At 31.6% G+C, this 144,179-nt stretch overlaps 5 protein-coding genes and 4 long non-coding RNA genes across 10 annotated transcripts; 6 read left to right on the forward strand and 3 right to left on the reverse strand.

The window, feature by feature from the left end:
- Positions 1-18,877: 18,877 nt before the first annotated feature.
- Positions 18,878-22,146, reverse strand: LOC112272936 (protein NDL3). Its single transcript, XM_024501135.2, has 8 exons — positions 21,553-22,146; positions 20,972-21,071; positions 20,537-20,723; positions 20,352-20,412; positions 20,050-20,214; positions 19,870-19,929; positions 19,512-19,703; positions 18,878-19,386 (listed from the first exon to the last, which is right to left on the reverse strand). The coding sequence occupies exons 1-8, from the start codon at positions 21,613-21,615 to the stop codon at positions 19,156-19,158; spliced, it is 1,059 nt and encodes a 352-aa protein (XP_024356903.1). The 5' UTR covers positions 21,616-22,146; the 3' UTR covers positions 18,878-19,155.
- Positions 22,147-30,750: 8,604 nt separating this feature from the next.
- LOC149987253 (uncharacterized) lies at positions 30,751-31,919 on the forward strand. The gene is made up of 2 exons (XR_016499066.1): positions 30,751-31,108; positions 31,247-31,919. It is a non-coding gene; the product is annotated as an uncharacterized LOC149987253 (long non-coding RNA).
- A 5,262-nt stretch (positions 31,920-37,181) lies between these two features.
- Positions 37,182-40,056, reverse strand: LOC112273470 (F-box/kelch-repeat protein At3g61590). Of its 2 annotated transcripts, none has more exons than XM_024502309.3 (3): positions 39,554-40,056; positions 39,317-39,392; positions 37,182-39,044 (listed from the first exon to the last, which is right to left on the reverse strand). In XM_024502309.3, exon 3 carries the CDS (start codon positions 38,738-38,740, stop codon positions 37,541-37,543), a length of 1,200 nt encoding a protein of 399 aa, XP_024358077.1. In that variant the 5' UTR covers positions 38,741-39,044; positions 39,317-39,392; positions 39,554-40,056; the 3' UTR covers positions 37,182-37,540. The 2 variants fall into 2 exon arrangements, with proteins under 2 accessions (XP_024358077.1, XP_090101274.1); XM_090245148.1 differs by having other exon boundaries at positions 37,182-38,952; positions 39,554-39,731.
- A 293-nt stretch (positions 40,057-40,349) lies between these two features.
- LOC149987254 (uncharacterized) lies at positions 40,350-42,214 on the forward strand. Its single transcript, XR_016498913.1, has 4 exons — positions 40,350-40,486; positions 40,578-40,700; positions 41,642-41,703; positions 41,849-42,214. It is a non-coding gene; the product is annotated as an uncharacterized LOC149987254 (long non-coding RNA).
- A 12,508-nt stretch (positions 42,215-54,722) lies between these two features.
- Positions 54,723-57,368, reverse strand: LOC141044625 (uncharacterized). The gene is made up of 3 exons (XR_012216251.2): positions 56,084-57,368; positions 55,549-55,888; positions 54,723-55,364 (listed from the first exon to the last, which is right to left on the reverse strand). It is a non-coding gene; the product is annotated as an uncharacterized LOC141044625 (long non-coding RNA).
- A 6,755-nt stretch (positions 57,369-64,123) lies between these two features.
- LOC112272918 (uncharacterized) lies at positions 64,124-65,936 on the forward strand. Its single transcript, XM_090245070.1, has 2 exons — positions 64,124-65,205; positions 65,380-65,936. The coding sequence occupies exon 1, from the start codon at positions 64,412-64,414 to the stop codon at positions 64,829-64,831; it is 420 nt and encodes a 139-aa protein (XP_090101196.1). The 5' UTR covers positions 64,124-64,411; the 3' UTR covers positions 64,832-65,205; positions 65,380-65,936.
- A 20,262-nt stretch (positions 65,937-86,198) lies between these two features.
- Positions 86,199-89,261, forward strand: LOC149987255 (uncharacterized). The gene is made up of 2 exons (XR_016498954.1): positions 86,199-86,359; positions 86,615-89,261. It is a non-coding gene; the product is annotated as an uncharacterized LOC149987255 (long non-coding RNA).
- A 13,381-nt stretch (positions 89,262-102,642) lies between these two features.
- LOC112273546 (uncharacterized) lies at positions 102,643-104,728 on the forward strand. Its single transcript, XM_024502460.3, has one exon. It carries the CDS (start codon positions 103,476-103,478, stop codon positions 103,911-103,913), a length of 438 nt encoding a protein of 145 aa, XP_024358228.1. The 5' UTR covers positions 102,643-103,475; the 3' UTR covers positions 103,914-104,728.
- Positions 104,729-113,937: 9,209 nt separating this feature from the next.
- LOC112273004 (uncharacterized) lies at positions 113,938-115,030 on the forward strand. Its single transcript, XM_024501291.3, has 2 exons — positions 113,938-114,298; positions 114,590-115,030. Exons 1-2 carry the CDS (start codon positions 114,082-114,084, stop codon positions 114,703-114,705), a joined length of 333 nt encoding a protein of 110 aa, XP_024357059.1. The 5' UTR covers positions 113,938-114,081; the 3' UTR covers positions 114,706-115,030.
- The last annotated feature ends 29,149 nt before the right edge of the window (positions 115,031-144,179 follow it).

Below are 144,179 nucleotides of genomic sequence, written 5' to 3' on the forward strand. Positions count from 1 at the left end.
TTATGTATAAAATATGAGATTTCTTCTCATTTCATACTTCTTCTAGAATCATTAATGTAAATGCAGTTATAAAATAAATATTCCTTATATATATTGCATTCACCATAGCTTTTGTTCAAAATTCATGCTGAAGATATTAAGCATGTAGCATACTCCTTGCCATCTCTACACTATTTTAATTTTTTTTTTTAACAACTTCATTTTATTATAGAGTATAAAGAATAGAGGTTTGTCTTGCAATACCTTGAATCTTCAAGAAATTATTTAAATTCTTTGATAAGTATTCACTTCTATTGTCTGTGTATAACACCTTGATCTTGCACTCACATTGCTTTTCTACAAGTGTCTTAAATTCCTTAAACTTTAAAAAGCATTCATTTTTAGATTTGAGAATGAAAATCCACATCTTCTTTGAAAAATCATCAATGAATGTGACAAAATACTTCAATCTTTCAATTGATGGCATCTTTATTAGTCTACAAACATCCAAATGCACTATCTCTAATAACTTGTTTGCTTGTAGTGCAACTCTACTTAGAAATGAGGCCATTTGTTGTTTACTTTGAATATAACCTTCACAAGTAAGAAGAATGGCGTTGTTGCATGATTATCAAAGATCCAAGCCACTTGCCATGGATTGGATTTCTTTCATGCTCTTAGCATTCAAATGATTAAAGCATCAATGCCAAATACCAAATTTATCTTGATCATGTAGAAACTCAGTAAGGTAGTCACTTCAATTCTAGTCACTTTTTTATACTTGATAAAGTAGAAGTTGCCATTTCTAAAGCCTTTGGCAATATCATCTCTATTTAATGTCTTTGCAAAGCACCTATTTTTATTAAATTACATCTTACAATCATATAAAATTAATTTACTTACCAAAAGGAGGTTTTTCTTGATCTTGAATATATACAAGATGTCCTTCAATTTTATCCTCTTGATTTGTCTTTTTACAACAATCTATTACATTAGAGCCTATTTTAATTCCATTATCTTTCATAAAAATATTAATTACTAAAATTTCTTCATAAGTATCAAATAAACACTTCTATGGGCTCATATACTTGGTGGCATCCAAATCAATAATCCACTCATATATGACAGCCATGGAAGTACCTTCACTTACCATGAATATAAAATCATCTCCTCTAAATTACTCATGTACATTGTTGGCACTTTTTTAACTTTTTTTTTTCATGTACAAATTTCGTACAAAATAACCTATTTTTTTACAAATGAAGCAAGTTATCATATTGCCATGTTGATTAGAATAGCTTTTCTTACTTTGTCTTGAAAAGATAACTGAATCTTTACTTTGGGGCTCTTTTTCTTTTTTTTTTAATCACTTTATGGATAAGTCTTGCCGTCAAGTTGTCCATTATAAGTTCTTATAATTTGATAGATTCCAATGCTACAATGAGATAGTTGTAGGATTTTAGAAGCTTAATAAGCAAGGTCAAGAAAATATTATCTTCTTTTAAAGGCTTTTCAATAATTACTAGTTGATTTATAAGAGTTTTTATCTTGTTCACATAAGCCATGAAGTCTTCACCTTCTTCCATCTTACAAGTGAAGAATTTCTTTCTTATAAAGATGATATTGGATAAGTTCTTACTATTATATATGTTACAAAGAGTCTTTCATATTTTTTTTTTGGTCTTTTATAAGAGATAATGTGAAAAAAATTGGCTTCATCTAAATTGGTGGCAATTATATGAAAAACCTTCTTTTCACGTTTTTTGAAAAAAAATCACATCTTTCTTTCTTCTCTTTATCATCTGCATGTATGCTTGGAGGCTCTTTACTTTCATATACAATATTCCAAAGATCAAAAGATACTAATAAAAGTTCTATTTTGACCTTATAATAGTAGAAATTGTCCCCTCTTAACTTTTCAATCACTCTCAAATCTTCATTCTCACTACAAGCCATGTTTTAAAAGAATTTTATCAAAAAATATCAAAAAAAAGAATCTTTATGTGCTCAAAATTATCAAAACAATTTTATACTAATAAAATCTCAAAATGCTCTCTTGTAAATAATTGAGTGCTTTTCCACTCAAAACACTCTCAAATCAAGTTTTAAAGCTTTTAACAAGTATGTGCACTCTAATAAACCTTACTATCAAGATATTTTACTCTTTTAAACCAACTATTTTATAATATATACAAGATAAGTGAAACAACTTCAACAGCACAAAAAGATACTATCAAGGTCTTTCTATAAGATCTTAAATTTACAATCCTAAAAAATAAGAATCCACTAAGTAATTTTAAAAATCTATAAGGTCAAAAATAGTATCTCTTCATGCCAAAATATAAGTTTAGAATTTATAAACCCTAATATTAGTAAATACCATAAGATCTATTCCACACAAGTATAATTACTAGAGAATGACATCAACTTATTTGAATAGCACAACAAAGTGTGTATAGGCCTATAAATTATTAAAAAAATACAACAAGCAAGACACAAATAAGTAAAAATCATAAATATTGCACATAAGAAAAGTGTAGAATGAAATGTCTCTTACTTCTAATATCATTTACTTATAAAAAGAATTTATATCTATTATTTTTGAACTTCATCTATAATAATCTTCATCCATCTTTAATTCATCCAACTAAATCCTAGATTCATCTTAATCTAGGGACCACTTAAAACCCTAGCTACTATATGAATAATTTATCTTCACTCTTTTACTATCAATTGACCATTATTAACTTATCTAAGATAATAGTATCTTATTTTTATTTTAAAAAATATTAAAAATTCTTATATTATTTTAAAAATCTAGTGAAAGCTAAAATTGAATTAAAATCAGGAGTTGCACAAATAAAACAATGTTATATAAGAAATATGTTGCTTAAATAATAATTAATGTTAATAAAAAAATATAAAATATTGTTATTTTTTAAAATTATTATTAAACTTGTTTGCATCAATTATATTATCAAAAAAAATCTCTTTTTATTAGATTTAATATAAGAAATTAATTATTTCTAATACCATTATCTTTTATTATTATAAAAAAAAATCAATAAGATAAATATGATTTGATTGAGCTAAAATACCAACTCTTTTTTTAAAATACTCATCTTATATATGTTAGGGACATAGTCCTTAGAACCTTCTAGAGACAAGTTTCTAGAACCTTCTAGAAGCAAGTCTCTGGAACCTTCTAGAAGCTTCTTAGTTGATAGAAGATGTTATGGACATAGTCCTTAGAACCTTCTAGAGACAAGTTTCTAGAACCTTCTAGAAACAAGTCTCTGGAACCTTCTAGAAGCTTCCTAGTTAGTAGAAGTTACTTGAGAAGCTTCCTAAATAGGAGTATATATTGGAATCGAGGTTGAAGAGTTCTTCAGTCTTGACAACACATCTCTTGGAGCTCTAGCTCACCTCTCTGGTGTTTTTCTTGTATTCATCTGATTAATCTAATTCTTGTCAGTTCTTCTTGAACTTCTTCTTAGATCTCGAGTCTATATTTTTGTGTCCGTGACAGTTTGTCGAGACTTCACTCACCTCAGATATCAGAGTTAGTTTCTTTCTCGTTAGAGTGCAGATTACCCCTCTGCTTGGAAGTGTACTAGCATTTTAGAGGTTGCGGATTACCCTCCTCTAAACTGATACTACTTTTGTTACAATATTAGAGTCTTATCCTTCTTGGAGAGAGTTGATTATCCCTTTTCTTGAAGCTCTTAAGGTATTTTAGAGGTTGCGGAGTATCCTCCTCTAAACCAATATTGTCTTCTTGTAGAGTCATTTCTGTCCTTCTCTTACAATGGCCAGAGGCCAAAACATTAGTATGACAGAAAGCTCGGAGTCTAAGTTGGATGCTATCATGAATGCCCTCGCTACGTTATTGCAAAGAACTGCAGAGATTGAAGGAGTCGTGGCAAGGCTTCATAATGATGGAGCATCTGGGATGGCACAATCTAGGTTGCACCAGCCTCAAAATTTTGTACTTGGAGAAGCAACTTTGCCTCAGGTTTGACAAGCACTACTGGTTCTACAACATAAGGAGCCCCGAGTTAGCCTTCCGGACAAGTTTGATGGTATGCGTTTCGAGTTTCAAGGATTCGTCAATCAAATCAGGTTGATAACAGTTTTACAACCCGAATGCTATCCAACGGAGGAGTCACATGTTGGGCTTGTTAGAACCTTACTTACAGGGCAAGCTCTATCATGGTTTGCTCCTTTGTTTGAGAAATGATCGTCCATATTAAACAACTTTGAAACCTTTTTGGAGGCGTTTGTGGAAGCATTTGGTCAACACGATAAGGTTCGATGGGCTACAACAAAGATCTGGTCACTACGACAAGGGATGCACTCTACATCAGTTTATGCATCGTAATTAGCATGCCACATCAATTGAGATGAAGAAGCATTGATGAGTCAATTCTATTGGGGTTTAAGGGATGATGTGAAAGATTTACTGTTAACTCTTCCTGATCTACAAACGCTCAACGAAGCTATTAGCCAAGCTATGAAGTGCGATAATCGTCTATTCCAAAACCGCCAACACCAACGTTCAAGACAACATACAGTTTGCCACGCCCCAACTATGTCGGCAAGCAGCGTGAATTCACATTCAGAGGTAGAAGACATGTAAATTGATGTGGTACATGTCAAATCCCTTACCCTAGAAGAAAAAAAGCGGCGTATGGAGGAAGGTCTATGCTTGTATAGCGGTGAAGAAGGCCACAAAGTTGGAAACTGCCCCAAGAAGCAAAATCGACATATTGTCAAGACTAGGGGTGCGTTTGTTTAGGAAAACGAGGATGCCAGCCACAATAGGAACCGTGCGGCTGGACAGTAAAATATTGCAACAACAACCAAGTTCCTTTCTTTCCGCTCAACCTGCCCTTTGCTTTACAATCTTTTTATTTATTGGCCCTCAAAAACTAAGAACCTTAGCATTATTAGATTCAGGAGAATCTACTTGTTTCTTAAACGAAGAATTTACGAAGTGTCATAAGATCCCTTTAGTACAAAAATCCAAACCTATTCACGTTGAGGTCATAGATGAGCGACCTTTATTGTCTGGTAGTGTCACCTATGAATCAAAACCTATAGAAGTGACGTTTAAGAGTCATAGTAGTCATATTATTTTCAATATTATTAGAACCCCATCAAATCCGGTTATTCTTAGTCTTTCCTGGTTAGAAAAGCATAACCCATCCATAGATTGAAGGTTACGGAAGATGACCTTTCCCACAAAACCACCCAAGAGCAAGCCTAATAGAAAACCCCGAATAGAGAAATTCTTATTCATTGGAGCAGGAGCGTTTATAAGATCATCTAAGGAAGGCTCACCGTTTGTCATTTATGCGGCTCTAACTACCGGGGAGAAGATCTCGACAATAAGTATACCTGAGCAATATAAGGATTTTAAAGACGTGTTTCAAAAGAAGAATGCCAACATGCTACTGGAACACCGACCAAATGATTGCGCCATAGACTTGCAGGAAGGAGCACAACCGCCTTTTGGCCCAATCTACAATCTATTGCAAACGGAGTTGGCGGAGTTGCAGAAGTACATCGACGAGAATCTACCCAAGAACTTCATCCGTCATTCAAAATCGTCAGCTGGAGCACCCATCTTATTTGTGAAGAAGAAAGATGGCTCATTGCGGATGTGTGTGGACTGTCGAGGCCTCAACAAGGTAACAAAGAAGAATTGTTATCCATTACCCTTGATTTCTGGTCTCTTAGAACAACTTGGACGTGCAAGGATCTTTACAAGAATTGATCTAAGGAGAGCTTACAATCTCGTACGAATCAAAGAAGGAGATGAGTGGAAGTCAGCGTTCCGTACAAGGTATGGCCATTTTGAGTATAATGTCATGCCGTTTGGTCTTACCAATGCTCCAGCGGTCTTTCAACATATGATGAATGACATTTTTCGAGAGCACCTTGACGATTTTGTTGTCATCTATTTGGATGATATTTTAATATTCTCCAAAAACGAGGAAGAGCATGAAAAGCATGTTCATTTGGTCTTGGAGAAACTACGCGAGCAAGGACTATATGCCAAGTTGGAGAAGTATTTATTTCACCAATAGAGATGGAGTTTTTGGGGTTTGTTGTGACTATGAAAGGCTTGAAGATGGACCCCAAGAAGGTGGAAGCAATTGTGTCATGAGAGGTTCCAAAGACGGTTAGAGACGTACAATGCTTTCTTGGTTTTGCCAACTTCTATCGGATCTTCATCAAGAATTACTCTCAAGTTGCTCCTCTCACTCGGTTGATATGCAAGGATAAGCTGGAATGGGGACCTCTAGCGGAGAAGGCATTTCAAGACCTGAAGACCGCATTTACTACGGCTCCAATCTTGGTACATCCAGACTTTACAAAGGTCTTTTATTTAGAAACTGATGCTTTTGATTTTGCTTTGGGAGCTGTACTTTTACAAATGGGAGAAGATAAGAAGCTCCATCCAATTGCATTCTATTCTCAAAAGTTCTCTGCTGCTGAAATCAATTATGTGATCCACGATAAAGAACTTCTTACTATAGTGGATTCTTTCTAAGAATGGCGTCACTTTCTTGAAGGAGCTGTACACCTAGTGACCGTATACACAGATCACAAGAATTTGGAATATTTCATGTCGGCTTGAATTCTAAATCGACATCAAGCTCGGTGGAGTATATTACTATCTAGGTTCGATTTTGTTATCACTTATCGACATGGAAAGCAGCAAGGACTATCTGATGCCTTATCGAGGAGATTGTATCTTGTACCAAAGGCTGGAGAAGCAGCGTTTGATCAACAATGTACGACATTGTTGAAGCCAGAGCAATTTCAGCTTTGCGCTACTATTGTGCCAATTGATGCTGACTTCCTGAATTAGATACATGCCGTGACCATTGAAGATTCAGTAGCCATTGATATTAAGCAGCGTGCCAATGACGACAAGTTCGAGGTAAAGGGAGATCTTTTATACTTGAAGGAGTGGTTATATATCCCAAAAGAACCAGCACGACTCCGAGTTCTTCAATCTTGACACGATTTTCCAACTGCAGGATATTTTGGATTCAACAAGATATTAGAGCTTATTTCTCGAGATTTTTGGTGGCTCCAAATGTGAAAGGATGTGAAAGATTTTGTCTTCTCCTGCGACATTTGTTCAAGATCTAAGAATCCTCGGCATCATCTTTATGGACTCCTACAGCCATTGTCGATTCCACGTCGACCATCGTCTTCAATTTCCATGGACTTCATCACGGACCTGCCATCATCGAACTCATTTGACACCATCTTTGTCGTGGTAGATCGGCTTACAAAGATGGCACACTTTGTCCCTTGCAAGAAGACATCATCTAATGAAGTCATAGCAAGGCTCTTTCTCGATAATGTGTATTGATATCATGGACTACCAGATGATATTGTATCAGATCGAGGAACCCAATTTGTATCAAAGTTTTGGAGATCTCTCTTTGAAATACTAAAGGTGGATATCAAGCTTTCTTCGGCTTTTCATCCTCAAACTGACGGCCAAATGAAACGGGTGAACCAAGTCTTGGAACAATACTTACGATGCAGCATCAACTATCAGCAAGACGATTGGACCACATATCTGTCGCTAGTCGAGTTTGCATATAACAACACCCTCCATGCGTCGACTCAATACACACCATTCTTTTTCAATTATGGATATCATCCAAAGCTTGATTTATTGAGTCCGTCAACAAATAACAATCCAGCACTTGAAGGATTTACGGAACAACTATCAGAGCTTCAAAATACATTGAAGCTTCAATTACAATCCGCTCAAGAATCTTACAAGGCGTCTGCAGATAGATTTTGGAATCAAGCACCTACTTTCAAAATTGGAGATAAAGCCTGGCTTCTTCAACGAAATATCAAGACCAAGTGACCATGTGATAAGTTGGACTATCGAAGATTGGGACCATTTATCATCCAGAAGCAAATCAATCCAGTGGCGTACCGTCTGGAATTACCGGCTTCTATGAAGGTACATCCAGTCTTTCATGTTTTTCTATTGGAGTCTTATCGAGAGTCGTCTTTTCCTAGAAGAGTGCAATGTCTGCCACCTAGTATTGAGATCTAGAACCACGAGGGAATACGAGGTTGAAAAGGTGCTAGATTCACAACGAAGGTAGGGCAAGTTGGAGTATCTTGTTCATTGGTGCGGCTATGACATTAATGAGTGAACGTGGGAGCCAGCTGAAAATCTTGCCAATGCACCGCAAAAGGTACAGGAGTTTCATCAACAACATCCTCATAAACCTAAGCCGGTTCCACGATAGCTTCCTTCTAAAGCTTGTTCACCCAAGAATATAAGAAAGGGGGAGAGCACGAGTAAAATTTGTAGTTGATGTAGTTATTTTCTCCAAGATAAAGTAGAATTTCTTCAGTAGCCATAGTTTGGTCTTCTGATATGGATAGCCAAGAGTTAGATACTATGCCAGTCAGATTATCTCAACCGACTAGCTCACGAAGGCGACCCCGAGATGAAGAACTACCTACACTATGACGACGATGGAGGATACCGAGTAACCGATCACTGGTGATTGTATTCGAGTTCGAGCTAACTTACAATGGTCAGCCAAAGGCATATTTGCAGGACAATTTCACAATGAGGACACGGAAGTTCATGCTTAGTTAGAAGTTGAAGGAGTGGGCCACTACCATTGGCTTCAAGGGCCAATGAACTACTTGCCTCGTGAACAACAGTTGGAGTTCATAGCAGACGTCATGGGATAGGTCTTCATTTTCTTGCATTGGTACTAATTAACAACAACATTGCTTCTCAGAGACCTCGAAGCTAAAGGAGGGGGTGATATTAGGGACATAGTCCTTAGAACCTTCTAGAGACAAGTTTCTAGAATCTTTTAGAGACAAGTTTATAGAACCTTCTAGAAGCAAGTCTCTGGAACCTTCTAGAAGCTTCTTAGTTGATAAAAAATATTAGGGACATAGTCCTTAGAACCTTCTAGAGACAAGTTTCTAGAACCTTCTAGAAGCAAGTCTCTGGAACCTTCTAGAAGCTTCCTAGTTAGTAGAAGTTACTTGAAAAGCTTCCTAAATAGGAGTATATATTGGAATCGAGGCTGAAGAGTTCTTCAGTCTCAACAACACATCTCTTGGAGCTCTAGTTCACCTCTCTGGTGTTGTTCTTGTATTCATCTGATTAATCTAGTTCTTGCCAGTTATTCTTGAACTTCTTGTTAGATCTCGAGTCTATATTTCTGTGTCCGTGACAATATAACATCTACTCTTTTAGTGGCACAAAAAAATCTCAAACATTTGGATTTATAAGCCTCTCCAAAAACATCCTTTTCTAATATATATTAAAAGTTATAAGCTTTTAATATCATATAATGGCTCTAAAGAATTTTTCTTTCTATCTTTTATAAAATATGTCTTTTAGTTAATTTAATAGATTATTTTGAATTTAAATTTTATACAATATATATATATATCTCTAATTTTATTATTAATTTTTATGTAAAATCTTGTTATTAACTTCATCAATTGTAGCACCTTTAAAATTAATATATGTACTAATTAATACTTCTTTATTTTTCAATGAAAAAATAATAGAACATGACCAAATTTTTTTTTATTATTTTACCAATGTAAAACAATTATTCAATATAAAATAGAATTTAATAAATAAAATATTCTATTTATAATCATTATTAATGTTGGTCATAAAGTTTTGAAATATTTTTATAACATGTCAAATATTTTTGCAAAAATCTATACATTGATTTTTATTCAACATGTTATTAATTTTAAATAAAACCTCTATTTTGTTAATGTAGATTTGGCATTGCTCTAAAATGTATTAATATCAACAAATTTAATTTATGATACTAAATCAATATCTTAAATAGGATTTTTGCATCATTACAAAATGTGGGATCTTTTTATCCAACAATCAACCAAAATCCACCAAATCATTGATATGTATTTTATAAATAATTCTATAAGATTTACCATGATAGATTCTTCAAAAGTATCTAAAATTTATTTTTCAATTCAACATATAATAATAATAATAATAATTTGTATTTTTTTAATTTTAAAAAATATAAAACCTTTGCAATCAAAGTGAAACAATATTAGTACAATTTGAAACTACTAAAAACATCCTAATTATTATTCTATTTTATAAATTATATTTTTTTCTATTTATAATATCAAAACAATGTGATTAATAATATACTATATTTTTATTAAAATTAATATTAATAATATTAATTTATATTTTATATGATTATATAAAATTTATTAAAATTAATATGGTTAGTATTTTTATTTAATTTATAATATTAAAAAACAAATATTCTAATCATATGTAAATTATTCTATCAAATAATGTTTTTATTATTTCTTATGATAGTATAAAAGAATAAAAAATATATAGAAATATTATCTAAAATTCACTTAAATATAATTAATACTTTAAGGATTTGTATTTAATACATTTGTTCCTATCTATATCTACAATATTTTGTATTATAAATTTTTGTTCATGATTCTTAAGCTCAAATATATATATATATATATATATAGAATTTGAATTCAAAATTATTCTTTTATAGATTTTAAAATACATAAAAATATAATATTTCTAAAAAAAACTTGAAAAAAATAAAAATAAAAATGAAAACTTAACTATACTAAACTAAACTAAATTAAACTTAATTGAATAGGCAATATGCAAAAAAAATTAATAAGAAGCGTTGTTAATATTACTATAAAGACTTAGTCTATTTTTTCTTTAACTGAATACACCTTTATTCTATTTCAATTATAATGTAATAGATTTATAGTTCTTCAATCATAATGAAAAAATCTTAAACCATAGAGATTATAACTTCACCATCTCTTGTAATTTCTTCTTTTATTTAAATCTTCTATCTTATTTAAATAATAAGCTATTTTAAGTATAATCTTGGTAATTTAAATAATAAAAAAATATAAGTTAAATCTAATAATTTAAATAAATGATATTCAAACAATAAACAAATTCTAATTTACAATATGATAACTATCTTGTATAATCTCTATCTTTTACCAAAAGATACAATACAAAGTTATAATAGTCTACAAATGCACTTTTAAGGACCTTCTAGATATTGCCATCTAATTCAAGGAATTGTCTCATTGAAAGGACTAAAAAAAAATCTATTCTAAAAATCATCACTAAACCAAGCATATCCAACTTAAGAAGCTCTATACTCTTGTTGCAAAAATACTAATAAGAAGAAGCAAAAGAATAATAAAAAATAAAAAAATAAAAATAAAAATAAACTTACTACAAAGTTAGATGCTCTACATATACAATAATATGTGCAAAAAAACACTCTTCATTTATCTTGATTAAGTGCGCAATCCACCAAACAATAATTTATGCAAGAATAGACAGATATCATCTACAAGCATGATGAAAAATTAGTAACAATTATACAAGTATGCATCAATAAAGACTAGCAATGCAATTATGCATAAGATAAGCCAAGAAGAGGAGCATTAGTAATACAAAGAGTGACAAGACAAGCAACCAAGGTTTCTTCAAATGAGATTCAATATAGTAACATTTGTTTCATGTACTAATTTGTTCTTCTTTCTTTTGCATCTGCAAATTTTTGTGGCATCTAGCAGCAATGAAATGGGCTTTGTAACTTATTTTTGAATTGTAAAATAAGAGCACCTCTTCTTTTCAAATCCCATATTTTAAGTTATGTTTTACTCATTGTGAGATAAGTTGCTGCCTATGCTTCACTTCAATCCCATCTTTACTAAGTTGTTTGTTCATGTTTATTATACTTCATATCTTTATTATATATTCCACTCCATCAAATCATCTAAAAGCATATATTGATTATTTTGATGGTTTTTAAAATTTAATATTTTATACATTGTAGAGTTCCTTCTATAATTTATTTTTATCAAAGGTTTTTTAGTATAGTTTATTGATATTTTTTATAAAAAAATTCATTGTTTTATTACATGCTTTGAATTAATAAAGCTCATATAAATAAATAAAAATATCTTAATATAAAAACTTATATATTAAATATTTTTAAAATATTTTTAAAATAATCAATTTAACAACTTAGATATCTTATTTAAAAATAGAGACTTGTTAAAACTACATCCCAATTTTGTTTAAGCTACACCTCCCTTTCCACTTTATGATTCATTTTTGTACAAGTTCTATGTCTTTCATCTTATTTTTGTATCCCAACCTTGCTACCTCATCTACATTCTTGGTCCCACTACCATGTTTCTATCCTCCAATCCCAACCTCAAATTCCAACCCTTCTACCATGCCCCACACACCTTCCCTCCTATGTCTCCATCCTATACCTACCCTCCTCAACCTTATTCCACCTTCATCACTACCATCCATAGCATGTCACATTAAATACATATAGAGATCATATACTTATTCTAAATCACATATATATATATATATATATATATATATATATATTCTTCATATATTTATTTTTATTTTTTTATTCTTATAAATTTCAATGAAATGGTTAAATTTTCTTATCTATTATTGTTTTTTACTATGTTATATAATCAAGTAATTTTAAGAATAATTTACAAAGAAAATATTATAAAAATTAAGTATTATTTTTCAAAATATTAGTGGTAATAGCTAATTTTTTTATAGTTATTTGATGAAAGATCTTTTAATAAAAATTAAGTATTAATTACTTATATTTTTCTAATGCATAAATACATGTGTTTAAGTAAACATAGTGATTATTACAGCATAATAATTTTTAAAAATTTGGAATTATTACAAAATTTATAAGAAACTTGTAAAATAATTTAAGTAAATCTTGTAAAAATATATTGAAATTTCTTTTAAAAATTTTAATTTAAAAAATTCATGGTCTTACTATTAAATTTTTCAAAAAATAAAAAAATAAATCAAACATATTTTTTAAAATTTATGATTTATTTAAAAGTAATTTTTTTGTTATGTACACATGTGATTTTTATCTTATTTAATTGAATTTTATGTATTTAATGTTTATATTTGTAAATTAACTTTAATATCATGTAATAAATAATTTCTTTTCAAATTTTTATATTATGATTTTTTTAGACTGATAAAACTTATTAGAATCTTATAAAAAAAATCTATCTTATATTTTTTAATTTTTAAGATATATATATATATATATATATATATATATATATGATCTAGTAATTCATTCATAATTTAATATTATATTACATGAACTTTTATGCTTGTAAAGAAAATTTGTGATTGTTAAGATAACAAAAATAAAAGATGTAGTTTAGATATAAAAAGAAGAGACTATGATCAAAGTTGCTATGCCTACATTTAAATTTTGTGATAAATTTAATGATAAAAAATTATTATTTGTGATGATGGGGTGGAGTAGGATCGGGAAGAGTAGGCATGAGGTAGCACGACTTAGAGAGGTAGGATGGAGTTGTAGGGTTGAAATATAAAAATGGGAGGCATGGAATGAAAACAAGGTGAGAGACATGGAACTTATACAAAAATGAATCATGAGGTGGGAAGAGAGATAACTTTAACAGAGTTGGGATTTGGCTTTAATAAGTCCCTAAAAATATTGACCATCTTATTAGTATTAAAAATGATTATTTTTTTATTAATTGATTTTGACAACTTTAATAAGAAAAATCAATGATTTCATATATATATAATGTATTAATATTTTATTTAAATTTAATTATTTTCTTAACTTTTAGTTGTATATTTATAAGATATAAATATGTAGATTATCTTATTACCAAGCTAAAAAAAAGCTCCAACTATGTATTTTCAGATTGCAAGACAATATAATAATTGTTTATACTTCTTAGATTAAGTTTTAATAATTACCACGTAACTTTCTTTCTTTAAGTTTTTTCTAAATTAGATGTGAGATTTATTCTAAAGTTTTCTTTTAAATTTTAATTTCACTAATATTGCTTATTATTCCATATAAGAAAACCTTATATAATCTAAAAATATTCACTTTTTTAACCTATATTTATATATTTTGTATGTAAAAATATTATACTTATTATTTGACCTTCTTTGTATTGAAATTCTAACCAAAGTTTTTATACTATACAATAGTACATTTTTATATTATAAATGAAAAATAGCTTATATTAATTTTATAATAGTGATATTTATTGGATTTTTTTTCTTTAAATAGACCTTGCTATCAAAAATAATATCTTAAATGCAATGATATCTAATATGTAGGTATTTTATTTTAAAATAGTATATTTAATTATTTATCTAATGTATAATAGCTTCACCATTACAATGTAATAAATTTTGAACTTTTATCAAACCAAATCTATAGCTATGTCTCATTAATTACATTACTTCTTTAGTTGATCTTATGATAACTATATATTTTTTTTGTCATTGAAAGTACTATGGTAGACTTTAAAGTATACTTTGAACTTATCAGTTTATTAACCATCTTAAAGATATGACTTATAATGAATCTTAATATATCCACGTCTTAAAAAAAATTATAATAAAAAAATCATAAAATATTTTGCATCAAACATGATTTAAAAATTTATAATTTATTTTAAAATAAAAAATTGTCTATTTTAATATTTTTAGTGCTATTGATTTTTTAAATTTTTAAAAAATAATTTCTTAATTTACCAAAACTTCTCACAACATATGTGATATGTAGGCTAAGATATATCATTACCTACATAAAATTATCTATTATACTTGCATATCAAATATTAGATATATTCATTCTTTAACTTTGGTGTTTGGAAATTTTATTGAAGATAACTTGAAATAAGTTATTAAAAGAGCATTTATTGATTTATTTCTTTTGTCCTGAACCACATTTATTTAATTGTACCTTTTGATGATATCTAAAATCTAAGTGCTTTACAATCTTTGTAGACATAAATACTAATATTCTTTATTAATTTTAAATACTTTATATCAAATTATTAATTATATTAATTTTTTATTTTTTAACATTATATTTATTTTTATTTAAATTAAAAAATAATCAACATATAACAAAAATATAATATAGCCTTATAAAAGCCTTCTAAAGCCTTTTGGTGCTTGTGGATATCTTTTTTAAACTTTTATATTAAAAATAAATATTACTATCTATACACTTTAATTCTTTATTACATAATGCAATAACTTAAAAAATAAAGCATTTGCTATTACAAGACAAAATATTATACTAAAAAAATACTATAATTTTTATTATATCACTTTCCTATCAATTTAGCATCATATCTTACTTTACTCATTTTAAGAATTTTATTTTTATATACCCAAGTACACCCAATTTCTTTCTTACCTACTAGTTACTCTACAAAATGATATATCTAGCTCTTATAAATAAATTCTTAAAATATAAATATATATATATATATATATATATATGATTAAAAAAAACTTATTGGACTTTGATAACCATATATATATATATATATGATATTTTTTATTATCTTTAATAATATCTACAAATTTAAGTTTGATTTTTTTAATAATAACTACCATAAGTCTATAAAGAATTTAAATCTTTACAAAACTATCTAAAGATTTAAAGAAATAAACTTCTACTTCAAGAATATTAATTCTACTCTAATCATATATTTTATTTTCATATAAATCTTTTTTTTTAATATAGAAGTTCTATTAAACTTTTAATCTCTTTAAAAAAAACATAATTTAAGAAGATGTGTTTTTCGGTCGTTGGCTCTTATTTTGATCTTGTTTCTTTTTAAACATGAATAAACATTTTTTGTGATGTTTAAAAAATATAAAAAATTATAAATAAATATTTAAATATATATATATATATATATATATAGATATGTATAAAACTTTTAATACAATAAAATACATAATGTATTTAAAATATTATTCAAATTTCATATATTTATAATATTACATTATACATTGATAAGAAACATTGTTATACGATTAAGACATTAATAGAGACTCACGAGGAGTTTTGAAATTAAAAGAATATTATTAATCTATTAAAAAAATACTTGAGCTATACATTTGAAAAATACATATGGTTTTTGTAAAATATTGCTGTTAGAATATTGTTTTATAAATGAATGTAAACATATTTTGTGATTTTAAGTAAAATTGAATATTTTTATTCAAAAGAGATTATATAATCTGAAGAATATTGAGTAAAAATTGGCATCAACTACCATGTTAATACACCCTAGAAATTGCTAAAAGTATCTTATCACTATAGTATTTTAGAATGCAATTGACATCAAATGCAATATGTGATTGTTAGATTAATATATAAGTTAATATATTTTATTTTTTATTATAAAAATAAAATAAAATAACCACGAAAAAAAATACATATTTATAAAATAAAAATATGTATTTTAAATACAACATATATTGTATTAGTCAAAAACTAATTTAATAAAATTAAATAAGATTGCATAAAAGGCTTTATAAAACTAATACATTTTTTTAAAATATAATTTGGTAGAATATAGTAAATGAAATATATTTAATAAAATTATGTTTGAATAGATTATTTATTTAATATTTATCTTTAATAAATTTAAAATAAAAAGTAAAATTCTTTAGACTTTATGATAAAATCCATGTAATGAAAAATAATGTCTTAATATTTGAAAATTGATAGTGGAATTTTTTAAATACCATATTAAATCCAAAACTTCAAAAAAATAAAAATAAAAAATACATTGGTAGAAATTAGAATGACTAGGAACGTGCAAAACTTTAAGTGCATGTGTTTTATATGAATTGTAGCACCTTAGAGGTAGGTACAAGGATAAGAATAAGACCTACTGATATCTATAGAATATCTTACACAATGCTTGTAAACCTTAATGAGGTTTGAATCTTTGATCATGTAATCAAGTTATATTTAAATTAAGCACCAATTATCAATTTTTTATATTTATTTTGTAACCATAATTTCTTTACGACAACTTATATTTAATTTTTTTCTATTTCATTAAGAAGATTAGAGAAATATGTATTAAAATAGTATATTTTTATACTATTTATCAAGTAAAAATCTAATAAATATATTTTACTTAGTGTTTGAATGTGTATTTATTTTATTATAATTCTTTTTACATATTCTTCATTCATTCTTCTTGTTTTCTTCTTTGATTGTATTTTTTTAAACTACAACATAAATTTTAAGCAATTTTATTTATACAATAAGTAAAAATAATGAAACCACACAAATTTTCTATATTAAAAATTAATACTTTTATGTAATTCAGATTATGAATTTAAAATATATAAAATATAATATAGCTCACAAAGTAGCATCAATCAAATTTGGTCGTAACCTACAATATGACAACGGTTATAAATCAAACTTGTTTTAATTTTTATTCTAAATACATGATTCAAGTTTTTATATTAATTTATATATGTATATATATATATATATATATATATATATATATATATACTAAGTATTTTAAAATTTTATTTTAATTTTTGTTTAATTCTTTTTCTAGAGTTTTATAAAAATATTTCAATTCACATGAACGGATTTTTTTTATATTTTTATCTAATGTTCTAAAATAAAATTTGTGGTTTAAAATCAATAAAATATTTAGATATTATCTACAGATAAACTTCTATTTATTTAATGCTTCTCATATATTTTTATTTGACCTGTAATATATAGAATAAAAAAAACTACAAATAAAAAATTAGTTTAAAGAAAACAACATATACTAATTAGAAAAACACAATATTTTACATAATTTTATTATTGACTGGTACATGTAGATATTGATATAGGAACTAAACATTGGTTTAAAAATTAAATGTTTTTTGGACATTTTTAAATTCTATATTTAGTTTATTGTATAAGATTATACAAGAATATTTGAAACTTTTAAAGATTTTAATCAACATCAATGGAAGAAATTCTACCTTGAATTTTTGGCATTAAATTAATTGAATATATCACCAATAAATAATTAAATAAAAATATTTTAATCTTGTATTTATTGTAAGAAATAGATAAATAAATACATGTCACAATTTTGTGAATATTTTTTTATATAGTCAATTTTTAAAAACTTGTTTTAAATAATTTTATTTTTTACTTTGGAAAAAATATTATATATATATATATATATATATATATATAAACACATTCAAGTATAAAAATTCAATAACCGTAAGTTTTTTATAATATTTTGAAATATGAAGATATTAATAATTTGCCTACACATCGCAGCTATGTATGTGCATCCATGTGTGTGTTTTTTGTGCGCCATAAGCTTATGTTATTTAAAAAGAAATTACATAACTATTTTTATTTTATGGCTGTTCAATCTTAGAGTGGTGTGTTTTTAATAGCTATTGTTCTATCATACACAATTTTTAGTATCTTAATACACTGGCTAAACTATTGCCTGTTAGTTTAAGGATTTATAGTTTTCATACACTTGATGAATTCATAGTGATAATGAATTACAGTTTCAAACAACTCTGTTATTTGACACGCCATTTCAAGAAACAAAATCTCAAACGAATGAATATGACGAGTTACTCTCAAGTTGATTGTAGTAATGTGAGATTCCATGCCATGCCATCTCTCTTTACTACTCTCAAGTTGATTGTAGTAATGTGAGATTCCATGCCATGCCATCTCTCTTTACCTTCACTGTTACATAGCTCCTTGATCAGCGTCGATTCACAGTAACTGAATTTAGAGATGTAGCAGCCTGGTTTGAGTAATCTGCTATGAATACACTGTATGTAGTATGAGCTATTTGTTAGTTGATCAATATTAAGTACTTATATTCAATATATTCTGCAGGAGTTTAACATTCGACAGTCAGTAAGTGAGGGGCAATGCTAATGTACAAAAATTTCATTGCAATGAATCATGAATCCGCAGTCACTTTGTGTGAGGAGCATCTCGCCCCTCAGGCAGAGTAGAGGAGATGCTGGCCACACTTTATTGGGTTCTCGTAATGTGCAAACTAGGCTCTCGGGGGATAACGCTACAGGAATGGTACATGATGGCGGCACTGAATGATGTGGAGCGCGGTGCTCAGAGAATGGTCCGAGACGCCCAACACCAGAATATATTGCAAAAGTATTCAGTGTTGTGGTGCGTGCTAGTGCTCAGGTGAAGAGACGCGCGTCTTGATGGGCTTCAACTTCAGTCCGAGGCTCTGCGGAGAGAGGAGCTCGGGAGACATGCAGGGTGGACTCAACGGACTTCTGGGGCTCGAATTCAGAGATCTTAGCGGCCGTTCATAAAACGCATAGCCTGTGAGAAATAACTCGATTGGCACCAACATAGACTGTGGTCGCTCTTCAGTAACTATAGATCCACATCCTTCGACCTGTCAACAATACATGCGATTGTCAGATGGCTATCTGCCAGTTGCGCTACAGACAATAAAATGACAAGAACGAAATCGAGTGGGGGCTCGTTTGTTGGTCAGAAGAAAGGTGCTGAAAATCTCACCTCAATCAACGCATTGTAGCGTTTATTCATAGCTTCGCTGATGTGTAGAGCTTCCTGATGGAAGGGAGACTGATCACCAACCAGGATCAATGTGCGGCATTTCAAGTTTCTTAAACTTTCGGTCAAGTCCTGTCTGTGATGAATAGCTTGCAGATAATGCATTATGCTTTCACTGCGTCCATCATCCATGACCTGCACAGGCCACAAAACACTCAAAGATCAAGCACCAGACGAATTCTAGGCACGTCGAGAGAGCGAGAGAATATATATATATATATATATATATATATATCAAGCTTGTAAATTCTTTTGATTTTCCCACAAAAGTTGGCTATCTCCAAAGGTTTAGTCTACTCACTCGACGGATGGTCGCTAACAAGTCTGTTCCCCCCACAGAAGCAGCAGCATCGCGAACTTCCTGGGAGAATGAACCAAAAACCATGTTACTTCCATACATCTCCTGCAAGTAGTAATCAGCATTTGGAATGGATTTACTCTTCATAGATTTAGTATCTGCTTCATCAGCAAGGATGCTTACCGAACTGAAGTACCGTTGGATAAATCTCTGCTTAACAAACTCGGTCATGCCGCAGAAGTAAAGTAGGCTTATCATAGCTTGATTGTGCAGCCATTCAGTCCACGATGGACTTCGGGCGAGAGGTGACACCAGAATCAACCCGAGTGCACGTTCGGTATATTTGCACTGCACATCACCAAGAGCTTACTAATCAAACTCTGTTATATCCAAAACCAACATTCATGGAACCAGAACAAGTGCTCAAACAATGCGATCATTTCCTGAAGTTAAAGAAGCTTCATAAGTATGAGAAGAAAACCTACAGCGAAGAGACTCAAAACATACGCTCCGCCGGTGACTCCCATGCCGATCACCTCCTCCAGCCTGAAATTAGCAAAATATAACCCAAGTGGTCAAGCCCAAGTCATCGGCTGTCTAACTTTTGCTCAGAATGTGATTGGTAATGAAAGTTAAATACATCAGAATGAAGGATATATAATCAACGTACCCAAAATAATCCAATACTTCCGCCACTTGGTCAGCTAAATCATCTACGGATAGTGAAGAGAGCTCAGAGTCACTTTGAGAGGCCCCAATCTCGTGACCGGGGGGGTTTATATGGAAAATGCAAAAGTTGAAGAAGAGCACCGACGAGGCTTCTGGACAAGAGAATAGTCCTTCAAAGCAAGATAAATCTACATCCAGGTTGTAATGTCAGACCTCCAGCTTGTACAGATATTAACTGATATCTAATTAACTAATTTCTTACGCCCAACCGAGGGAGAAAGGAAATAAAAAGCTGTAAACAACTTCTAATAATTCAAGAAGAAAAATATAGTTGGTATTTTAAATAAACAAGTGTAGGGAATTTTCAAGAGAGATCATTACATGCTGAAAAACCTCGATAGTACTAGACATGATACACTGGAATTCTGAGACTTACAATTTAGTCCTACGTCGGGATAGGTAACGAGAGCGGGTTTATCTTGATCCCCGCATACAGTAACTGAAATATGCCCAAACGACGTCGGTACCATATACTCCTGTCATCAGATTAAAGTGTCAGCGAGTGCGTATCACAGCGGAGAGCTACATGAACAATTCACCACATGACAAGAGTACAAAAATAATAGGGCTGAGGAAGGTGTTCTACAAAGACAGCAAAGCCCCGTTCTCAACAGAGGGTGCGAGCAAAAGCCAGCGAGACAAATTCAGATTCTATTAGAACCTGACACCCTCCTTAATTTAAAACAAACAGAACCGCCACTCTACCTCAAATTACAAACTCCTGTTCCAATTCTACACTGACAACCCCTTACACTAAAATCTAACAACCAAATCTAAGGCACGTCTCTCTCCTGTCATCCACCATCACGACATCCTTCTCTCACTGCATTTTCACATTACCTCTCCCTCATCCACTGCAACCATTCGCTTCTACGAAACTCGCAAAATTCGCAGAGGCAACCGGAGAGGGGAAGAGGAGGCTCAAACAACCAAAAAAACCAGAGGAACCCTTTGTACCTGTCCACCCGACGGCACAATGTCCATGTCCAAAGCAATCGAGTCACCCCCCTCCTCCATCATCTCACGCGGCAAAAAAACCAGAATATCGCGCTACTCCTTTTCACATCATTGTATGCATCCGCATTGACCCGAGTTCACTTTCCTCACTTTCTCAAAAAGATTTAAGCGAAAATAAAATTAACTATTGTAAACATTGACGTCGCCTCACTCCAACAACCCGCAAATGCACACCCTCTTTTCTTAAGACCCGCTCGCTACCACCAGAAAGACCCAAACCCTGGCACCATTAAATCACACTCGAGCAAAATTTCCAGCCAAATCAAACTAACGTTGCAATTACTCCTAAGAACCACCACAACAACGGTGCAGAAGAAGAAAATGAGGGAAAGCGTGAAGCGCCACAAGCAACTAACAAATCCTACTCCCCTCGGCACACTATTCCTATTCAATCCGATTAATACAATTGAAGAGTGCAGCAGAGAAGTAGCGCGTCAATCGCAGGCGCTGTGACAGCAGCAGAAACGAGTGGAAATGCGATGCTATGCTGCAAGACAGGCCATATTGAGGCTGAAACTGCGAAGTGCGTGAGGTTTGCAAGTCGAGCTGGAGCTGGCTGGCAGGTTATGGGGCTTCCCACCTACCCTGCCCCGCTCTTTCCGAGCCTCCCTTCCTTGCATGTCACCTGCTACGCTAAAGGCGGAGGGTAGAGCCGGGTAGGAAACCGAACCTGGCCCCCCTTTTCTGGGGCACGAGACTGCAGTGCTGGAGGGTCGGAGGTAGGCAAGGGAAGTCCCACGCGGTACCTGCCCCTCACGCTTTGATCGCCTGATTAGAGACAAACGTAAGAAAAGGGAAATAAAAAAGTGTGGCTCGTGCAATCACCGTGGGCTCAACTATGAAAGAACACACACTCTCTCTCTGGGAAATCATTGGGGGGGGGGGGGGGGGGTCATCAGTAAAAGTAGTAGTAGTCGTAGTAGGATGTATTGTTTACATCATTGAGCCAACAAGCAATGGACGACTGGTGTTAGAAAATGCCATGTCATCTCAATCATCTTGGCACTGGATGGAGTATCCAGTGGAGTTTTTATGGTGACTGCAATGGCTTCTACGAATGAATGGTAATCACTTGATTGAGTTGGTATGGGGTTAAAATCAAAATGGGCTGTGTTTGTTTGTTCGTTTGTTCATAGGGATGTTTTACAAGGCTAGCCCATTGTTTCCCTTTTTTATATCTCCTTTCTTTGCTCAATTATTAGCTGATGCTCTCAGTTTATGGTCCACTGTGACATGGTCCACAAGGTTAGAAAGGTGAGACAGAAATATAATTGACCAAAAGTAAAATAAAGTGGAGTAAAATATAAGAATCATAGAAGTTCTTCACACAAGCAGGAGCAGCTAGTTTACAAACTTTGTTGACACTTTGATTCAATTCACCAAACTGTCAAAACAAATTTTCAACATGCTACAGCTTGACATTTCCACATGATCTAGTGTCAAGCCACCTTAATCAAAGAGAAATTCTCAGAAGGAAAGAAAAAAAAAACAAACAAACCAATACACAAACAAACAAGTAAACAAGTAAACAAATAAATCAATCTGTTTATTCTTAACTTTCACTATTGTGATGGAAGCGTACAAAGAACACAGTATTTTAATTAAATGCAACCATGGGTGTAAAATAGAAACGTCAATGACAACCTTGTTCTTTTGCTTTTCCCACACAAATTGCAAGAGGATTCAGTTTTTCATCCTTGGATGAACAAATAGCAACCTTGGGTCATGCATAAACACACAGGACCGTCCACCCTGGCACACCACACATGGTCTGATTAATATAGAATGAAAACAAAAACAAGGTGTATAATAAACCCAGCTAAGTGGGATGAAGAAATTAGGGCCTCTACAATAGGAGATCCATTCACACCTACATTGTCAGGAGCCCCTATCCAACCCTACACGTGGCCCTTTCTTTGACTGTCTCTCTCTCTCCCTCCCTCCATCATGCTTTTGCTTTTTGCAATTCTTGGGTCTTTTTTGGCTTGTTGTCCCATTCTAGGAATTCTGAAACTTTTTGTCATGTATGAAGATGACAAGCCAAAGTTTGGAGCATTGAGCTTGAAGATCCAGCTTTACTACAATTACTATTATTATTTATAGTAATGTGGGGTCTGAAACCCACTAATTAGAATGTTCCTTGAAGCTATTAAGAATCCCATTCAAGCAAAATTGAAGGAGGCCTACCGCTGCTCTTCAATTCTGAAAGACATTGGTCTGCATCAAGCAATGTATCTTCTAAGCTTCAGACTCTGTGGAGGAAAATAGGGGCAACTCAGTAGAATTCTGAGGGATAACCCTTGCTCACCAATGGTTGTCACCAAACTGTAACTTTGAAATGAATTCATTGTCTTGATGTTATAATTTGCAAAAGTTAGTGTTCCATGTATGGGGTTTGTATAGCAATAAATTAATAAATTCTTAACCTTTTCAAGATAATAACAACTCTGAAGGAAAACTGCACTGTAGAGTGATAAAGCCATTACCCTTCAAAATCAGTGATGTTAATTTAGTTATATCCTCCACGTTATTGCTATAATTCTGTAATCTTCATCCATTTCAACCCACTGTTCAAAGTAATTAAGACATGTTTTGTGAATTCAATAATAAATGTTGTTTAGTAGAATTTGAAGGGCATCTCATTTCATTGTCTTTCAGAATAAAGAAGAAAAGCAAATTCTAACAATGCCAATTAATTAATTCATAAACGTTTTCAAGCAAAACCCATTTCCAAGTCATTCCTTTTGCCCTTCAAGAAGCATTAACATATGATAATTAACAACATGTAAGGAAATTGATATTGGAAGATTACAAAAAATGAACTAATCACATGCAAATATTTCAAAATGTGGATCAAATAATACCATTGATTTATCTTGTTGATGTACAATAGTTTTTTGAACTAAACTAACTTAAAACATAGGTTACTTAATTGGAAAGACAAGGTTAACCCATTTTTAATCATGAAAATTTCCACTTAAATACATAAACAATGTACAGTCTCAGAGAAAGAAAGAAAGAAACACAACAGTAAAAAGATGTAGGACGAATATTCTGCAACACGAAGGATATGACATCTTTTGTGGGAATGAAAAATGATTGGTTCGAAATTTCTTCATGTGCTGCCATGTGCACTAAAATAGTTAACCAAGTGGGTAATCAACCTTTTGATTTCTCCCCTCTTTCTCTCTCTACAGCTCAAAAGGACCCATAAAAAGAGGGTTGCACCAACAAGAACCCAAATCTCACACCATTCAAATAACAGAACTCCAGAGGGATGCACGTCCATGGAAGGCTGTCCAGCTTGTCTGATAAAAAAGAATGGCTTACAGACCCACTGATTAAAAATAGCTTCCGAATTGCCAGCTTGGCATACAAGCCACCACAATATTATGAACATGTGGAATGCCACTGGCATGACACTTGTGAATAATGTCTCAAAATCAGCTTTGGTGGTTGGTTGCTAATTGTCAGGTGTCACTTGCTTGAAGCTCTTCTCTCTGTCCTGGAAGCTTTCAGGCATCTCACCCACCTCATCGAATGGAAGTGGTTTGTTTTAATTTCTTCAGGCCAGAACATGCTTGTGATACCCTAACCAGTTGACTGTTTCACTAACAGAACAGCCCAGGATGCCCTTGAGATTTGGTTTCATGTCCCAAGACTGTTGAATTTGATACTTGAATCCTTTGATTATACAAGTTTTACACAACCCAGTTTTGTATATCATACACAATTGGAGTAAAAAATAACATTGTGATGTGGGCTAATGGATATGGATGTTTTTATGTTTGGCTCTTAATTGCAAAAATGTTAACGTGTATAGCATTAAAGAGGAAGGGAGCTGGGTAGTCATGAATGATCAATGTTGGATTGAACTGAAGGGTTCACTCCCAAAGGACAAGGAGTACTTTGAACTGTGAAGGGATCATGAAAATTACATATATTACATTTTTAATAAACAGAATATCAACTAAGAGATACAAAACACAGTTTGAAAAAGAGCAAGAACAAACAATGCAAGGGATTCATAAAAACAAATCAAATCAAATACATGAAAATGAAAGTAAATATGATAAATTATGCATCAAGGTAATAGAATACAAATAATTAGATACGTGAAAGACTTAAGTCATAGATGTATATTGACATTAAATAAACGTGGTTCTTTTAAGTGAATCAAAAATTAGTAAAACATACATACATGTAATCAAATCATGAACATAGAAATGTTTTTCATCCCAAATAAAGAATCATTTAAACTATATTTGGATAAATAAAAGTTCAAATGAAAATCATTTTCATTTATATTCTTAATTGAAATACCACGGAACATCTCAAAATTATTATTTTTCTTCAAATTCACAATGAATTTCACACTCAACCTGCGCCCAACGGCCCCTTTGGAACGGGAATGAGCACAACCAACATCAAACCTGAACCAACGTTGCACACGTTGCAAAAATTGCGGTGGACAGGTAAGGCCACGGGAGGTTCGCATGGCATCAACTGGAGAATATTCCCATAACTATAGTTGTGGCGGTGATTTCATCCATATGAAGTGGTTGAATGGAGAAGTTCATCCGTTAGACCCGGACGGGACTGCAGAATTCTAAGGCTCCCCTCCCAGCTGGGAAGGAACCCCCCTGCCAGGTGGCTTTCGACAGCTCTTGGCAGCACGCTGCCGCGATTCCTGCGGCCGCGGTGTCGGTGAGACTGCAAATGGGCCGCATGATCTGCCGCTTTCGTCGCTGACTCTTATTGCATCATTTTCCTCTGGCCAATGGATTCTACCGATGGTCGGGAACTTTCTTAGGGAACAACCTTTGGGATCGTCCGTCAGGAACGTGAGAACAAAACTTAACCTAGAACCGATGAGTTTAGAATGTGAATTTGAAATAATGTGGTGCATAACGCCAAAACAAAATCATTGTTTTATATTTTAACGCACATATTACATACTGGTTTTCGTAATATAGAACAAAGTGTGTTTTTTTATTTTGTTCTACTGATTTATTTACTTGTTGTTATACAATGTTCTTTTTTGCGTTTGAGATGTTCACTGACTTCAAGTTTATACCAGTAAGTTTAATTTTAGAGTGATTCAATAATAATAATGTAATATAACTGTAATTTAAATATTTGAATGATTGAGTAATTAAAAGATAATTCAATTGAAATTGGTTTTCAATAATTTTGCATGCTTAAAATGAATACATATATATATATATATATATATATATATATACACACACACACATGAGACAATAGACACCACCCTTGAAAATCAAAGGAAATATTGTTTGTTTAAAGATTAATCACATATCAGAAGAGAACTTTGATTTCACTATCCAATATTCGCCATTTAGTAATTACTATTGCAAGCAGGTGGTTAATAAACAATTCAGTATCCACATGTTTTGTATAAATCAATGTTTATACATAACAAACATGACTCTTCATATATTTAATAGATAATACAAAAGTTGATAATAATGAATAACAGATAATTTTGGACGTAAACGATTTAACACCCAAAGGCGTTCCAATAAATGTTTTAGATTTATAAATTTTATTATAATAATACAACCCCTAACATCCAATCAATTTATTGTAATACCTCGATATTAAAATTTGGATGGTGATTTCCACATTGACTCATAAAGTTAACTCACTCTCGCTCAGAGTCGTCACTGAAGGAATTCAAGGCTAAGCTTTCGGCCTGGCGATGCTGCACTGCCATCCACCCTCCCCCCCAAGACTTGCGGCGCATGGATAGAACCGAATCCTCGAATCCGTTGTTCTACAGTACTTGGTCGTGGAATTCTGTGGCAGAGTACAGAAGCGACTCCTGCAACCACATCGACGTCAAGCGCAACAGCAGACTATGAAGGATCAGATCCTCTCCTTCTTGCTCGCAGTGTGTGATTTCTATGCCTTGAATATTGATCGAGGTGACGGTGACGATTGTCGTCGTTTCAACAGATCGCAGCGTGTAATATTCGGTACATGTCAATAATCCCGTTCTGACAGGTCGACATGGACCCAGGTGAGAAGCGGACACGGCAACGTGGACTGTCTACTTCATTCCCTTGGGCGATGTTCCCTCGCCGAAAGGGGCACGTATTATTGTCAACAGCATCTTGTGTCAATGCTGTGTTGTAAATTCCTACTTTTTTTTCCTTCTGTAACCCAATTAATCCAACTGGTTCCAGCACTGTCACGAACAGGGGGGGTGGATACTCACCACACTTTGCAGTGCGCTGGTATTCTAGATTTGGAGGTTGATACATAGCTCACCATGTCTCTTATTGGTTCACGTACAAGCTACGAAGAGCCGGTTAGTTTACACCAGGGCTGAATGAGTCTAGTTGATCGCTTCGAGTCTAGTCTGGGAACATTTGTGTCTGCACTCATAAGTTTGCATTACCATAGAAGCCACACGTCCTGTTTGGAGACACACGAGGTTAAATGATGAGATGGGCAAAAACAATCATTTTGCAAAACCCAACTGACTTCAAGGACCAAACGTTGTGACACTCTACTGCGGGGAGGAGTGGTTGAAGTTATCATTGGCGAGAGTGCCATTTACACCTCGTAACACATAGTCTGTATTCTGGATCCAATCTTCCGAACCACTTCGCCACTCTCCTTCTCACGGTTTGATCCAAGTGCTACATCCATGAGAGCTTCAGCTGAAATCTCTACACATGTAATTCACTTGAAAGTGTACATGAAATTTCATGAGCGCAGCTGCGCGTTGCAGTGCAAATAGATCTTTTGCCGACGGGGTGCGGTTTTCGGTGGAAAGTCCTGCTGGTGTTTGTTCTCGCTTTCTGACTGCAGCTTGTAAATACAATAGTTCGATACTTTGCGAAGCTGTAAAAAGATTAGCTAGAGTCAGAGAGTTGTCTGCACATTCTCACAGTGTCTTGTGCTCACCATTGTTTCTTCTTAGCAGCAAATGTTGACAAAATGTGGGGTTGTCAGTGTCCACAACAACATTGTGTTCGTGATCTTTGAAAAAAAATGGATTTTCTATGCGGCAGAGATTTCTGATACAATGTAGTAAAAAAAGATAAAATTAAAACTTTGGTGGATGTATTTGTATCACAAACCAAGAATAAAGCCTCCAAAAGCTCATCATCGTAAGAATCTTTGCCCTCAATTGTTTTACAATTTTTCATGTTTTTTCAATCCTGTTGTACTAAAAGGCCTTAAGATTTCTAAAAAGATGTTACATCTAAACTCAATTACTTATTTATTTTATTTATTCATAAATATTGTTCTTTTCAAATCTAATATTGACGAGTTGTAGAGAAAAATACAATAAAATAAACATGCTTGTACACAGAAGTAAATGTTCATATTAGTTCATACTTTCATTTTTATTATTTCTAAGTTGCATCAATATTCTTAAACTGAAATTAATCTTCTTTTGAATCTTTCTCATGTAGACAAATATGAGCATGAAACACATGCTCATATTTGATGATTTGAAATAATTGAAAATTTGAAAATTTTAAATATAATTAATATAATTAATATATATATTTTTGATACCCAATGATATAGAATATAAAATAATTAACTGAAAATATTAAATATATAAAGAATACTTAAAAAAATATACCTATATTTTTTACAATTTTTTACAATTTTAATTAAAAAATAGCATTTTATATCTATGATTATTATAAAATTTCAAAAAATTACATATATAAAATTTATTTGTTTATTTTGAATTTCTGCAACTTATTTAAATTCTCTACATATATATAAATTTTTAGTAAATATATAAATTAAAGTTTTTGATACATTGGCTTATTTAAATTCTTTATGTGTTTTATATTGTATATAATTCTTTGGTAAGTGTATAAATTATTTTTTTTGATGCATTGGTTTAAGAGTTATGTTTTGGAACATTTACGCTTTTAATATTTAACCACTCCTTAGGTGTCTTCTTTTTACAATGATTTTTTTAATAAAAGTTTTAAATTTAAACTAGTTTTTTTTTTTTTTTTTTTTTTTTTTTTTTTTAAAGCATAAAATATAAAATATAATAAAATTCTAATTAAGTTTAGATATTTTTTGTATATTATATTTATACTTTTTATTTATATTATTGAATTAAAATTGAATATAAGTATATAATTATTTTGATACATTTTGCAATTGTGAGGTTGTTTAGATTGATGATTTTTTTATCATATAAAAATATATTTATTTATTTATCTATTTATATAAATTAAAAATTACATCTAATATATTTGCTAATAAAAAAAGGCACAAAATAATGTATAAAAATGATGAATATTTTTGATGTTTTATAAAAGCAAATGTTAAAACTAGACAATTAAATTTTGTTTTAAGGTTAAAGGCATCAAGTATAATATAATTCAGGAATATTTATATGAAAACACTAGAAAAAATAAACAAATGTTTAAAATAGCATTTGAAAGATTGTTCATACTTTCCAAGAATGTAAAGCCTAGATAAGCATCATTGGACATATATAAAGGAATTTGTAGTTTAGATTGCAAACAAGGTGTTGCTCACCACACTTGAAGGTTAGGTATTTTATTAAAAATTATTTTTGAAAAAAGCCTTTAGTTGGTCATGCATAACATTTTGATTTTCTAGTGCCATATTGCATGTGTATATAAATATCAATATGAATAAATAATATTTTTTAAAGTTATTCATACAATTTTTATTTGTTTCTTTTTATTTTTTTGTGAAATAGTTTGATTTTAAAATGAACAGGATTTAACTCTTACATACAACATACAAATTTCACAATTTATAAATTAGAATAATAACATCCAACTCATCTAAAGATGCCCCTAACATTGTTGACAACGATGAAAGCTGCAAGAATCTAAGAAAACCTTCTTAAACCTTCCACACTCTGATTCTCACTATACACTGTGCAAAGTTTAGTAAGCTGAAACACAAACTATACAACCCAACAAACCAAACTCATCTTTTCTACAGAACATTACAAAACAGCTGATTGAACAAATGGGCTTGTGCAGATCGTCACAAATTGTCTCATCCTTTTAACACCTAATCAGTTAATCGGTGGAGTTCATAGCTGAGATGGTAGTGATGGCAATGTGCAGATTGAGCAATGAAGCTCAACGTTAAAACGAAACTGAGATAATCTGTGCTCAATGTGATCTATGCTGAGACAATCGCTGTGTCAATCCCAAGTGGGACCCTGCTCTTGTAAAAGTTAAGCAGGACAGTTAAACATGCGTGTCGGACTGTGGAAGATCACAGTAACTTAAAAGTGAAGGGAGATCACAGTGGGGCAAAGATCATGCGTTTCTTACCAACAGTTTTTTCAAAGTGCACGTCCCTAGAGCTCCTGAACAAACAGACCCTTCATAGCCAGGGTGGAGGGGCAAAACGTAAACTTGAATAGCATACTAGCATCAACATCGCTGGTGGGGCTCTTTTTCGACGTATCCATGGATCAGATTCCGTGAAGATGGTAAAATTGCTGATGCATTGAGCATCAAATTCTTTCTCACTATTCTCTCGCATGTGCCTTTCATTGTATAGGATTCTTTCTTCACAAATTGGTGTCTGTCTGTTATGCTGATCGTGTACTTTTGGTTCCGTAATGCAGTGCTATCAGCCCACGTTCACGCTGGCACATAATCCGTTTTGACAGTTGGAACGGAGTGAAAATGGGGTTTGAAGTTCACTTTTGAAGGTAGGTAGATCGGACATAGAGCATGACTGAATTCTCTGTCCAGCTACTATGTTGCTACTCTTGGGCTTCTTTAGTCATTTAGAGGGTCAAGGCGCCTACACTTGTTGAAAGAATCATGAAGTGACTGAACAACATATCCATCAATCTTTTCTTACTTTCGGACACAGTGCTTGCGAAAGCCCTTAACTGGATGTCAAAACCGACAGATCATGAACTGAAGAGAAAACCGAAGTTCTACCCAAATCATAACTGGGCGACTGGGTAACATTGTTCTCAGCAAAGAAAAACTCGCAGTCTAGGCGGTTTCGTGTCAAGTTGCAGGAAGTCAGGCACCAAGGTTTGAGTACAGGTCCAGAGTGGATAACATATCTTTTCTTTCTCTTAGAGTTCATGCATAGATAAAGGTGTAGTAACACAAACTCGTCTTTACCATGGATTTGCGCACAGTTCCTGTAGAGTGACATGCATGTTCCAACTCGCTCTTGCTCTTGCCTGTGCCGTGAATCAGGAGCTCCATATTTAACGTATATGAGTCGCAACTATAGATGTTACAATTCACCGATTGATGAGAACGTTTTGCTTATCACACTGTTAACTTGCCGATCATGAGAAAATGCCTATGGTACATGTAATCTGCTATCTCTAGAGTATGGTGTTTCTAAGTTTCTATCCTGTAAAATTCTTCGAGTGTTGTAGGGCTCGATGCACTCCAGCTTGTTTGATTCTGCTCCGGAGTATTCCGCACCCTATTTATCACATGACAACTATGCTCAATTGATCTTTAGTACTAATATGTGCAACATCATATAGTGTATACTCCGTAAACATGTATGTGCTAGATGGGTTTTCCTTCATTGAGAGGAACTTTACGATTCAACAACAGATAACGAAGAGATAATGTTAGTCATTGTGGTAAGAATGTTCTGTCGGTATTATGGAATGCCCGACTGTAACATGTAAATTTGGGGGAAAATGCAACAGACTGCGTATATGTTGAGACAGAAGTAACCATATTTGGCTTTATACGTAGAAAATCAATCAAGTTGTTATGAGAGCAAAAAACGAGGTGGAATGTTTTTATTTTACTTTTACTTTAAAACATGATATGAATAGTGATATCTTTTAGAATTTGTAGTAAGCTCATCTCAAAAGTGTAGTTTTAAATGATTATAAGAGTTTTTTTTTTTTTTTTTTTTTTCCTTCTAAAAGTGTCTATCAAAATATTTCAAAATATTTATCATAATTATTAGAACTAAGATTTGAAATGATATGTTTAGAGTTGTAAAAGAAAAAATGATTTGGCTTATTTTATGACTTCTTCTAAATTTTTACTACCTTCTAAAGCCAAAACTTTTGTAGAAGGATTTTTTTTTTCATCAAATAAAAGATCCATATTATTATTTTTTTTATTTTTGTCTTTTTAAATAGATTTTTAGGTCTAAAATTCCTCTTAGATCAATAAAATGTCCATGTTTAATTTAAGCACATTGTATGAAAAACCTTTGTATTTATTTGGACTATTCCTTATTTTAAGATTATACCTAAATAATTCCATGTTGGAAAGGATTTTTGAAACCATGCAAAAAACCATAAAATATTACATGTTTATTATTATAAAATATTTAAAAAGTTATGTTCTATTAATTATAGATAAAGATAAAAATATGCTTAGAATTATATTTTTTGTGGATAGCTATTTATAATAGATGTCAACCAAACTAAGAATTTTAAAAAATTCAAAATTTATAAAATATTTTATTTATTTTAATAATTCAAGAATAACTAGAAAAATAAGCCCCAAATTAAGAAAAAATTACTTAAAATAGAACATTATACATGATAAATAATAATAATAATAATAAAATAATTTAATGATTGGTCATTTGTCTAACACTTAGGTTTAAATCCAAGACTTCATTATAGCAATTGTTTTATTTACTACAAAAAGTATTGTCTCAATTATATGCTTTCTTTAATATAATTTAAAAATTCTATTATTATCTAAATATTATTATGTAGATATTACATTAGAATAGGATATATCTAAAAGATATGATTAAAGGATCATTTGGCCAATTTTTTTAAAAAATATTATTTTTAGATTTAATTCAAATAAAAATATTTATAATTAAATAATTCTTAAAAAATATTATTATTATTTTATTAAATTTAATATATATATATATATATATATATATATTACAAAAATTTAAATATTTTTATAATCAAAATGAAGTTTATAAAAGAAAGTTGCTACAAATTCTAACATATTAGTTATTATTTTTTTATGAATGATATATAATTCAGTATTTATTATTAATTTTTTATATAAAAATATTTCTATATTATAGAAAGATTTGATATTATATAAGTTATAATAAAAACTAATTATTATTCATTGTTGTAAGTATGGTGTAATTTTATAATAATTAATATGTAATTTCTAATTAGAATAGTAAAAAATTACTAAGATGTATCGACTAATAATATTACAATTTTTTATGCAACTTTTCAAAATTTTTTTTTTTGTTATTGTTCAATAGAATAAGAATGCTAAATTTTAAGATTTTATCAACAATCCAATTATAGCCATAGATATTTTTAAAGATGCAAAGCAATGAATAATTGTTGTTAGATATAAAAAAATTGTAGAATCTTGAACCAAGACTAGAATAAAAATAGATATTAAAAAGACCAAAAATAAGCTTAATCTTACCTCTATTTATAATAATTAATAGAAAAAACCATGTAAAAACTTAAAAAAAAACTTCAAGATTTGAAGGCCAAACATCCAAATTATAAGATACTTTTAAATTATATTTCTAAATATAATTAACTTTTTTGAAAAGTTTTTACATTTTAATGATTTACTTAAAAACATGTATAGATCTAATCTGAGTGAATGAAGTTTTTTTTTTTTTTTTTTTTTTTTTTTGATATTTTGCAAAAAATATATAAACTTATTAGTATATTTTTATCTATTTTTTTATTTCTATCTACTATTATTTATTTATGTATAATATTTTTAATTTTTTTTTTTTATCAATGCACCTCCAATGGCAAAAGCTAGCTACAATTTTTGATTATTTTTTTTTATTGATGTCACCTATATTAAACTCATAAATTTAATAGAATTTCAAATTAATTCTAATTTTTTTTTAATATTCTATTACTAGAGTTTATCAGAGGTAATGTTTGGATTTGAGTGATGTAGCAATGTAATTTGATAAGATGAAGGATTGCATTTTAGATGATGGTTCAATTAATAAATTTATAAAAAGATTTTACAGATTCATGAAAGAAGATTACATCCTTGAAAGTCCAAACTATAGTGAAGTTTTTTATGCTCTTACTTTCACTTGACTTAAGATTGCAAACCTTGATTACAAAAAATAAATTTAACTATGTTATTTTTACTTATTTTTAATCCATTATTCTTAAAAAGATTATTTTAGAATTAATAATTATATTTAATAATAGAATAATGTTTTAAAATAAAACAATTAACTGATAAGTTTAAACATTAATATTGTAAAGTTAGACGTTATTTGTAAAATAATTTTATATTAGAAAAATAAATCGTAATACATAACGTAGAATATAATATTCATATTTAAAATAATCTTATTTTTTAATTTTAATTTTTTTAATCTAAAATTTAAAAAATTAAATAAAATATAAGTTTAATTCGTTTTTCATTAATTTATATGGTTTTATTGTATATATAAAAAGAAATATATATATTTTTTGATATAAAGTTTAAGTCAAAAAATTAAGATGTAAATATTGCACCATAAACTAATTAACTTATAAAAATAAACTAAAATATAAGAATAATATAGTAGCAATAATTGCAATATATTAATAAAATTCTCAAAAACTTAGTATTAAGGTCATCTTATATGTATACAAAACTAAATTTTACTTCATTTAAATAATAATTTTATATAATAATTTGTTTTGATAGTTCATTTATTTCAATTTATTTGACACTATTCATTGTTTCTTTGCAAATTAAAGATAGTGATGTTAAAGCAAAGCTTACAATGCTTAAGATGTTTCTTTGTATTTTTTTTCATAGAGATTGCAAAAGCCATCAATAACAATAAAACGAATGATTTTCTACAGATGTATGAAGCTTTTATATTATGTTCACATCCATCACTTAATGTAAGACAATATATCTTTTTTTAGAGTCAAATTTTAAGTGTCTTTACAATGCAGAATAACCACTATTTCTAGAATTTGATTTATTACGTTTTTTTTCTAAGAACTTCAACTTCCATTGACTTTTTTCTAAAAATAAATAAAACCCTTCTTATCAACATTTTAAGATTATTTTGATTATTGACCTGATTTTTCAAGATCAAAACATTTTCTCTTATACAAAACATACAAACATAATTAAAGAAAAAGAGAATAAGGATTTGATAAAAAAATATAAATCAAAATAGATATATTAATTTTATTGATAGAATTAAAATTAAGACCCATAACCATATTGATTTGAGTTAGATATTATTGAAAAATCATCTACCATTTGAAATGGTAATAATCAAAGTCACTTGAGATATAATAAAAATATATAATCTAGGATGTAGAAAGTAAAAGTGGTATTAATTAAAGTGTTAATACAACATCCAATTGAATCTACTTTAATAAATGTTAACAAAAAAATCATTCAAAATATTATAAAGATAATGTTAAAATAAAGATTTGGACTAATAATCATTAAACATTATAGATTTGGACTAATAATGTTGATAGATTAATTTTTTGCAACTATGTGCATGAGATATTTAGCAAAAATCAACAAGAATAAGTTATTTTCTTAAAAATTAATTGTTAATCTATAATGTTCAATGATTTATTTTAGGTACAAATATAACTTGTAGGTATCTAATTCTTAATTATAACTTCTATTTGTTGAATTGAAAGAGATATTATTGAACCTAAAGTTTGTAGGAGTTTAGAAGTTACATATTTATGAGCTCTTTATTTGTGTTGTATCTATAGTTTCTTCATTAATTTAAATTGTGAAATTTCTATCAAACACTTTCAAAAGACTCACACTTATTTGATGGTTTTGAATCTATGTTTTTTATTTTATTTTTTATTTTTTTGTTTTTTTTCTAAAGCAATGGGCTAAAGGCCTAGAGATATGATATACATTTGCACTTCAAAATAGATGCAAGAAAAATCATCTATAAGTTATTTCTAATATTATTCTAATATTTTGCATGAAATGGGTTTTTAAGTATTATTGTTGCTATTGATCTGCTCATAGCACAAAATGTAAAAAACTAAGGTTCTTTGCTTGATTTTTACATCTTCTATTTATATATCCTATGAATTTGGTTTCTTTAAAAAATTGTCAAAAGTCACAAAGAAATACATCATAATATTGATTGTATGCTAATCAGGTCTTTAAGTAGATTCATTATGTTTTAGATATCAAAGAAAGTGACTAAATTGCAATTGGTGAATTATTTTGAAGGAGAGACATATTATTGAGAACCAAATTTGTAGTAATTGTAACTACTAGAATGCTTGTTCTAGAAGAAAACTCTAAGCCACTTCTAAATAAGTAATAACTTTCTTACATTCAACAATTTTACTTATTTTTTACATCCTCTTTTAGTTTTAAGTCCAAGGGTCACTCCAACTAGGAAAATATGAACAATGAAAGTATAATAAATAAGCATTATAAACAAGCATTATCAATGATGAATCAATAAATTTGATGAAGGATTAACAATTCCTGACTACAACCCAGCTTTGGAGTAATGCTAGTGGATAATATCCAACATTCATAAAAAAATCTCTTATTGTGAAAGAAAGATCAAACTTGACACAATGCAAAGCAAATATGTATTAAAAATATGTGCACTAAAATTGAGTGAATCTTACAAAAACCAAGATAAATCCACATAGCCTAGATATGTTCAATACAAAATTTTGAAAGCAATCGACATGTATACAGTTCAAAATACTTTTACAATGGCCAGTCTTTTTCGGCTGTTTTCCCCACCATGGAATCGAGCTTGCTCTCATAGACAAGCGCCGACATTAACCCCTCTATTGTGGAGTTTAACACCCTCTGTATTGCGTGTTTACAACTTGAACAGAACCACTGCACGTCCAAATCCCACTGACGTGCAACATGCGGAATTAGCTTGACAGCCTGCAGAAGAATGCTAGAATTCTTTAGAAAGGCGAATGCAGGGAGGGAATGCATGACCATGAGCTAGGAAATGAGACATTGTCACCAGTTCGCTCGATGAATGGACATCTCTCAATGGCCCTCCACCTCTTGTCGCGAAGATTGAATGTAACCAGATCGACCTTTGCTTCAACATCCCTCTTACTAATGAAAACGATAACATCACCACACACGACGGGGGAGCCCAACTCCGCAATCGCACGAGTCTGTCCGAGATGTATCCAACTGTAGGGGATCTGAGTATCTAGCATCCAAACCCGCAACTTGTTTGAAAAGACGCGAAAGCTTAGTAAAATAACACGCCCATTCCACTCCAACAGCATGGAAGGTTCCTTAACGATTGGCAACTGCACGCTCTGCCAATGGAGACTGTCCAAGGTTGTGCTGAAGAAGAGATGGCGGAGGCTGTTCAAGCAGTAGAGTATGTCATTGCACCACACCATGGAGATAAGCACGGTGTGCCAAATCCTCCCCGCAGATATCCACTGCTTCGTGTCGGAGCTGTAGACTTGAAGCAAGGTGAAGTGACTATTACCTCCCAGGTGCCGATCATCTTCAACCGTGATCGACTGCGTGACATGAAATGAAGAGGAGGAGGGATCTCCCAGATGCTTCATAGCCATAACTGGAGAGGTTGCTGATTTGTGTTGGGACGGTGGCTGAGGTAGTTGAATCCACAGTTTTGAGATCGGATTGCAAACTACGTATCCATCCTCAACAAAGCCATCGGCTTTGGCTACGAGGTTACCGCACAAGACCAAGTTTCCAGCACTAGCTCTCACATCTGTCAGATGGGGGACGCAGCTAAAGGGGAACTTGAACCACTTCTTGGACTCGAACCTATACGCTGCCACTCTCCGATTCCAGTCGTCTGTGAAGAAGAAAAATATTGGTCTGCATAGAGGCTCTGGTCTGCATGTCTTTAAGAAAGATGGAGAGGAAAGCAACTTGTTCCATGCTTTGCACACACAGCGGAACTTGAATATAACCGGGGGTGGCAAAAGCGACAAGATTCTTTCTACAATCTCCGCCGGTATCACCACTGCTGGGCATGATGTATGTGTGGTTTGGGTGCAACCTTCGTCCAAGATTAAATACTTTTCCAATCCGTTTTCTGCTTCAGATGTTGGTAACATCACCTGCTTGCCCTTTTCGTTTCCGACTTCTCTTCGCCCAGCCCCCATGTTGCAGCAGAAAATAGGTCCAATCCTAGACCTGCTTTAATTCTGGGAAAGCCCTCTCAACAGCGATCGTTCACTTTGCTAAGGCCCCTAATATAACTACTACGTACACGAAGTAACTGATAACCTTTGACCTTCGTTGATCAAACAATTGAAGGTAAAGTCGACCACTTCACCTTGCAACAACGCTGCTCCACCTTCCAAAGCTAGAAAACCTGGTGTGGAATCAAAAATCTTTTAGGATTTTGCCTGTGGGTCCATAATTACTGCTTGCGACAGAAAGTCCTCGCCCTCTCTCACCAAACATCTGCCAATACCACACCAACGCCCAAACTTGAATCCTAAACCTAAATTTAGAACGCTTCCTCTGCGTCCAAGGTACTGTTCCTACAGTAACAGTGAGATCACTCACATCGCCAAATCAAGCAATGTTCATAAGGGAAGCGGCGTCCCCTCTGTGGCAAGAAACAAACCCACAAAACCAAAGCCAAAACCAAAAGACCTGAAAATGAAACTGGAAATGGGAAAAATCAAGACTTTAAGAGAGAATAATTCGATATCCTTCTCATAAAAACTCACATGAGCGTACTCGTAGAATTCCGCAAAAGCATTAGCCTCCACTTGTTTTTTTCGCCCCTTCATAAACAGAGGATCCCTGCGAAATTCAAAAGACCAAGGAGCTTCTTGAGACCCACAAACAACCCAACAAACCTCAATCCCCACTAGCAAACTCCTCCGAAACCCGCCGAGTAATAACGCAACACAGTTGAAAATGCAGCTTGGGAGGTTTTGCAATAAGCAAGGCACGCGACCCACCTGGAGAAAAGGAATGGCCGAGTCTCCAATTGGAGAGCAACCACCTACGACTGCAGCATGGTGATGAGCAGCATCCCGAGCAAGCCTTCCAAACGAGAGAGAGAGAGAGAGAAAAAAAAAACAAAAACACAAAAACAAAAAAATGAATATGCAGAGAGCGATCGCACGGGGGGAGGGGGGGGGGGGGTGGTAAGAAGCTCAAAACGTGACTGCTACCAAACTGGGAGAAGGTGTTCCCCGCGTCCAATGAGATTTTTCATAAATGCTTTGCTTGATTGGACCCCACCAGGACTTAAAACAAGCCCCAGCTCTTTATCTTCTTCTTCGTCTTAGCCCAATGCACTCCTCCTGTCCATGATTTCGCTGTGTGTCAAAACCGGGGTTGCGTTTTGGTGGTGGAGGAAATCGGGTACCGACAGAAAAGGGGTCCGATCATGCGGCCCACAGCTGCTGCCACGAATTCATCAGCATCGTTTGATGACACGAACGTTGCAAATCTTGAAAACGGAGAGATCATTGCTCGGAGCTGCTCGCTGCGAAGCCTCTTCTCCCTTTCCCTGCGAAGCTTTGCAATTGGGAAAGTGTCTGCATCGAAACCAGCACTGAGAGCGAGTTTTTGACCCCTTTCACACCGTCGGGTGCTTGCAATGTCGTTTCCTTTTCACACCACGACCCTCCCAGCGTCTTGGTTCCTTTCACACTGTCAGCTCCTGGAATTAAGGTGTCTTTTACCCTACAGCTCAGGAAAATCTGACACTTTTCACATCGGTGGGTTTGTGATCTCCGCGTGACATCCGCGATAAGCACTGGAAATTCAAAATGAGGTGGCGTTGTAATCTCCGCTGGACGCTGACGTCAACCATTGGAGCACAAGGCACGAATCTGCTGCACCACCAGCTTTGCGACCCATCTGCTTTGCAACAACCCATCTCTGTAAGCGAGCCATTCCGGAGATTATTTGTCAATGCAGTTCCGTGAGATTCATTTGTGACGCGGTGATTTAGGGTTTCGTGGATTTTTGCAGGAAAGTCGTGTTCTACCACGGAGGAAGACCACGTAGGGATGCCTGATTGGCTCGATCGGAGCTAAGCAAATCGCCAGCTGAAAGCCAGAGTCATTTTTAGACGAGAGATGTCCTGCTGGGCTGGTAATGGATCAGTCGATAAAGAAGTATTTTCGTTTTTGTTTTATTTTATTGGATGTGTTGTTTACTGCCTTCTAACCTTATTTTGTCTCGTTTGATTTCTTTGCATTTTCCCCTGAATGAAGTAGTTGCTGCTCGTGATGTGTGGCATCTCCAAAGTCGACTGTTAGGTTTCGTGGTACTCGGTTGGAATACCTTGAGACTGTTCAGGTGATTCTCAGGGTAGAGATTGATTTCTAGGGCGCTGAATTAACGCACCTAGGGTTTTGAGCGACGAGTTTATGCACGCTCACAGTAAAGTTGGTATTCCAGCAGAAATCCGGAAGGCTCATGGTGGCTGGCATGTGACTTTGTGTTTACGAAGTTTGAGTGGTAGATGTTGTCTGCTCAGCCTGAATGGCATGTGGGTCATAAGGAAACTGGCCTGATTTAAAAGCTGTGGTTCACTGCGGCTGTTTGTCGTTGGCCATCGCAAAAGCATGCTTTCAACGGTCAAGCACTCACTTACTAACAGTGTTCAACATTTATTTTGCAAGTTAGGGTAATCCGTTCCGTAGTATACATCCTTTCGGTCTTTAACCCTGAGGGACATTGGATGTTCAACCATACGATCATCAAAGAAAAATGTGCAATAGAAGGTCATCGTTGTCGTTAATCGTTTTGTTTCATTTGTTCAAGTGAACCTTTATGGAAAGCACCACATAGCCCCCACCTGGCTGAAGTAATGGCTTTGTGGGAAGATCGAGAGGGTAACCAGGTGCAATATCATCATGGGGTCATTGTCAAAACCTCGTCACTGTTTCGGGAGCACTGAAACTGTGGACTAATGCCCTTTACATACGTGTCAAAACAGTTTTAATTAGTGCGCTCGTGAGCTTGTGTATTTGTTCATTATCAGTGTCTTACGTACACGTTATGCTCGACATGCATTGCATTCCTGAAAGGTTTTACAGACAAACCGGCTAACTGGATCCATGTGACGCACACAAGCCAGCTTTACTTCAAGGTATCGTTTGAAGCTAATAGTATGTGATATTATGTGCATTTCAAACTGAGAGTAGCTGAGAGTAGCCGTTGTTGTAATGAATTGGTAGTGAAGGAGCTTACGTTCTTCACTGATTGGTTCATCTTTGACAATATTGTGCACACAGCCTACGAGGCTGTTCATGATCATCAACACCATGTCTAGAGCTGGTTTGTGGCGGACATCGCCAAGCCGTGGGTTTGAAAGGTGGAGCTGAGAGGAGCTTTAAACTGGTTCGTTGTCTGATCGATGTCTACGTTTGTCAACCTCTGATCAGACTGTTGAGTCTGTTGCGAAGTTGTTTGAAGATTGTCATGTTGCCTCTTACTACCTGGAACACTTTTTACCCACGTATGTTCACCTTAGAATTGGACTTTGATTTTTTCACGATTTGTGACGCGGGCATGTACTGCAATTGAATTGAAATCGACGAGATCGACGTTGCCATATCTTCTCTTTTCTTAAAATAAATGAAAAAATAAATCAAACAGTAGATTCCTATGTTCGCACCCGTTTGCAGAGAGGTATGTTTCAACGTTTTGACTTGATTAAGTGTGTCTTATCTCACTAACCTCTGCGAGCGGTTACCCTAGCAATTTTCTAAGACGTTGACGTGAAGTGATAACTAACCCTGATTGACGTGAGCGTTTTTCTGGGTTTATCTCTGGCAACGGCATCCTATTGCTCTGACGCTTGAGTTGTCGACAAATATGCAGCATTGGTATATGAACTCAGGGATCACTATTAACCCCTAAACCTTGTCGTTGCGTGTTTCCGTCCATGTACTGAATGTGTTAACAATCTTAGTGCTTGATAATAGTGGTTGACAACGTACAAGGGGGAATCTCATTTTGGATCGTTTAGTCTATCATCTACATCTATTTGTGATAAAACTACACATAATGCAAATTTTGGTATATTTGTATCTGTAAAAATAACTTAATAATTTTTTGACAGCATAGATTAAAAGTAAATTTGAAAATAGTTTTAAACCTTTGATACGTTGTTTTTATATCTTTACAATGTTGTAATTTGTTTTTGTAAGTGGATTGTATTAATCAAACAAGAACTTAAGATGGTTATTTGACAAATATTTTATTTTAGTTGGTAAATGCTAAAATCGATTATACATCATACATAGATTTTAGAAATGTTCAATCTATAGTAAATTGTACCTTTTCAAAATCCATTTTACTAACTGACATTTGAAATAGCACATTCTGAAAATTCTATTTGAGTAATGTAAAATAAACATATTTTTTGTTGGTATATATTCTTGCATCTTTAAGTTTTTGTAGTTCAAAACAAAGATATTGCTTAGTCTTTTAAGTTCTTATAATAAACAAAAATGTTATTTAAATAACATACAAAAATATTGTGTAGAAAGTTAAATGTTGGAAATTAAAAACAACATTTGTAAATCCAAAGAGCATAATGTTATAATCAAAATGGATTTATTTTCTTTGAAATATAAACTTTTATATATTTTTTAAAAAATACATATCAAATTAGAAGCTTGTTATAGATCTATCTTTATAAAGACCATAATAATACTCAATTGATCAAAAGGCTTATTATTTAAGACAAAAGATAATAATTCTTCATAGCCATTATTTTAAGTTTGCAAAAAAACAAATACCTATTTATAAGGATCCTTTTTTTCTCTTTTAAAGAAGATTAATTGCAACTTTTTTATTAATATGATCTTTAATAGCAACAAATTCCACAGCAAGAAGTTTTAAATTGGTCCAAAAGATAGTTAATTTACTTTTGGAAGATTAATTGATCAACTATAAGATGAATGTTTTAACAAAATATCAATATTAGTCTTTTTAAAATATGTCTTGATATTCTTTACATTTTTTCAATTTTCTATTGCAACCTTTATTTAAATGAAGATAATAAGTTTTAAATTTAATTTTTATTTTTAGTTTTAATATTTTCCTAAATATAGCAAGAAAAATTTTAAGATTCTATATTACATAATCTATGTAAAGATTATAATTTTCTAATCACAATAATCTAAAATTCACAAGTTAAGGATACATGTCATGTTGTCTTTTAGAAGCTATTAGACTTTTATGATCTCTTTTAAATTTCTTTTATTGGTAGAATTTCAGAGTTAACATTTTTATAAAATAAAGGTTGTTTATATAGGCTTTATATATGTACAATACCTGCAAATTTGTTCTCCCTTCTACCAAGTATAGTATCTATGGTTCTATTTTCTTTCCATTTTAATAACAAGTAATACCAGCAAAAATACAAATTAAATTAGAAAAAATAATCTGCAACCTTTACTTTTAAATATTTTTTTTTACAAATAGTAGTTTACTTTCATTAAATATATATATATATATATTATTATAGAAGCGGATAGTCCATAACTTTCAAAAATATAATAATATGTATGAAGAAGTGATATTATAGACTTTCTAAAAATTATAAGACTTTTTGCTCAAGCATCCAATTATAGGTCACTTCCAATATAACATCTTAGAAGTAAGAAACTTGTGGCACAAGTTTCAATAGTCATGTTTAAATATCTAAGGAGTATCAAGAAAAACTTTTGTAAAGCTTCTTAGAAAAACTAATAACTTTACAACATGTTTTTACCTACTTCTACTTGCTTTTATTTATTCTTACTTCTCTAAAAAATATAGGTCTCCATTATACTTTCTTTAAGGTATTCTTTATGAAAATATTATTATAATATAAATTAATGCAATTAAAAAATATAAAATAATTAAAATCATGAATAAAAAAATATTATTAATAATATATATATATATATATATATATATATATATGTATGTATGTATGTATATTAATAACATTGTATCAAAGATATGAATTTCAAAGAAAGAAATCCTCAATATACTCTTGTAATACTAAAAAGAACTAAAAAGTCATTCAAAGATGATATATTACTGAACTAGAATGGCTACTGCCAAAAACAAGGAGACTAGAAAGCCTTGAAACAAGACTAAAGATTAAAAAGGCATTGACAAAAGTGAAGAAAGTTTCACTATTGCTTCTATATATACTCTTAACTAGGAGCTATGTGGCAATGTCCTATAAGACCTCCAAAACATGTTGACTTTGTAAGACATATATCTTAATTTGCAAGGCACATAGTTAACTTGTTTGACAAGCTACCAACACATGGCTATCTAATTGGCTAAGTTTCTAACCTATCAATCAACTACAAACACATATAAAATCAAAATAACATCTATGAAGCTTCTAGGAAGCTTCTATAGATAGTATTATGAAATTAATTTATTTTTATTTACTTTTACTTACTTCTATTTAATTATATATGTATTTATTATAATACCTATATAAACCTATGACATTATCATCTCTTTTAGGAATGAATTCCATAAGGAGGGGTCTTTATATATTGAAAAAATCTAAGATGTGATAAATTATATTTGCTATATACTCTGATCTTTAATTTCTTTGAAGTTGATTGATAGGTTGTTTCAGCCATCGATAATGTCCCAAACTAGGACAAGAAAACCACCCTGTTATATGATCATTGTTGAAGCCTTTGTAATTTCTTTTATATAAAATATTTGAAATATTATTAAGAGATTCCTATGTCTAATAAAATCACTAGATATTGGAAGGCTCTTCCAATGTCATGATACCAAACACTTTATATCTCGCCATCTATTCAAAAAAGGACATGTCGTTCTTAAAGATCTTTATCTTGATTTGATCGTCTTGAAGGTTGTGACAATTGTAATATCTTGTCTAATAAGTTTGTAAATGAAAGTTCTTGAGTTGAATCTATTGGTCATTGATTCTCTATTTTCTTAGCATCACAAATATACAAAAGCTACAAAGATGAATAAAAAATATAGTGTTATCTTTCTTTGATCTTGTTTCTTTTATAGCAAAGATTTATTATTCTTTATCTTAGTTTTAATGGGTGTTGTCCATAAAAACTTCAACTCTCTTTGTTGTATTTGCAAGATTCTTTGCTTCTTACTATGTGCAATCACTAATATCATATCGATGCCAATGAACAAGTTATTCTAACTTATTTTGGCGTTGCCTTGAATTTAAGACTTCTTCTACCTCAAATTCTTGATTATTATCCATTTCTATACGAGGAGGTGATATTTGTCTTCTTCTTGAGATATTCACTATCTTATATGAGCCAAAAAAAGATATGTAAAATATATGGTGGATCTTCATAGACTCTAATAGATATAATAAATAAGCAACGAGATTAACTAATTTGTTAATAGAAAAAGATCCAAGAGTACAATAGTTCAACTTGTCATAAGAACAAATAGTCTTGATATTGTGACAAAATAATCATATTTTGTCACCTACATTGAATTATGGTTGTTTCTTGTACTAGGCATCTGCATTAATTTTTTGTCGTTCTTGAACTCCCTTTAATTGTGTCTTCATTGTTACAAATAGCTTTGACAAACAATTAGCCAAATCTTTTGCCACATAATTATCAACTTTTGAAAAGTCAAAAGTATCAAGTCATGGATGATAACCATAGTTGGCAAAGAAAGGTGTTTCTTGAGTAGAAAAATGTACCAAATTAATGTATGCAAACTCTGCCAATACTAAAAGAGTTGTCCAATCATCTTGATAATAATTGATGGTACACCTCAAGTATCACTCCAAAACTTGATTCACCCATTATGTTTGTTTATTAGTTTGAAGATGAAAAGTCAAAGAGAACTTTATATCCATCTTTAAAATCTTGAAAAGGATTCTCCATAATCTTCATATAAATTAAGTCTTTTGACCTAATATAATATCTTTAAGCAATCTGTGATAGTGATAGATGTTGTTAAGAAAAAGCTTAGCCATTTCTTCACTTGTGATAAATTTTGTACATAGTACAAAATGTACCATCTTGGCAAAATAATCTATGACTATAAATGTAGAATCATACAAATCTGAGACTGAAAGATCTTTAATAAAATCCATAGAAATAAAAGACGATGGTTGTTTTGAAATAGGTAAAGGTTGAAGTAGTCTATAAGGTCACGAAAAATCTCTCGATATTAGCTCCAAAATCTAGTTGTATTCAAAATATGTGACTGTTGGAAAATCATGACGAATTTGAAGAACACGTAATTGTATCCTATCTTTTAGAATGTATAATTATTCTTTGAAATAGAGTAGGTTGTTTTTGAATTCAAACTTAGAAGCATCATGAGACTTAAAAGAATTATTCTTGATATTATAGACAAGAGGATCAAAAGACATACTTGATTGAATTTGCTTTAAAAATGTTGAATCAATAGTTATTGTAGATTTTTTTGCTCAAAGGTGAAAATGTTATGGCTTCAAAAAAAAAAATTCTTATTGATCAAAAGATACATCTCCTTCTTTCCGTACAAGATAAGAATACCTAAAAAGGATGTGCAACAAATCTTATTTTTTTTTGGATTGATAAATGATCTTGAAATCAAATCTTAATAAGAACATGTTCTAATAAGGTTGGCAATGATTTAAAATACATATTGATATGAAATACTTGAATTTTTTATAATTTATATATAAGATGACCGGACTTGAGGCACCTTCTAAATAATGATACTATTCTTGAAATGAATAAACGATTCCAAAGAGCTCTTTGTCGTAGATCTCACAATTAATCTCGACTATTAGAAAAAAAATTAAAATAGAAAGCTATTGGATGGAGTTTGTTATCAGCTCCTATTTGTGATAAAATTGCACCTGAGGCAAATTGTGATGCATCTATTTCTATAAAAAAAATGCCTTGGAGAAGTCAATATGATATAAAATTAGTGCAAAAGTAAACTTCTTTTTAAAAGCATCAAGTGATGCTTTGACTTCTTTACTCTATTTAAATTTATTTTTATAAGTCATATGTATAAATAGAATTGTAATTTGAAAAAAAATCTTGATGAAGTTCTGATATTTGTTAGCAAAGCCTAAAAATATTGTATGTTTCTTAGTATTCTTGAAATCTTCCAATCCATTATAGTTTATATCATCTTTGGATCTATCATTAGACCTTCATTAAAAATAATGTATACTACAAAGTCAACTTGAGTAGTCTGGAATACACACTTTTATAACTTTGGATATAATCTTGCATATCTAAGTTTTTATAACCCATGATGAATATGAATTTCATGCTCTTATGTGTTTTTAGAATAGATTAAGATATTATCCAAATAATCGATGATAAAATTATCAAGAAATTCAAAAAAGATATCATCCATTAGATGTTGAAAAGCAGCTTGTATATTCATCAGTCCAAAAGGCATGACATTATATTCAAAATGCCCATATTTCATTCAAAACATAGTTTTTTATTTATCTCTTTTTTTAATGTGTACCAAATTATATACTCCTCGTAGATTTATTTTTGTATAAATCTTTGCTTTATTTAGTTGATCAAGAAGTCCTAAAATCAAAGGTAAAGGATACATATTCTTCATGGTGATCTTGTTGAGTCTTCAATAGTCTATATACATCCACAAAGATCCATCTTTTTTCTTTACAAATAAGATAGAAATCTTGATTAGAGATTTAGAATGACATATGAAATTTTTAGTGAAGTTTTTATCAATATATTCTTTGAGTACAAATAATTTATTTTATAATAGGCTATAGATTGGTCCAAATAGTAGTTGAGCTCCTTCATATAGATCGATGGAACAATCATAAGATCAATCCTCTAGAAGAATATTTGCATTCTTCTTTTTAAAAACATCCTAAAAAACTTGATATTGGCTAAGAATACCACTTGAAAACTTCTTGCCATCAAAAATGGACAATGAATATAAAGCAAAAGATAACCCTTCTTTTGCAACATACATAAAAGCTCTCGCACCTACCAGCAAGGGTTTGGATATACTAGACTTATGTATTTCTACTTAACTAATGAGATTTTGAGTTAAACTATCAAAAAAATTAAGATTACAAGAAATCCTATCTATTTGACGATTAATCTTTTTTAATCAAGATAATTTTAAAATAATCAAATTGGACAGAGATCTTATTATGTTAAATATTACTATGTTAAAAAGATATTTAATTACTACATCTAAAGGAATAGTTTCATGCATAATATTTCCAAAAGATAGCAAACAACCATCTATGACTTCTACATGTATAAGATTAGTTTTTTTGATTATTATATTTCTTATTTTTTGACAAAATCTTTGTCTATAAAATAGACTGAGGCTCTTGATTCTAATAAAACTAAGACTTTGTGATTTTTTGGTCATGAATAAACTTCTATTGTAAAACAAGGTGAGGGATCTAAGGAGAAAATAAGACCTTTATTAGGAGTTATATAAGATTTCAATCGCATGATCTCTATTGTAGGTGGAGAAACTCATTTTTTGATAGATTGTCTTCTTTGGCAAGCATGCTTCTCATTTTGTGGTTGTGTTGTTTCTTTGGACAATGTTGAGTAGTATATTAAGTTTCTCTATTATATAAGCATAAGCCCTCTTGATGTCTTTGAGTCTTTTCTTGCTCTATGAGGGATTTAAAATATATCATATCAATTTGCATTGATTCTAGCCTTAATGAATGAATTTTTTAAAACTTGAGAACTGCCATCATTTTTTAATTTGTTCCTCTGTAGCCAAATCTTTGTTCTTGATATTTTTTTAAATAATCAATTATCATATGCAATGATTTAAGTAAAAAAAAATCCTAAAGATTTTATCTTTGGCATTATTAGTAACAAAATATTGACATTATTCTTCAATCCATGTTGAAATTGATTGATAAGGGCTTTGTCATTTTGGTTCACATCGCAAGTAAGGTTTTGAAATTCAGCAATATATATGGTGGTTGACCATGATCCTTGCTATAAAGATAAGAACTTAGTCTATGCTACTTTTTCTTGATCCCTTTTTTCAAATGTGGCCGAAAATACTTCTAAGAATGAATTCAAATCATAAAGGAGTCGCAAATTCTTTTTCATTAAAGGTCCAACCAAAAGAGAGCCTTTCTAATAGAAGTGCGCCTATAAATTTGACTTGAGTAAATCCATCTAGATATTGGAAAGGATGCAATCTTAGATACAACTTGACTTGTTGCAAATATCCTTGAAATTTTGATCTTGTTCCATCAAACTTCTCATGAATATTAATCCTTGTTCCCCTCATATTTGTAGAAGCAAAACTCATTGGATTTGATTGTGAGATTGATCTACTTGTTTTTTTCAACTACACAACTTCTTGTTGTAGAATCTAATCTTTTTTTATAAACGTAGGTATAGTACTTCCATGATTTACATTGAAAATATGTGAGATTTTTACTTTTAGAATATTGATGAGCTCATGAAGATTTTCAATAGTTCTAAATCTATTCTCACTTCTGCTGAGAGTAACATCCATAATCTTTCCTTCCATAGAAAACTCAAATAATTTCAAAAAGTTAAATTAGATGAAGATAATCCATAACCTCTAATATCAAATAAAAAAATTCAAAAAAAAAGATAATCTACTTTCTTTAAAAAAAAGATTAATATTAAAAAATATGATTTTTTTGTTCAAAGATAGGTAAATTATAATCTTTAATACATAATAATAGAAGTGGAATAATCCACTTTTTTCTAAAATAAGACAAAAATAGTATGTTAGCACTCTTGTCAAACTATCAAGGATATAAATCTCAAACAAAGAAATCCTCAATATACTCTTGTGATACTAAAAATAACTAAAAAATATCCAAAGATGATATATTATTGATCTAAACTAATTAATGCTAAAAACTAGGAGATTAAAAAGTCTTGAAACAAAACTAAGGACTAGAAAGGCATTAAGAAGAATGAAAAAGGCCTCAATCTTACCTCCATATATACTCTTAACTAGAAGCTATCTAGCAATGTCCGATAAGACCTTCAAAACCTATTGACTTTACAAGACATGTATCTTAACTTGTAAGGTAATTTTTCTATATGTAAACCACATAATTAGCTTGTTCCGCAAGCTACCAATATAAAGCTAATTAGTTAACTGAGTTTCTAACCTACCAATGAACTACAAACACATGTAAAATCAAAACAATATCTATGAAGCTTCTAGGAAGCTACTCTAAAAGGTATTATGAAATTAAGTTAGTTTTATCTACTTTTACTAACTTCTATCTAATCATATAGGTATTTATTATAGTACCTATGTATATCCATAATACATAGTCATTACTACATATAAATATTATTAATTTTAATAAAAAAAAAATAGTATTTTAAAATATGTTTCAAGTCTTAAATTGATTTTATTATTAAAAATAATATTAAAAAGAATTTAAACTACATATATATTTATCATATTTATTAATTTTTTAGGTATTTATACTTTTATTAAAACAAAATTTTATAACAAATTGAGTTTTATTATTTTATATTAATTTTTAAAAAATATAAATACTCTTCAATTCCATCACACATACATCAAAATTCTACAAACCATTGAAATTAGTCTCCAATAATAATAATAAAAACTAATAAAACCATGCCAAAAACAATAGTGTTTATAAATCCTATGAGAACAATTCTATTCAAATAGTTTAAAAGATGTAAGTTTAATAAAAATTAAACATATTAAAAACTGAATCATATTATTTTTAATTACTTAATATTTATAAAATATATAATAACTCATTATAAATTTTATTTTTTATTAATTTTTAAAAATATATATTAATTAAATCAAATTTTGAGTTTAAGTTTAATCAACTATTTTAAGTTTAATCAACTATATTTTTATAAAATTATAACAATTGTTTTTTAAAAGTATGTATAATATACATAGAAAATTAATCTTCAAATATTATGTTAAGATAAATAATATACAACTATAGAGGTCGAACAATAACTTTTAAAAGAAGTAAAATATATTCTCTTAAAATATAAATACAAGAAAAATCATAAATTTAAAATTACATAATATACCATCTTTAAGATGTATATAATTTAATAAATATATATATATATATATATATATATATATATATATATATATAATTTAAATATACAATTACAATGACTTTAGAAATCTAAATATATTAAACTAATATTATCTATCAAAAATGACAAAGTCAATAGATCAAGACATATAAGATTAAACATATTATAAATACGATTTACAATACATACATAAAAATCGTATAATATTCTAAAAATAAGACAACTTAATTTTTTTGATACTTGTTTTGCATTATTTTTAAAATTAAAGAATTTGAATTTCTTTTTCAAACTATAATAAGTAACTTAAGCAAACATATCAAATATATATATATATATATATATCTATACTTACAAATAATTCTTTTATCAACAATCAAATAGCAAGTGTAGGTTAGTACAAGTAATTTAGCTAAGTTGTAAGATTGTTTAACAAAGAGTTACAAAATATACTACCAACAAATATATATATATATATATATATATATATATATATATTATAACAATGAAAATACCTACATAATAGTAATTTTAATCCAAGTTTTAGATTCTTGATCCAAATAAGGTTTTAATAACTAAAATCTAGCTATAAACTTAAACAAGAACTGATTGTAGATTAAACATTAATATATGTAATTTTTTAGAAAAAAATGAAAAATATAAATTTTTCAATATTAGTATTGAAAGGGCATAAAGAAGGAATGTTTATAATTATGTATTACTGTTGTCTTATCATTTTTTATCTTTTAAAAGGCTTATAAAGCAATTTAAAATTAGACAAATCATATAAAAATGAAAAAAAACGCCAATTAGCATACTTATATAATTTATTGTAAGTTAAATCACATGCAAAATTAAAAGTTAAGCCATACAAGTTTAAATTCAGAGTAAAAAAAGAATCTTTTTTTTATTCAAAAATATTTTTTTTTATTTAGCTGTAACAAATATTTAATTTTTTGCATAGAATTTTATAAATTTTAATATATTTATACATTAAATCAAAAAACTTACTTCTTGTGAATTTAAAAATTATAAGATAGCAACAATGTATACTTAGCTCTATGATTTTTGAATAAATATAATAATAGAAATAGGATTTAACTTTGATATTATGTAAAAGAATAATATGTTTTATGATCATAAAATATTAAAAAAATTCAATCAAAAGCTCAATGTTGTTATTAAATCATGGTTGTCATTGTAGACAAAAAAAACCGACAAGTTAGATATGTTCCTTAAAGTCAAAATCAAAAGAATTTTTACTTCTAGTATTTTACCTTGAGTAAGTTTAAAATAATTTTTTAGTAAAACATTCTAACTTCATTCTAAATTTATTTTTATTTTGATTATTTTTTATTTCAAATGTATTTTCAAAGAAAATAAACTAAAATTAAATTAAAATTAAAATAATGAAAATTATTAAAAGACATAAAGTAAATATTAAAAAAATAAAACTTGAAATTAGGTATTCAAGTATATTAAATTTGAAATCAGATAAAACAACTAAATGGACACATCCATTTTATTGTGTGGATTCCTATGTAAATATCACATATGTTCATATACATATTTCCACAAAAAAATAACTTATTTTTATGTGAATTAGTTTAATATCAAGATTTGATATATTTTTATCTACTTGTGTTTTATGGCTCCATAACAATCTTATTGTTTAATTCTTTTGTCCTTACAAATCTTTATCAAATTACATATATAATAGAATTAACATCAAATATTTTATTATATAATCCCATTTTTTTATTTATTTTTTAAAAAATTGCAAGATATATTTGTAAAGGTGTGTGGCACATAGTGTTTATGTAGTAAAAAGGAGGTGTCTATTTAGATTTTTTTTTTTTTTTTTTTTTTGCAATTATGAAGTAAATCTTTAAATATACTTATAAAATAGAATCACAAATAATTTTGAAGATTGAAAAATTAAAAAAAAATCAAAATTCAAAAATTATAGTCCTTGAGTGAAAATAATTTTTAATTAAGATTTAAACAAGAAAATGAATTGCTATTACAATTAGCTAGATAGAAAGAGATAATATTTTTTAAAATTATAACATGTAATTTTATAATATTTTTTTTAATATTTAAATTTGAATAAATAAATAAATCTTTAGTGAATTTAATTGGTAGTTAAATTAGTCATTAGGGTCTTTATATTGAATACAGAAAACAGAATTTTTCAATAAAAAATTTGTGAATAAATAAAAACATAAAAAATAAGTATTATAAATTTTTACACAAATTTATGAAAACTCAAAATAGAGACTAAATTCGAGCAATGAACTAAGTTTAGTTTTACATATTTTTGAGAATTATTTTGAGATAAGAAGATTATTACAAACAAGTAAATTTACAAAATATATAAGATTTATGTTAAATCCAATTGCTTAGAAAATATATTATATAGTTTATATTAGATATAAAATTAAAAATAATATAATATATATATTTATTTAATATATTTTTCTACCACAAATAAAAAAATTATATAATTTAATATTGTAATATTTATAATTTTCAAAAAGACACTTCTCTCTTATTTTAGACATGTGTATAATTAAACAATCTCAAAGAATCTCACAATAGATATTTAATTGTAATTTTAGTAAAGAAATATTAGTATTTTTTTAAAAAAAATTCAATTTTATTTACTAGTAAATATTTATAACGATATATAATTATAGATTAGTAGAGAAATATTAATGTTTTAATTAATCTTAAATTTTGAAAGAAAATATGTTTAGTGCTCAGTTATTTATGAGTACAAAGTATCAATTATTGTCAACTATATTTTCCAAAAAATTAATAAATGTTGTTTAGTAACAAAAATCCGTATTATTTTAAAATATCATATTTTTTATTTAACTATTTTCTCATAAATGTGGCCTTGTTTTTTTTTTTAAAAAAGTCTTTGTAACATTGAAATACTAATAATGCACACACAAGCATACATATATTTAGAATGTTTAATTATATTTTAAAACCTATTTACTTCTTTTTTTAACTATATTTTTGTTCAATGTAAAATAATATATAACTCATATCCTGCAACAAAATAACACTTGCAAAAGGGCTGTAATTTTGCCTTTGTAACATCCTTTGTAACAATGTAATTCCAGTATATTTCAATCTAATTGAAATAAACAATCTAAGATTTTACCATAATTCATGAATATTACCATTCACTACTCACTAGATATACAACAACATTAGGTGGATGACTAAAGAAGAAACAACCAAATATTTTTTTACTTACTTTATTTATTTTTATCAATTCCTAACATATGAATAAAGGCGGATTCCCCTTATTAAGAGTATGAATAAAGGGTTTAGAGTATCAATGAAACTTTATTGAGCTAGAATGGAAGAAACCCTAAATCCTCACAAAGGAAGGAAGAAAGGAAGGACCTCTAAAGGCCTCAATAAGACACGACGAGACAAATAAATATATATATATATATATATATATTATAATCATGGTATGTGAAAATGAGGAATAGGAGGCAAGGTCGGCCAACGTGTGGGGCGGACGGAAATAGGCACCACTTCTTCCGCGCGGCATAGGGGCCAGAGCCGGTGGCCACGTCAGCAACGATGCCCGTCCACGTAAGAGAAAGCTTCCCTTTATAACCGCCCACCCTAATTTTATTCCCGACGACGACGACCCCCACTTCCTTCCTTCCGTCTTTCCTTCGTCGGAGAAATAAGAATAAGAATAAGAATAATACCAATACTGCCTCCCTCCGAAGAGAATTTTGAATTGCGAAGAAGAAGAAGAGTATAAATGGGATAGAAAAGGAAAAAATGGGAAGGTAATACAACAGAAAGAAAGAAAGTAAGAATGGATGGATGGACATTATCTCGACCACCTCGTTGCTTGCTTGCTTGATTCCCCGCCCTCCTTCACAACAATCTCGATCGATCGATGATACATGGCCAGCCCCGTCTCGGAATCCGCGACAGCTGTGCGGACGCGTCGCCTTTGGGGACGACGACGACGACTATGCTTCTTCTTCTTTTTTTTCATTTTTTTGTTTTTTTTTCTGCTCCGAAAGAGAGAGTGCTTAATCTGGTGTCATCACGCAGATTTGAGACAACTCAACACTCGGATCTCACTTCCCCGCTTCTGCTTTTCGTTAAAAAGGTGGTTCCGCCCCCACCAACTGTGGTTGTTGCACATGGAAGGAACCGCTCGCCCTCCAACCTGGCCTGTAAGATTCTCGCGCTCTTAACCCTCTTTTTTCTAAACGAACTCATGCTAAAACAGACGGATAGTTACGAGGGTTGCGTTTCTTACGTTTGCAGAACACGGAGCAATTACAGTATAATCGGTATATTACGGAGTTGATTCATGGTGATCTAAAAGCGATTATTATGGTTTGTGAAATACTGGTGAGAATTTACTATTTGCAAGATTGAATTGGGGCTTGGTTTGTCCTCCGAAGTGGGTTTTTGCGACTGTATGGAAGGATATCCATGCCCCGTCGTTTGTCTGCATTTCTTAGAGTCATTGGATGGCACTGATGGATCTGGATCCACAAGTGGTGCTTCGGCGCTAGATTCACAGAATAGTCAAGCCTTGAATTTCTCCATGCGGTGGGCGGAATTGAAATTCGCAATTTTCCCACCCGATCCACTGTCAGACTCCTGCAACTTGGTCCTCGCCCATCTTATATTGGCATGTATTTTGATCTCAGACAACCAGTAAGCTTCTCACGGCATCTCCTCATTTTCCATTCCCTCGCAATATTTAAATGAAAATTAGAGTTTGGTGGACTCGGCTTGACATAAAATCATTCCACGCAATTTCCAAGAGAAATTATCTGCCGGAGATTCCACTTGGCAGTCTCGAGGTGGAAGTCTACTTCAGCTTTCTCCACCTTCTGGACGCATGCTCCCGTTTGATGCCCCTCAATTTAGACTCCGCATGAACTTGTCATCACCGCGACTCAGATGTTACGACGACAATTTTGCCCCGCGAAATGTTCACGCGTCCACGCTCCAGGGTGAGACCGAGTCCACCATGACGAACGTCGACGACAACCACAAAGCTTGCGAGGTCGGTCTGACTACGCAAACATCAACTTCTATTTTTATTTACTCCTTTTTTACTTCGGTACCTTCCCCATCCTGTTAAATTTATTAACTGCGGTACCATGACATGCCGGATGAAGAGCCGAATGAGACAAAAGAGTAGATCAGCTACGGACCACTCCAATCACGGACCAATCTTCGGATCAAAACTGCAATCACGATGATGGATACGGCCTTCGTTACGTGACAACTTGGAGGCTTTTCTAAGGCCGATGATAATGGAATCAATATTTATTGAGAGAGAGAGAGATTTTTTTTTTTCTTCTTCTTCTTCTTCATCCCCCATTAGCAGACCCGCATTAGCAAACCGGCATGAGGAACTAACTTAGCGAATTGTGGTTGGGCTCCAAAAATGGAAAACACACACAGCTAACTCTTAGTTTTGTTTGCTTACCTTAACAACACAAACTAACAAGAGGCTGATTGGAATCAATAAACAAAGGGAATCTTAAGAAGGAGCTTTCAATTTTAGAGACATGTCTCTTAAAACCTTTAAGCGATTAAGAGAACTAAATCAAGAAATTGTGAAGTAAGAAATGTTGTACTCTTAAGAGGTTTGATGATGTTGCAAGGTTTGTAGCAAATAAGAGTATATATATATATATATATATATATATATTTTCTTTCTTTATTATATTTTCTTTTTGTAATGATTTTACTAACTATAAAAAAAAATATTGGATATCTATTATCTATGGGAAGTAATTTGGATAGAGATTAGTCCTTGATCAAAACCAACTTATTTGATATTACCAAAAAAAAAACAATGGAATAATTCTTGCAAATTGTTTATGGATTTATATACAATTTAAGAGTAGTTATCTAACTTCGGTTTCCTTACTTTAATGCAATTGAAATGTCAGATTAAAATCTGTATTTGAATAATATTTTAAAATTTTATGTGTGTATATATAAGTTTAAATTTTTAAAGATAAATATATAAATAAATATTTTTTAAGAAAAATAAAAACAATTCAATATTCAATCTTATTTTTTGTGTGTTGTGTTATATCATGGTTCATTTTATTCTAAAGAGCATAAATGATAAATTGGATAAATCAAATAAATGACTATAGCATCACAAAGTATTGGTTGTAAATTATTGTATGAATATCATGTGTTTCTAAACCATAAAGCAAAAATAACAAAGACAAGAACTATTTTATTTTTAATACTCCATTGTAACAATACTACCACATTGTTTGTTTGTCACATTACAATGATATCAATCCTCAAACAAATCATTCTATGCAACACTATTACACATCTATAATTCAATAAGATAATTTGTCACAAGATATTTGATGATTAAAATCATAACTAAATAAAATATTTTACTCAAAATAATGTCTCATTCAAATCACTTATAAGCATTATAACTAGATACTACATATACAATCAAATCATATTCCTTCTATTGAAGGAATTTTTGCCAATGTTTGAATTGCAAATTTGATCTTACTATAACATAACACAAATATCAATAAGACAATTATCTTACAACAGCTCTAGACTAATATTTTAGTTAAGCAAGAGAAGTAAACTACAATCAAGTGCAATAATCTTACAACAACTCTAGACTAATATTTTAGTTAAGCAAGAGAAGTAAACTACAATCAAGTGCAATAAGAGCTTCAAACACACATAAAGTATTACAATCAACAAGAACAAACTCTATAATATTCCTTTGATATCAAATGTTTATACAAATCATGTTCTTTAACTTCAAAAACCAATATAAAATAATATGTATATAAGAAATTATTGATATTTATTCCAATTACAATATCCTTGTCTAGAAAATAAAATAACCAATGTTATTTTTAATTATATATATTTTTTCAATATTATTATATTCTAACTAGAAAATCCACAAGTAATATTTTAATAAATAAGATTAAAATAAAGATATAAAATAATATAATTATGATAAAATATTTAGTTTTTATTAAAAATAATATACTAATTACTATGTTTAACATATAAATAGTAGTTTTAAGATGTTTCTATAAAATAGAAAGGCATACTTATTACAATTAAAAGAAATTTATTTAGACATAAAAATAGTATATTTTCTATAAAAAAAAAATAGCTCTTAGTAGAAGTTAGCATTTATGAATAATAAACCACTAAAATATGATAAAGAGGGCAAGGATGGAGGTTAGTCTTCAAATAATGTAATAAAATAAATAATTATACTAATAAAAAATAATATATAGCATTTAATGATTACAAGTTTGAAAAAATAAAAATGAAATAAATAAATGTAATAATGGTTGGATAGAGTAGGACAATTGACAAAATTTGTGTCCAAAAATTAACAAAGAAAAATATACAATGTATTTAACATAATATTTAGTAATATTTTATCTTTGATAGTATTTGTCTTTTTACAATTAGGATTTTTTTAATATCAAAATGAAAATAATAAGAAGAAAGATTTGTATATTGATTGATTGCTATATTATTTACTTTTTGGTTTTGATGTAACTATTGATTATTTAAACATTAACCCTTTGAGCTTTGTATATTCAAATATAATAGAATACAAAATATTTTTTTATTTTTTTTATTTTTTTGATTAAATAAAATATATAAAATTAGTATAAAATTGAGTTGAAACTTACAAAGTATATCTTAATAGTCAACACACATATTTTTAAACAATATTGTATAATGTACTTAAATCTAAGATGGTTTAATTAAATAAACTAAAGATAATTTGATATTTAATTATAAATTATTTATGGACCAAAAGAAAGAAACTAATATCAAGAAGTAGTTTCTTGGTGAATTTAAGTTAATGTCTTTTTAGTAGAAGACTTCACCTACTCTTTCAAGAATTAATATTAAATACCTTGGTTATTAGATGGAAGTAAAAAGCTAGTATGTTATTAAAATAAATAGTTTTAAAGAAATTATTTTTTTGTCTTTGTAAAGTTAAGGTGATACATATTAATGATTCATAAAATTTAAATCCAAGACTTCTTTTTGTAATTGAATTCAAATAATCCAATTTTAAATATATTCCAACGACTTGTATTCATAAAAATCTAAATTAATAATTTCTAACATCAAATAAAAAATCCATAAACATTTCCTAAGTATGATCGGTATTAGTAATTAATTTGGAAATTTTAGTACAATAATAAAAAAATAAAAAAAAGCTAAAAAGACATATTGTTATAATATTTTCTATTTGCCTCAAATTAATTAATTCTTGGCAACAAAATTAGAATTAATACTATAGATAAATTATTATATAAATATATATATATATATATATATATATATATATTTATTTATTTTTGATTTGTTGAAATAAGCAAGATGTTCGTTTTGATGCTTGAGATGATCATGTTGATGGTTCAATGCGATAAAAATAATGACACGTGTCAATCCATTACTGGATAACATAGAGCAGCGGTGGGAGCCAATCAGCAACCCAGGAAGAGGTCTTCTGTACAAATTCTCATCCATCCATATAGTGAGTGAATGATGGATGAATGAATACACGCAGAATCCAACTTCCCTTGGCAGGTGGGTCGCGACCCAGGTGGACGCTGACTAAGCTGCTGAGGTGGAATAGCCTTCAGAGCCTCGTAGTGATCCTCCCTTGTGTGTGGACGTATGCTTCTGTAGCTCCGAATAAGTTGGGCGGTGTGAAAACGGTTCTCGTCATTTGAGCTCACAAGCCCTGCTTGGGGTTCGCATGTGGGGTTCCCAATGTTGGAGATCGCAAGTTCCCAATGTAGGATATCGCAAGTTCCCAATGGTGCCCTCCTCCATGCCCATACTACAAAATTTTGTTGCTGTGGACGTCTTGGCCTCCTGAAGATTTGTTTATATTATTCCTGATTTCCTCTTCTGCTGAAGACAAGTATTCATTTTTGTGTCAGACGGAATTGAACGTGTGAGTGATTTCTTTCCTTCTTTATCTCGTTACAATATTTAATAGGTCAAAGGATTCTTTTCCTTTCTCTAAAACATGATACATGATAAAGCTTTAGAAGAATAAATATCGATGAAAAAATTAATCGTTGTATTATTACATGTTATGATTAGAATCTAAATTTGGAACAACACATGTCTATGGATACTCTACATCTGTCTTCCCAACTAAAAAATTTGTATTAAAAAAAAACATTTCTCCGTGTCTTTTTCAAAGCTCTTTACATGGATTTTTACTAGTAGCAAAAGTGAAAATTTGCCAAACGTAAGACTTGAAATAAATATGATAAGTTACCTGAAAATAGCCATCATAAGTGACAAGTTCCATATGGTCATCAACACTCCTGGCCAAGGGAACCACTGGTTCAAAAATTGAACTATCCAGGCACCTACTTTAAAAGACCCCTATGAAGTAAATAAATGCACATGGATAAGAGGATGACACCTTGAAGAGAACAAAGGGGGAAAGAGGTAGATGAAGTGAAAGCACCCCAACACTAGACCCACAATACAAGGCACTTCTACTTCCAAAGAGACATCCCCTCAACCTCAGGGTCTATCATCTGGAGAGGCTCCAATTGGACAACCAGGGGGCTCAATTAGGTGTAGCTCACACACCCCATATTATTGAAGAGTCTAACCCTAAAACTAGGACCAGCACCAGCTAAATCTTAAGTGGAAATGGGCACCCATATAACCAAAGCTTTGATTAGACCACCGCTAACGAGCTAACTACTAAATTGCAATCCAATCATAAGCTGAAAAAAGGGGAAAAGAGAGAGTGGAATCCACTTCGAGGAGGCCATTAAATGAGGGTCCTATAACTGCTCTCCTTCAATTCGTCCCCAAATGTAGAGGCATCCCCACTTCTTAACTACAAAGTTTGTCAACCCTATTCTAGGGCTCTCTCTCCTACGAAAGGGGGTGAATGAATAGTGTAGCTGCCTAAAACCTCTGGGTGGGTCCTTTTATTAGCAATAGAGTTCCCTTCCTTCCTATTGTGAAGGGAACCCCACCGGGGGTGTTAATGCCACCTAGACAATATATGTTGTATGGGGTCTCATCCTACGTGGGATTAGCAATCACTTAAAGGGAAAGTGGGGGCAAAGCTATAATCAAGGAAGGTGGGGAGGGGGAGCTGTCATTGAAGTAGTAGCGCAGATCAGTGCGTTTCCATTAAGTTGTCTTGAAAGGCTGTCATTAAATCTAAGCTTGAATTTTTTTTATCATATCCACATTGTCTTCCCGTTTAACCCCCTCAAATCATGATAGCATTATCCTTCAAGATATATATACAACAAATTATCAAATAAATAAATAAAATCAGATGTTTTTGATGCCATGTTTCCTCTGAGGATTCTCTATGGTGCTAGACAGAGAGGAAGGCCACAGTTTTTTTTTCCAACTTCTCATAGCCTTCCAAAAGAAAATCTAAAGAGTAAAATGTACACCAAGGTTTGCAGAGTTATTGTACATTACATCAAATACATTAAAAAAAAAAAAGTATAGTTTTAGAACATACAATAGCGAATTGGCTGTTAAAGCATGCTGGAGTGAATTTATTTTGATGACTCTCATCGTGATTCAGATGGAATATATATATTTCTTTGAAAACGTTTTCATAAAGTTTTCAAACATGATAAAACTCTTTTTATTTTGCAACTTTGTCCATTTTAAGAAGCCATTGATAAAGTAAAATTTACATTTTTAAAGTCACACACACAAACACATACATACATACGTGTGTATATATATATATATATATATATATATAATTTCTCTCCTACATCAAAATTAAGTCTATTGTCATCTTGTTTATCTACACTTCAACATTGTGCACGATTTTTTTTCACCTTCAACTAATTCAATGTTGAACTTTGAGTGCAAAAATATTAAGATTTACATGTGACATCAATGTTAGATGTATTGGTATGAGCACAACTACATTGCTAGGTAGCAAAATGTCTCAATATTAGACAAGGCATAGTAATGCAGATTTTATTCCAAAATATTTTTGATGTTTTCTATATATACATATGTATGATTATTTTTTGTAATGGCATAACAAACTTCAACACAAATTTTACCATCTTACATGATCATATTTATATAAATATAATATAAAGAAAGCACTTGTTAGTGTTGGGGAAAATGTATAACTACTTTATTCAACACAATTTTTTATATGAAACATTCATAATAATAATAATAATTATTATTGCAACTACATTATCATCACATTGCTACAATTTATATTTTGCATGAACGTGTTAAATTTAGCATGTGTATTTATATTTATACACACACACAGAAATGTAAACTTTTACTTGTAAAGAACTTGTAAGCATTGGAGCATTGACAATGGATTTACAAGATAAAACCTGTTTCATCATCAAGAAGTTCCATTCAAGTTGCTTATCAAAAGCTCATGGTACCACAAGTGGAGTTTGCACAATTCTATTTAGAATGCATTTCAGTTTGAATACAGGCTCCACAAAACAAAGATTCAATTGAATATTGTTGGAGCAACTTGCAGAGCCACTTGCTGGAGCCAATACTTATGATTTTAGTCATTGAAAATTAAAACATAATCTTAAAATATTAGGATCAATGTGTAATAGAGAAAAAAAAGCATAACTAGATGGAACTCGAAAATTTTGCTTAGTGTTTCAATAAAACGTGACATCCAGCTCCTCCTTAGTATACATACATTTAGTAATATTTGTACATTACAAAAAAATCCAACATCTACCCAACTGTGGGTAGGTAGAATAAAAGGAAGTATTATAAAAAATATATAAAAAGTGAAAGTGAAAACGGGGCCAACTTGTAGGCAGGGCAGGCAGGCTGTGAAGAAGCGTTGTTGTAAATGAGAGTTGGGGGCCCAAATGATCAGCCAGGGTGGGCACCTCCCATGAAGACCACGCTCCCCCCGGCGGCGGTGTTATTTTCCTCCCCCGTGTGCTGGATCTGCCCGCAACCTGGCCCTAGGGCAGCCCCTCCGAATTAAAATTTTCCAGCGCGGGCACCGTCCCGTCGCGCATGGCCCTGGCCCGGCGGACAGGGCCGCTGCGTCGCGTTCCTTCGTTCTCGATCTCGCTCACTCGCTCAAACTGGTTTGTTGTGGCGTGGGGGCAAGAGAGAGCATATAATATCATGTGCGAAATCGGGGACTTCGTTGCTCAAGGCCAAGCTGCTTTCATTCCCCACTTCACCTCGCCTGCTCCCGTGCTCGTTCTGCTCTCCTCACCTTCGTCGCAACTCCTTCTCACAGTCCCCTCTGCAACGACGTTGAAAGTTTCGTTTCCTTGAGCTCTTCTGTCAAGGAAACAACACTCCTGCGCAGTTTGTCCTAGTATTTCAGCATTTCTCTCGAACTGTGTCATGCTGAGTGTGTGATCGTGTCACGATTTTTGGATTGTGGCTCGCGTTGCACTCGTGGGACGAGGTAGCTTTCGACGCCAGCGGGAGGTTTTTCTGCGTTTGTTACTTGAGACGTTTTGGAGATAGTTTTTTTGGGTGGTTTTGGAGATTTGGGTTTTTGTGTTAGGTTTGAAGTTAGCAGCTGAGTTGTTGGAGTTTTTGGTTGGGTTGGATACAAGAAACACAAGTGGGGCTTCTGGTGCTGCATTGTCATTTTTGGGTCAGAATTTAGTTTGTGAACTAGGTTAGCTGCGTGCGTTAGCAATGGCACCCGCCGCAGCAGTGTGCAGCACCATGGTTCAGAAGCAGTCCCAGGAGCCAAAACAGGTTGTGTCCGGAAAGAGGCGTCTCACTCTGGACAGCTGGGTTTCACAGCCGTCGCACGAGGCAGTGCGCGCCAGTAGTGGCAGCTCGTCTGGAAGTTCTTGTACCACGCAAAAGGGCTCGTCCCTGGACAAGACTTTAACATTGGTCACTGGGGATGACGAAGCTTGCTCACGAGTTTCGGCGTGCGTGACGCCAAAATCCAAGAAGCATAGAATTCCAGTCGTAGACGTTGACCTGTGCCCTCCAGCGCCGAAGAAGCCCCGCTCAATAGGTCGAATACAAGTTGTATGCGCACTCAAATTTGAAATCTCCAACTTCTATCAGAAATTGAGCGTCTCGCCTAAGTACTTTTGTTGAGCATCTTGTTCCGGGGGATTTCTTGGTATATCAACGTTTCGGAGATAGGCTGGGAGCTTCTGGTGGAGTCGCGTGGCTGCTTTCACTTCGAAGAAGTCTTGCTATATGATTCAATTACTAGTTTCCTGCTTAACAAAATGTTAACAACTCTGTCCTCCTTCAGCTATTGGGCTTGTCAGCTCACTATCTGCTCTTAGCTACTTTCCAAGGAGGTTTGATTGGTCTGTCTTCCCCGCGCAGACTGGCTGAGTTTCTGACAGAGTTACATGGTGCCTTCCCTTTGAGAAGTTGGAGCTGGTGCAGTTCGGCACGTTGTGCATTGCCGTGTAGATGACTGCACAACTTCCACAAATCGTAGTGATTTCGAAATCAAGGTAATTATCTGCCTTAGTCACAGGTTGAGCTGGCATTCTTCTTTTCGCTTTTATTTACTTATTTTGGGTACAACATAGAACTATTTTTGGTTGGTGCACTCAAATAATGTAGACCGTCGCTATTAGAAGCCTGTCTACCGCAGTCTAACCGAAATGGCTGGACCTTTTGTGCAGGCATACGAAACTTTTTCAGTAAACCAAAAAAATCAAGAAGTACTGGAGTTGATCATGAGGATTATAATAATAGCGATGGGGCAAGGCGGAATGAGCCTATGCATTGCTACCAGAGTGAAAAAACTCAAATGAGGGAGTTTGGATTCGTCTTCTAATCGAAGAACCAAAGAGCGCGTTGAAATTGGGTGTCAAGAAACCCGTTGTTTGAAAACGTCAGTTGCAGCGTAGATGATTAAAATACTTGGCTCTCAGCTGAGTATGCAGTGCACACCATCGACCTTATAAAACATCGGCGACTTTTCGTTATGTGGTCGCAGGCCCGTGTCATACTGCAGCAAGGGGACCCTGGCTGTTCGAAATTGCGGTTCCAGCAACTTTTAGTGGATATCTACAAGTGTTTGTCATCTTAGTAGACTTAAAGCTGGCACTGCGGATATCTACTGGTAGCAGTGGGTCGGATGATATTTTACGAAGTTGTTCAGATTGCTGCTATCATAGCTTTGTAAGTAAATGGGATGATCAATACTAAGTACAAGCACTCTGTGTTCTTTTTGTCACTGGAAGTACAAGCATTTTGAGTTAATCACTGCCTTGGATATGAAGCGGTCAGTTTTGAGTACCACTATGGCTAGTGTGCCATTTGATTGACATTTCAAGGGTGTGAGGCTTTGATGGAATCGCAGTGTTTTGAGTTGTGTGAGGTACCTTGTAGATCTTAGACGAAGGACGACGGCCATCTCTTTGATGCATGGAATGAGTGTCAGTTGAATAAGCCTGGTGTTGTTCTGTAATGAGTAACTCTGGTTGGGATGAGTGTCGATCCAACAGATGAGTTCTTGGATGCACGTTCTGAAGTGTCCGGATACGTAGAAACTTGCCACTACACCACAAGGCTCATCCTCCCATGCACCCAAAAGTTTCAGAAGCGGTAGTCAGCCATGCAATATCAGCTTCGCACTATCTGGCAATAAATCTTGCCTCTTGAGAAAGTAGCAACCATTTCGAAATATTGTGAAACCACAGAAGAGGTTTTCGCTTGGGGTTTCACTTCACTTGACACTTCCTGACACTAATTATTCAAGGCATATGTATACACTTCCACTGTCTTTAACAAAACCAAAAAAGAAAATGGTAGTGGCACACAACACATTAGGTGAGCACTGCTTGGTGTGTTGTAAAGATAATCCTGTTCTCTGTTTGCATGATGTCAGACTACCTGAAACAGGAAGCATTCACATAAAACGTTTTTTGTCATACTTTTTGAAAATAAGCCAACATACTTCAACAAAAGTTGAGCAGTCAAAGAGAAAGCTTCTGAGAAATGAGCAGATGTATAGAACACCAAGAAAACTGGTATAAGCACATATATGCTAAATATGAGGTATATTTAGCATATGAGTTTCTTTTTTTAAGTGCAATGAGTTGCTACATCCCATGTATTCAACAAGTCCATGTTTCTGATCTGACACAGCCACTGAGCTTTGAATCCACATTGACCTTGGAGAAATCAATAAAAAAACAATTGTCCATGAGTAGTTGCCTATTTTTGGCAACCATCAAGAGCAAAGGCAATTTGTTCTTGCCACTTTATGCAGTACATAGCTTGAATGAGGTATTCAGGAGTGTAAGCAACCCTTATCAGATGACTTTCATAGCAATCCTAATATTAATAATTTATTCTATAAAAGTTGAGTTTATACTTGAAGACACCTTAAACATTATACATTATATGAAAATACTATAAGTTACTTGAGTATAAGGTTTATGTGTCTCAATCACCACCAATTTTGAATTTCTAATTATTTAAAACTTTTTTGAAATAAATAAATTAGTGATATTGTAATATGATTGGTTTGCATTTCTAAGCATAATTACCTTTTAACTAAAGCATTAAGAATTGGAGAATAATCATAGTTGTTGGTTTTAGAATTGTAAAAGACATGTCAAATATTTTAAAAATGAAATTGGTATATATATATATATATATATATATATATATGAACATATTTCTTTAGTTTTCAATACTGATTTAAAACTGAGTTTATTCTTGGATTTTATTCTACTTTTGAAATTACTTATTTTAGAAAATCCAATTGGTTGTAACTTTCATACACATAAATTTTAATTTTAATGATATCCAAGGATCTTTTATTTGCTTTTACTTCATAGTTTAGTATCATTTTTAAAAAACTTATATTACTAGTTGTATATGTCTATTGACAATACAACACACATCATTACAAATAGGAAGCCATTTAGATTTTATATATTCAGGTACATATTATTTTCCATAAATTACAATCAAGTTTTCTCCCATACAAGAAATCCTCAATTTCATTTATGGTTATGTATTTTAAATAGTAACAAGAAAAAGTTCCACAATCCAATCCTTTTGAAGTTGTGTTCTTTCTGCCAATAACATAATAAGAGAGTAAATTCCTTCAATGAGAAGTATGTAAGTTGAATGTAAGGAAGACAAACTAAAATCTGCAAAGCAGCCATAGTTTGTTACAAGCTAGAGAATGGATGAATAATCTAACCATAAGGTGGGGCATGAATGCTCAAACAAACCTTGTGACCAATTTTAGTACAAAACAAATTCCTTTTTATCTTAAAATAAATTAAAGTTTACCAAAATACTAAAATTTAACTTTCTTAGTAGAGTTTATTCTCTTATTTTTGTTATTGTGTGAGTATTAAGTATTTGGTGGAGGGTTCTATTTTATCTATGTTTGCCATATTCAATAAGGATTTCAAAGTACTCAAATACAATTACACAAAAGATGTCAAATGCCAAATGGAATTTTGAACAAAAATTGAAAAGACTTAACAAAAGCTGTTTATTTAGTATCTAGGGACCATGTATGAATTATTTGGTGTGAAACCAACTTAATAAGAAAAATGCACCAGTTACAGAATGTGGGGGGAGGGAGGAGTGTAGCTAATATCATTCATTTTTCCCACCATACGTTTGAATATATATTGATAAAGCAGCTGGGTATGCTCAATATGAATCATTTAAGTGCATTTAGAGAATTCTCCACTATGACCACTATTACTACCACTACAATACGCTCTTTTGTATTCTATTATGCAACGAGGGCCCAAAACTTGAGACAACTTTAACAATCTCCTTGACATTCTGTTTGCTTTTTGTGGAAGATAGAAAAAATGACATGGTCAACTCTATATTAGAAATTAAATAATAAGAAAACCTCAAAATTGTGCATGGACTAGATACCTGTGACCAAGTTGGTGTTGACTTCAGGACCTATTACATCAATGAGCCTACTGCTATTTATATATTTTTTCTGTTAAATAGAAGTAATAATGAACATGAGTATTTGATGAACAAATAGTCCAGATGGGCACACTCCAGCATTGACTCAGACAATGCTCAATCATCAACAAATGGAAGACCCTTCTTCCCTTCGTTTGACATCATGAGCACTGAAAAATAATAGATTGAATGGAATGTAGTTCTGCCTTTGATACATTCTCTTATCCATACCTCCTGTAAGACAAATTATCATAATTTATAATTAAATATGGTGTGGTGTTGCACAAAAAATCTTCAAACTAAGAGCATTTATGAAGGTTTAAGGATAAAACCAAAACACTAGTAGGGCTTGCTTTTTTACCAACATACAGAAAGGGTTCTAAGGCAAGTCTTGTGGAATGCTGTGGATGGCAGCACCCTGGTTGCCTTATTCTGTGGTGAAACTGTCCACTGGAATGGCACCCAACAGTGTTCTTTTTGTGGAACTGTTTAGGGTTAGCAAGCAACATAAATGTATTGGAATTTATAGCTTGTATGAGTCTACAAAGTTGGGTGTGCTCGGGGTTCTTCCAAGGGTTTTGAAGGTGCAGACTTCTAAGGTTGTCAGAGAGCTTCTTATCCCTGCAATGGCTTTGGAGGCTTGCTAGCTTCCAGGGGGCTTGACATGAATAACTTGCTCACATGGGTCTCATGGCAAAAGGGAATAAAAGTTGAAGGAAAATTAAACCCAACAAATTAAAAATTAAAAAGGGATTAACGCAAGATAAAGAATGTTGATGTGATTTGCAAAGGGAATAAAATTCATCCATCCGCCTTCACTGTGTGTACGCTTCATTCATTCATCCGTCCAGAACCTGTTTGGATGAGCTGGTGATCCATAACGCTTGGAATGTATTCCCGATGTCCTTTTCCACAATGGGCAAACTAATAAAAGTGTTATTCAATGTATATACTTAAAGTTTTCGAAATTAGAGAATTTGGAATTTGTCTGATGTATGCACATTTCAAAAACTGGGATGGATGGATGAATGATGGATGCAACTATGGGCTCTCCGGAGTGGGTCAAAGAGACTTCCCTTGTATTCCCATTGGGCTTGACAGTTGCAGGGAATTGAATGCCAGGTAATATATATTTAGAAGCATCTTTCGATGAGATTCTACAAGATTCCATTACATTGCACAGGTTCCCATGACTGGAGCCAGGAGAAGTTCCCATTGATGAGAACCAGGGCACCCAGAAGCTCCCAAGAGTATGAGGACATCCGAACCAGACTCTTCATTGTGAACGGAATCCTGAGCCTCTCTGTTGTCCAGCTGTCGGTCCACCTCAGCATCCAGACTTTGCCAGCTGTGCTCAGTGGGTGCCACCTAGGCAGTGGCACCCTGCTGCCAAAAACCACGTCAGCCGCTCTCCCTCGTTGCTTCCGAAATCAACGGCCAGAAAAATATACACATTTTGTAATGTAAATTGTTTAACTATTTTAGTGTAAAATTATAAAATAGCAATTAAAATGATTATTTTTTTGCAAAGTATTGCGATGTTGTTTTGAAGTGAGAAATATTGTTGTGGAAGTAAATTAAGTCCTTCAAATAACCAATAAAACAGTGTTTTTTTTTAAAAAATAAAAAATAAATTCAAACATTAATATACAATGTTTAAATATAGGTGTGTGTTATCTGACATTATGATACTATATGATTTTTGTGACACAGTTGAGTATTATCTTGCGGAAATTGAAATAATTTAAGTTGATATACATGTCTATTAAATACGGACTAAATTTATATTATATTATTTGTTTTCATATTGCATGACTTTTCATTTGTTTAACTTTAGAATGTTGGATGACAATCAGAATTTGTAATAAGCACAAATATACATGGGTAAGGGGATGTAATCTGAAATCTTAATCAACCAAATTGAGGTTCTCAATACTATTGGAATTTTATTCTATTTTAATTTTTGAATAAAATGATAATTGAATCCATGTTATGATTTTGTGATTTGTGTTGAGCATAAAGTATGCACATAGTAAAAACATTCTGTATGACCAAAAAATACCAATAAATTCTGAGTTCAAAAAATATTTTGCATGATATAATGTCAAAGAAGTTCAGATGTGACATAATCCAATATATATGTATATAGCACGTTAGGTTATTAAGAATTTCATGGGTTTCATTAAATAACAAATGACGTTTACTAATTTCTCATTTTATTTTTCTAAAAACGATTATTCATCGGTGCAACATAATTGGGTTAGAACCTATTTCATGAGTGGCCTCAGTTTTGAACTGTGAATGATGTGTGTGTATACAAAAACACATAAATACATGCACACAATGTCTTTGTACTCTATTTTACAGGAGAGGACACTAGATTGAATACAATGAAACCCAAGTTCTTGGACTTAATTTTTTTTTGTTTATTTGAAAAGAAAAGAAAACAAAATGATACTAATAATAAATACCACACCACTTATTATTGTTGCTAAATGATGGGTATACAACAAACATATAGTGACAAATTTGTTGACTTTCATACACTATTATAAATACCTTTCTCAAGCAATGCTTCTAAGTCCATTTTCCAATGAACTTGAAATGTCCTCCGTTAATGGCCTAGAACTTAACAAAAAAAGAAAAAAATAAAAAAAGAAGAAAACTATCCAGAAACTTGTAATGCTTGTGCTATTGTACTTGGAACTTAATAAATATGGAAGCTAGACCATGAGTAAATTTAATGGACATGCACATACTTTTACTTTTTTGAAAAAACAAAAAATAAAAAGGTCTTTTAGGAATGCACGACATAAAAACACAAATTATTTTCCCTCCAAAAAAGAGGTGATTTAAACTTATGAGGAAGAGGAGGTCCAAGTACATTGGTTGAATGTCAGAGTTGGGTACCTTGCTACTTTGCAATTAGGCCCACATGCTATTTCCCTCCACTGCAGCCCAAATATCGAAGTCCACTCTTCTGCTGACTCAGCCCTAGATACCTCCCTTCGAGGCAACGCTCGCCCATTCATGAACGACTTTCATCCTTACCCTGGGACAGACAGGCGCTCTGAGTTTCGTTCGTCCATTGGACTGGTTTTGACGACTGAGGGAAGAGGTAGTTAGTTATGATACGTAGTTAGGCTAATGGGCGTGAGTTTGTGGAGTCAAACTTGGGTACTTTGACCTACGCGGGTTTCTTAATAAAGGCTCTCGTTAATTCACTCCCACTGTTTACCATTACTGTTATGATTTTGGGAGCCATTTTTTGAATTTTCTGGATGCCACAGTCTGATCAGACCGGGCCGGATCGGGTTGTACATCAGAACCTAGGCGAAGAATTGGGACTCACTATCCAGAACCCTAATTTAAGCGTATTGCTTAAAATCCTTTCATATACACACACACACACACAGGCAAAGAGAGCTGTGTGTGTGTGTGTGTGTGTAGGTAAAAATCAGGTGTCATAATCCAGCCCTTTCATCGAGCTTCAGTGCACAGAGGCTAAGTTGTAATGAGCTCACAGGGAGCCTGCCTGGAGCAAGATTAGGATCATTGTTAGTCAGGGGGGAAGACAATCAAGGTCAAGTAATTGCAGGTCATGGGGGTGTCTGGAGCTGAAGGGGGTTAATGGGGAGGAGGAAGCTGGAGCAGAATCAAAGCCACTGCTTGCTTATTTAGTCATGAGTAGTTTAATTTGTGATGTACAATTTGGGGGTGGGGGAGGTGAATAGAAACAGACACAAGGCATGAGCCTGATTAGTAGTGCCACAGAGTTAGAAAAGAAAAGGGGCAAGGACAGCCCCCCCTCCCCTACTCCTTACTTACTACTACTGCCAAATCAGAATCACAGGGTATGGAGGGGGGCAGTTAGTGTGAGGCTTTAGAATTTAACTCCATTGTGGGTCAAACTGTGTGATTGACCTGCTCTGAAGCTTAACAGTCCCCCTCCCTAGAAAATTACAAACCTGGTTCGGTTGTGCAAGAGATGGACGGCAAACACATCATCCATCTTATGTGATGAATGAATCATTTCATCCATATCCTCATCTTTTGCAAACTTCATTCAGCAAATGCTGATTATGGTTGGTCTCGTGTGGGTTGAAACCTGGGCATGGTTCTTCATCTCTCTCTCTCTCATTCTCTTATTTTCAGACTTCATTTTGCTTTTATTGGCCCTTTTCTACTTTATTTATTTTAATTTCAGTTATTTATTTCGTAATGAAGCTCTGATAGTTCAAGGTAATGTCTTGTATGATTGAAAGGAAGTAAAGGAGGGGGGCATGGATGCAAAGAAATGAATGTTTTGACTTCCCACACAGAGTCTCAATCAGAAGAGTCTTATTAGCAAGCTTTACTAGCTATATGCATTTGTATTACTTTGCAATGTTCTACAAAATCTATTCATTGGATTAGTCTCTCTTGGTGTATGATAATAATACAACCTTAACCTCAAAATTGTATTCTATGCAATGCACGTTAATAGGCTTTATGTATCAAGGACATGAATCACAAACAATAAAAACCTCACTACACTTTTGTGTCACTAAAAAAAATGAGTAGATATTTATTAAAACATAGATATTTCAAGAAGAAGACACATGGAATACGACATGGATCTTGATAAACTCTAATAAGTGTATCCAATATGCAACTAAATTAATTTGTTGAAAAATAAAAAATGATCCAACTTTTCACAATGGCAAATAGTCTTGATATTATGACAAAGTAACCATTCTATGTTGAAAATATGAAATTGAGTTTATTCCTTGTGATAGACATATGTATAGATTTTTTTTTTTTTTTTTTTTTTTTTTTTATTGTTTTTAAGCTTCTTTTTATTGTTCTTTCATTATTGCATGTAATTGTAATAAAAAATTTGCCAAATCTTCCACTATAGGATTTTCAGCTTTTAAGGAGTTAAAAGTATCAAGTTGTGGATGATAACCTTAATGAATATATATATATATATATATATATATATATATATATATTTATTAAATAGAAGAATGTATCATGTTATTATAAGCAAACTCTACCAATTGCAAAAGAATTGTCCAATCATCTTAATGGTAGTTGATAAATTATCTCAAATATTGCTCTAAAACTTAATTCACTTATTCTATTTGTCTATCAATTTAAAAAGAAGAGCCAAAGATAGTTATATATTGACCTTTAATATTTTTCTAAAATTTTAATAGAAAATGGATTTATCTATGTAATATAATATATCTTGGTAATCTATAATAGCAATAAATATTGTTAAGAAAAAAAATTGGTTATTTCTTCACCTATGATAGATTTTATACATTACTCAAAATGTGCCATCTTGGTGAAACAATCCACTATCACAAATATAAAGTCATAAAAACTTGACATTGAAATATCTTTAATAAAATCCATAGAAACACTTAACCATGGTTGTTTTGGTATAAATGATGGCTAAAGAAGTCCATAAGGTTGATAGTCAAGAGTTTTTGATCTTAAATTACTCTTTATATTTAAAAATATTAAATATTTTTAGATATTAGATCTAAAATCTTATTATATCTAAAATATCCTATAAATAGGAAATCATGATAAGCTCAAAGAGTACAAGTTTTAGTTTTATCTTTTGAAACATATAAGTATTTTTAAAAATAGAATAAATTATTTTAAAATTTAAACTTGAATTATCATAAGATTTGGACATATTATTCTTAATATCACGAATAAGAGGATCTAAAAATATAGTTGACTTAATTTCCTTAAAAAAATTAAATCAATAACTAATGTTGATTTTATTGCTTAAAAATAAAATTATTTTATCTTCAAAAAAATTATTTGTTATTAATTAATAGTTGTACCTCCTTTTAAATTAAGATAAAAATATCTAAAAATAGAATCTTATAAATCTAATTTTTTTTTAGCCAATATATGATCTTAAATTCAAATATTGATAAAAATATATTTTAATAGCTTGACAAAAATTTAGAATATATATTAACATAAGATACTTGAAGTTCTTATAATCTATATATTTAGTAACTAGCTTGAAATAATCTTTTAGATAGTGGCACCATTCTCGAAATGAATCTATAATTACAAGAAGTTCTTTGCTATAGATTATGTAGTTAATGTCATCTACCAAAATATTTCTCAAATAAAAAATTACTAGATAAAGACTATTATTTGCTTTCATTTGTGATAATTTATACTTAAAGCAAAGACTATGAGTTTATTTCCATAAAAAAAACCTATGAGAAATTGACATGATATAAGATTGGTGTAGAAATAAAACTGATTTTAATTTTTTTCTTTTTATTTGATCTCTATAAATTAAAATTTTAACAAATATATAAGTCAAAATAAAAGAAGAGAATTTGTAATCTCTAATATCAAATAAAAATTTCTACAAAGAAAAATAACCTATTTTTAAAATAAAAATCAATATTAAAAATAAAAAATATACGTTTAAAGATAAAAAACATGCAACCTTTAAAATATAACAAAATAAGTGGGATATTTTGCTCACTTTTGTTTATTATAGTAATAATAATAATAATAATACTTTAATCAAACTATAAAAGATAAGAATCATAAATAAAAAAACTTTAATATATTTTTGTGTCACTATAAAATGAGTAGATATTATTCAAAACTAATATAATATTAAAAGTAGAATAAACATTGTAAAAATAAGAAAACTAGAAAATCTTGAAATAAGACTAATAATAAGAAAGATATTGACAAAAGTGAAAAAGGCTTTATTCTTGTTACTATATATATATTATCTAATTAGGAGCTATGTATTAACTTTCTATATGACCTCCAACACATGTTCAACTTGCAAGATACATGTTTAACTTGTAAAACAAAAATCCTATATTTGTAATACATAGCCATCTTGTACCACAAGCTGCCAACATGCATGATATATGACTAATTAGTTAAGTTTTTAACCTATCAATCAACTACTAATACCTATGAAGTCAAATTTATATTTAAAAAGCTTCTAAAGAGTCTTTCTACAAGATATTTTTATATAATTTTTTTTAAAAAAAATTAATATTTTTTTGATAGAAAATTAAAATTAAATTTAGAAGCAATAAAAAAAATAATATTTAAGTATTATTTGACGGCTTTTAATTTTTTTATTATTTAATTAAGTATATTTAAATTTATGTATATATATATATATATATATATATATATGATAAAAATGATTAAGAACAAATGAAAATCTTATAGACTCCTAAAAGATTTTTGATTTATGATGATATGCTCACTTTAAAGATCCATTTCAAGAATCTTTAATTGATATTTTACATGCACATTTTCTACTTGAATTGTGGATAGTATTCACTATTCTATTTATACATATAGTCTTATATCTCTAAGCTCCTAATATATACAACAATCATATTCATTATGTTAATTATAATTTTAAAATATATAACAAGTTTTTCAATATATATATATATATATATATATATATATATTTGAAATGATATAGTTTTGTTGTATTATTCTCTTCAAAGTTTCTATATCCAATTTCAAATCCATCAACCACTCATCTTGTTAATTTATATACAGTTTTTTGTTACTATTATTACTTTTTAAAATATTATTTGAATTTAGATTTTGATGAGATGTAATTCAATGAAAATTTTAATTAATAATGAGAGAAGATATGTTTATCTAAAGATTAATTTTTAGAACCAATACTAGTTTACATACATTCACAAATATCTATTTTTCATTTTAGTTTTTTATTTCACAAAGGCAGTTGACAAATGTGTAGATAACTTTGAATAATAAAACTGTTTCTATGATTCTTATCAGTCTGTCTTAAAAGAAATCCAGTTATTTGGTATTGTATAAAAGATTGTTTCAAATATTATTGATCCTCTTTTTGAAGACAAATCCTTCATTTATGAAAATAACTGTAGATAAACACTCATAAAGTTTTTCAAGGATATCTTAATAATTCTTATAAAAATTTGGATTGTTGCTTGTAGTTTTAGTTTAAGAGGACTATCTGTTACATAAATAACAAACATAATTCTTTCATTTCTCACTTACAAAAATTCCATTGATGTGAAAAACAAATAGACATTTAAGTTTTATAACTTAACAAAATACATTACTTTGGTACGTTTTGGAAAAGTAAAAAAATAATTGATTTATAAAATTTCTTATATATAGAAATACTTTAAATTTTAAACCATGATTAGTTCAAAATATTAGTATTAGATACGAATTAAATTACTCTAAAAATTAAACATTATTATAAATATAATTTCATCATTTAATTAATTTTATATATAACATCTCTAATAGAGAAAAAAAATGTGTTAATGAATTTCACACACGAATTTTTAGTTTTTTGTACTAATTTTATTTTTACTTCTTATTTCATATTAACTTCCTTGTAAAAATAAAAATAATAAACAAAGACTTCAACATATATCAAAGTAAAAGAATAAATTCCACACTTCATAAGAAGTACAATTTTATTAGTAGAAAATAATAGTTTGAAAGATATTGTATAATCTTATCAAAGTGATCTTATATGTGAATTAAGTTTTGTTATCTTTACCATATTTAGACAAATCTACTTCAAAATAAGTTTAAAAAATCTTAGACTCATTTTTTTTATATTTATATTAATATTTAATAAAATTGTTTTTTACAAATATAAAATATTGTATCTAAAATTTCTAAAATAAAAATAAAAAAATCTATTTCAAAATTACCAATTTTTCAAAATTTGATAAAGATAGTGGATTATATTGTATTATTTCACATATCTTATATTTTATTATATTATTGTAGCAAATCTATTAATTTTTATTAAATCACATACATAAAATATTTTTAAATATTAATAATTTTTATTATATGTGATTTTATAATGTATTATGATTTAAAAATAATTTTTTCATGAATTAAAATCATTTAATTTAATACTAATTTACATATATTTCAAATCAGATCTTAATAGTATAAAAACATTTGTATGTTTTGATAGTCCATTGTTTTTAGTTGTTCTTATGTTAAAAAATTTAGTAATGATATAAATGACTTGTATATCAAGTTGTATCTATTAACAAAATAAGTACTTAGAAGACACAACACTTAGCATCAGCAAGGTTGCACACAAAGAGAGTATGGAGTAAGATATCTCTCACTTCCAACATCCATTACTTATAGGTGGTAGTTGATATCCTAAAAGACAACGTCTATTCTTTGAATTTTACACACATGGCCCTAGGATCCTTTTGGCAACTCACGAGTGCCAAGACTATCCTATGTCCAATACTAATTACTCTTACGTCTTACACACATGCTCTTAGGATCCTTTGGCATCTCAAGAACTACAAGGGTATCCTATGACACACACTAATGACTCATATTTAGTCTTTGGATATTCTCTTGTTAATACTTTATCCTTTTGACTTTGACTCTTGGTCCATGACTTCATCCTATATCTATTGGATGTCCTTACTATATACCAAGCGTCAAACCTTTGACCACTAGCAACTTACCTAAGGTAATATCCTATACAAGGTAATATTTTCTACTTTTACTTTAACACTCCCACTTTGCTATTGGTCAAATGCCTTTTAAGCCTAATGCCTTTGTCAACATGTGGTGTCTATCTTTTACTAATGCCTTTGTCAGCAAATCAACAAGCATGTCTTGTGTTGCAAAATACTTCATATCAATCACTTCTATTTCAATCTTCTCTCTTAAAAAGTGATGTTGAATGTCAATGTGCTTGGTCCTTAAATGATGCTTTGGATTCTTTGCAAATGCAAGACATCCTTGATTGTCACACTTCATTGGAGTTGCTTCCATTTGCACATCTCCAATGTCCTCCAAAAGTTGTCTTAACTATATTGCCTCCATTGCACCATGGCTTACTGTCATGTACTCCGCCTCCATTGTTGACCTTATAATTGTTGGTTGTCTCTTGCAATTCCATGAAATTGCTCCCACTCCAACAAAGAATACATACCCTATTGTTGACCTTCTATCATTTGCATCTCCAGTCCAATCCACATCACAATAACCATACAAACTAATGTTATCACCTCCAAGGCATAATTTGAAGTTCAAACTGCCTTTTAAGTACCTCATGATCTTTTTGATGGTTGTCCAATGGATTGGTCCAGCCTTTGACATGTGTTGATTCACAACACTCACCGCATATGTAAGATCCACCCTTGTGCCAACCATTGCATACATAAGTGAGCCTACTATTGCCTTGTATGGAATACCTTGTATTTGACCTTCAATTTCAGCAAACTCTTCATCCGTGAGCTTCATCAACTTCAAGTTTGCCTCCAATGGTGTTCCAATAGGCTTACACTCCTCTATATTGAATCGTTTTAATACTTCATCAATGTACTTACTTTGGCTCATTGTAATGGTCTTCTTAGCACGATCTCTTACAAACTCCACTCTTAAACAATAGTGAAGCTCTCCCAAATCACTCATTTCATACTCCTTTTCTAACTTTGCCTTCAATCAATCCATCGTCTTCAATGTATTGATTAAGATGATCAAATCAACAACATAGAGGATGACAATCAATATGAACTCATTTCATTGCCTCACATATAAGGAATGATCAGCCTCACTCCTTACAAATCATTCACTCACAAAAAATGTATCAACGCGTTGGTACCATGCCCTTGGTGATTGCTTTAGCCCATACAAGGATTCCTTCAACTTACATACAAGGTGTTGTTTTCCTTCTTCAACAAATCCTTGAAGTTGATCCATGTAGATGTCTTCTTTCAAACTTCCATTCAAGAAAGCCGTCTTCACATCCATTTGATGCATCTCCAAATCCATTGCTGCCCCAATTCCCACAATGGTTCTAATAGTGGTGAATTTGACCACTGGAGCAAATGTCTCATTGAAATCTATACCAGCAACTTGTAAGTAGCCTTTGGCAACCAATCTAAATTTGTATCTCATAATATTGCCCATTGCATCCTTTTTGGTTCTAAACACCCACTTACAACCAATTGAAGATCGATTTGGTGGAAGTTAAGTCAATTCCCATATTCCATTATCTATGAGTGATTTGTATTCTTCTTCCATAGCATTCTCCCACTTCAACGCATCCGTGGACTTCATTGCATCATATAAGCTCAATGGATCAGCAAGAAGTGCAACATTGACATGTTCTTCATTTACTTGAAGAAAGATGTGGTCCTTCCACCATTCACCACGTGGTTTTCTTTCTCTCAAAGGATATCTCCTTGCATTTGAAGAAGACCCTTCTTCTTGCATTCCATCCTTCTTCTTCCTCAATGCTTGTCTTTTCTCACTCAAAGGTTCATAGTCTTCATCATCATCATAACCTACAATATCTTCATTGTCTTCATTGTTGGTTCTAGCAATTGAAGGCACACTATGATTTACCTTCTTTGGCACTTGATCTTGACTTTTATTTCCTCCATCCTCATCGTCATCATCATCTTCTTCTTCTTTCTTTGCTGAACTTAAAGATGTGTCCACAAACACACCTTTACTCCAACTTGGACACTCTTCTAAGTGCTCCAAAAATTCTACATTACGACTTTTGATGATCTTCTTGGTTTCTAAACACATTAGTCTATATGCTTTGGTACTTTCACAATATCCAACAAATATACATTTTGTACCTTTTGCATCAAGTTTGGACCTCATACAATCTGGTACCTTTGCATAAGCAATGCATCCAAAAATCTTCATGTGTGAAACATAAGGTTTCTTTCAACTCCAAGCTTCTTGTGGAGTCATTGATGTAATTGCACTTGTAGGGCACCTATTTCTTGTGTGCACCACATTTACCACAGCTTCCACCCAATATTCATGCCCAAGGTTTTGTGTATGAAGCATACTCCTTGCCATCTCCACAATGGTATGATTTGCTCTTTCAGCAACTCTATTTTGTTGTGGAGTGTAAGGAGTAGAGGTTTGTCTTGCAATACCTTAAATCTTCATGAAGTCATCAAAATGCTTTGACATGTATTCACCTCTATTCTCCGTTCTCAATACTTTGATCTTGCACTCACATTGTTTCTCTACAAGAGCCTTAAATTCCTTAAACTTTGAGAAACATTCACTCTTAGCTTTAATGATGTAAATCTACACTTCTCTTGAGAAATCATCAATGAATGTAACAAAGTACCTTGCTCCTCCAATTGATGGTGTCTTCATTGGTCCACAAACATCTGAGTGCACAATCTCCAACAATTTTGTTGCACGTGTTGCAACTCCACTTGAAAATGAAGCCTTTTGTTGTTTGCCTTGTATACATCGTTCACAAGCAAGTGTCATGGCATTGTGGCTGAATTGACCAAGATCCAAGCCACTTACCATGGATTGGAGCTCCTTCATGCATTTGACATTCAAATGACCAAGTTGTTGATGCCAAATTTCAAACTTGTCTTGATCTTGTGGAAAATCAGCAAATGCCGCTACTTCAACTCCATTCACCTTTTTGCAATTGATGAAGTAGAGATTTCCATCTCTAAGGCCTTTGGAAACATGTTGGCGATCCAATGTCTTGACAAAACATCCATTCATGTCAAATTGAACCTTACAACAATGTGATACAAGTTTGCTCACCGAAAGGAGGTTCTTCTTCATTTTTGGCACATGTAGGACTTCTTTCAATTTGATCTTCTTCATTTGGTCCTTCACAACAATCTCTACTACAATGGAGCCAATTCCAATGGCTTGTACCATATCATTGTCTCCCAACCTTACTTTTGTTGCTGGAATTTCTTCATAAGTGTCAAATGAACACTTGTATGGTGTCATGTGCTTAGTAGCACCTGAATCTATAATCCTTTTTGACATGGGAGCCATGGAGGCTCCTTCCTTTGCCATGAAAGCATACTCATCTCCACCAAAACTATCACTAGCATTATTTGCATTCTCCCTATCTCTTTTCTTGGCCTTGTAGTAATTTTTAGCAAAATGACCTGGTTTTCCATAAATATAGCAATTTCTCATATTGCTTTTTGAATTATGACATTGGTGAGAATAGTTACCTTTGCCTTGTCTTGAAAATAGAGCCGAATCATCACTGACAAGCTCCTTTTCTTTCCTCTTGGTCACTTCATGGGCAAGTGTTGACGTGACATAGTTCATGGTAAGCTCCTTCATATTGATGGACTCCAATGCCACAATGAGGTAGTTGTAGGATTCGGGAAGGCTCATGAGCAATGTCAACACAATGTCCTTATCATCAACTGGTTTGTCAACAACTGCTAGTTGATTAGCAAGTGTTTTTATCTTGTTAACATGAGCCATGAGGTCATCTCCTTCTTCCATCTTTACTGTCAAGTACTTCCTTCTTGTCCAAAGGATGTTGGCAAGGTTTCTACTCTCATAGATGTTGCAAAGAGTCTTTTATGCTTCCACTACTCCATTGTAAGCTATAAAATGTGAAAAGTTGGCATCATCAAGGTTTGTTGCAATCATCCCAAAAGCCTTCCTTTCACGACATTTATACTCCTTCTTCACTTTGATATCAGCATTGTCACTTGGAGGGTCTTTACTTTCATCGACAATGTCCCAAAGATCCAATGAAGCCAACAAAAGCTCTATTTTCTTCTTCCAATGGTAAAAGTTGTCACCCTTAAATTTTTCAATCACTCTCAAGCTCTCACCCTCACTTGAAGCCATATCTAAGGAAGGGATGTGTGAAAGAAAATCAAGAAAACAAGATATAGAACTCTCAAAATCAACAAGAAGGTATTGCTGCATTAGAAACCCAGAATGCCCTCTTTGTAAGTAAACAAGTGATTTCACTCTTGTATCACTCTCAACTTCACATATAAGACTTCTCACAAGTTTTACACTCTATCTAAACCTCTTGTATAAGCTTTGCCACTCTTCAATCACCCCTCTTTTCTCACAAAATACTTCTAACCTCACAAAAAATACTTCTTGTGAAAATAGAACAATCTCTTAAGAAGTTAAGTACATGAAACCACAAAGTTAGAACATCAATGATAAGTTTCAGCAAAGAAATATAACACTAGAGTTCTAAAACATCATTATATTGATTCTAACATCAACAAAGACTATGAGTGCACTTAACAATAAATAAGAGCAAAATTTCATCAACAACTAGATATATAAGAAGGATTAGAAGATAACAAACTCAAACTTCAGCAATAACCATAAGATCTACTCCTTACAATAAGAAAGAGTTCAAAGTACTTCAAAACTCACAAGTAAAGGTGAGTGGGCTCATAACCTATTAACAAAATAAGTACTTAGAAGATACAACACTTAGCATCAGTAAGGTTGCACACAAAGAGAGTATGGAGTAAGATATCTCTCACTTCCAACACCCATTACTTATAGGTGGTAGTTGATGTCCTAAAAGACAACGTCCACTCTTTGACTTTTACACACATGGCCCTAGGATCCTTTTGGCATCTCACGAGTCGCAAGACTATCTTATGTCCAATACTAATTACTCTTACGTCTTACACACATGCTCTTAGGATCCTTTGGCATCTCACGAACTACGAGGGTATCCTATGACACACACTAATGACTCATACTTAATCTTTGGATATTCCTTTGTTAATATTTTATCCTTTTGACTTTGACTCTTGGTCCATGACTTCGTCCTATATCCATTGGATGCCCTTACCATATACCAAGAGTTAAACCTTTGACCATTAGTAACTTACCTAAGGTAATATCTTATATAAGGTAATATTTTCTACTTTTACTTTAACAGTATCTCTAGTATTTGATTTAAGAATATGTTTTTATAAGTCTTTGTTAATTAAGTGCAACAAACATTTCGATATGAAATCACACATTTACAAAGAAGTATGTAAAACCATGTGTATGATACTTGAATCTTGTAAACAAACATGTAGATTTGTAATTTTTTCAAGCTTTTATACGGATTTTTTTTTAAAAAAAATAAAAAAAATCCCTAGAATACTCTACTTGTTTATTAAATAAAATACAAAATATATTGCAAGGATAACATCTCTGTTCCAACAATATGTAAAGCCATCTTTAATTTCTTTCCATACTTTTACAAGGGTAGTTGTAAACAATTAATTAATTTATTGCACCACATCTATACCACATAGAATATATAGAAGACATAATTGCAACATGATATTTCTAGTTCTATATTTGTATATTATATTTCTGCCTAAAGAATACACTATTTAATATTATATTACTCTGCATAGATTCAATAACTTTGAAACAATTAATAAAATCCCAAAGAAATACTAGAATATTCTTATAATATTAGGATCTTTTTTACACTTATAAATAAAAGAGTTGAAATATTTTATAATTTAGAAATATATTAAATATTACTACACTGTAATAAAGATATCCTTTAAAATTCCTTTGTAACACTACATTGACTAGAAATTTATTTGGTATTATTTAAAATTTTAATAGCATTATTTGATTTTTAGTGGCCAAATAACAAAATGATAAATAGAAATTATTCACTAAAAAGATTTAAATATATTTTAGCTGCAAATATACTTATATGTTTAGAAGAGCATTTGATAACAATATTAGAAATTAATAAATTATTATTCTTATATTCATGTAAAATTTCATAGTTTTTTTAATGAATTATTAGCTTTTATTCTAAAATAAATAATTTATTTATTATTTTTATTTTAATTTGAATATAATTTTATAAATTTTTATATATATAGATTAAATATTTATATGATTTCTTCTTAATTGCTTTCTTTAAAATAAGTATATATATATATATATATATATATATATATAGGGAGAAAATATAAACTTAATTTAATGAATTCATAAAATATTATAACCTTGATTTCACAATTTAAAGCATTTTTTCTTGTTTTTATCAAATCATATCTAATTGTGTTTAAAATTTATTCCTTATCTTTACACAAAAGAACCATATAATTTTACAATTAAGTTAAAAATCATATTTTTTTCTAAAATATTATTAGATTCTTTATATTATTAAATTTTATTTATAATATTTTTGCTATTGGAACTTTAAGATATAGTTCGAAATTCTCAATTGAGTATAGCAAAGTTAGTTTAATTTTAAAAAGAATGGTTTCTTCAGTGTTAATTTCAATGTTTGTTTGTTTGTTTTCCTTTTCTTTTTCAATGAGTACATCTTGTTCTTATTCTTTTTTACAATACAATTTACACAGTAAAATTTAATTTAATTTTAAAAAAATTATCTAAAATTAAATCTAATAAATAATTTCAATCTTTATTATTTGTTCTTTAAAAATGGTGTTATAATATTAAAAAATTAAGAAAAAACAACACCACGATCTGTGTTTGACAATAATTGATGATGTGCCACTTTTGCTTTGTCTTCTTCAATACCAAGATCCACAAAGCCTTTTCTAAACTTTTATTTACTTCTAGGAAATCCAATCTGAACTCTAAATTCTCTCAACTTAGACTTTCTACTTAAAGCTCAATGTGCATGTATGTATGTGGATTATGTAAAATACCACAAGTCTAGTGCATTAGATAAATACCTCAGAGTGGCGTATCATCCATAGAGGTGTTGCCTAATCCATTGCTTGCTTAGTGCCCCAAGGCATTGGAATGGCAACATGCTAGGAAATACTGTGTTTTGTACTAAATATATATTATTTAATTTTTATGCACATCTTTCACGTATAGAAGTCAGTACGGTTGGTATAGATCCTCCCTAGTCCTACTAAGTCTGCATATAAAATGCAGTTGGCAACAAGGATGTATTTATACATACATATATATCCAAAGTAAATGTTTTGGCTTCCCCTTTCTCTTTCCATGGCCCTTGTGGTTCCTTGGAATTCTCCTCTCCCTTGACCTATGGATTTCAAAGTGAAATCAATGGGCAATCTTACAAATAAATGAAACATAAAAAAATAAAAAAAAATAAAACATACTAATCATCCCCTCCAAGGTACCAATATGGGGATAGGTTTGCCATGGCCCTTTACAAATGCAACACTACTAAGTAACCTTCCTTTTTGTGTACTTTGTACTTTTTACTTTTGATTGTGTTTTCTCTGAGTGGTAGTGCGACCCAAGTTGAAAAGGGGGGGGGGTAGTGAGGAAGAGGTGACTTACTTCTACTCGCTTTCTACTACTCACTTTCTACTACTGCTGACAAAGCCACTCCACCAGCAAACTCTGGATCTCAGTATCCAGTCTCAATCTATCTCTCTCAAGGGAAAAGAAAAATCAAGGAGGGGCTGCCCAGCTCAGTAAGGCAAGGCAAACCAGGGCATGTCATGTGAGCCCCATGAAGCAGAAGAAGAAGAAGCACAAACAACAACAACAACAACAAAGCTTTGCTTGTGTGTGTGTGTTCAAGTGGGAGTGAGAGAGTACCAACAACATGGGGAACACACCATTTTGGGGGGAACATAACATTTCCTCACTCACATGCACAGAGAGGTGAGAGACTGAGGACTGTTCCCAACAACATCAACAACCCTAAATAAAACCCTATTTAGCCTGCCCATTCTTCTCAACATGACTTGTTTGTTCTTTTTTAGGGTTTTGACGCCTTCAGGGTTTCACAGTTTTAAGCCTTCTTCTGCTTCTTCTTCTTTGTTGTCTTATTCTACTTTTCAAATACATCTCAAACCAAGCAAGAGCAATGTCATTACATATTCACTTCAATTTTGGTATATTGTTCCCTTACAGGTAGAAACAAAACAGCCCCAACTTCACCATCTTTGCTGTATTGTATTGTTTTGGTTTTTGTGATTATTTTTATTTTATTTTGTTGAAGAGATTTTCCCTTGGGTTATGCTTTCCATGAGATTGTCCATCATGTCCTTGGAAGCAGCGCAGGCAATCCATGGAGCAAATCTTGGTCTTGCTGTGCCCTGTCGCAACCCCTTTTCACAGAACAGTGCTGCCTTGTGATCCTTGTTGCTGTTGTTGTTGTTATTGCAGCCCCCGGGGCAGTGCTAATGAATGTACCCCACCATTGGCAAACACAAATGAAACACAGGGAGAGCTGAGATGTGAAAGCAGGTTTTGTAGGGTACTGCTCGGAGGAAGAACCCATGTAAGCAAGCATCTTGACAGAGGGGGCCTCACTTGCCCATTTAATGCCGCATTTGGAGGCACCATTCCAAGGCTTTGTGTTGCATTACTTGTGTTGTAGCATTTGATCATCACCATTTGTGTGTACAGCTTATGTCCAGCCCAACACAAGGATACCATTTTCAGATGGGTGGGGTTATAAGATTGGACAGATTTTTGTGGATGCAAAATCAAATTATTAATTGTATTTTTTCTTTCATTCATACTCCAAATCAGTATTGGAATATGAACATCATAAAAGCAAAAATATAATAATAAAAAAAGAGATAAAGTTCCATTTGATTGGATGATTTGTATTTTATTTAAATATTTTAATCTTCAATTATGATTGCTAATTTTTATACCTTCAACCAATAATGTTATGCTTTAGCATGTCAAATAGTAAAACTCAAAAGAAACATTTATCGACAGATAAGAATTGACAAAAATAAACAACTACAAATTTTTAAGAATTATATATAAGAAAAAAATGTCAAACAAACTAATTTGTAGATGAAACCAACTTAAAAAATAATTGTTATGTTGCAACTAAAAATTAATTTTCTATTTATTATAACAGATATATGAATACTAAAATGTTTTGTGACAGTTTTACCTTTATAGTTTATGTGCATTTCAAAAGAGAAATATTAACAAACACATACTTTTACAGTTTAAAATTTATGATTTTTTTCCTGAATAAAAGTTAATAAAATGTAGTCATACACCACCTTTTAGCATAATCTTTATATTATGTCACAATTGAAAGAACTTTAATTAGAATAGGAAACTAATACATTTTATCTGTATGGTAAGAAATGCAAGAGTAAATAACTGAAATTTATGTGTAGAATATCAAGCTAGTGATAAAACATTGAAATTAAAGATGACAGGTGTATTTTTATTTCAATGACATCTAAGTAAAAACATCATTTGAAACAACTAAACTATAGACTAGTAGTGCTTTAGTAAATGAAAAAACATTCAGATCAATATGTGTGATTTTGGTACATGAAAACTGAAGGTTTATTCTTACTAGTTTTTAGAGATATTGAAGCAAGAGTTGAAAAAAAATCAAATCAATTTATTTTTAATGTATTGTAAAAAAGCATGTACCAGAAAAAAATGGTTTTAAAATTTTTAAAATAAAAGAAAAAAAAATTCCACATAAATTTGTATGTGATCTGATACTCTTTTAATCCACAGTATTATATATAGTATATTTTGAAATAAATTTAGAAACAATTATGTGTAAATATATTTAGCATTAAGAATATGTAAATAGGTTGCAAACAAACAAACAAACAAAAAAACAAACAAAAAATAAAATCAAGTTATAAATTTAATGAAAGAGCCTTATTTTCCCTTTATTTGATATTATTACTTGACACAAAAGGGGATTTATCCTACACATTGATGCGATAAAATAAATATAAAAATATTTTTTAGTTCCCATCATCCATGCAAAGTAGAGTTATGAGTACTTTGTGATAAAATTGCTATTATTTTTTTTAATTATATACTTTTGTGTATTATCGAGCAACATCGTGGTATTTTAAGATTCTATGAAACAACTTTATGCAATTTATAGACAATTTTACTCCAAATTTTGGAGTTGAAATTCTATTTTTTTATTTTGATTAAATATATAAATATAATTTGATAGCCATTGTTCTTATGCAGTTGGTTTGGCATGCTTCATTTTGTATTAAAAAAATTATTGGATGTTTGCATGTCATGATTATAAGGCACTTACAAATCATTTAATATTGCGAGCTTTGGTGGCATCTTCTAGATTAATTGTACTAAGACTACCTTTAGCACACACCTTACAACATGTAGACCAAGCTTTATACATGTTAAAAAAAAAGTTATTCCATAAAAAAAAAAAGTTCGAACATGGTTTTCATTTTGCATAAAATCTTTAAAGAAACAATCCATTTATTAAAAAAAATAGAAGAATCATAAAAGAATGCTATTTTCTACAAAAAAACCTAACCGCTACATTAATTTTAGTGGAATATCAATAATCTTACTTGTGTGCCATTCTATCAATCAAAAAAATTATTTATGTCTTGTGCATATTAAGATAAGCCAAAAGCAAGTGCTTAATAGCTTACTGAGATTGTTGAAAGAGGTGTAAGTCTGTCTAAAATTATTAATCAAAGATAATCTTCTTCTTTTTTTGAATTGTTGTAGAGAACTAATTTGGAAAATTTAATTTTTGAATTTGTAGCCGAATAATATTCTTTAATGATTTTATGTCAAGGTTTTCACGTTATTCTCTTTTTACTTTATGGTGATGATAGAGCTTTCTCCATATTAGCATATGACTTGCTGATCTAGTTTTCTAATGTACATTGATACCAGAGAGCTTATGTTCTTTGACTACATTGTCATGTTGTAAGACAACTATTTGATGAAAGAAAAAAGAAATTGTTATATTATAAAAGAGCTCATAATATCAAATTGTTTTAGAAACATAGATAAAAGTTCAGAAGGTTATAAAATAATCCAATGTTGATATTGTCTTTTGATAAAAAAAAATAAAAATAAAAATGGTTTCTACTAACTTTGAAGGACCATAAAAAAGTCATAAAAAAATTAGTTTACTAAAAATAACATCATAGACATCTTAAGTTAGAAGTAAAGAGTACTTTTGAAAAAAAATACTTATAAAAACCTCAGATTGATACTCAAAGAAGAACGGATAGAAATTTCCAAGAGACTTATTTATAGGTCTTAGAAATACTGATTTTCAAAACAAGAGGATTGATTAGAAGATTTAGCTTTAATTTTATTTTTTATTTTTTTATTTTTTATACATATAATCAGTGTATTTTTTTCAATTTTTTAAAAAATAGCAATATGGTCTAGATGATTCATTTTGATTAGTATGAATTGAAGTCTCTTTTATACAGCCTTTGTATCTATGTATATATATATATATATATATATATATATGTTTTATGGAGTTTAGTAAGTTAATTTATTGCCAATTATTCAATGTAGTGTTGTCTTTTAAATTAATGAGAGAGAGATATGATTATTAAGAATGCTTTTTATAGGAAACAACAATGGAAGAGAAAATAACTAGTAAATTAATATAGATGATGACACTACTTCTTAAATTATATAAATATATAAATATAATCTTATTATATATTTAATAGATTATAGAAAGAAAAAAAAGAATAAGATAAATGAGTAACATAAAAATGAAAGTGCTACATAGTACAATGGTAATCCTTAATAAACACATCAAGTTGTTTCATCTGTTGTATTCAATCTTTACATGTTTTGGAATTAAAACCGATCTTTATATTGTCTATTTTTATTTTTATTTTTAATAAAAATAATAATTTACCTTTTTTTCTTAATTTATTTATTTTTTAAATTCCAAATGTGCATAAGTCTGAATGCATTGCAGATATATTTGAAAAATATCTGATAGCACTGTGTGATGCTTGAGGATTTATTAATGTATTTGTCCAAGCATTTGTCCAAGTTTGAAGGTATCAAAATTATTAAACAACTTCTCATATACCATGCAATAAGTTAAGCTTTATAAATAATTTTGATTACATCGATATAAAGATTAAATGATAAATTTGTAATTTTAAGTTCCTTTGAGAGTCAAATAAAGTCAAAATCAGAATAATGTGGTGAAACAGTTTTTCAATAAACTATCATTTACACAACAAATCATTTAGAATCACAGTGTCCAGAAACATTCAAACTATGAAAGTGCTGCAATAATCCAAAATCAGTCAAGAACCCAACAAAAAAAAAAAAAAAAAAAAAAAAAAACAGCACTTTATCTTTACTTTTCCATCCATAAACTGTCTAAGAAACTCACAGTTACCATCTAATTAAACTCGGTCCTCAAAACCCATGCTCACATACAAAATCATATATATATATGTATGTATATGTGTGTGTGTGTGTGTATCATTTTGTACTGAAACATTCCTGGTACTTTGGTCTTCATTATAATTAGCTCATGTATGTTATGTGCTGGAATGAAATAAATTTCACCAAGCCACCCAATTTCAAACAATGACAGATCATAATAATAAAAAAAAGGCTGGCAATATTTCACTTGTCCTTCTGTTAGAATGAACATTAATATCCTTACATCATATTATGGATTACAACTTTAATTATAACCAAAATATAGGTATCACTACTGACTTTGAGGACCCACAAATATACTCAAGCTGACTGAATAATAGTCATTGGCTTGGAAAGTCCAATCCCCAGAATTTCAATTAAAATTGAGCATAAATTTCCCACCAAATTGGCCCTTTGGACTCAACCACAACACACACCAACTACACAACAACAACACACAACTTGATCTTCTTTCACTTAAAGTAACATCAGCATCCATGTGGGTCTGGCACCATCATCACATGGCCAAGTGGTCATGGGCACCAATCATTCATTCCATTCCAATCTCAAAGCAACTCTCGAGACAAATTTTGGTCGATCTGGCACCAACCTAACCCATTTCTGACTCCATCCAGTGGACGCCATGTCAGCACCACTGCGGGTTAACATGTCAGTCTGAGGGGATCTCTCTGTGCTGCAAACTGCTGTCTGTCCTCCTGACTACCCAAGCCCACTACTCGGGAATCGAGCTCTGTCACCGTGGGTGGCATCCACTACCGTGCCTTGAGAATCTGACAAGTCTTCCTCATAGCCTGCGGCTTAAGGGTGGCCTGCTGCGGGCACCTAATCCCAAACCAACGGTAATGGGAGCTTCGGACCCAGGGAATGACACGTACGCATCCACGTGGTTCGAAGATAGCAGTATCTGTGGACAAGGGCACGATGGGGAGGACAGAACTGCAAGCGACCCTGTATATATACAATTTAAAAACAGAATGCCCCGATTTAGCAGGATGGAATTTCCTTAAACGAAGGGTCGGATCACCCACTATTAAGCTGAGTCACGAGGCCTAGTTGCCGCTGCATTAACTATAAACACCACACATGCCCTCGTGGCGAGTTGCTGGAACTTGGCCTACCAATATAGAAAGTGGAACCACAACGAGGCTATTTTGTTTTGTAGTGACCAACTTGGAATACAGAATTCTCCACAGAAACCGGTGGCATGATTGAGACGATTAATTGATTAACTTGAGATCGACATAAAAAAAATTTAAAAGCCACGTGGATGCTGACTCAGAAGCCAAGGGGTGCTCGACTAGTGGCAAGCAGGTCCCTGAAGCTCATGACACAAAGGGGCCTGAATAATTGGGCGAACATGGCAGCCAATGGAATGGCGGCGTGGGGATAGGTACGGAACTTACCGGGGACCTATGAGCGTGGATAGGACGTGGTCGTGCGGGAAGGGGTTGGAGGAGCTCTTCTCCCTGCGATGATGTTTCCTTGCTGGGCTTCTTCTTATTCTTTTTCTGCTTTTTCTTACAATAGGCTCACGCTTCTATGTTATTATCACTATTATTCAGCTTCATGTCCGGTTTTGGTTTTCCCCACGTTTGGCTTTGTGCACTCATCAGCACATGAACACTATATATATATATATATATGTTTATGTAATTGATGTTGAGGTTGATGGTTTGCATGAATTGTGCTTTAGCATCAAACAAGAAAATAATGGTTTGACTATATGTACAATACAATTTTTGCTTTCCTTTTTTTGATAGTGCTGCATGTCTATTTTAGATACTAGTAACCTTCCTTGAAATGCAAAAATACCCTTCCTCTAACCATGTGTGCATTCATATCATTTATCATTTTAATCTTAGAATTCGATGATGCAAAACTATTCAGTAAACACTTGTGAAATACATGATGTCTAATTAATGATTGATTTATATCCATAACACAAACTAATTGCCACTTATTAAACTTCTTCTTCTTCCTCCACTTCTTTTTATTTTGTTTTCAAAATCAAATCAAGCACAAAATTCAATCTTTCAGTGAATTTGTCATGAAAATCAAAGAATAGTGTGAAAATATTTAAAAACATAAAGTATTAAATTCCAAAAAAAATCGTTGGCTTTTTAGGCAAATGAAAATGTTTGTTGTAAACGATGTTTAAACTATTTTAGGGAATTGTAGGAGCTCCGAGTAGGGCATACGTGGCACACATAGTGTGTGTGGGAGGCGAAAGGTGAGTGGAACTCCATGATCCTCACTCATATGGGCCCCACCGTGCTTTCACAACCGAATTCTATTTTGCCTTTTAGAGTCCTTGATGCTTCCGAAGTGGGTGCGGTCTGTCTCTTTCTCGTTAATGATCCACGTGGGATGATGATTATCACTACTCCTACTACCAATACCCCTTCTCTTCCCCCTTCCTGCTCCACCCTATCACCGCGTGTGCAAATCCACTATTATCCTAGATCCTCGACGGGTCCTCAAAAACAGGAGATGGCGAAGATATCTTGTCGGTGTTCTTCGACGCAACATGAAGGAGTACTGTTTCACGGCGGGGAAGAATAAGAATAATAATAGCAATAATAAGCAGTGGAGCCATTCGATTCCCATGCCTGAGCTTCGTGGTTTGGGAGCCACATTACACCACGGAATCTCCTTTTCACTTCGGTCCCTTGCCAATTCACGGCCCAGAATCGTCGTGGACTGCTGCCAAAAAGATTCCTTTAACATGTGGAATGTATCTTAATGAAGCCAGTTTACCCAAAATAGAAACAACCCATAGAGCAAATCATTGCAACGAGATTTTAATTAATTTTTGGTTGAAATTAAATAATAATGCCATGCTATAGCAACAAAAATCAGTTACACGAGTTATTAACTTTATGAGGAGAAGGCTAAAATAAATTGTATATATAAATATGTACATAAATGATATTAAGTTCAAATTTGAAATGAGTCGCATTAGAAGTGGTTCGGGCAGCTGCCCGGGTTTTGTAGAAAGTAACCATTTTCGGGGGTGAAACTGAGCCACACTGATACTTATGGGAATGGGCAGCTTCTATAAAGCTAATCATAAGCTGACAAGGAGACATGGGATCTGGTAGCAAATTGAATAAAGCCACAAGAATACTCTCTCTTCTTCATTCCCACCTCCAAAGGTGGAGAGAGAGACACACCCACTTCTTAACTACGCCAAATTTAGTCAAACCTATAATTCTACACTAGTTAGGCTGCCAAAACTAGGGTTAAAAAGCTTAAATGTTCTCATAAAAATCACTAGTCAGTGGGTGGGGGAACTGGACCCTGATTATATTTGTCTGAGGGTAGGGAGCAGAGTGGGGATATGTAAAGGGGGGAGTAATCATCGAGAGAGGTAGCTAAAAGGAAACCCCTCCCATTATTGTTTGCTCTCTCACCCTTCTTCTTCATTACTATCACCCTGCTATTTTCAAAGCTCATGTGATAAAAGGTAGACTGGTTTTAATGTGGGCTGTAAATTATGTATGAGTACAAATTGCATACATAAATATTTATATTTATATTTTATTGGGTGTTGTTAATGTTACCACAATTTTTGCTGTTGTCACAACAACCCACCATCCTCTTGACATATATACATACACATATACAACTCTTCTCCAATCAAAATTTCAAATATTTTTAACATGATATCTATATATATATATATGCATGCAATTGGAAAATAAATGTGAATAACTTGTTATGATAATAGAAAAAACTTGTGGTGGCATGTGGTGGATGGTAGATTGTAGTGACAATAGCAAAAATTGTGGTGACATTAGCCAACAAATTCAAATTTATAATTTTGAAAATAAATTTCTAGTGTAAATTTTAGGAAAATTGATTGGAAATAATATTTTATAGAAACTATATTGAAATTACAGTGGTAATCTTGACAAGTACTTTGCTAAATAATCAAGTGACAGATGAATCAACATGTTGCACCAAGTTAATAGAAGCATTTTTATTTTATTTTATAACAAAATGTTGAAAGTATTCACAATGAACTCAACACTAACAATGGCAAGTATTTTCTCTTTGGAAGTGCTTGTATTTCCAATTAAATAAAGAATATTCAAAGAAATGTCTTTGTTTTGTAGAACCTTGATCAAATAAATTGCACAACAAGATAGATCTCTTTCTAACTTTGTCTATTCCAAGAATGCAAGTGTGAGTAGAAGAGAAACCTTAAGATTTATTAAATAACTAATCACCATAGCTAAACAAAACCCTTACAACAAGCTTTTTCTCTCTCAAAAACCACTCACAAGACTTGACTTAACAAGAATATCAAGTCAAGGGGTTTTTTCTACCTAAATATTCAAACTCTAGTTGATATTAACAAAGTCAACTAATGAAAAAAACTAAATAGATGGAAAAACTCCTAAATCAAACTAAATTATATACATCCAATGGGATTTGGCACCCAATGCTGCATCATGTGACAACAACATCAAAAGCACTAATACCTCCACTAAAATAATGTAATTGTGAGGATTTTTATTACACAAAAATAATACTTAATTAACAACCATTCTTAATCTTAAGCATTCTAGCTAAGTTTTTATTTTTTATTTATTTTTATATTTTTTAAATGGTTATTTACTGCATTAGAAAAAATAGTAATAAAAAAAATGAGGATAATTTGAGTGGCAATGTTGCATGCACACTGCTTCTATGTATTGCTATTAATTGATTATTGCCAATGTTTTAGGGTTGTGGTTGATAGTAGTTTTAAAAAAAGGAAACATATTGGAAGTAAAAAAAATACAAATAATTTTGGATATTTGTGCAATATTCATTACTTGGAATCAAAAAATTTGCTGTTATTTTCAATAATCTTGCACCAAAAAGTTGTAGGAAAAATCATATTATAATCATGACCTATCAATAGTAAAAGAAAGATGCAGTATGCAACAACTAACATTTGATGCTTCAAAACCAGATAAACTTAAAATGGTGCAAAATGTCAAATATTCCATTTGCACAACATGGAATGAAGTACAAGATACAAATGAACAATGTTTGGAGAGGTGCCAAAAACAATTCATTGACCATTAAGGTCACAGTGCCTCAAAGGCATATTCTTAATGTTACTCCCAGACCAGCCCTTCATGGAACCTTCCCAAACCCTAAATCCTAAACTCAACAAAAGCAACTTACTCCATCTGCTAGATCTGGTTAAATCACAATGAACCCTAATTGTTTTTATTTCCATAGTTTCCCATGTATGTTTGGCATTAGAGATTCCTTTGAGTTTCCTCTCTGGCTCTCCTGAAAACCATAAGCAAAATAAACAAAGGTAATACAAAGTAAAACATAGTAAGCAGTGAAAGTAGAATCTACATTGACAAGTAGCTTTATTACATGAAGACAAACAAGCTACGAAGCTTGTTCCCCTTACAGTTACATAAGTGTGAATGAAGTTTGACTGTGGAGATAAGGCAACAACAGTCAATCATTGGCCTTCAAAAGTTAGTTACTCCATTTCTTCTTCTTCTTCTTCTTCAGAGAGGCCTAGTTATTCTTTCCACTACTACCACAAGTCAGATGGGGCACCCACATGGAATAATCAGGACTAATTGAATATCAAACCCTAGGAATTGAATGAATTATACATCCAACCCACCTTTTTGCAGCCTGTGTTCATGCTTCCCCTTGCAAGTCAAGATGCCAACAACCAATTTCACACAATGATAATTGGGGGGTCCAGAATAGCATAAAATAAATAAAGAAATAAACACTTGGGACCAACTCACACATTAATTTCACACCTAGTAATGATAATTGGCTGTGAGTAGGTTTGTTTGTAGATATCCCCCCCCCCTCTTCTTTTTTTATCACCACATTGAAGGAAAAGCCTCCTCCTATTGGAATATGAAATGTGCATAGTTGTGGTGGCAGAGGGTGGTTGGCATTAGCTGTAAGTTTGGTATAATGAAGAGGCATGGTGTTGTGAAGGGAAACCTGGTTGAAGATGAAGAAGAAGAAAAAAATTAAGTGAGGAATGAGAAGAAGTAAAGTGAAGAAACGAGTGAGGAATTTTGTCCTGATTCCTACTTTGTGACAAAATTCCAGTTGGTGATGCATGTGGGAAACAGGATGAAGTGGCAACTTGTTGTAGAAGACATGTGCAGATGCCAAAAGCTACCAAGTTGCTTTAAATGTCACACTTGGTAGCTTTTTCCAACTTCATGATGTCATGGGCCTAGATGCACATTGTTGCATTATGGTGTAGTTGTTGCTTAAAGCAATTATAAAAAAAACAAAAGTAAAAACATAACAAAATGAAACAAAACAATGATTACGATTCATCTTTGTTAAACAATTTGCATTGTTTTTATGGATATTTAATTTGCTTCCTATATAACACTATCAAATTCCAGTCCTACAATCTACAGGTCTACACCTTGTAACCCACAAAGGATTTCTTGCTTTCTTTCTTTCTTTTGTTTGATTACAAGTATTATTGTTCCACCCTTTCTGATTTCATATGTTTTATCTTGATGTAAGTCAACAGAAGAGTGGAACTTAGAAAAGATTGTGTATACTGCAATTGGGGTTCTATCTTGTGTCTCTTTTTGAGAAGTGAAAATAGCAGGTGGTATATAAGTCAGCAGTTTTTGCAACTTGCTTCCCTCATCTCAATTCATTTTGATTCAAGCTTTTGTGTATTTACTGCAATTGAGCTCAGTGGACTCTTTTAGTGTACCACTTTGAAAATGATTTTAAGCTGTAAATCATTATATATTTTATACGATTTTGGTAATGAAAATTATATGTATAACGTTTTATAGCATAAAAAATATAATTATATGAATATATACACAAACATACATGATTTTTAAAAAATGATAATTTGAAAAATGACTCTAGATTATTTCAACAAACATCTTATGGCTAGAACATTAAGGCACTGTTGTCATAGTAATCTACTGGAGTAACAGATAAAATGTTTTTCATAGCTTTTAAATGTGCTACACTAAAATAAAATATTAATAAATTTAGATTATGAAGAATCTAATATTACATTCAAATATTTTAAAAATTGGCATTTAAAAAATCTCGAATTTTAAATTCCATCATTAGAATAGCAAAGGAAATTTTGGAATCTGACAAAAGCTATGTATATGTATGTATGTATATATATATATATATATATATATATATATATGAAAAAAATAATATATTTAAATGAATCTATTTGAAGTGATATTAGTTATACAAATGGACCTAATTTATTTCAAAGCAACATGTATAATTCAAACATATTTATTAGAACATATTATAAAAATATAATAGCATGTATTTTTGCATTTAGTCATGTGTAATGAAAAAAAAACAACATGTTTTCAATCAATAATCATAACAATAAAATAAAAATACATACATAGAATGTATAAAATATAAAAATTCACATATACTTAATTTTACCTCAGTTACTCAACCATTTTGTGAAATTATTATTATTTTTTTAATATATGAATACACAAGACTAATTTTGTACAGGATTAGTCTCTTATGAAAAACATTAATCATTTTCTTTTTCTTTTATTTTCACTCTTATATGGTACTACAAAATGTTTGTATGCATCTTGTAATACTAATATAGATATATTTACAATAAATATTTTATTCGAAAATTTCCATATTTTATATTTAAAAATATACTTTTTAATAAAATCATATGCATAGATGTATATATACACACAAAATAATAATTAATTATAAGCCAAAAATGAATTATATTCAATGAAGACTTTGTTATATTTATGATGTTTTTAACTTTTTTTAACTTCATATTACTTTAGAAATAAAATATTAATTATTAGTATGTTATTTGAAAATTTTAAAAGTAATTATTATGATTAATTATTAATTATTAATTAAAATTGTAAATTTGCAGTTATTAATATTTTATTTCTAAAGTAATAATCTTAATAATTGAAAATTTATGATGATATTTTGTATGTACTATACACATAATTTCCTGGATATTAAATTTGAAATTGTAGAATCAAAAAAAGAAAACTGACGGTGTTTTGAGACGTTGCATAATACAGAATAATTGAATGTTTTATTCTAATATATATATATATATATATATATATGGAATGATTTACTTTGCATAAAACCAAATTCTAAATTTATTTGTAAATTTTTAGTTTGTAGTTTTACTATTTCATATACCTGTCTAATTATTTTAAAAAATGACCATGTCTTGTTAAAAATATTTAATCAAGGAATCTTATAGTTTCTGGTCATGGTCATTGTTATCTTTATATCTTATCTGCCATCATCAATTTTTTACAAGCACAACAGCGCACTTTGGCACAAGTTTCAAATTGCAATACAATGTGATGCATCTCATAAGTTAAATTACTTGTTGAAGTTGACATGTTTGTTTAATTAATGTAAAATACATGGTTCTCTTTAAAAACATGTTTTTTGCTTGAACCCATAATAAAATAGTTTATTAATGTGGTTCAAAAATTTTAGTGCATAATTATTTGAAATGAAACTCACATGCTGATTGTTACCAAGTACATCATAGTAATTTTTTAATTCAAAATTGACACTTTATAAATAAATTTTCATACATGTGTATGTATGTATGTATATATGTATGTATACATATGTATATTTAGATTATTTATTTCTTTATTTCTTTTTACATAACATTTCAAACAGAATTCTGGTAATCACAAAATTGATTTTGATTTTACTCATTTCTTTTTTCATACTGTACAACTCATGTAAAGAATTTAAAATTTAAAAGCAAGTATAGGTGCTAGTGATTTAACAGGTTTATGCAAACAAGTATGCAATACACAGGTCAAGTTTGGTGTATTATGATTCACAATATTAATAAACTTGCATTGCAAATAACTCTCATTTAATTTTTATTTTGATTGTTTAAAAAATTTGTATTACTTGCTTTGATATTTTGATGTTTTTGTTATTGCTTATTTTTTCTCTTGAGTTTGGAACAAGTACATCTGTAAAGGTGAAACATTTTCTCTATATACTTTAACAGATTGTTTAATATCAAAGTTGTTGCAAAATTAAAAGTGTTGTTTTTACATCACATCCACTCAATAAAACTCACTATCAACTTTAAAACATGTTGATCATTTAAAGTAGAGTCACAGTCACTCATCTTAATCTACATAATCATTGCATATATTTTTGAAGTGATTGAGATGTTTTACAAGGACAATAATGTGACCTCAAAACATTAACTTTATCACAAAATAAAATAAAATAAAATACTTTTACACCCTTCTAAATTCAAAATTGTTCTAGAACAACAAAAGACAAAAAACAAATTTGATATTTTATATTTTTTAATAAAAAGAACACCCACATCCAACTAAAATCATTCCTTTGGAAGTTGAATGTATGTTTGCATATTCAAAAGATTGCTTTGGAATAGTTTGGTTTAGATGAGATAGCCATGTGGGCCTCGTTTTTACATTGAATACATGTCATTGTTCTTGTGATGAGGTGCTCACATGGGTTTCACATGTGAGCTCTTAGCCCCCATTATACACTAATTACTATAGCTTTTGCTAAAGGTCCTGATCAGTCACAAGACCTTACAAAAATGTGTATAACCATATTGAATGAGGACATGAAGGGCTACTCTACACATGATGTTTGGATAGTCTCTGCTTCCTTTTTATCACCTTTTTTTTGAGTGACAAATGCAAGTCTCTGCCTATTGTAGTTTGAGTAAGCAAGAATTCATACATTTTGTAACATCTAACATTGAGAATGATTGAAATAATGAAAAATGAAAACCAAACATGTTAAATTACATCAAATTTTGCAGTTCTGATTCTCTTGGTTTCTTGACTTTATATTTTATTGTTTCATTTTACTTATTTCTGACTGCCCTTAGTAAAGTTTGAGGATGCAATTTTGTACCCAAAAAGAAAAAGAAATAGAAAACAGTGTTGAAGGTGAAAATTTGGAAAATATTCATTGAATTTAAAATATCTGATTTTTTTTTGTTTTGGTAACAGTGATATTAATTCCACACGATTTTGTGTAATTTTAGTCAATTCTATTTTACATAAATTTTTATTATATGTTAATAAGATGGGTAATCATGTGTATTATTTAAACTAAATTGCAAATGACATTCAAGATGCAGAATATACATATATATATATATATATATATGTATCTTGATATGATTATTTATTTAAAGAAATGTAGTGGAGCACCCTTTTTTCCACCCCACTTGAAACCTGCAGTTGGGCAATGTCACTTGTTGATCAAATTGACAAATCCCTTATCTTGCTGAATTGTTGTTGTTTTTAAAGACTATGATGAAAAATGGATATCTAGATAACAATTTGATTGATCGTCTTTGCCTAATTTAATGCCAGATTCCCAACTTGCATTTAATTCCAACTTTAATCTTCATTCATTACTATTTTTTTTTCATGACAGACATTTCAGTTGTTCTTTCTCACTTCATGTATCAACTTGTGTTGCAAGATTTCACTTCTGAGATATGAATAGAACCAAAATGAATGATTACCATTCTCAACAATGCATATTTTTGCTAGTGTGTCATACAGAGCTCATATAAAATTCACTCAGGACAGAATTAATTTGTTGTCTTTTCTTTTCTTTTCTTTTCTTTTTTTCCCCATTCATGGGTTTGAGTCAGCATTATCATTCTTCCACAGCATTAACTTTTCCAAGGCAGGAGATGGCACATCAACATAAATATATTATATATATGTATGTAGGCAAGTACACCATACAAAACATGTGTATAAAATCCATCCCATGTTTTTTCTTCAACTATCAGGATTGGAGTTAGCAAGCCTGCTGTGGCACAGACTTTTCAAGGCAGGAGGGGAATGGAGAGTTGAGTACTACATGGGTGGGGGTGGAGATCTCTCTCTACACAAGCTCCATAGCCAAATCCACACCAGAGGGCATTATCTGTGCATATACGTATATATATATATATATATATATACAAACATATATAATATTTGATATATAATATATGGGTTCCATTTTTATGTATTCGGCGAGGCTTTGTGGTGCATGTGAGTTTTTGGAAGCCCCCGATGCCGAGATGGACAGACCACTGAGATCCTCCTGCGGCGAGATTCCCTGCCATTGCAGCACCCCACCCACGCAGCCTCATCAGCGGCAGCAGCAGCAATGCTATGCAAAATGGCATCCACCTCCAGTATTATTTTGTAGCCACTCACACAACAAACAGCCAGTGTTGCCCTAATCTCCCAAGCCTCCGCCCACCCTCTGCTAAACCCGGAAGCCCCCAGCTATGTTAAGTGACGCCAAATATGTACGGAATTTTTCAGGAAAGCACTCACTACCCCACTGACGAGGACACACACTCACTCTCTATTAAGGAAAGGAGGGAAGCTCAGAGCAGACGTGAACATCAGCAGAAAACAAAACAAACCAATAAACAAAAACACACACACACACACGTAGAGGGGGACGTGATGGAATCGAGTGAGAGAGGCTGTCAGTGTGAAAGGGCTAAGATTGGTGGGGGGGTTAGTTCCACGCCAATTACGGTGATTAAGTAGAAGTTAGTCCAGAAACCAGTCCCACGAAGCGCGAAGGTGCCGCAGCGGCGGCGGCGCCCATGTTCAATTTACTTATTTATGTTTTTATTTTATTTTATTTTCTTATGTGTGTCTCGGCTCTTACACCCGTGGAGATTTACGGGCAGAAGAAGAAGGAAAAAAAAGGGGGGGGGGCACCAAAGAAGCCTTATACCCTAGAGAGTCTCATTCCCTTGTAGACCACGATAGACCCCCCCACCCGCGGCCAGGCCTGGCCGGGCCGGGCAGGGTAGGGAACTCTTTTGAAACCCGCGCCGGCGGCAACCAGTCCGCGCGCTGCTCCCCCACCCCACACACGCTAGCGTTGAATAGCTTAGCTATACTGTAGCGTAGCCCTCGCTCCCTGGCTCCCTTGGGCGTTGCCCTTCTCCGCGTGGATCTGGGCTGCGAGGATGACGAAACTTGTAAGATCATGTGGAGAATCGCACAAGGCTGCATTCTTAAGCCCCCCTTCGCTACCTATCTTTCCTACATGTTCGTTGCCCTCCTTTCATCTTCACGTTTCTTCGAGTCTCTTCGAGTTTTGGGTCTCGTTATGGTTGCTTGTGTTGGTTTTGCTGTGAGTTGAGTTGAGTTCAGTTGAGTTGACATAGTCTAGGTTCCAGTTGGAGACCTTTTGTTTTTGTTATTTTTTTATTTTCTGGGTAGTTAGAGGCTAGACTTTATCGTTTCACAAGTCGTTGGGGGTGTCGCACTTGTAGATTAAGTGGTGGAAGCAAGGGAGATATAGAGACGGAGAGCACTTTATTAGAGAAGAAGAAGACGAGTGAGTGTTTGGGTGGAGTTTTGTTTCGACGTTTTATTCCTCGGTAGGATATGGGGTGTTTGTGTGTTGGCTTGTAGGTTTGCAGCTGTGTCCTATCTCTTCGAATCTGTGTAGTTATACAATCCTTTGTGCAGCATGCGTGAAGTGTTGGGGATAGATCATAGAAGTGGAGATTTTTTCTATTCCCCTCTGGAGGTGTAATTCGCATTGCTGCCTGTAGAAGCTTCTGTTGGAGCGTGTAGTGGTGAAGGAATTAGAGGCAGTGACTGGTCTTTTGGAAGAGGGCATGCATTGTGTGATTCACCGGAATTGTTGGCTCAAGTACGGGTGAAGGGAGTGTTGGTGCGGGTGTTTCTACACTTTGTGCGGAGTTTCAAATAGCAGAGTTGGTCATTTTTCAGCTATGTCACCCACAACATCAGGTTGCTGTCAAGTGCTGAAAAATCAACCTCAAAAGCTGCCCATGGAGGTGGGATCTGGGAGAAGGCGTCTTTCGCTTGACAGTTGGGTGTGCTTACCTATCCTGCGACCGGTGCGCACGGCTAGCAGCTCATCATCTGAAAGTTCTTGCACCACGCAAAAGGAATTGTCTCATACCAAGAGTTTGACATTGGACGTATCCATCACTGGAGAAGATGAAGCTTTCTCAAAGGAGTCCGGTTGTGAGACGCCCAAATCGAAGGAGCACAGAATACCCGAAGTGGATATTTCCTTCTGCCCTCCGGCTCCAAGGAAACCTCGTGCCATGGCTCGCCGTCGCCGTGTTCAACCCACTAGCTTCTTCAACACGCCTGATTTCGAGAATTTTCTCTCCCAGCACAAAGTGCAAGTGGGAAGTTAAGAGCGAAGTCTGATTAAAGCCTCACGCAGGGGAGTTTCTGAGCACTTCGGGGTCATTTCTTTTAGGAGTGCTTGTACAGGCAGACCGCAGTCTGGGTGCATGTGTTTAATATGTTGTTAAATTCATGCTACCGACACGGAAGCGTTGGAATGGAAGAGCTCTGCGAATAGTGAAACAACGATAGGCCTTCTTCAGGAGCTATTCTTGGCGACTGGTTTTAGGCTTCATCGCATGAGTAATGAAACTTTCCTCAAGGCGATGAAACTTTCCTTTCGAAGCAGCGCAAGGGACTGGGTTGGTCAAGTGGGCGTTTTATAATGGTCGACTTTTTTTTTTATTGTATATGGAGGTTCAAAAGCCTATGCACTGTGTAGAAAATGGGGTTCCGGGTAAAAAAGGAGGAAGGGGTGGGAGTGGGGAGGGACGGGGGGGTTGGTGTTATATTCTAGGTTGAACTATTCTTGGCTCTAGCACCTTCGCTGGGGTGTGGAAGTTAAGGTAGGAAAGTTTTGGTAGCTCTGAAGTGGGTAGCTTGTAGAACTGCACCTTCCTACCTGGGAGTGTGTACCAGCAAGTTGGCGGCGTTTCCCATTTGAGGAGTAGGTTAGAGAGACAACATGATGGTAGAGCAGTTTAGTGAATGCTTCGCTCTCACCTGATTTCGCATGCATGTGCGACAGCAGGCGCAGCAAAGTAGGAGAACAAATGGTAGAAATCCTTCGAGGTTGTGCTGCTGGGGCCTAGCTTGGCATAGAGTAACCCAGGATCATGTAATTTACAACTCTAAAGTTGAACATCATGTTGTCTTTCCCTGATCTTGGTCCCCGTGTTTTCAGCATCCGTGTTTGTTTGCATGGCTTTTGTTCTCTTACTACGTCGCCGTGGTTGCGTGAAACTTGAAAGAAATGCCTTTTTAACATTGGTTACCTTGGATTAGGACTTCTTTTTTGTTTTTTTGACTTAGTACATTCATCTCTGAGGGACGCTCACTGATGCACAAGCTTGTCATGGCTCTCGACTTGTTGAGCTTTCTGGGGCCTTGCACTGTTCATCATCGTTCCTGCCATGCCTGCCACATGACTGACAATCTCATGTCAGAAATTTCAACCATTGCCAATCACTTGCGAAACTCTTCGAGGTATACTACACGGCAGCCCTCTACTTCTCATGTAAATGTCGCCTCTGTCAGGGAGGAGCCGAAATACGTCGAGGGCGACAGAAGTGCGACTTGGATGTGATTTTTTCCCCCCTACAACACGTTGACAGTAGCCACCAGTTTTCTCAGAAAAATTGATTCCTGGCGACGAAAGTGCAGGCCAAAGGGGGGGGGGGGTTTTGACAAACGCTCCCTTTGTTGCTGCTTCCATTGCATTACTTCTACCATTAGGATCAGGTGTACTAGCCTCCTGGCAAGAAGACTGCGTGTACATGCTCTGCTAGTGGATCAGACCAGCATGCATACATTCACAGTATTCTACACATTCATGGAAGTTTGGTGTCCCTGTGATTGATTGTTTGATTGCCTGATATCCAACAAAAAGCCTACAGTTGTAGTTGGCCACTCATCCGCTCTTTTTTAGAATGTCTCAGCAGTGAAGCTTACCCATTAGAAGACGAATTCACCTTTTGGGGCATGCTTCCTTGCTCATCGGTCGGGTGCTGGATTTCAGCAAGTCCCCACCGATGCTGGTTTGTTACAGTGGCTGCTTCGTTCCCTGGAGACCTCCAACAAATTTGCCGGAACTCCTCCGAACAATAGATAAGCAAAATTATTGACTATAAATAGTCGCACCAAGTGCCATGTGGGGCCCCCTGCTTAACAGGGAGAAACCACACGTCAGCTTGAAGCTAGAGCCCAATTGAAGCTGTGACGGAGTTAAACCCATTCTTTAAGAATCTCAACTGAATGCATAATAACTTTTATTTTGTTATTTATGCATTTTTTTTTAAATTGTAGAAGTTCTGGGAAAACATGAAGCACTTGCGGAAGTTAGGATTCCACAGCGTAGGACCCACGTTCCATCTGTGGGGTTAAACAACTGATGCAAAGCTCAGAGCTATTTACTTATCTTCTGCTTTTTGGAAAATTAACAAAAAAAAAAAGTTGAAATTTTCATGTGGAACATGTAGTTGGTATTCTCCAACCTCAAATTTTGTTTTTGTTTGTTTGTTTTGTATTGTTTTGTTTTTTTTGTTTTTGTTTTTGTTTTTTTTGCAAATAAGCCAAAATAATGTTTCCTCAAATAGGAGAGCTTTGCCATATCATCGGTTAGCATGGCTATGCTTACACATCCATTTGTGAAATGCTCAAGGAATGTGATCTACTATTGTTTGGCACAGTTGGCCTCAATTAACATTTTACCTGTAAGAGTTGGCTTGGAAAATCTATTGTCATAGTGTCTCTTGTTTGTAACGTGGGGAGAGTATTAACTAAAATTTCAAGAGTTGTTTTTGACGTAGGAGAGTGGCAACAAGAATTTATACAAAGTTTGCATGAAAGAGATTATTTATTCTTTATCAAGGATATTGTCATGCTCAATAGTGCATGTTTCCATTAGTTGTATAATGTAATTTTACTGCATATTTGCACATAATCAAATTGAACCACAACTTATGTTTTGTCATATTTTTGGTTTAATAAAGAAAAAGAAAAACTTACCAACCAATATATATATATATATATATATATATTTATATATTTATATGCTTGTGCATGCAGATATATAAGAAATGGTTTTCAAATTTAATTTTAGTGTAACATTGTTTTCAAATGATAATGCAAACATATGAGCTTTTGCAAATGGTCCTACTTTCAAAGAACTTAGAATATGAAATCTAACATTAAGCATGTGTGTATATATATATATATATATATATATATGTAGTCTTCTTTTTATGTCAAATGAAATAAGACATCTGAAGTATTTTCTTATATCTGTAGATCTTTTGATGTTGACATGCTTACTTTTTATTTAGTGATTTATTGATAACATCAAAGTTTTTCAAGGGTAAAAAACCACTTAAAAGTGTTAGTTGACAGAAAGTCGAAGAAATCAGCTTGTTGTAAATTTTACGTTACTATATTAGGATATGAAAAAAAATCTGTGAAGGATTAAAAGAAGTATTTTAAGGAAAGACTGGTTTCTCAAAACCTCAAACTTCTAGTAGTATTTATCTCAATATTTAGAATTATAGAATTAGTTCGACGAATTTTACTACAGAAAATTTCAATAAAGTTTTTTATTTTTGGTAATTTTATGAAAATTACTAATCCCCACTAAATAATAAATTACGTTGATTGATGTAATGCTTTTATGCTATTTCTTGTATGAAGTGCATGCATTGTATGTTGCTTAATAACTGCAAGATGTTAGGAAACCATACTGTTGGTAGCAGGTACATGATCACTATGAAAACAGTCACAAATTGTATAACACGAATTTAACTATAATAATCCAACCTCCGATCCAAAAGCATCTGTATATATTGTTGCCATTGAATCCTTCTCAAGCTTTAAGTTATTGAATCTGAAGCAGGTTCATCTGAGAGTAAGTAGGAATGAATGAATGAATCATCTGCAAAGATTATGCAAAAGTTATCCTAGCTGTGCAAAATGAACAATTTCAATTTTCATATTAGTTTTTATTATTACTCTGAAGTTATAAAATTGAAAAATGATGATACATGTTAAGTTGTGGGTGCATATATATATATATATATATATACATATAGTAATTAACTACTTGAAATAACAGTAATTTAAACATTTGTGTCTATATTTATTGACTACATATACATATATATATATATATATATATATAATGAGAACACACATATTGTTACTTTGGGCACAATCTACATACTCTTGTATCTGGATTACATGACATTTCAGTGTATCCTTCAAAGCCAAAAACTAATCAAGAATCAATGATTTGTGTGCATGAAGTAAACCCATGTTTTTTTTTACAACCAAACATAATTATCTATGTAATCAGATGTTTTGCAAAGAGCATTGAATCTGAACACCAATATTTTGTTTGTAATAGATGATCGTCTGTAAAGACAAGTATATGTGTTATTTTCATAGCAAAAATTATCACTCCCTCTTACACTTGACAAATGAACAATTATAGTCCATCAAGCTTATTGTAGTCCCTAACAACAGATTTCTCTTGCAGAAATATGTATATATATATATATATATACACACAAACATACACACACACACATACATTTGTTTCGAAAGCCCCATATTTGTATTCCAAGATGCAAAGAATACTTAAGTTCATTCGTTTATTTGCTTCTTAAAGGTGACACATCATACAAAGGTTGCATCATCCTATGCAGAGTGCTCATCTTCAGTTGAATCAAAAAATTCCAAATGACATATTCTTCAAACACGGAACACTTCAAATGAAAACACGTTTGTTCCATTTACTGCTTCCAGGTGAAGTGTTTAAGCCAAGGATTGAGAAAGACCAGCCTCAAAACCCATCTGGGTGGGGCTATCCTAAACTCCACCAATGCATGGGAGCTTGCTTCACCCTTCAAGCTGCAACCCAAGTCCATGCAACAAGCGTCTCGTTGTCTAGGATGCGAGTACCAGCACACTGTCAGCAGCAGTAGCTGAGCAATGTGTGTGTATATATATAAATAGATATGAGAGTGTACATATATATATAGGAGAGTATATATATATATATATATATATATACATTTGAGAGTGTATATACATATAGATATGAGAGTGTGTGTGTATTGCACCAATCACAAGGAAAGCCATTGACCAGTCACGGCTGTGTAAGTTGGAGGCGCTGCTGTTGCTGCTGCTGCTGCGTAGTTCGAGCGGGAGCTTGATCCTGCAAAAGCAGATCAGGCAGGAAGGCAGGGAGGCAGGCAGAGTGGGAAGGGGAAGGGGGAAGGGGGAGGTGGGGCACTGACCCACCCGCACCACTCGTGGGGGTCTTGTCAACAAGCTCCCACCTCGCTAGGGGGCAAATGGAAGTGCCGCTATCATAGGGCTCCAACTCTCTATCATCGTCCCTGGAACAAGACTTCGAAAGGACCATTGGCTATGATGGATACAAGAACTGAATTGTCAGGTCGTCACGAGGGCGTTGGAGCATGTCACAGGGGGTGTCCCACGGCGGCGATAGATAAACTCACTCAACGCGTGGGTGACAATTCTATCCAGGGGGGGGGGGGGGGGGGCTATAGTGGCGCGACCCAGCAGCTCTCGTGTTTGTTCGTCAGTATAGATATAGCCCCCCCTTGTCTTTTGTACTGACGGGATCGTATCTTTATTGAATTGTTGAACTCAACCACATGGATTGCTAAACTTCTGTATGACACTGGGTATTTCCCTCCGTATGGTTCACTTGAAGTTCGTCTTGGGCAGTTTTTGAAACGAACAAGCAGAAGTGGTCAATTTTTGCAGATTCAATCCCCTCTTAAAACCATTATAAATTTCACGTTGCGCAACTGCGTTGAACCTGAAGGGTTTCACCAAGATTGACAATCCTCCCCGCTCCGTGCAAAATTTATATCTGTTTGTCTCCAATGCAATCCCAAGCTTCTCTCTCTCGCTCCCGCTCGCTCGCTCGCTACATGTATCCAATTGTTGTGAGCTTCAGTTGGAGACATGGCCGGCAACTCTAACTAGATGGGTCATTTTGCAATGGCTCTTATGCAGGTGTGTATATAATTGTAGCCATTCGAAAGACAAGTGATGTGAGTTGATTGTTACAACATGAACAATCTGGACATACACGCCATATCTTAATCCTCCAAGACTGACCTAAGAAAAAGTCATGCTCGTGAATTCCCGCTGCTTGCAAACTTGTTTTATCACATCAATGCTCGTGAAGTGTAATTTGATTGTTGTGAACTTGTGGGTTGTGTGTGCATCGATTCGACTCTGAACCACACTGGTAATGGTTCTCTTTAGCAAACAAAACTGTAACTGTGCAGAGAATGACTTCAACGTTAGTTAAATATGATATTATCACACTTGGATGCAAAACACATAAACTTTAGAGGAGGTTTTAGAGGAGGCTTTTCATGACATTCAACTCACTATTCCAGATTCAGGGTGGACATAGCCTTTAGTTTAAAGTTTAACCTCAAATCGTTGGATATGAGTATTGCATGAGTTGTGAATTTTACTCCTTGTCTGAAGAGTTGTGGATTGTGGTTGACGTAGTTCATCATTCTTATATATATAGAGAAGAATGTTAAATAGACCCATTTTTTTATGCTTTTACTAAATAGACACATTTTTTTTGGAGAATATGATAATCATGATGATGATGAATGTGATAGGTTTTTATTGGTTTGAGGTCCAATAGTGGAGAAATAAATCTAGAGGTCATTTTTACTTTTGTGATGGTTAGAATAGGTGGGTCGATTTAATAAAAATTTGGGTCTATTTAACATTCCTCTCTCATTGTATATATATAACAAAAATATGTGTTGTATACTATTAGAGTAGTCTTTGAGTATTTGTGGTGCTTTTACATTACAAGTATCTTTCATAAAGTTCATAGTATCATCAACAAATGCATTTTCATGTGTAAAGACATTTTGTACCAATTCTAGTTTTATTAAAAAATCAACAAAATAATAGTAATAACAATAAGTGAACCCAAGTGTTAAACACAAAGAACAAAATCTTCTCTATGTTCTAGCCAATCTTCATGTAAGAATGGACTTTTGACACTCTGCCCAAATTGGTTTCTTTTTAGGGGGGGGGGCAGGTTATACATATTACAACTCTCAAGCATTTCCCAGTTGAGTACAGCCCAAGGCAGAGAAAAGCAAGAGTTGGAAAACCGAGGGTTAGGCAACATACTTAAGATTCGTGTGTGTAATCAGTAGCACCTCGAAAGGATAAAAATGGCCCAGTGAAGGGATTAGGGTACAGACCCCCCCCCACCCAGCACATGGATGGATGATGCAAGCCCTGCATGTATCCATGATGATCCATCATCAATAGAGGTATGGGCATCAACTCCCAAATGGGAATCCTAGGCAAGAAGCCAAACCCTTTTCACACTCCAATTCCCAAATAAGCTTTTTCCTTATTGAGCAGGATTGAGACAAAAAACAGCTAACCAAAGGGAAGCTTGATTGATGACTGTCAACACAAATCTATGAGGATTCTGAGAATCTCCATCTAACATTATATTACGATTTATTAATACTTATTAATTTTCTTATTCAGCCACAGTATTTACTCACATGATGTGGCCTTGTTGTGAAATGCCCACCTCCAGTGGAATGTATTTTGGGGGAAAAGTGTGGAGAATTTATGGGTGGGGGCAGTCACATTTTTTGTGTAACATGATTTGCATGACCTGTCGTCCACATCAACAATGACATCCAATGCTTTGATTCACATCATGTTGCTTTTTCAAATGGAAATTAGATTTACACACTTTTCTAGGCCAATAATATGTATACTACTGTGATTTTAATAGAGTTGTTGTGAATAAGGGGGAGATTTTTGTACACAAAATCCTCTGTGGATATCCCTCTTGGTGAACTGCAGTAGCCAAGCAGCCAAATAGCAAAGAGAATGTCCTGTGTCAAATGCCATGTTTTACTGAACCTGCACATGGGAACTCCTCTGACTCTCATTCCCTGACACTGCTAGTGCAACAAGACCCTGACATGATTTTTGCCTCTTTCTTTTAGGATTTGGGTTCTAATAGTGGGTTCTACATGTTGATGCAAGAATGGCCCACAACACCCATAGGTTTCTACTGTTCCAGTGGACTTGTGCTCCAATATTAAAAAAGGTAACACCTGCCACAAAATGTCTGCCCAATCAAGCATACAAAATTGGCATCAGGATCTGAGACCCTTGAAATGGGGATGTATTTATACATATACATGGTTACTTGCATGTTCCAAGTTGCATATATACACACATGTGTATGTGATTCAAACTTTGAAAGCTGGATAATTGATTGGGGAAAGAGCTAAAGAGAACTATTGGATTCCATATTTGTTTTTATTTACTTTGTTGAATTAGTTTACACTTTACACCTTGTCTTTACTTGTGGCATGAAATTCATCATTAGCCTACACTTTTTCTAAAGCCAAAGTTAAATAGAGTTGTTTTGATTATTCTAATACTAGGGACAACTCATGAGGTGTTACAATATTAGTAAAATGAATGTCAATGACAATGCTATTGTAAGCCCTTGAGTAAGTATGAATTATAAAAATAACCACATTTTTCTTGATTGTGTTCAATCAATGTTCCAAAAGCACAAAGAAAAAATGAAAATAAAAATGTGAGAATTGATTTTCAAGTGTAAAAAATATATGTACTTTTTATATTAATCTCAATTGAGATTGCCACTTTCATCTCCTATTCAATGAAGGCACTTTGTAGACACAGTGTATCCTTAACTGCATACATTTTTTTACTCAAAGCATAGGCTTTTGTATGATCTCAGTTTTAAGATTTAACCATGGCATTATGTATACTCTTTCACAAACACTGCCAACATTTTAAATTGAACCAATACCCTAATTTGCAACAAATTTCTTTAATCAGCCAAGGGTTACACGCCCTTATGTTTAACCCAATTCACTTATCAACCTATTACACTGGTATTTATTTATTTAGAGAAATATGGACGTGTAAGCTTACAACATCCAATACAAAGTTTGACATTGAGCAACTACATGAATAGCCTTGAATTTTCATGTTTCACATTGAATTATTACATGTTAAGAAACCAATACATCGATCAATTATATGATTCATACATTGTATCACAGATTCAGGTGTTATTTCAATATCGGATGGCTCAACTCGTTTTTTTCTCAACAAACCTCAACCTAAATTAAAAAAAAAGTCACACACACACAAACAGATATATAAATATAAACTCGCATCCAATCTCCCGAGATCTCTCACGCGTCACTCGTCGATTTTTATTGTATTCCTTAATTATTTCTTTGACGACGAGGCTAATAACTACCACTCAAGGAAACGTCCATGTTAGTGCCGCCGCAGGCACAGCAATTCCAAGCTCCATCAACAACACTCACTGCAAAACCCTAAAACATTCCGCGACGTTGCAGCAACACCGTCTGACCGCACCTTCTACTGCTACCGTCCAGCTATTCAACGCCTCACCCCACAAAAAACAACAACAACAACTAGCCCACAAGCCCATTAGCCCACAAGCTAGTTAACGTCCTTCCTAACAATAGAAACTCACGCTCTTCACCTCCCGGCTGGTCACGGCAGCGCGGACGCCGTGACCATAGTCCATCGCCGTCGTCGTTGAAACCGCAACCTCATCGTTACTCAGCTGCCTGCCCCTCGATCCATCGCTGGGACCGTCGTCGCTAGCTTTACCGATTGCATCAAGGGTGGGAGGAGAAGATCCTGACTCCCAGTTCTGGAGACCTCTGAGTCCTGGCGGCATCGGTAGCCCCCCTTCTCGAACTGGAAAGAATCGCGTGATGAATCAGCAGTGGAAAGTGGCAACTGCAGCAGATGCACCATAATCAATCGCCACATTGCGTTCATTACTGGCTTGTTGCGAAGTGGGGGCAGCCGGCTGTCTGTCGTCGTCGTCCACATCATCTCGTTGAGTCCCGGACGGATCCCACATGGGGAGATTTCCTCGCCACGCTTTTGCCTTTTCTTTTATGTGCGAGTCGGTGTCTCAGCTTTGGGCTCGCATTGGGATCGGGGATCTTCGTCACGTTCCAATGCTTATTCGGTGTTTGTAAATGGCAAACGTGGTGACGTTGCTGAATGAGCTGAGATCTCCCCGATTCTGATTAGCAATTTTCTATTTGAGCTGCGGGAGATGAATAATCCTTTGCCTTTTCGGTCGGTGCACTGCCGTTGATAGTCTCAGGTTATTCTCGTGCAGTGTGCATGCCCCATCACGTCTTGTGGATATGAGACGGTCTACTTCCAGGTTTCCGTGAGAAGCCGGTGTTTTTCATCCTGAGTTGTGCAAGTTTTTTTTTTTTTTTTTTTTTTTTTTTTCAAGTAAGAGTCTAGCTTCGTTTCTTGGTTCCTCGGAGCCTTGAATTTTATCGACCTGTACTGTGGAAGGGGCTCCTTGTGCGGAGGCAGGTGTTGAGTTTGTTGAATTAGTGCTGTGTGAATATTGAACCCAATCATCCCACAATGGGAATGTGCGTCATCAAAGGTCCACGGATACTCCATGAAGATGGCGACGGGGAGCTTTCTCCGAGGAGCGTCACAAGCAGCGCCAGCAGCAGCATTAGCAGCAGTACGAGTGAGGACTGTGGAAGCCCCACACATCAAGAGCTTGAGACACCAGTTGCGTCACCGGTCCAATGCTACTCAGATGGGGCGATTTGGCAGCGAATGATTTCCAAAGGTAGACGTTGTAAGCCTCTCTCGTTCTCCGGGATGATTGAGTACGACGAGAGTGGAAATTTGGTCAAATTTTTGCTACCAGAGGATATTGAAGACGAGGAAGAGGATGATGAATATTTCAGCCCTCACCGAAACTTCTCTAAACAGGAAGCAGAATTCAGGGTCCCAAGCGACTGCCGAGCTTGAATCACCGGCATGAGTGCGTGTGTTTCTGGGAAGTTTGTTCAGTTTGTGCTTGCCAATCAGTGAACCACGGGGTTTTTTTTTTACTTTTTTTACTTTTTTTTTTCAGTCGCCAAGTCGGCGGTGATGTTGCTTATGCATCGAGGAACTATGTTTTGCCCAAGGCAGGGATTGCCAGGATCGAATGGTGACAATCTAACACTCAAACATATTCTTCAACTCTGATAGCAACCTCGAATACGGTGGAGCTGGAGTTGATTTTAGAGTGGGATTTTGACACCGATCATTGTACATGCTCAGAGTAGACTGTCACCGAAATCCTCTTTCTTCGATGTGAAACGACGACGGCGTTTTTTAGGGTTTGTTTGGCTTTGTAGCCATGCTGTAGATTAGCAATCTTACACTCGCATAGAGTTTTTTCCTTAATGAATTAAGGTTGTGTTGCAATCAACCTGTTGTATTTTGTATTATATGCGGTGCACACATGAGAATCGGAATTGTTCTCTTACCGAATAAACTCTGGAATCGTTTGGCTTCGAGATTGAACCTATGCCTCATGCACAATTGACAAAACAAGCCTGACGTTCCTTGAATAGGAACCTGACTCCTGTAAAGTTTGTTGCAATCCCCTAGGGGCATACCGTGTTACTGCAGCACCAGTACACCTTTACGACGATTCTACTCGGAGATCTACCATAGGCAGCTTGCTCACAGTCTGACAAATATGAACTTGGCATCTGACCCATACTGAGACCCACGCTGGCTTTTGCACCCTCAAGCGCACGAGAAACAATCTGTTCCTTGCAAGTAAGTCGGCACAAGCTCACCTCCTCCTCACAAACCCCGCATTACCACCCATCATTCTTGCAGCTTTGAACTGAGCCTTCTTTTCCCCTCAAAGGCTGGTCACCCCCATATCCTCCTTCTTGTAGCAAATTCGTCGGCATGGGCCAACATCCTGACGCGCAAATGGGGTTGAAGGTCTATCACTGATGCAAGGCATGATGGAATTTCTGAAGCATGCGTAAAACTAGATAACTAATTGGCGTGAAAAGAATTAGCTTTAACCGCAACTGTGAGGTAATCCAGATTGGCTTCGATGAGCTAATTTTACACTACTTACCCTCTTGGCCCTTCATTCTGCTGCCGAGCTCTCAGTTGCATGGGCTTTTTCCCTAAAAGAAAATTTGCAAAGCCACTTTCTGAAATGCTTGTGTGTATGTGTGTGCGTGTGTTTTTTTTTTTTTTTTTTTTTTTTTTAAATTTCTAAATTAATTTTTTTTTACTAGAAAGTATAAAATGATGTTTGTCTAGACTGATGATCCCACTTGGATCTTTTCGTAATTGTGCTGGGGATTTCCCACGACGTCGTCTAATGCATGTTAACTTTCAGTATCAGCTAGGCATCTTCCCACGATGAGCCATCTGATAAGTATTTACCATTTTTGTGTTTGATGATCCAGTCTCTTTTTCTCACTAGCTAACAATTTTTATGGTGATGGAGAATGTGGTAAAAGAGAGTTCTGCGTGGCATATCTTTCATATCGACAGAATAACATTTCTTAGAATTGAACCCTCACCATGACATTAACGATGTTCCAATGGAACATTCTTTTTATCAGTGTGCTTTTTTTTCATGAAGTTCATTCGTTGGAGAAAGTGTCCACTTTCCTCACTAAACAAATTAGAACTTTATCTCTTTCATACATGATTTTCATGTTTGGCTTATCAAATTCCATTTGATTGATTTGTTTTCAGACTTAAATAATAATTTCACCATTTTGTTTGACTGCCTATTGTTTGTTCCCAGGAAAAGAAGGAAAATAAAAATTCAATGGCTATATTGTAAAACAATGAGGTTAGTATACATAAAAGTGGGTTGGAAAGGATTGATTTTAAAAAATAGAATTTAAAAAATAATATATATAATAAATATATAAAAACTATCTATTATATATATATATGGAAATGATAAAGCGACTCACCTATCATAAAATTTTTGTACATGGATAATACAAATCTTCTTTATTATTAAAACCATAATCTATGGTTGGATAAATAGAATCATTATTCTAGATATAATTTCCAATGGTTCTCAAAAATTTCAGCTAGTAATAACATCTTTCTATTGTTCTTCTCCAACTTGCCCTATAATTATGTATGTACTAAATTTACTTCTTTATTTTATTGTAGTATATACTCTTTTTAAAATTGTATATAGTGGATAGAGGAGAGAAAATTATATATTCTATATTTTTTTTGCATTTTGCAATGGAAAGTGAGGGATATATATGTATACCACTAGAGGGATATTTTGAAAGTATAGAAGAAATGAAATGTAGTATTGATGAATTTACACAGAATGAATGCTATATTGTATGCAAATGGCACTTTGACAAAGTTCACATTGATTACAAGTGTGATAGAGGAGACATTTATTGAGATCAAAATTATCATACTCACAAATAAAATAGTGTAAGTTGTCTAACATGATGTCTATTTGCGTTGCATACCCATCATTTACATAATAGTACTCAATGTCATTTGATTGTTCAAAATGCTCTTTATAACCATAGAACTACTTCTTTTCTTTTAGGCCATGTATTTGCTTGTTATTTGCAACTTACCAAAAAAGAACTAACTTCATAATTATTAATTATAGGCATCCCACCAAAAAATATTATTGTTGCCTTATATAAGAGTGATATTAATAGCAAAGTGATTGCTCAAATTATTTATAATGAGTGACAAAAATTATGTTACATTGCACTAGCTGAACAATCATCTATTATATATCTTATAGAAACTTTACAAAGAGCTAATTGCCATTTTATTTATCATTGTAATCAAGAAAATAAAGTTACTTTTCTATTTTTTAGACATTCCAATTGTGTTCAACTTATAAAAAGATACTTTTTCTCCATTGTCATGGATTGCAGATACAAAATGAATAGATTTAGAGTGCCAATGTTATATATTGTAGGGATGACAAGTTTCAATACTTCATTTATCATTGGTGTTGCTTTTCTCTAAGAAGAAATATAAACCTTCTTTTGTTGGGCATTAATCCAACTTTAAGAAGTATATGGAGAAATTTGATCCATTTGCATAGGTTTTGATAGGAATTTAGCATTAGTAAATATCATTGAACTAATATTTCTCACTTCAAATGTAATACTTTGCATTTGGCATACACAAAAAAACATGTTAATAAATTACAAAATATACTTTTCAAATGAAGTAGAATTAAGATGGTCTTCATTCTTTATATATTAGACCATTGTAATTATTATATGTTCTATAGTTCCATTCTCTTTTGAAAATTTATGTTTATTTTATGCTATTATTAATTAAACTTTAAATATTTTACCTCGTCACTAATAAAAAAATCTACGTGAAAGATTAGTTGAGCTTTCATCAATAACTATACAATTGAAAAATCCACAAGTGAGTTATCTAAAGGAAAGACCACAAGGAGCAAGAATAGAATTAGAAGTGACATATATGCAGAAACATCAATACAATGATATGCATCATAGTTTGAATCTATAGAAGCAAGAACAAGAAAATGCTTCTGTAATAATTACAAATTAATGGCATATAATATTTGCACATGTCTTACAAAGATAACTTTTTCTTTACAATTGTCTACAAATAATATACAAATAGAGTAGAATTCAATAATATGCTAACAAAATTGTTTTGAAAAAGTATTACATATAGTTATTTAAAAAATTATAGATGGTTATTACTTCAAGTGATATTAATTATCAATTTATTTTATACTAATAAAATAAAAATGATCTATCTTTTGCCATTTTTGAATTAATATTTATTAATATTTTAAAGTAATATATACATCCAAATTTTATTTAGGTAATATTCAAATTTGGTTTAAAAAAATAATAATTTAAATAAATTTGGCTACATAAAAATAATATTTGATTTGAATTGCAATTGTAATGAGTATAAAGAAATGGCCTACTAAAAAGCACGAACTGATCCTTGATGTCATCCAATACATAGCACCTTCGAATGAACAATATATAGACATACATATCAACAATAGAACTAACCTCCACATATGCGAAAAAGGTTCCATTTCTCTCCATCATATACCACCCTAAATCTCACATCTTTGTATCCTAAGCAATGAAAAGACTTCACAACCATCCATGCATTTTCTACCTAAGATCCAAAACCTCAGATTCATAGCCTTAAAATCTCAAAACAAGATTCTACTTTGCATCCTCTAATAGACAACTCATAGATTAATTCATAGACATGCCCAAAACTAAGCTTCTTTCTCTCTCTTTCTCTAAAAAAACAAACACATATATGTATAAATGTATATAGTATTCAATTCTTAAACCAAATATAAAAAAGTAAAAAAATGCAATCAATGAAAAAATAACATTGATGAGAGTTATAAAATAAGTCTTCTATTTTATATAAGCGACATAAGGCAATTCACACAATATTAGCTATCGCAATAGAAACATGATTAAGTTGAAGTAAGATATCTATTTAAAGTAACTAATTCTTTTTAAATAAAAATATACTAAAATTTATGAACATTAAATATTGCAATTGCTTTAATAAAAAAATACTAGATTCTATCACAAACATACATATTTATTCTAATATTTACTTATATGGTTAAATAGAAGTGAATAAAAATAGATTTATTTCATAATCATTTTTAGAAAAGCTTTCTAGAAGCTTCATAGATGCTACTTTGATTTTACATGTGTTTGTAGTTGATTGGTAGGCTAAAAACTTGATCAACAAGTTAATCATATATTAGTAGCTTGTAGAATAAGCTAACTATGTGGTGCAAATATAAAAAACTTGTCTTGCAAGTTAAAATATGTATCTTGCAAAGTCAACATGTTTTGAAGGTCTTATAGGATATTACCACGTTGTCTCTAATTATGAGTATATATAGAAGGAAGAGTGAAGCCTTCTTTATTCTTGCCAATGCCTTTTTATTCTTTAGTCTTCTTTCAAGACTGTCTAGTCTTCTTGTCTTTCATAATAGCCATTCTAATTCAATATAATACTATCTTTGAGTGATATTTTAGTCTTTTCAAGTGACAAAAGAATATATTGAGATTTTCTTTCTTTGAGATTCATGTCTTTGATAGATTTAAACAAAAAAAAGGTGATAAAGAAAGAAGAAAAAATCATGTTAAGGTTTCTATCTCATAAGGATAAGTAACCCACAAGTTTCATTTCTTATAAGGCTGTGAAGTTTGAACTTCTCACTTGTACGAGATAAAAGTATTCTAAATCACACTGTTTTATTTTGCAAATACTATTAAGCTAAAGACAATAATGCTGAGAATAAACTTTAAGATCCGCAATCTTTAGTTAAGACTTAACATGTACTTGATGTTATTTATGGTCTATAATATAAGGCTCAACACATGAAAGTAATAAGATCATCTAGGTGACAGTGCCACCCTATTGGCAATACCACCTCTAGGCTCCATTGCATTTGGAGACCTTAGATTCACTTTGGCCTCTTCTAGCCTATGATCCAACTGTCTTGTATATATTACTCAACCTCAAAAATAAACAAACAAAAAATAATCCAATTCCAATTTTTATTCAAAATCTTCCAAAAAACATGCAAGCTTTGACATATCAAATACCAAATACCAAAATTCAAGCAACCACTCTACAAATCTATTAGAAAACTCTAAATCCAATACCACAAATTCTTAAATCTCAACAAAATCTCCACTAGATATTGCCTTAGAGCTTTCCTACTACTCAATAATTTTGAAATTTCTTTAACAAAAAATATCTCTTGCAAATAAAATGGTCACAAAAATGTGCATGATTCAGATTAAAAAAAAATGCTTGCAAGAATGATTTCAGCACCAGACACTAAAAGCAAGCAAACAAACATGACAAATAAGTGATACAAAGAGAAGATGATAGTATAAAAGTGATGTATAGAAAGGAAGGTGGTAAAGAAGGAAAGGCCAACCTAGCCCTCATTCCAACAAAGAATTGGGCAATGAGATAAATCTGTGGTAAGTCCTTCTTTCTTTTAAACAAATAATTAAGATTTTACAATTAAGAACTACCACGGCTATTATTATGGACAACAACAATGAAGATTAAATTATTATGATTGTGGATGAATATACTTTCTTTTCATCGATTATAGATCCAGTGGTAGAAAAATGAATCTAGTGGTAATTATTTTTTCATGATATCTATATAATAATTTTGATTTTAAGGCAAATAAAAAAAAATGAGATAAGAAAAAATGTATTAAATTATTTTTATACTACAAAATGACTATTAAATAAATTTATTTTTATTTAGTATGAAATAATAAAATCTAAAAAGTTTTAGAAGAAAGTACTCATATAATATTACTAATATTTATACAATATGATTTGGAAGAAGAGAAATTAGATGTTTTTATTATTAATAGTAATATTATAATTATTTTTGTTTATTTATTTATTTATTTATTTTTAAAATAGAATAAAATAGCTATATGCATTAAGATGAAACATTTAGAAGATTATAAAAAGAAAGATTTGTATGTAGATTATAAAAAATATTAAATAAATTAAAGTAATATCTTATTTAGTGGTGTAAAACATTGGATACTTTCACAATAAAACAAAGATACTTTTTTAATGATTTTAAGAATTAAATGTATTTTAAAATATTACAAAAGTTAGTTTGTATGACTATGTTATATTTATATAATATGTTTATAAAAATTTGATTATAATAAAGAAAATATAGTATAAGTAAGTTAAGATGAAACTAAATTAAGAATTTAATGTGAAATATCTAGGTTATGCCAAAGAACTATTAGATATTGATAATTATAGAGATTATGTAGAATTGAGATTTTAGATATTAAGAAAAAGATACATTCAAAATATATTAATATGTACTAGTATATAGATATCAAAGTTAGTAATCATTTATTTATCTTCTAATTTTTTAATATCTTCAATAAAATATTTCTATACTAAAGATAAAATTAAAAAGATGTCTAATGTTTTATTTTTGATATCTATATATTAGTACATTATATTGTTTTATGATGTAAGTCCAATAAGTAATCTTATATAGAAAACAGTTTATACAAGTCTAGATATCTTATATGATATAAGTATAATTAATAAACATATAGAAAATATAGAAAATAAACATAAAAAATAAAAAAATAGATACTTTGCTATTTAAAAGACAAAAGAATTTTTGCTATCTACAAGTGAATGAAACATATATACTAAAAAAGTTATAGTGATTAAGAAATTTAAGCTATACTTGAACTTGTTGAATATGAAATATTTTTATTTGAAGACCATGCCTTAATGTATAGTTTAAAATACATGATTCTTAATTTTACTTATTTAAAAAAGATTCAAATTAAAGTAGCAATTATTATAGAGACACCTTAAAAATTCTTCAATATTAGCAAAAAAATTTAAGGATACAAAAAAAACATATAAACCTAAAAACATATTAATGAAATAAATATATAAATTATGTTAACTTGTACTAAATCCTTTTACATCCACTTCAATAATAGGATATTACAAGCCAATTTACTTGAGTATCTTTATCATTTATTCAATCTTTCAACACACAAATTCCATTTGTGTCAAATCCACAAACATAAAATACTTGTATATATATATATATATATATATATATAATTTTTTTAAAAATCGACTTTGAATCTTTATCTTTTATACAGTTCTGTTATTCAAATCTCATGGTTACCATGAATGATTTCAACCAACATTACCATAACATGATGAGACAATCACAAAAGATTTTTTCGTGATTGCAAAACTGTAAGGCAAATTCTTTCTTCACTTACATTACACAATTATTTGTAAGTTTTCAGTGCAGTGTGCAGAAACAATGGCAAGTTTAAGACGTGCAAGAGACGCTGAAGACCATCTTCACATGCTAACTTCGATCATGTTGTTTGTAAATGTGCAGACATGAGAGGCAGCGGCTCTAAGCTTGATGCCAAAGACAAGGCTTGCAACGTCTGCCTTCCTCGGATTCGTATGCTTCGGTACATCATGAAATGTGATTCAAGCTTGCTAATTATAACCCATCTGTCGATCAGAGCATTATTGATGTCATAAAAGTGGACAACATGCTTGAATAGTGAGTTTCCATAGTAGCAACGTGGAGTGAAAGCTGACTTTAATTTGTTTTGAACTTAAAACTAAAAATTACAAGTCCACTTTCCTGAACTCTGTTTGTCGCTGTTAGAGCAAGCTTAGTGGAAGATACAATTGCTTCCCAACAGCACGAAATACAAGCTCTATTCCCAACACCAAATCATCAAGCTCCAAGAGACCGGAGACTAGAGTTTTTCATCTCAAGAAATTCTGCCACATGGTGAGTGTTAGTAACATTTGGTTGAGCATCTTGACTTCGTTCCGCAAGTGCATGATTGAATGATCAAACAAAGCTCTTTGCAAAGTGTTTAGATGCACCACCACTTCGAAAAGCTAAGTGACTATATCACGGGTGCTCGTCAGAAATTCAATGTGAAGAACCAACTTAATGCCCAACTAACACAAACCGTCACATTTTTTTGAAGAAAACATTCAAGCACTAAAATTGGTATTTCCCGCCCTGTCGGTAACACCACTTTGAACCGTGTCATTCCATTTGAAGATTTCGTTGAGTTTGATTCGACACAACTTTTTGTGGTTGTTGAGAATGTCAAAGACTTGTGCATACTGTAACTCAAAATGTAGAATAAATATTTGCCATCGTAACTGATCACCATTGTCTCAGAACAGTCTGGTGCTAAGGATTTGGCATAGAGACAATACCTTTTATAAATTGTTTATTTGGAACATAAAGAAGCAAAGAGAAAAATTGCAAACAGAAAATTTTATATCATTTTAAAAATTACATTGAGTTTCAAGCTTACATTACAAGGCTTTAAAATTAAGTCAAGAAATGCAGACTTTGGATGTGGGGATTACAGTCACATTGTGTGGATTATTTTTCTGTTATAGTTAATTTGTTTTTGTCTAATCCCAAAAATTTGAAAGAAAAAAACAAGTATTATTCACCTTTCTGTGGTTGTTTCCTACTTGTATTTAATGTTTTAAACCAACAAGTTTTTTTGCTCTCTAAAAGATGGCTCCAAATAGGGTTTTCTATTTTTTATATTTAATTTAATTTTTAAATTAAAAATCATGTCATTTCTTTGTATTCAAATTCTTTCTATGAGAAGTGGCTAATAGAATTATAAGAAAAAATAAATAACTATTTGTATAATGTATAGGATACAAATATTGTAGTGCTACTTATTCCTTTGTTGAAGATTTTTCTCCATGCATTTGTAAGTATGCATTTGTGCCATATAAGCCTCATAATTGCTAATTCTTTTTTGACTATGTATTTTTTTATGTAAAACTTGTAATTTAAATACAATTTTAAATTTGAAGATAGTAAGAAAATATTTGGATTTTTTAAAAGTTATAGTATTTAAAAACCTTGCATTTAATGGTATAGTTACTTAAAGATACTTTTGTCTTTAAGATTCTATAAAATAAATTTTAAAATTTTAATAGACAAAGTCATCTTAAGATGTATGTATACATATATATATCTCAAAAAATATTTGAGAAAATATTAAAGAAATTACTTTTTTTCTTCTAAAAAAATTATTTAAAAGCTCAAATAGATACTATAGCTAAAGATTATCTTTTTAGTAATAAAATCTCATTTAATTACTAAAAAAAATATTTTTAAATATAGAGTATTGGAAAAATATTTTTAAATATATAGAGTATTGGAAAAATATTTTTTGTTTAATAATCTACTAATATACTAAATATTCTTCGTAAAGATTAAAAGAAACATCTAAATTAAATTCTTATTCAATATGCAGCTTTAACATACTAAATTTATAATTTATAAATTTAAAAAATAAATTTCTTAGATAATTTATATAAATAATATATATTTTAAAAATAGTATATATTTTAAAAATAATATATAAATATAATTAATAATATTAATTTATTTACTTAATACATTCTTGAAATTATTATTTTTGGTAATTTTGTTTATATTCTATTTTTTTCTATTCTTTGATTAATTTAAAGAATTTCTTAATAAATTAATAATAAATATTATTAATAAATAAATAATAATAATAAATTATCAATTTAAAAATAATATAATTTAATATTAAATTTATTTTTAATAATTTTTATCAAACGTTTATTTTTAAGTATTTTTAAAACTATTAAATAAAAAACATATTAAGATTTTAATCAAACTTATCATTGTAAGATTTTTAAAAAATTATATGAAATTCTTCTTTGTTGAGACAAGAATAAATTTTGTGTATTTAATATTTATTGTAGATTTCATTATAATATTATTATTGTTTTTTAATCTTCTTTTATTTATTTACAAATGTAAAAATTTATTTTTATTCTTTTATATACTTAAGATAATATAATTTTCAAAATTTTATAATAATTCTGTAATTTAAAAATTTTCTAAAGATTAGAAGAATTTAAATTAATATACTTACTAATAGATGATAAAAGAAGATAGTATCTCTACTCATTTTGTAGTCTATTTTTTGTTGAATCTTTTAAAGTAAAGACTTATTATAAAAATAAAAATAAAAATTTTACAAATTGGAAAGTTTTATTTCTTTCAATTTTATTTTTAGACTCTTTAATTTCTTATAGCTCTTCTTAATTTTTTTTCTATTTTTGGTCTTTAAAATATTTTTAAAATTAAATTTGATAGTATTTTTAAAAAGATAATGCATTATTATTTTTAAGTTAATAATTTTTTATACAATATATATATATATTGTTATTACCAAAAGTATCACAAACATATATTTATTATAATTATTACCTAAGTTATATGAAGATGTAGAAGTACGTAAAAGTAGATTAATTTCATAATATCTTTTAGAAAAGCTTCTTAGAAGCTTCATAGATGCTACTTTGACTTTATATTTGTTTGCACTTGATTAGTAGGTTAGAAACTTAGTCAACAAGTTAACCACGTGCCACACATATTGGTAGCTTGTAGAACGAGCTAACTTTATGGTGCCTACATAGAAAACTTGCCTTGCAAGTGAAGATACGTGTTGTGCAAAGTCAACATGTTTTTGGAGGTCCTATAGAATGTTGCCATGTAGCTCCTAGATAGATAGTATATATAGAGGCAAGAATGAAGCCTTCTTCACTCTTGTCAATTCCTTTCTTGCTTCTAGTCTAATTTCAAGGGTCTCTAGTTTCCTTGTCTTTTGGCAATAGCCATTCCAGTTTCTTTCTTAATATGCATATTTAGTTATTTCTATTTTTTATCTTTCTTTGAAAAAAGTCTCACTTATTTATTTATTTTTATCAAGTTCTTGTCCTTGACAAAAAGTACCTATCATAGTATTTTTAAAAGCTATCTATTAATATATATATATATATATATATATATATCTTATTTAACTACTTCTATAAAATTAGATTAATTTTGGAGTAATAATTCCTCAATTTTAGAAAAAAATTACCAAAGAAACTTTAAATTGTAAGAGACAGGAACAAAGAATTTTTGATCTTTATATAGAGTAATCTTTTGATATAATAATTTCTTTTTGATTTTCAAATATAATAATGCTTTGATTTAATCCATTTTTAGAACTTTTAAAATTTCTAGAGTTGGCTTAATTAATAAGTAGTTAAATGTGGCATAAGTATATGTATATGTATATATATATATATATATATATATATATATATAGATGTATTGTATTGCATATTTTTTTGTATATAAATAATTTAATATAAGTTAAAAAATTAATTTCAGAACTTGATATTTTTTCCCAAAGAATAGACTATTTTTTTGATCAAAAGCATTAAAACACCAAAGACATTGTATATTATTATCTTTTGAAAATATTATTATTATTATACTTTTTTACTTGTTTTTTAAAAAACTATTATATATACATAAATATATATATATATATATATATATATATATATATATATATATATATATATATATATATGTAGTTTATGTAAAACCCTTTAGAATTTCATAATTCATGTATCTAAAAACAAAAAAAAAATAAAGAAAAAAAGAGCACACACAGACACATACTAACAATACATTAACTTTTTATACCATCACAACCAATATATAAAGTGGTTAGTTGTAAAGGTTTAAACATATCAAGATTTTTTAATAAATTATTATATATTAATTAAATATTTTATTTGAGATTATTATAGGAATATAATGATATTAATTAAATAACCAAAATTTCTAAATAATTTTATTTTAAATTTTTTGTAGAATCTTTACCTTGATTCAATTTATGAGCAAGCACTAGCTACAAAGTTAATTATGCATAGCAATTTAAGTTAAAGTACTACCAAGTAGACCAACTTTATCTAAAGGATTTTACATATAAATTGGTAATTTTTAATTTATTTATATTAAATATAATCTTATCTAATCAATAATTGATAAAAATAAATAATTGGTAAGAATAGATTCTTGTATCAAATAAATAATTTTATATCCAAATATCTTTTTGAAATTTTAGCATTTTAAAGTTGATTTTAGGTTAGATGATGAACTTTTCACCAATCATATATATTGTGAATTTTTTTTATTAAATTTACTTGATCCTTAAATATTAATTGAAGCAATTTTTTTATTGATAGATATGATAGTTGACTCTTTTAGGATGTTCAAAAAGTTTCACAATTATATCTTAATAAATTCATAAATTTATAATAATAAATCATAAAATTTTGAAACAAACATAGAAGATATGATAATTAATTTTTTATTTTTTAAATATTTAATATTTTTTAAAAAGACATAATATTGATTCAAAAACTCGTTTTTGTATTAAAGAAAATCTCAAAATATTGATTGTCATTATATAAAGAAATGATATATTAAAATAAAAAATCTATTTATATAAAAAATTATGGTTGAAAATGAATATTTTTACCTATAATAGAATTCATATAGTCTAATTCTTGAACAACATTATTTTTTAAAGATTGCATATTATTATTTAAATTTTTTTTGTATTATGATATAAGTTCTTTAAGATTTTAAAGTTATATAATTTATTTTTATCTCATTAGATTTTAGAGCTTTTTATGAAGAATTTTCAAAGCACCACAAGATATTTGTAGTAAAAAAAAATTAAAGTTGCATATGTAGAAGTAAGAAATGATTGAATTTAATCTTTTAAAAAAATTAATCTCAAAAATTAAACTAATGAAAGAAATTTTATACGATCATAATTACATAATAATGATTAATATTCAAAATAATTATAATCATTTTTGTCATCTTAGGCATATAGTCTTTTAGAAAGTAAAAATTTTAAACTAAATAAATATTAAATAGTCTTAGAATTTTACTTGATACATCTAAAAAGTTCTAAGATCAAAAGTATAACTTATTTATTGAAAATTAAAATTTTGATTTATATAAGAAAAAATATTTAAATAAGCTATAAAAATAAATAATATTAATAATGATAATAATAATTTATTTATTTATTTATAAAAAATATAAAAATTTATTTAATCAAAGCTTATAAAAATATTCTAAATTGATTGAAGATTTTAAATTTTTATTTAAAAAATAAAAATAAAAATTATTATTATTTTTTAATTAAAAAATTAAAATTTAAAAACAAAATTTTCCACCATTTGGACCAATTTAACTCTTTTTATAAAAAAGATTAACTTTCTTCAAAAAATAAGTTGTTAAACATAAAAATAAAAATAAAAATAAGAGACTTATAAAGAATCTATAAAATATTCATGATATTTTATAAATATATCTATTTTTGTAAAAAAAAAATCCTTACAAATGTATGTAAATTATTTTATATTTTATTAATTAACTAATAAAAAAATACTTTATCTCAAAAAAATGTAGTCTTCAAATAATTAAGTCAATTTTAGATTTTATATTAAGTAGTTTTTTAAAGATTTTATAATCTAATATTGCCAAAGTTATATATCAAAAATTAATAAAATATCAATACATTCTTATCTAATTCAAAAAGAGTAGATACTTACTTAAAGTTAGGATCACATTAAAATTGGAATGATGATTGCCAAAGACAAGAAAAATAAAGAGTCTAGAAACAAGACAAAGTACTAGAAAAAGCATTCACAAGAATAAAGAAGGCTTTATTCTTGTCTCCATACATACCATCTAACTAGGACCTCTAATAGGTGTTCAACTTGTGAAACATGTGTCTAATCTACAAAAAAAGTTTCACATTAGCACCACATGGCAAACTTTTACTACAAGCAGCTAACTTGTTGGCCAAGTTTTCAACCTACCAATCACCTATTAACATGTGTAAAGTCAAACTGCATCTATAAAGTTTCTAAGAAGCTTTTTCAAAAGATATTATCAAATCTATTTACTTCTATTTTTTTCTATTTAAATCTTTTCATCTAGGTAAATACATATATTTTTGATAAATACATATTAGATTTTTAATTTTTAATTTTTTAAAATTAATCAAAAAAATCTTTAAATACAATGCAATATTTTTTGGCTTCAATAGTTTTATAATATTCATTAACATTCTATAAATGATACAATTTTTTTTAAAAATAATAAAAATAGTATTTTTAATTATTCCATATATATATATATATATATATATATATATATATATAAAATATTAAAAAATATAAAAGATAAAAATTATATGCTAAAAAAAATAACTATGCATTTTATACACTTTAAATAAAAATTTAAAAATTTACCCACTTAAAAATTAATTTAAATATAATCTTTAAGAAGGTAAAACTTTGTATGGTTTAAAAAAAGCTTTTGAGATTTCACAAGGTATTTAATATTTCCTTCAATGTCCTAATTATTATTTTTTATATTATAAAAATATTTTTAAATTTTTATCTTTATCTAAAAGATATGTTAATAAAATAAAAACTAAATTAAAATTTTAAAATAAATAATATAAGATCTGAAAAAAATTATTCTATCCTCTAAATTAGATATATATACATACATACATATATATATATATATATATATATATATATATATATACATATATACACATATATATGTATTTAGACTCATTATATATTTTTTATAAATAATAATATAATTGAATATAAATATAAATATGAATAATATAAGTTTATTTATTTATTGTTTTTTAGAGAGATTTTTGTAATCAAGTTAATAATGGTGTTTATACATAAAATATCATATAGCAATAGAGATATTTATATAATAACATCATTACTCAAATATTTTTTTTACTTCAATCAAAATTTATATCAATAGCAAGATTTCAATTATTTTGCACCAATATGTATTTTAATTCTTTAAAATTCCTACTGAATATCATATATAATTTTAAATAACAATAGATTATGTCAAAATCCTTAAAAATATATTTTTTATCTTACATTAAAGGAAAATAATGTCACATATATTATATAAAATTGATACTACCAAAACAATTAAGAACAACTAAAAGTAAAAGATTTTTTTTAAGTAAATAGAGTATATATATGAGATATTAAAATATAATAATAAAATTTTAATAGATCTATGAACTACTTTTGCATACAATGTAGATAAAAACTTGCAACAGTTAACATGTAGTAAATCTTGGTTTTTATTAATTTATAATATAATTAAGAATTTAAATATTTTCATTATTTTTTTTCTAAAAGATGTACGTTTTTTTGTGGATGTATGCATATGCTACTTAATTAAAAAGAAATAAATAAATTTTAAACAAATGAATAATATTTCTTTAAGAAACATCAAAGAAGTTTTTTAGATCTTTTGGTTTCCTTAGATGATCCATACACCTATAGAATATTTTCTTATAGATTTTCAACATCTAAATTACTTCAATTCTTGTAATATATAAATTTGATAAATCCACCAGAAGATATATTATTACTAAATCATATATTGAAAAGTTTCAAACTTTTAAAATTCCACAAAACATTACACATAGTTACCATTAACTATGTATGTATAAAGTAGAAGAATAAATAAACAAAAGATAAATATAAAATATAGAATAAACTAACAAAAATAATTCAATTTTTTTCTCCCTCATGAAATTTTGGAGGTCTTTCTATCTTGAAGTCTACTTTGAAAGGCCGTGGTTTAAAAGTCTTACCAAGGTTTTTCACTTGGTAAAGGAAAAGATCTCATTTAGAAGCCTTGGCTTTTGAATGTAGTGTAAAGTAAAAAGAGGCCATGAAATGGCCCAAATCAGTGTTTTACCATAAGTCTAAATATGTCAACTTATATCTTGATTCCAACAATTTTGAGAAGTAAAAAAATGGATTTCTTTTTAAAGGCTGTTTATAAACAATTTCTAACACAACTTATTAATTTTTTTAAAAACCAACTATTAAGAAAGACCAAACCAAAATTTTGGGAGAAGATAGTGTTTATGATATGTAGAAAAAACTGCAAGACACCTCATCTCTTCCTGCTACGGCTTTTAGATTGATTTTTCAGAGTATAAAAACCAATTATGTGAGGCTTCTCCATGTCAAAAGTTATGCCTTCTCACTATATTTAAAGACCCCCTATTGTATTTGAATAGGAATTTGAATGGAACTCAATCAGAGCAATCACACCATGTTTAGCGGAGGGAGAACATAAATTTTACTAATGGAATCCATAGTACCCCCTTAGGTATAAAGAGGTCTGAGCATGCCGTAGTGATGAGAAAAGAAAGAGTCATGAATCACTCAGTCGACAAATTAGTTAATAAAAAAAGAAGCTGTTTTCTTGTGTCAGAGACACTCCCAGCCCTGCATTGAAACCGGCTCTTGTCAATGTCCCAGGTGCCACACTGACAGCATCAATCAGCAGCATGCGGAAACCCTAATTGTTGCTGCTGCTGCTGCCACTCTTGATTGAACATAGACGGCTTGCATTACGCCCAGCGTCCCCAGCGCAGAAAAAAATAAAAAAATAAAAAAACTCAACAGTACTATTGCCAAGGCGGCGAGTGTTGACACACATGAAGGACGTCCTGACGCCCTGAGTTTGCTGCAGCCATCCAAAAGGGGTTTGCAAGTCGGCCTTCCCAGGCATCAAGGCAAACAAAACACCAAAGCTACACTTACACACACATACACACAGCACTGCACACTTCTGGAGCTGCTGCCAAGAGGTAGAAGAATCTATTCCTCCCTCCACTAATGCTCTCACCCTGCTCGAAAAAAACACTTTTTTGGGTCCTTGAGCTTTCTTCTGCTTCTGCTTCTTCTTCTTCTTCTACAGAAATGGTAATAACGAGGGCCCTTCTCGAATCCCACGCCATAACCTAAACTCCTGCAAGTCCATGAGCCTTGAGGTTTGTGCGATTCGATACAACACAGACAGATAAATGGGTGTGGTGACAATTACGATGAGCTGATTTGGTCAACATGAGGCTTGTGCTTTTTCTGCACTGGGACTGTCCAGAAGTGATTGCTCTCTCTCTCACACACTCTCTCTCACTCTCTCTCACTCTCTTTCCTTTTTGCAATTTTTCCTTTGCAGTCCAGGTGCTCAGGTCCTCTAGCCTTACTTCCCTTCTAGTCCCACTGTCACTAGAGTCCACCGAAAATGAGCTGAGCTGAACAGATGGTCCTGCTGCTACATCACTTTCCGACTCCTGCAACTTCATGTTTTTTGTGGTTGGTTTTGCACAGAATCGAGTTGCATGGGGATTATCTTTTATGGTTCCAATTAGGACTAGAAATGGAATGACCAAGGAATCGGTGACACGAGTATAATGGATTTGTTTGTATGTGAAGTTGGTATTTGGAAAGGCGTGTGCAGAATGGGCAGTTTTGCTTTGATTTAGCCTCTCTGTTGTTGTCATGTTTTTCTTTTTGATTCGAGGTTTCTCTGTCTAGTTCGCCTTAATACTTCAATAGCCTTCATTTTGATATTTTTACAGATCCAAATATGTGTTTCTGCCAAAGTTTGTGTTTCAATATCTTTTAAGGTAGAAAAAGTTGTTGGAGGTGAAGATTTTTGAATTAAGATTTTAAAACATGTGTATTTGAAGTATATCAACTGCAGAGTTTAGAGATTTGAGGATTCAAGAAATTGTGGTACAAGTATATCTTGAAACTAACCATTACAATAAACATTAAAAGACATTGAAACATATTGTGTTTCAATAATATAACTGTGTATTTCAATATTGTTTCAATAAATAATATGAATAATAATAAAATAGAAATTTTCCACTATATATTCGAAAGACATTTCTAAAAATTATAATGATTAAATTAACCATGTATAAAAATAAAAACCAATAAGAAACTTTGTCTATAATATCTATGCCATACACAAGTTATAGTTTGAACTTAATTGTGCATATAATCACAAGAAAAGGAAGTCTTATTAAAAGTAATTTTATTTTACATACAATAAATATTTAAATTAATATATATATATATATATATATATATATATATCATATTTACAAAATAATGTGGATGTTACTTGTATATTATATTTTTTTTATTTATTTTTGTACATTCTTAAAACCATCAATAACTTTAGAAATTTATAAATATTAAGAAATTTTTTTAATGTTCAAAAAATATATAATATCAATATAAATATAAATATATATATGTAATTTGAAATTAATATTAAAATTATATTATACATATTGCTCCAAAATTTTAACATCTAATAGTTTTGTTATGTGATTTTTTATTGACTATTTTTATTGTTGTGTGATACCTAGATAGATCAATGATTCAAATCAAATAAATAAATAGATTAATATTGAACTCTTAACTTTTGAGATAAATATTAAAAAAAATAAAAATCCCAAAATAAATAAATAAATCTAAAAAAATAATAATTTTTTATTCTAAATGTGTTAGGGACATAGTCCTTAGAACCATTTAGAAACAAGTTTTTGGAACCTTCTAGAAACAAGTCTCTGGAATCTTCTAAAAATAAGTCTCTGGAACCTTCTAGAAACAAGTCTCTGGAACCTTCTAGAAGCTTCTTAGTTGGTAGAAGATGTTAGGAACATAGTCCTTAGAACCTTCTAGAGATAAGTTTCTAGAACCTTCTAGAAGCAAGTCTCTGGAACCTTCTAGAAGCTTCCTAGTTGGTAGAAGTTACTTGAGAAGCTTCCTAAATAGGAGTATATATTGGAATCGAGGCTGAAGAGTTCTTCAATCTCGACAACACATCTCTTGGAGCTCTAGTTCACCTCTCTAGTGTTGTTCTTGTATTCATCTGATTAATCTAGTTCTTGCCAGTTCTTCTTGAACTTCTTGTTAGATCTCGAGTCTGTATTTCTATGTCTATGATAGTTTGTCGAGACTTCACTCACCTCACATATCAGAGTTAGTTTCTTCTTCGTTAGAGTGCGGATTACCCCTCTGCTTGAAAGTGTACTAGCATTTTAGAGGTTGCGGATTACCCTCCTCTAAACTGATATTTCTTTTGTTACAATATTGGAGTCTTATTCTTCTTGGAGAGAGTGGATTATCCCTTTTCTTGATGCTCTTAAGGCATTTTAGAGGTTGCGGAGTATCCTCCTCTAAACCAATATTGTCTTCTTGTAGAGTCATTTCTGTCCTTCTCTTAGAATGGCTGGAGGCCAAGATATTAGTATGATGAAAAGTTCGGAGTTCAAGTTGGATGCTATCATGAATGCTCTCGCTACGTTATCACAAAGAACTGCAGAGATTGAAGGACTTCGTAAGACTTCATAATGATGGAGCATCTGGGATGGCACAATCTAGGTTGCACCAGCCTCAAACTTCTGCACTTGGAGAAGCAACTTTGCCTCAAGTTCGACAAGCACCGCTGGTTCTACAACATAAGGAGCCCCGAGTTAGCCTTCCGGACAAGTTTGATGGTACGCGTTCTAAGTTTCGAGGATTCGTCAATTAAATCAGGTTGATAACAGTTTTACAGCCCGAATGCTATCCAACGGAGGAGTCACATATTGGGCTTGTTGGAACCTTACTTACAGGGCAAGCTCTATCATGGTTTGCACTTTTGTTTGAGAAATGATCGTCCATACTAAACAACTTTGAAACCTTTTTGGAGGCATTTGCGGAAGCATTTGGTGAATACGACAAGGTTCGATGGACTACAACAAAGATCCGGTCACTACGACAAGGGATGTGCTATATCAGTCTATGCATCGGACTTTAGGCAATTAGCATACGACATCAATTGGGACAAAGAAGCGTTGATGAGTCAATTCTATTGGGGTTTAAGGGATGATATGAAGGATTTGCTATTAACTCTTTCTGATCCACAAACGCTCAATGAAGCTATTAGTCAAGCTGTGAAGTGTGATAATCGCCTATTCCAACGCCGCCAAGATCAACGTTCAAGACAACATACGGTTCGCCATGCCCCAACTATGTCGGCAAGCAGCGTGAATTCACATTCAGAGGTAGAAGACATGCAAATTGATGCGATATGTGTCAAATCTCTTACCCTAGAAGAAAAAAAGCGACGTATGGAGGAAGGTCTATGCTTGTATTGCAGTGAAGAAGGCCACAAAGTTAGAAACTGTCCCAAGAAGAAAAATCAATGTATTGTCAGGACTAGGGGCGTGTTTGTTCAAGAAAATGAGGATGCCCAGCCACAATAGGAACCGTGCGGCTGGACAGTGAAATATCGCAACAATAACCAGGTTCCTTTCTTTCCGCTCAACTTGCCCTTTGCTTATTGGCCCTTAAAAAACTGAGAACCTTAACATTATTAGATTCAGGAGCATCTGCTTGTTTCTTAAACAAAGAATTTGCGAAGTGTCATAAGATCCTTTTAGTACAAAAATCCAAACCTGTTCATATTGAGGTCATAGATGAGCGACCTTTATTGTTTGGTAGTGTCACCTATGAATCAAAACCTATAGAAGTGACGTTTAAGGGCCATAGTAGTCATATTATTTTCAATATTATTAGAATTCCATCAAATCTTGTTATTCTTGGTCTTTCGTGGTTGGAAAAGCATAATCCATCCATAGATTGGAGGTTGCGGAAGATGATCTTTCCTACAAAACCACCCAAGAGCAAGCCTAGTAGAAAACCCCGAATAGAGAAATCCTTATTCATTGGAGTAAGAGCGTTTATAAGATCATCCAAGGAAGGCACACCGTTTGTCATTTATGTGGCTCCAACTACTAGGGAGAAGATCTCGACAATAAGTATACCTGAGCAATATAAGGATTTTAAAGACGTGTTTCAAAAGAAGAATGCCGACATGCTACCGGAACACCGACCATATGATTGCGCCATAGACTTGCAGGAAGGAACATAACCGTCTTTTGGCCCAATCTACAATCTATCGCAGACGTAGTTGGCGGAGTTGCGGAAGTACATCGACGAGAATCTAGCCAAGAACTTCATCCGTCATTCAAAATCGTCAACTGGAGCACCCATCTTATTTATGAAGAAGAAAGATGGCTCGTTGCGGATGTGCGTGGACTATCGAGGCCTCAACAAGGTAACAAAGAAGAATCGTTATCTGTTACCCTTGATTTCTCGTCTCTTAGAACAACTTGGACGTGCAAGGATCTTTATAAAAATTGATCTAAGGGGAGCTTACAACCTCGTACGAATCAAGGAAGGAGATGAGTGGAAGATAGCGTTCCGTACAAGGTATGGCCATTTTGAGTATAATGTCATGCTCTTTGGTCTTACTAATGCTCCAGCGGTCTTTCAACATATGATAAATGACATTTTCCGAGAGTACCTTGACGATTTTGTTGTCATATATTTGGATCATATTTTGATATTCTCCAGAAACGAGGAAGAGCATGAAAAGCACGTTTGTTTGGTCTTGGAGAAACTACACGAGTGAGGACTATATGCCAAGTTGGAGAAGTATTTATTTCACCAAATAGAGATGGAATTTCTGGGGTTCGTTGCGACTATCGAAGGCTTAAAGATGGATCCCAAGAAGGTGGAAGCAATTGTGTCCTGAGAGGTTCCGAAGACGATTAGAGACGTACAATGATTTCTTGGTTTTACCAACTTCTATTGGATCTTCATCAAGAATTACTCTCAAGTTGCTGCTCCTCTCACTCGATTGACATGCAAGGATAAGCTGGAATGGGGACCTCTAGCGGAGAAGGCATTTCGAGACCTGAAGATCGCATTTACTACGGCTCAAATCTTGGTACATCCAGACTTTATAAAGGCCTTTTATTTAGAAACTGATGCTTCGGATTTTACTTTGGGAGTTGTACTTTTACAAATGGGAGAAGACAAGAAGCTCCATTCGGTTGCATTCTATTCTCGAAAGTTCTCTGCTGCTGAAATCAATTATGAGATCCACGATAAGGAACTTCTTGCTATAATAGATTCTTTCCAAGAATGGCATCACTTTCTTGAAGGAGCTATACACCCAGTGATCGTATACACAGTTCAAAAGAATTTGGAGTATTTCATGTCAGCTCGAGTTCTAAATTGATGTCAAGCTCGGTGAAATATGTTGCTATCTAGGTTCGATTTTGTTATCACTTATCGACTTAGAAAGTAGCAAGGACTATCTGATGCCTTATTGAGGAGATCGTATCTTGTACCAAAGGCTGGAGAAGCAGCGTTTGATCAACAATGTACGACATTGTTGAAGCCAGAGCAATTTCAGCTTTGCGCTACTATTGTGCCAATTGATGCTGACTTCCTGAATCAGGTACGTATTGTGACCATTGAAGATTTAGTAGCCATTGATATTAAGCAGCATGCCAATGATGACAAGTTCAAGATGGAAGGAGATCTTTTATACTTTGAGGAGCGATTATATATTCCAAAAGGACTAGCACGACTCCGAGTTCTTCAATCTCGCCACAATTTTCCAACTGCGGGACATTTTGGATTCAACAAGACCTTAGAGCTTATTTTTCGAGATTTTTGGTGGCTCCAAATGTGGAAGGATGTGAAAGATTTTGTCCTCTCCTGTGACATCTGTTCAAGATCTAAGAATCCTCGGCATCGCCCTTATGGACTCCTATAGCCATTGTCGATTCTACGTCGACCATGGTCTTTAATTTCCATGGACTTCATCACGGACCTGCCATCATCGAACTCATTTGATAGCATCTTTGTCGTGGTAGATCGGCTTACAAAGATGGCACATTTTGTCCCTTGTAAGAAGACATCATCCAGTGAAGTCACAGCAAGGCTCTTTCTCAATAATGTGTATCGATATCATCGACTATCAGATGATATCATATCAGATCAAGGAACCCAGTTCGTATCAAAGTTTTGGAGATCTCTCTTTGAGATACTGAAGGTGGATATCAAGCTTTCTTCGGCTTTTCATCCTCAAACTGACAGCCAAACGGAACGGGTGAACCAAGTCTTGGAACAATACTTACGATGCAGCATCAAATATTAGCAAGACGATTGGACCACATATCTATCGCTAGCCGAGTTTGCATATAACAACACCCTCCATGCGTCGACTCAATACACACCATTCTTTTCCAACTTTGGATATCATTTGAAGCTTGATTTATTGAGTCCGTCAACAAATAACCATCCAATAGTTGAAGGATTTGCGAAACAACTATCAGAGCTTCAAAATACGTTGAAGCTTCAATTATAATCTGCTCAAGAATCCTACAAGGCGTCTGCAGATAGATTTCGGAATCAAGCACCTACTTTTAAAATTGGAGATAAAGCATAGCTTCATCGACGAAATATTAAGACTAAGCGACCATGTGATAAGTTGGACTATCAAAGATTGGGACCATTTATCATCCAGAAGCAAATCAATCCAGTGGCGTACCGTCTGGAATTATTGGCTTCTATGAAGGTACATCTAGTCTTTCATGTTTCTCTGTTGGAGCCTTATCGAGAGTCATCTTTTTCTGAAAGAGTGCAATGTCTGCCACCTAGTATTGAGATCGAGAACCATAAGGAATACGAGGTTGAAAAGGTGCTGGATTCATGGCGAAGGTGGTGCAAGTTGGAGTATCTTATTCATTGGTGTGGCTACGACGTTAATGAGCGACCCAAAGATGAAGAACCGCCTACATCATGACGACAACGGAGGATACCGAGTAACCGATCACTGGTGATTGTATTTGAGTCCGAGCCTACTTACGATGGTCAGCCAGAAGGCGTGTTTGCAGGACAATTTCACAATGAGGACACGGAAGTTCATGCTTGGTCAGAAGTTGAAGGAGTGGGCTACTACTGTTGGCTTCAAGGACCGATGAACCACTTGCCTCGTGAACAACAGTTGGAGTTCATAGCAGACGTTATGTGACAGATCTTCATTTTCTTACGTTGGTACTGATTAACAACAACATTGCTTCTTAGAGACCTCGAAGCTAAAAGAGGGGGTGATATTAGGAACATAGTCCTTAGAACCTTCTAGAGATAAGTTTCTAGAACCTTCTAGAGACAAGTTTCTAGAACCTTCTAGAAGCTTCATAGTTGGTAGAAGTTACTTGAGAAGCTTCCTAAATAGGAGTATATATTGGAATCGAGGTTGAAGAGTTCTTCAATCTCGACAACACATCTCTTGGAGCTCTAGCTCACCTCTCTGGTGTTGTTCTTGTATTCATCTGATTAATCTAGTTTTTGCCAGTTCTTCTTAAACTTCTTGTTAGATCTCGAGTCTGTATTTCTGTGTCCGTGATAATATGATATTTTTTTTAATGTGATGTAATTTATAATATCCAATATAATCATTAATTTAGTGAAACTTCAAAGCTAAAATCATAAGAACAAGATATCTAGTTGAATAAAGAATTATTACACATTTTAAATAAGATAAAAAACCAAAAATTGTTTCTTTTTATATTTAAGAAAATATCTTTAGATTATATTATCTATATTAATTTTTTTTTATTTTCATCCATAAGTTTTTATTAAATTTTTAATGTCATTATTATTATTATTGTTATTATATAGAAGTAATTAAAAAAATCAAATTAATATATGTTATTTTATAAATAGAAAATTTTATTAATTTTTTTCAATAAACTTCCATAATTACAAAGAAATTAAGCACAATCATAAGTCATATAAAATATTTTATAATATTAGAAATATTAAAATATTCTATATATATTTTTTAAATATTTAATTGAATTAGAATTATTTATATTTCAAATAAAGAAATCAAATATAAATATATGCCAATCTTAATATGGTACATAAAAAATGATTTTAAAAAATATTAATAATTCATTTAAAATTTTAATATGCATAAAATTTTAAGTATGTATATACTTTTTATACATGTTTAAAAATATTTTTAGAGAATATTGTAAATTTTTCATCCTAACTTACAACTTGACTCATTGCCAATAGATGTTATATTTTAATTTGAAAAGAATCTGTCTAAATTTCTCTAAGTAAGTGAATTTAGAATACTCATTTAAACTAGATTACCAAATTTGTAGTTAAATTTGAATAATTCAACAAATACTTCAAGCACCTTAATGATTGTACAAACTGAGACATTTTGACACAAGATTGTGTTGTTGTAAAGAAAGTTCTTTTTTATGTCTTAAAAAATTCAACAATACTATCAATGCTAAAGACAATACCACAAATTCAAGAAAAATAGAAGGTTTTTAAGGAGGTAGTATAACAAAGAAGAAGTACTAGTTTTAGGTTTGTTACAACATTCATGTAGAACATGTTGTGTAAAAATTGACAAAAATGTAGTCACCTTTGTAGTGCAAAAAATGATTCTAATCTCTCAAATTAATCAACACAATTGTGCTTTGAAAGACTCAAAAATAAGGGATGATATAAATGATCTTTGGGTGGACTTGTACTTCAAAGGAGATTCCTATAACATATGGAAAGTGCATTACAGAAAGCAGAGCCAAGATGTGTAGGATCATTGTGAGAATTTACAATGAATTGTGATGGAAGCATGATACTATTAAGAGAGAGAGAAGATAAGATGTATCCAAATTCTATTACGATAGTAGAAAGGATTAAAAGGATAATAAGAGATGAAAAGATCATATTCAATGTCTTTAAAAGACTAATAGTATCTATGATGAGGTCTTATCACAATGAAGTTAAAAGAAATCTTTTGAAGAAGAAAGTTGGTCATTTATTAGACATTGGGTAGAAATTTAGAAGAGACATTAGAAAGTATGATCATTGTAAGAGAATTACTTGTGTAGATCCTTTGTATATAAATATTAAAGAACTTAAGAAGAGAATTGATATAAATAAGAAAGTAAGAATAATACAAACAAGAATAGAACATTTAAGAGAGTTTGAAAAGTCCATAACAACATTTTCATGTTTCTTTTGCATTACTCTTATTGACATTGACAAGTTTATTAAGATTGCTTAAAAAATACTTTTTGATAAGCATAAATGAGTATTCTTATGCATTATTATATCTAAGAAGTATGTTATGGAATTCTTTGAGGTAAGAAAGATAAAAAAGTATGTATATAAGATATATTCTATTAGATTACGAAGTGACAATAAGATATACATACATATCCATAATAATATTATTATAAATCAAATAGAGGATTTAATAGATGTAGATAAGTTAATTGAATGATTTACTAACATAGGGTTCAAGTTGGAAACTAGAGGTAGACTTGATAAAGATAAGTTCAAGTTTATCTTGTATATACAAGTTTTTAGTAATGACAAGAAAAAAACATATTTAATATATTTTTATAATCTAATAGCAAACTAATTATAATATGATAGTTTTTTTTTTTTTTTTTTTTTTTTATCTATTATTACCACTAATTTTTTTATTATATCTACAAAGATACATCATCTATTTTTATTGTAAACACTTGTCAACATGGATATCAAATATAAAATATTAACACTAATACTTATGCTATTAAATAGAGCATCTAAGAAGATGCATCTTTCATCTCTACAAAAGCCTTATAAATATTCTTCACAAAAGGTCAAGGAAATAGACACAACAGAAGTATTTACTTATACTCTAGAGAAGGTCTTTTTTCAAGAGAAGATTAAATATGTTGTATTTCAAGTAGTCAATAAGAACATGCTTGTAGCAATTGATCTTCTCAAGGAACTAAAGAGTAATAATAATATTAGTAATATCAGCAACACAAAATTTGAATCCTTCATTACTAAGCCTCTTGATAAATTTCTTAATAGACAAGTAGTTAAGAAGCAACAAGAAAGAATAAACATATTTAATATTCTTAAAGATATTACAAATTTATTTATCAAGCTTTTGAGCATACTCAAATGATAAGGTGTAGATATCACAAGTGTTAGAATAAAAAATAACCAATCATCATTATCATTTGCATCAAAGTTGCTTAGAATGTAAATATCAAACAACTTAGAAAAGAATGAAAAATAAATAATTCTTGATTCTATACTGAAGAATCTCTTTAAAAAAATAAAATATAAGAGTTGTGTAACAAAAAAAATGAAGACTTTATAATATAAGGCCAAATACAAAAGCTAACATCTTTTTTGGCAATAAAAGATATATTAAAAAAAACTTTTTTTATTCTAGATTTAGTATATATTTCTAGCCATTAAAGTCAAAAATTTTGATAACTTTCTTCAATAAGAGTATCATTTCATCATCATATAAGTGTACAATAGCCAACATCTTATTATCAATCTTAGCAAATATAAGCTTAATATTTAGATCAACATATATATCTTCCAAATCCTCAAGAGGTTGTAGCTTCTTCTTTATTGGTGATTTTTTTAGTTGTCTATTTGTACCAAAAACATCATAGAAGCTACTTATCTACTTTTGCTTAGTATCATTAAGAAATCCATCAAAATTCATTATCATATTTAAATATCTCTTACAATATTCAAAACTTATAGTTCTTGGAAGAGAACATTTTTTGCCATAATTGCCACGACTTTGGAGTATCTTTTGACATGTTTTTGTATTACTTCTAGAAGGCTTAGAAGAGGATCCTATTATGATAGAAAGATCAGAAAATTAAAAAATCCTTGAAACTATATTGTTTATAACATCAATGTGAGCTTCAAGATTTGGTATTTATCCTACCAAATTTATAATAAAATTTTCTAGATATTAAATTTAATATTTTTAATTTAGCTATAGACATCTTCAACTATCTAGGAATAAAAGCTACAAGAAATGTATTAGTATAAGGATTATCAAAAGTACTCAAAGACAACGTATGCTTTAATGACAAACATATTAATCTACTTATAGATTTTATGACAAATAAAAGTAAGATGATATTTTTGAATATATTTGAAATAATTGAAAGAGGTTATAGCTACTTCATTAGAGTATTCAATGAATGAACAATAATAGAGTTAGCTAGAGATGGATGCAAAGGAGTAGCAAAATCAATATAAAATATATTTCATAATATAATAACAAATAATAGATCAAGAATAGGAACATATATCATTAGTGTACTTCATTATACCTAAAAGTATTATATAATTTTTTTATTTTTTTATCAAATATTAATATTAAGCATATTTTAGACTTATTTTAATATTAGCTATAGATACATCTTTAGTTAGCAATTTAAAGCTGTAAAGTAAAAAATGCTCCTTTGCATTCTTTCGATTGCAATTTATATATGGACCACCAAAGCATATTTTACTACAATCATGACATATCTATATCTCATACAAATCAGAAGTATTTTTCAACTTCTCAAGAAGCATTGATGCTGCTTCATGTTCAATAAGACAATCCTTCTTGATTTTTATAATCATAGTCGTCATTTTCTTTGTCGTCCTTCAACTAGTTTCTTTGTGAGGCTTTATATAATAACATTGGATATAGAGTGAGCTTTGTCTTTAGTTTGATGTCTAAGAGCATAGTAGTAATATACACCAATTATAACTCTTGCTTCTATAGGTAGCCTTATAGTACCACATTACATCTTTTCTTTAGAGAATATAATTATGTCAGCCTCAAAGCTCATATGAGCTCTATTAAATAGTATTGCATCTATGCATATACTTTCTCTAGAACCTCGGCTTTGAAAGAAGCATTGGGTCTTGAATATTATTTGAATCCAATATTAAGATCTTATCTATTACTATCCTAGTAGGTGACTAATAGTCACCTTCCTAAGTATTGCATGAGCATTGATTATAAGATTAAGTACTATCTCATTTGTAGTGAATAATAAGTCTTCTTTTAATATGACAACTTCAATTACACCTTTTTATAAATGTCATGATGTAAATTGTCTTCTACAATATAAAATCTATATGATAGTATTTTTATATTAACTATTTTATTTCTTCAATAGTTGTATATTTAATTACTTTATCAATCGATTATGATACAAAATTCTTTTGTATTATCTTTTCTATGATTTATTTTTTCTTTATCACTATAAGTTTAGCAACAATGGTATCACCATCTTTTATTTGTTGACCTACTAGTATGATGCCATCATCATCATGTAAGATATCTCCATCTAAAATATATACAAAGGTTTTATTTATGAATTTGTTTTCTACAATCTCAACAACTTTGTATTTAATACTTAAAAATAATCTTCTATCTATTAATGATTTATTAAACAATAGAGAGTCTTTTTGGTTGTATCTAAAGTACAATAGTACAATGATTATAACATTTACTCTATTATATTCTCTGATTGTGTTTGATATAATTATTATACATATTGGCTTTTG

Source organism: Physcomitrium patens, chromosome 20 (assembly GCF_059467195.1).
Source record: "Physcomitrium patens ecotype Gransden chromosome 20, ASM5946719v1, whole genome shotgun sequence".
Classification (NCBI taxonomy): Eukaryota; Viridiplantae; Streptophyta; class Bryopsida; order Funariales; family Funariaceae; genus Physcomitrium; species Physcomitrium patens.

Bases quoted from the DNA above. Each gene is read 5' to 3' on its own strand.
- LOC112272936 (XM_024501135.2), bottom strand. From the start codon at position 21,615: ATGATGGAGGAGGGGGGTGACTCGATTGCTTTGGACATGGACATTGTG. The intron at 19,930-20,049 runs GTAAGCATCCTT...TCATTCTCCCAG, and splicing joins TCCAACGGTACTTCAGTTCG to GAAGTTCGCGATGCTGCTGC. The intron at 19,704-19,869 runs GTGAGTAGACTA...TGGCCTGTGCAG, and splicing joins TGTTAGCGACCATCCGTCGA to GTCATGGATGATGGACGCAG.
- LOC112273470 (XM_024502309.3), bottom strand. From the start codon at position 38,740: ATGGGGGCTGGGCGAAGAGAAGTCGGAAACGAAAAGGGCAAGCAGGTG.
- LOC112272918 (XM_090245070.1), top strand. From the start codon at position 64,412: ATGGCACCCGCCGCAGCAGTGTGCAGCACCATGGTTCAGAAGCAGTCC.
- LOC112273546 (XM_024502460.3), top strand. From the start codon at position 103,476: ATGTCACCCACAACATCAGGTTGCTGTCAAGTGCTGAAAAATCAACCT.
- LOC112273004 (XM_024501291.3), top strand. From the start codon at position 114,082: ATGGGAATGTGCGTCATCAAAGGTCCACGGATACTCCATGAAGATGGC. The intron at 114,299-114,589 runs GTAGACGTTGTA...TTTTTTTTTCAG, and splicing joins GCAGCGAATGATTTCCAAAG to TCGCCAAGTCGGCGGTGATG.